Source organism: Chanodichthys erythropterus, chromosome 9 (assembly GCF_024489055.1).
Source record: "Chanodichthys erythropterus isolate Z2021 chromosome 9, ASM2448905v1, whole genome shotgun sequence".
NCBI lineage: Eukaryota > Metazoa > Chordata > Actinopteri > Cypriniformes > Xenocyprididae > Chanodichthys > Chanodichthys erythropterus.
Genome location: NC_090229.1, coordinates 24,313,107 through 24,457,285, shown reverse-complemented (window position 1 = coordinate 24,457,285; position 144,179 = coordinate 24,313,107). Strand labels below are relative to the sequence as shown.

At 38.4% G+C, this 144,179-nt stretch overlaps 3 protein-coding genes across 10 annotated transcripts in view; all 3 read right to left on the bottom strand.

The window, feature by feature from the left end:
- Nucleotides 1-28,896, bottom strand: part of ep400 (E1A binding protein p400) — a 39,743-nt gene extending 10,847 nt beyond the window's left edge. For 2 of the 6 annotated variants that reach the window (XM_067395113.1, XM_067395111.1), the window contains exons 1-38: nucleotides 28,686-28,896; nucleotides 22,608-23,981; nucleotides 19,808-19,915; nucleotides 19,512-19,596; nucleotides 16,660-17,063; nucleotides 15,659-15,964; nucleotides 15,338-15,523; nucleotides 15,013-15,153; nucleotides 14,744-14,822; nucleotides 14,600-14,658; nucleotides 14,444-14,498; nucleotides 14,265-14,354; nucleotides 13,685-13,798; nucleotides 13,356-13,543; nucleotides 13,044-13,221; nucleotides 12,786-12,922; nucleotides 12,380-12,549; nucleotides 11,572-11,746; nucleotides 10,978-11,114; nucleotides 10,698-10,884; nucleotides 10,441-10,610; nucleotides 9,604-9,794; nucleotides 7,839-8,039; nucleotides 5,488-5,649; nucleotides 5,218-5,358; nucleotides 4,376-4,458; nucleotides 3,995-4,293; nucleotides 3,707-3,909; nucleotides 3,140-3,309; nucleotides 2,666-2,862; nucleotides 2,470-2,581; nucleotides 1,923-2,228; nucleotides 1,633-1,707; nucleotides 1,398-1,532; nucleotides 1,020-1,064; nucleotides 506-656; nucleotides 176-411; nucleotides 1-90 (exon numbers count right to left, since the gene is read on the bottom strand). The exon at nucleotides 1-90 is cut by the window's left edge and continues 84 nt beyond it. In XM_067395113.1, coding sequence (XP_067251214.1) covers nucleotides 1-90; nucleotides 176-411; nucleotides 506-656; nucleotides 1,020-1,064; nucleotides 1,398-1,532; nucleotides 1,633-1,707; nucleotides 1,923-2,228; nucleotides 2,470-2,581; nucleotides 2,666-2,862; nucleotides 3,140-3,309; nucleotides 3,707-3,909; nucleotides 3,995-4,293; nucleotides 4,376-4,458; nucleotides 5,218-5,358; nucleotides 5,488-5,649; nucleotides 7,839-8,039; nucleotides 9,604-9,794; nucleotides 10,441-10,610; nucleotides 10,698-10,884; nucleotides 10,978-11,114; nucleotides 11,572-11,746; nucleotides 12,380-12,549; nucleotides 12,786-12,922; nucleotides 13,044-13,221; nucleotides 13,356-13,543; nucleotides 13,685-13,798; nucleotides 14,265-14,354; nucleotides 14,444-14,498; nucleotides 14,600-14,658; nucleotides 14,744-14,822; nucleotides 15,013-15,153; nucleotides 15,338-15,523; nucleotides 15,659-15,964; nucleotides 16,660-17,063; nucleotides 19,512-19,596; nucleotides 19,808-19,915; nucleotides 22,608-23,951 — 7,110 coding nt within the window. In that variant the 5' untranslated portion in view covers nucleotides 23,952-23,981; nucleotides 28,686-28,896. The remainder of the gene's footprint in view (nucleotides 91-175; nucleotides 412-505; nucleotides 657-1,019; nucleotides 1,065-1,397; nucleotides 1,533-1,632; nucleotides 1,708-1,922; nucleotides 2,229-2,469; nucleotides 2,582-2,665; nucleotides 2,863-3,139; nucleotides 3,310-3,706; nucleotides 3,910-3,994; nucleotides 4,294-4,375; nucleotides 4,459-5,217; nucleotides 5,359-5,487; nucleotides 5,650-7,838; nucleotides 8,040-9,603; nucleotides 9,795-10,440; nucleotides 10,611-10,697; nucleotides 10,885-10,977; nucleotides 11,115-11,571; nucleotides 11,747-12,379; nucleotides 12,550-12,785; nucleotides 12,923-13,043; nucleotides 13,222-13,355; nucleotides 13,544-13,684; nucleotides 13,799-14,264; nucleotides 14,355-14,443; nucleotides 14,499-14,599; nucleotides 14,659-14,743; nucleotides 14,823-15,012; nucleotides 15,154-15,337; nucleotides 15,524-15,658; nucleotides 15,965-16,659; nucleotides 17,064-19,511; nucleotides 19,597-19,807; nucleotides 19,916-22,607; nucleotides 23,982-28,685) is intronic. The other 4 variants (XM_067395110.1, XM_067395114.1, XM_067395112.1 and 1 more) reach the window with 3 other exon arrangements.
- A 313-nt stretch (nucleotides 28,897-29,209) lies between these two features.
- ulk1a (unc-51 like autophagy activating kinase 1a) lies at nucleotides 29,210-53,650 on the bottom strand. The gene is made up of 28 exons (XM_067395109.1): nucleotides 53,204-53,650; nucleotides 53,025-53,117; nucleotides 52,538-52,579; nucleotides 49,896-49,928; nucleotides 49,593-49,629; nucleotides 46,087-46,260; nucleotides 45,706-45,779; nucleotides 43,971-44,072; nucleotides 41,215-41,273; nucleotides 40,457-40,539; nucleotides 40,290-40,340; nucleotides 40,112-40,200; nucleotides 39,402-39,525; nucleotides 39,254-39,299; nucleotides 37,706-37,789; nucleotides 37,335-37,442; nucleotides 37,123-37,232; nucleotides 36,250-36,318; nucleotides 36,045-36,157; nucleotides 34,846-35,021; nucleotides 34,571-34,683; nucleotides 34,022-34,147; nucleotides 33,744-33,910; nucleotides 33,442-33,617; nucleotides 33,221-33,339; nucleotides 31,392-31,549; nucleotides 31,152-31,287; nucleotides 29,210-30,629 (listed from the first exon to the last, which is right to left on the bottom strand). The coding sequence occupies exons 1-28, from the start codon at nucleotides 53,291-53,293 to the stop codon at nucleotides 30,574-30,576; spliced, it is 2,808 nt and encodes a 935-aa protein (XP_067251210.1). The 5' UTR covers nucleotides 53,294-53,650; the 3' UTR covers nucleotides 29,210-30,573.
- A 12,093-nt stretch (nucleotides 53,651-65,743) lies between these two features.
- Nucleotides 65,744-143,296, bottom strand: adgrd1 (adhesion G protein-coupled receptor D1). 3 transcript variants are annotated; one of them, XM_067395108.1, is made up of 26 exons: nucleotides 142,985-143,296; nucleotides 142,853-142,898; nucleotides 141,536-141,652; nucleotides 140,611-140,706; nucleotides 136,744-136,866; nucleotides 134,451-134,627; nucleotides 133,072-133,329; nucleotides 129,356-129,429; nucleotides 126,989-127,150; nucleotides 125,038-125,097; nucleotides 124,697-124,823; nucleotides 120,668-120,775; nucleotides 115,383-115,458; nucleotides 113,688-113,829; nucleotides 90,402-90,475; nucleotides 88,951-89,074; nucleotides 83,783-83,886; nucleotides 83,459-83,570; nucleotides 77,589-77,742; nucleotides 72,918-72,984; nucleotides 72,753-72,819; nucleotides 72,572-72,663; nucleotides 72,361-72,487; nucleotides 72,045-72,086; nucleotides 71,511-71,603; nucleotides 65,744-69,414 (listed from the first exon to the last, which is right to left on the bottom strand). In XM_067395108.1, the coding sequence occupies exons 1-26, from the start codon at nucleotides 143,033-143,035 to the stop codon at nucleotides 69,319-69,321; spliced, it is 2,769 nt and encodes a 922-aa protein (XP_067251209.1). In that variant the 5' UTR covers nucleotides 143,036-143,296; the 3' UTR covers nucleotides 65,744-69,318. The 3 variants fall into 3 exon arrangements, with proteins under 3 accessions (XP_067251209.1, XP_067251207.1, XP_067251208.1); XM_067395106.1 differs by lacking the exon at nucleotides 140,611-140,706; XM_067395107.1 differs by lacking the exon at nucleotides 140,611-140,706 and having other exon boundaries at nucleotides 141,560-141,652.
- Nucleotides 143,297-144,179: the final 883 nt, after the last annotated feature.

Below are 144,179 nucleotides of genomic sequence, written 5' to 3'. Positions count from 1 at the left end.
CACCACGTCGCTCACCAGGTCCCAGTTAGGAGTGTGAGCTGGAGACACGATGGTCAGGTTCAGAGGAAGTTCCAGTAACTGCTTTACAGCCTGTCAAAACAGAGTAACAACCTCAGCTTATGTGTGGTTGTAATACACATGCAGTGATAGTGCAATGACATGATGGATCTAGTACCTGTAGCAGGGCCCAGTCCTCACTGATGAGCCACTCAGGGTTGTCCTGTCCGGCCTCCATGGCTGGTTTGAGCAGTGATGGCAGTGGTTTGGCGAACGGAGCCTGTTGCTTCAGAGAGAAGTTCTTTTTCTGATCTTTGCCTTCCCGCCTCACCTTGAGGAGACTGGCCTTATCAAAGAGAGAGCGCGGAGGAATCACTGATTCTCCATGGCCCTTCTTTTTCTTACGTCCCAGAGCTGACGAGAGGGGGAAGAGAGGGAAAGAGAGAATTTAGCATCTGTTTGAGCAGAGTAAGTTCAGATGTCGGCAGTGTCTCTTGAGCAGTCAAACCTGATGGGTCCATGTGTCTCTTGCGCTCTTTGCGGACGTAGACCGGGGGCAGTTTGGACTCGGGCATGGGCGCAGTGTCATACATGAGGCAGATTACAGAGTCAATGTAGATGTCGTTATCATCCTGTGGAGGAGTTGGGGGAGTCCACAGCTAAAGAATAGAGGAACAGTAAGAGTTAGAAACAATTTTCAGACTTTCAGATTTAATATTGGGGTAAGTCTCACAAAACTAAGAATTTCAAGCCAAAATCAAAAACAAATGAAATATATATATTTACCTTAAAAAAGACAAATCAAGCCTATTTTTAGTATCCTGTAGATTTTTGGCATTGCAACATTATTTTTGACAATAATAAGCATATTTCCTCTCAATTTATCTTATTACAGTATAGCAAAAATCCTCATTCTGATTACAGTAAATTTAATTTAGCAGTAAATTGTGTTTTTGTGAGATTCACCCAAAATACTCCCTCCTGCTTTTATTTATTTTAAGAGTGTGCAGTCTTCAACTTACCGGCATTATTTCTGTCTGTCCATTTTCATTCTCGAAAACATACTCCTGTAAAAAGGATTGGGAAATGATATCAAATCTAAAACTACATGACATCACTTCCTACTGAAAAGCAAACATATTTGTACCATGTTGTTTTTTTTTTCCCCTTTAACACCATTCCAGCATCTATGGCTATGTTCATGGCGAGAGCCAGGTTTAGTTATTCAAAAATAAAACTAAATAAAATGTTTAAGATTATTTTTTTCAAAAAACCTCAAGACTAAATTTGGATTTACTTGGTTAAAAACCTTTTCAAAAGTATCAACAGAATAGAAGTTTCACAAAGGGGTAAAAGTATTACAGTCCAGCAAAATATGTTTAATGGACAGTGAATTGTACCATGTTGTATGCATCCTCTCTGGTGTAGGTGAACAGATCCTCCTCATCTTCTAGAATCATTTGTTCCTCTTTCTCCACCTTCACTTTCTGCTGCTGCTGCAGCTCCCAGCCTCTCTTAGCAGCCTCTATGCGCTCCTGTAACTCACACAAACATAGACAATTAAACAATCTGTATTTAAGTACTTACAGGGTGGGCATAACACGTGTATTCTCATATCTAAAATCGGTTTCATACCTTTATAACCTGTTCATCCTCACTGATGTGCAGATACTCCAGATAGTGCAGTGCGTATCTCTCAATAGGAGTAAGCTAGACAACACACCACAAACTTCAATCAACACATCACATCTTTTCTTCATTTTTCGCAATGTATTTTTAAGGGTCAGTGACATTTAATAGTGACAATTAATACTTTTATTCTGCAAGGATGAATTGAACTTGATCAAAAGTGACAGTAAAGACATTAATAATTTTACAGAATATCAACAAAATGTTCAAGTAACACTACATTTCTATAACCTCACCTGCTCCATCACTGCCGCCAGCTCCTCCAACTGTGACGTCTCCTCTCTCATCCCTTCCTCCACATCCATCTCTTCCTGTCCTCCCACTTCCTCTTTATCAGTTTTCACATGTCTGTTTACCTCCGTCTTCTCCTCGTCATCTTCATATTGAGTCTCCAGTCGGATGGTATTCAGGGCCTGGATGTAGGGTCTGGCCACGTGAGGAGGAATGGATTCAGATGGGGAGGGTTCCTGGTGGAGGACCACAAACTCCTCCACTTTCTCTCCAGAGCCGGCCTCCACCTCAAACAGATCCTGAATGGTGCGCTGTGAAAGGCCAGCACATATTTATAATGTGAGCATTATGTGGCTTGTGAATGTCAGGCTCTGTTCCAAAACCTAGTGAGCTGACACCTTGTCTACTTCCTATATAGGTCACATCCTAACTGAAATGTAATCTCATAACTGACTAGGTTTTGAAACAGACCCTCAATGTAAAAGATAACAGTGATCGCAATGAAGTGCAAGAGTGGGTCTACACAAAGAAAACAGCTGTACATGTGTTTACCTGTGTTAAAAAGGCCAGAGTGTAGTCCATGCCTTGTGCAGCTACCTCTCGTATAAGGTCTTTAGTGCCATTCTTCAAGAGCTTCTCCTCAATGGAGTTCCCGCTCTCCAACCTGACAAAGCACAGCATCAGTATAAAAGCTTACAAATATAAACCTAACAAGTAATTTAAATCTAAATTTGACCCTCAGTCTGACCTGTAGATGTGGATGTCTTTGGAGCGACCGATCTTGTCACACCATTCCTGTGTGCGCATGTCCATGCTGGGATTTAGGTCCGTGTCGTAAAACACAATTGTATCTGCATCAAACACTTGACCCATGGCCGAGCAGCAGCGATTTGTCAGGATGGTGCAGAAGATCTGTCTGTTGCGGTTAAACCTCTTGACCTGCACCTGAAAGCAAACGGGACATGAGGAACAAGATGAGTTAAGCATTGCATTTTTTAATACAAGATGACCAAGATCAAATGTGCATTTATCAGTAGTGGTGTTGATAGTGTTTAATTGATGTGTAAGCATCTTTTGATGCTCTTTGTGGAACTAAATCCAACAGGGAGGGAAGAAGGCTCAATGCACTTTCAATTACAGCTCAGAAACCCACACAGCCTCAGCAGGACCAGGACTTGGCAAGGGCAACAGACAGCAAAATATATTACTCCAGGTCTCTTACCTGTCTCTCCTCCATTGACAGACTCTCATCCAGCCGTACGTAGGTGAGGTGACGGTGGTCTAAGAAGGCCTCCAGTATGTCTAGCATGCTAGTCATCTGGGTGAAGATCAGAACACGCCTGTTCTCGACGCTCAGCTTCTGCAGCAGGATGGACAACGCCTCCAGTTTTCCTGCAAACAATTACAGGAACATTATATCAAATAATGCCATGCCATATTATATATATATATATATAATTTTTTTTTTTTTTCTCCATGAAATTCTGTTATTGTGTTATTATCCAAGTTTAAAAGAAAGACACCATCTGACTGACATGTAAAGTGACCAAACAGTTTGTGACTGGGAAGAATATGCTGCAAAAGTGGGCCAGACTTTATGCTGATATTTATGGATTATAAAAGTGACTAGTATAACACATACACTACATATTTATTTACATATAAAAAAAAAAATCTTACTGACCCACATTTTTTAAACAGTACTGTAAAGTTAGAATGAATTATGATATGCTCAACTAAATATTAATTAGCATATGTAAAATTAAAATCTGAAGGTAACTGTCCACACCTGAATCCATCTCTAGCATATGTATATCAGGGAAGCTGGCGACTGGAGGAGAGGCTAAGTTACGGATCTCTGCGTTGTGTGGAGCAGACACTTCCTGTAGTCGTCGCCTGAATGATTTTTGTGCTATACTGTAAAATGGTGGAGGATTGGATGCATACAGCTGAGGGGGAGGGGCCACAACAGCAGGAAGTATGCAGGAGAACCTAAAATATAACAGGAAGCAGAATTAGATCACAAAAAGCTCACAAAACTGCTTTCATGGCAAGGAGTTCATTGTCAAATCCAGACCTCTTCAACAAGATGCTTGCTGCCGCCTCCTGCTCTGTGTTGGAGAGAATCGCTGAGCGGAGTGGAGCCACTGTGGACACGCATGTCTGCTGAGCTCTGATACAGCTGTCTCTGCCAACCCAGGACCAGCGGGAGTGCTGGGGAGCGGGGAAGGCCGGTGGAGGGCGTCCCTCATAAACGGAGCAGGTCTTGATCAGGTCTGAGCCATACAGCACGGAACGCAAAGAACGTCGTTCGTTTGCGTGAAATAAACTAGCCAGACGCTCTTTCAGCTGCCTGTTTCTTTCCTCACTTGACTCCTAAAGAGACAAAGACAGCATTCAGCATTCACAACTATTCAATGGGCCTCATCATTTCCTTTAACATGTCTTGCAAACTCACCTGTGTTGTGGCGTTAGCTGAGAGTTTGGCGTTTGTTTCTGTGTCTGCTGTAGCTGGAGTGACTGTGGTTGCCATGTTGGTTGCTTTATGGAAACAGGCAGAAAGAGAGTTTAAGTTGAAATGATCTAAGACAGCAGTAGGATATTACATATTTAGGTCAGTGGTTCTCAAGGGGGCCTCAGCACACTTTTAAGGGAGCGCAAAATGACAATGAACAAAATTGAAAAATTATTATTATTTTTTGTTAACTGTAAGTTTTTTTTATTTAAGAACCAGTGTTCCCCCGGTCTAGGAAGTTTTTGAAAATTTTTAGAACTGAAATAAATCAATTAGTGCCATCAACATTAACGCACACTATTAATTTTTTTCCAGTTCAATACGTAAAATTTAACGCAATTAACGTAGCATCCGTTTTTTCTGTCATCCTTTGGCTAGAGTTACAATATATGATCACACTCTTATTCATACAAATGCTTTTTAACCATTAAAATGCCAAAAGAGAACATGCAGGGAATGTCCTTTCTCCTCACACAAACACGACACACAGAAAGACCCGTGCAACTATCGTGCATACGCCAGAATCAAGTTCTCTTTCACGTTTGAACGAACAATAACACACACAATAATGCCAAAAATGTCAGTTTTGTCAAGTATTTAAAAAAAAAAAAAAAAAACTAACAAAAAACAAACAAACATTGAAAACAGGTAGCTAAAAGCAGGTACTGGAACAACAACTAGCAGTCTTGAGCAGTGTTGCCAAAAAGGTTGAGAACCAGTCATTTAGGCGATGGTCGATCACTAATCAGAATAACAATCAGCTTCAGGATGGAGCAGTGTCTCACCTTGTGGTGTGGTGGCAGGGGGTGGCGTGCCTGAGGAGTTCTGGACAGGCACAGCCTGGGGCACTGTAGGCATCACCATAGGTGGTCCCTGTGGCCTGAGAAGAGGCTGCCCGGGGGCTGACACAATCTGCAGGATGTTTCCTAATGCAGACACGTACATATATAAGCGTCACATTAAGCCACTGAACACACATAAAAACAACTGACACAAGTGACTGAATATGGCAGTGAAATGAGACAGAGAGAGGATGAATATGGGCTGGACATTACCGAGTGTACCTTGGAGCTGCAGTGGCTGGCCGGTGGTGAGCTGCCGCAGCTGACTCGGGGACAAGGTGAACTTGTTTCCCTGGAACTGCAGGGTCACAGGGGTCTCTGGCTGGGTGATGCGGCCCTGTCCAACTAACTGAGCAACCTTCACTACATCTCCACCTTCAGTAGAGGAAAAATTACTACTGTTAAATTACAGTGCAAAGAGACTGAAAATGTATCTCTTGAGGAAAACAACAACAACAACAAAAAAAAACATTTTAGTTAGTTTCAGGGTGAGCACGGAAAGGGACATGCGTGACCAGGGTGTGTTAAACGAAAGACACTTTCACAACAAAACCTTACAAATAAAAAACCTGAAACAAACAAACTGAAATCAGTCTGACCTGTTCAACAGAGTAAATCAAAGTGGGTGCAAAACTTTGTTTGTTTAAAAGGTTTTCCATGTAACAATAGTTACATGGGGAGCAGCGCCCACAAGCCTGATGTTCTTTAACACCCACAGACAATAGCAGTGTTTCCACTGTCGGGCCAAAAACGAGCATGATAGTGTGTGCCAGGGCCTGTCATGTTTCCACTGTCATTTCCAGGGCTTGATTGTGCCTCCTTGGGGATTCCTCTGCATCAACGGCCAGGGGTTTTTGGCCCACTGAATACCTGGGTCCAAAGCAGGCCAACTGGGGCTTGAGGAGTGGTAATAAGCAAAGGCAGAGTTTATCTGAATCAGAAGAAGGTCAACACCGCTGCTCATTTCCCATGTTATCATATCAGGATACCAGCTAACAAAAAACATTTAAGACATTTTAAACAATTTTCAGCTCAAACTCACTTTCAGACACCAGCTAATGTATGAAATAACTTCCGATTGTGATTTGATGGGGATTCTGATCACCGTATGAGGCAGAAATATATTTATATGTAATGCTACAGGCTACTTATGCTAACCATTTCCATAATAAATACACATATGATTATGTAAAATACCAGAAACCGCTCGAAGAACAAAGACAAATCATATATGATTTATATTATTGTGTATTTACATGGTTTCATTTCCTGTGTCGTGAATTACATATATTCCGGTTACTCATATAACTCTTGTTTTCTGTCTGTGAGCTCTCTCTGTTTCTCTGGCTGAAAGGCTAACAGTATAGTGAAATGGGAAAGATCGCTTAAACCTCCTCAGATCACATAATTTTGAGGAAAATTAAGAGAAATGCTATTCTTCTAAAGAAATGTGACGTATGGTATATTATTAAGTTAATATTTTTATTAACTTAGCAAAACTTACTTTATTAATTTCTTAAAGTTTTGTGCATTCCTTTGATCACAAATAAATGGAAGAGGGCACGACTGAATAAGTATGTGTTCTCTTTTTATGCGATATAATGATAAATGCCAGTTTGATTCAGAATGATTGATGAGAACTCCTGACACAAATGAATAATTACTGTCAGTGTACTTATAAATCATGTGTCAAATATCGAGTCTTAAAGTCTTTAAGTAAAGACCAAGCATTAGCTTCTGTCATGCTCATTTTGTGATCTAGCTAGTTTTCAGTCAGCTAGCCCCCCATGCTGTTGAAATGTTGGGGTTGTGTGACATTGTTCTATGGAGGCGTGTTAAAGACGTGTTTTAGGGTATCTCTGTGGGGCTACTGGCCTGACAGTGGAAACGCAGCTTGATTTTGGCCTCGCGCCTTGAGGACTGAGGCTATTGGCCCCGCCTGGCACGTTGTTAGCCCTGGCCTTCACTGGCCCGACAGTGGAAAAGCGGCTAATGAAATAAACACCTCTGAAGAAAAGCTGCACTGAAAAGATAGGGAGGCAAAACCATATTAGAAAGCTTCTGGATCATCTTCAGCTGAACTGCATGAAAAACAAAGAGATTAGTCATTAAACTGCAGAAGGGAAAACAGAATAAAAGGAAGGGAATAAATATGTCAAAAAAGAAGTGAAAAACTGGAGGCAGCAGGTGCAGTCCGGAGAGAGATCTGGAGGGCTCATGCTTGTTTTTTACAAAGGGTGAGGAGAGAAACCACTGTAGGTCATCTGCTGAAGCCAAAGATTTTTACACTTCAAATCAGATTGCAGATATGCCAGCAGACACGGTGTTGATTTGTTTGCAGACACACTTCGGGTTGAACTTTCACCATTAGTTCCTCTGGTGGAGGTCTGTATGCATGCTTGCCCACTTCAGCAGAGCCGTACTGTAGTCTCTGATCTTCACTCAGGTTGTTTACTGCTGTGCTTGAGGGCATGATAATAAGGAAACGTTTACGTGCAGGTGCACAAGGGAGAGAGGGCAGAGAAGAGGGCCGATCTGCTGTCGGTGATGGGGAGGCCACTTACTAGGCAAGCGTGCCTGGGCCTGGGAGCTGAGCACCAGCCTCTGGGGTACCAAACTGGGCTGGAGGGGGTGGGTGGCAGGGGCGTGAGGGGTCACAGCAGGCATATTGCTGACCCCTGTCACCGCCATAGCCAGAGGGGTAGAGGGGGGGTTAGGGGTGGCTCCTGCTGTGAGTGGTCCTGATGAGCTTTTGATTGCGGAGGCTAAGGAGGAAGAGGTGGAGTTAATAATCTGAATGGACCATTCAGAGTGAGTGTAATGGGGATGGAGGATTAAAAAAATGTGTTATTTGGGACATACAATCTTATATTGTACAGATTTTGGTTGATAGGTGCTTGCGGCTTGTCGAACTTGCAGCCACAGTTCTAGAAAGTTGTGCACGGATAAATTGCATTGCTATGTGATTGCTTAAAGTTATCATGAAACCAAAATGTATGGAAAATTGCAGAGTTTATAATAAATTATTTATCTGTGTGCATTATTTTTGTTAAATTTGTTGTGTCCTTGTAATCATTAAATCAAAAACATTAATCAAAAACAACTTCTATGATGACGTGTGCATCTCATATGAGATCACAACAATTATCAAACAACAACTATCCTATCAATTCCCTTTGGACAAATACAGAAGAAAAAAAAGTTGTTCATGATCTCCATTTCATGCTGGCTTATAGTTTGGGTTAGTTCAAGTGAAAATGAAAATTCTAGAGTTAGGGATTACAGCGAACCCTCAGAAAACATTACTTATGGTATATTAAAATAATTAACTAACACTAAGATCAGAGATAGCAACAAATAACACAACAAAAACCCTGCTTCCTAGGAACAAATAACTGATATGAGCATGTTTTCTGGGGAGGAGAACATCTGCATTGAAAAGCATCTGCAAACATTTCATACCACTTCACTTGCAGATTGTGAGTTATGGGTCTAAGGGCATTTTCACACCTATGAATCATTTGTTTTATTCTGAAACAGGGACTAAATTTGGTACAAGGTTGCATTTTCTTCTTGGTTCAGTTCGCTTTTACAAGGCAATATTTCAAAGTGTACAAAAATGTGTTTATGCAAGTCATATGCGAGTACAGCAGTCCTCTTTTTTGTCAGTTTTCTCAGCGTCACCATCCATCAAAATGATTGACAAGTTAGCTCCATGAGCTTATTGTGGCTTTATTTGTTACTGTCGAGACACACGCAAATGCTATACGAATGTAGCCGTCATTCCCGCTATTCAATTATATACTACATTCAGATTAATACCATGGCAAATTCAAACGCGCTCTCTCTGGATCTCCTAGTGCTGTCTAGTAGGCTCTTTCAAGACATATATGAATGTTATAATGCAGGAAGAGGCAGAATTAAGGCTTCGTCGGGACAGCATTTTTGCACAGAGAAGCACAATTACACAACATTTTAAAATGAAGATGCACTCTTTGGTTTTCAACTAAAATTACTAATGTGCTCACTCCCAGAATCTGACACATTTCCTGTTATGAATTATGAAATCTTTTGGTTTATTGGATCGGTTTGCTTTCACATCTCAAGCGAATCACTCCAGAGTGTGTTTGAAAGCGTACAGAGACCACCTTTTCAAGGAGATATACTTGTTTGGTCTGCATTTGGTGCGATTGTTGCATTTACACCTGTCCAAACGAACCACACCAAGGGGGACAACGAACTCTAGTGTAATTCAACCAAACTAAATGACGCAGGTGTGAAAGAACCCTAAGTGTGGGAATACGTTTGTGTAAGAAGTTGGGGTCTTACCCTGTGTGGAAGTGGTTGTGGTAAGAGGTGATTTGCCCCTGGGCTGTGTGCTAGGAGCAGCAGTAACAGGGTTGGTAGTTGTGGTGGTGGCAGTAGTCACAGCAGTGGCACGAGGGGCTTGAGTTGTGCTGCTAGTCAAGGGGACAAGACGCCCCTCTGGTTTAGTCCCATACTGCACCGGCAGGAACAACCTGAAGTTACAAACATCCAACAGTCAGCATCAATTCATCTGGGCCATTCCTGTTGTACATTGTAATGTCCCCCATCATACATGTCATATGTTCAATAAAAACAAAAGCAATATTCACTACTATGCCGTAGACTAACGTTTACCATGAAAAAATGGTTATATTTAACAAGAACCAGTTCCATAATTACAACATTCCATAGCAAGTGAAATGATTTTTGGTGTGAAAACAACAGCACCAACATCAGTATTAGCAATGTATTGCGTTATTAATGGGTGACTCAGTAGTATTTCAAATACACTGTTAGTCAGGCCGACACTAGGGCTGGGCGATATATCGCATGCGATTGTCACGCGCATTTCGTCAGTAAAGCCGGTTCCCTGATTACCGCTAAATCGCCATCACCTGCTTTCAAATGGAGCGCCATTTAATAGACAGAGCCGTAGATCACTGACAAGCCACACAATATCGCATTCATTATCACCCTATTTGACTCGGAGCAGGGTGGTTAGGATTGGAGTGTGAGTTTTGGAGGTGGAGCAATGAAGAGAGGGGTGGGTTTGTTTGGGTTGATTTCAAATATCAACAATGTCCAACAGCGTAGTTCAAATTCTACTTACAGCACCTTTAATTGGTATTAATATTATACCTCATTGGTTTGATCTTGCATGGTCTGGGCCGTGCTGGTGGGTCACGTGCACTGTAGATCTCTTCGATCAGCTGTTTGGTCATTCTGAGTTTTGGCAGAGCCTCCTCTGCCTCATAACGAGTCAACTTGCCCTCGTTACTGATCAGGTCAAACAGTGACATGTCTACAGTCTGGAAAAGAAAATGGCCTATTAGTCAAACATCAAAAACAAACATCTTCTATCTTGCACACTCCATGTGTTTATTTCTCTTGCTTACCTTCCACTGGTCCTTCTGCAGAGCGGTGAGCAGTAATGATGGGGTGTTATACTGAAGTGGCTGACAAATGTAAGAGTTGTGTGTGTCTCTGGGTTGGATCAGGTCTGGATGGTTGCAGATTTTCTGTAGCTGCATAAGAACCTCCAGGACTCTGACAAAATGTCCCGTCTTTAGTGCCTCCTGTGCACTAGAGGGCAGTAGAAAAAGAGAACCACTCAAAATGGATGAAGTGGAGACGAGCTGGTTAAGATGTGTTTGGCTGAGTGTGTCCTGTACTGACCTGGGCTGGATGAGGATGTCCTCGTACATGCTCTTTTGCCTCTTGGACAGACGGCACTTGAGAATGTGCTCATACTTCTTGGGCATTTGCTTTTCTACATCTCTCTTAGAACGACGCAGGATGAAGGGCTGAATCATCTACAGCAGAGAATAAAACAAAATTATGACTGTGGTCAAATTCCTTTTCAAGGAAAGTCTGTTCACTTGGCAGCCATATTTGCAACGCCTCCGGGCAGCTATTTCAGACATCCAAGACCAAGTCCCATCTATTTGAATGGGGAATCCTGGAATCTCAAAAACTGCTGGCTGAACTCACAGTTAAATAACATATCAAATCAGCAAAAAAATCTGACATAAACTGACCCATAAATGTTTCTTATGCGTCAAATAGCGTAAAAACAAAACAAAATAAACATACAATTTCAGGCTAGACTAGATAATGTGCATGTACAGTCCTAAGCACAAGTCTCAGGTTTCTTTGGGAATGGGAGCTTCCAATGCCAGCAACGTCTTTTTAGATCTACAGTCTTTGCAGTGGTGCACAGGCAAGGTAGTTAACAGAACAACATCAGAAACAACTTCCAGCAGGCCTCACCCTGTGCAGTCTGATGACCAGTTTGTGGCAGTAGTCCTGGTTCTGATCAGTGCCGTGTTTGATGGGGAAGTTGAGATATGGGTGAGTGATTCCAGGCAGGAGGAAGTGGATCATGGTCCATAACTCTTTCAGAGTGTTCTGCAGAGGTGTGTTGATTAAGAGAATCCTCTGCTGACTGTGGAGAAGACAGAAGAAAAATCATAGAAAAATTCTAACTTTCACAATATATTTTAATCATACTAGGGCTTATATGCAGATAAGCAGCTTTTTTATGTTATGGTAGATAACTGATACATGGATATTACATTTCTATATAATTTTGTCTAAATAAATAAAACAAAAACTAAAATCAATCATTTTAGTATTATTTATTATTATTTTATTAATATTTTGAATTAGCTTTTATTTTTATATTTTCTGTTTTCATTTTAGTTTGTTTTAATAATTGTCATTTTTTATATTTCAGTTTTGCTTTAACTTATATTTAATTCAGTTTAAGTAATTTTGGTATGTTAAAGATTTAATTTCAATCTATTTCTTTTTATTTATTTAAGTTTTTAATATTTATATTATGTTTCAGCTCTATTTCAATTACGAAAATAATTTTTGATGATATTAGTTACAGTTAACAATAACACATGGAATGCTATAAGTGAAGATTAACTATGGTTCTAATTTATTGTGCATCCCTAGTAAACAGCAGTTATAATCTACCTGTAAATTTTTCTCAAATGATAAAAATCACGAAACATGACACCAATAGATACCAAATGGAAAATTGTTCCAGTGTTTTGCCATGTTTCCTAACCTCTTTATGTTGAAGATGGTTTCCCAGTGTTTCTCAGTCATGTTCTTGATGAGCTGCACCTCATCCAGTACCAGGTGCCTCCATCGCCTCCTCAGAAAATGAGACTGATCTTTCAGCAGAAGCTTGTATGAAGTCACACACACGTGGAAGCTGTTGGGCTCACACCACCTCTGCACACATTAGACAACAGTGGGAATATGAGAACAGACAACAGGGAAAAAAGGAGCCCACTTAATAACCAAGGATTTAAATGACCTACCAACTCATTTGAAAGTTATAATGGGGAATTATTTAATGCAAAAAAAATAAAAATAATAATAATAATAATTCTTTGACAACAGGGCTGGATTTACAGCAAATGTGGTATGCAAAAGTACATAGCAGACTGGCTTGCTCTGGTTCATACCAATCTCTTGTATCTGCGCTGCCTTCGGCTGCCGAGGTATAGGAGTATCTTCAGTCCAGGACACCAGCGTTTGAACTCCATTTCCCAGTTCAGCAGCTTGCAGGTCCTCACCACCACCAAATGTGGCCCCCAGATACCTGCAACACCCACAGGACACCAGAATGTGTTGCATTTTATTCTTAAATTTACAAAAAAAAAAAACCTTACGAAAACATTTTTATTGTCAATAAATGTGGTAAAAGTGTCTGGTTGTGGTACCCTGGTTGCAGGCCAAGTGAGCGAAGTAAGCCACAGTCTGTACGGTTTTGCCGAGGCCGGTTTCATCCGCCAGGATGCCGTTGAGGTTTTTGCGGTAGAGGTTTGCCAGCCACTCCACTCCAACCTGCTGGTACTCTCTCAGAGAGCCATGCAGCAGAGCAGGGGGAGAGGAACGACTCTGAGAGGAAAGGGATAATGAGTCATCAGACCATCAAACACAGCAAGCCCACTTTGAATTAAACAACTGCTCAATTGAATCTTTAATCTTCCTGTTTAAAACAGTCCCTGTGAGTAACAGCGTAAGTGACTCACAGTTAGAGTGGTCCTGGCACTGCCTTTGGGCAGAATCAAGTCTGTTGCTGCGGCAACCTCAGCGATATCCTTTGTGGGCTTCCCATCAGGGCCAGAAGCTGTCCGCTCAACCCCACGGTACTGATCCATAGTCAGCAAAGAGTCTATCAGCACTGCATCATGTGGACTGTCCAATGGTGAATTCATGTCTGAACAGCATAAAGAAACACTGTTATTGCAACACGCGGTCAAAAAAGTACTGATTTATTTGACTTATTTTGTATTTCAGGGCTGTTATGGAGAATTTAAGAACAATTGCTTTAGTTCTTAAGCAGCAGATTTAGACAAACCATCAGCTTCCTCTCTGTCTTCATCCTCGCTCTGGCTTGATGGCTGTGGCCACTCAAAGCCCTCGGCGTAAGCACCAGCGTACTGCTTCACCAGATCATCCAATGGCACTTCAGCTACAAGACGTAGACACATAGTTTTTAGAAGTAGTTGATTGATAAGTTTTCAGTAGCTAATAATAGATAATGAGGTTGCTGATGGCCTTGGCCAATATAATGCAGATGTTTAATAGCCCGAAAACATTACACATACAGAAAACTCCAGGAAATTAATTTTATCTCAAAACTAAAATTATTAGCCCATAATAATTCCTGATAATCATTTAAAATGTACTCAATTTTTTGAAAACATTAAATAAAAATAAATTATTAAAAAGGCATTTCCAAGTATATAAATAGATTTACATAACTGACCAAGAAGGCATGATCAATGACCTCAAAAATGCCAAAAAGAAGCTATATATTTCAGTCTATCACTAAATATACAATACTCTATACATAGTCTGATATATTTCCAAAATATAAATATTGAAATGTATTACTGTTTAAAGACATGAACGAACATCTGAGATGTAAAACATACCTTCTTTTGTTAATTCGGCTAGCTCTGCTTTCTGATCAGCTGCAACCTCCGTAGCCTCCTGCTCTTCTATTGTACTTTCCTCATCTTCAACTGCAAAAGAACAACAGAGCGTTCAGCAGTGCACACAGACAAACACAGAAGAGAATGGTAAGCTAACTATGAAGAAATGAAATATGTACCCTCTACATCTGACAGCGAGGTGCTTGACTTTCTCTTGCGGGATGGGCCAGTCTCCTTTTTAAAGGAAAAAAAAAAAAAAAAAAAAAAGGACAATGAGAGGATGAGTAAAGCAACAATAAGAAAGGATCTTGGAGAACTCATGGAGAAGATCTTACCCCTTTACTCTCTTTGTCTGACTTCTCTCCAGTTGACTGGGCAGGTTTAGCACACTGACCTGTAGCAATACAAAGTCTCTTCTGAATTAATAAACTCTGACAATCAGTTAAGACATGTCAGATATCTTCATTACTTCATTTCACCTTTATTCGCAGCCTTCTGCAGGCCGAGAACTTTTTGTTGTTTGTCATAGATCTCAAAACGCAGCTTGATTTCCACAACCTGTGGTAAGACAGAGAAAGACATTACTTAATATTCACATATTTTTGAATTCCACTGCACTTCTTTAATTAGTTAATTAAAATGAAAACTAATAATATAGAACTGAAAGCTAATTCAAAATAATAAATACTATATAGTATATAAATAATATTAAAACAAGACTGGTATAAATAAAGTAAAGTAAATGTACCTGTTCAATATTGGACCAGAAGTAGTCAACCCCACGAGCGATGGTGCTGGCAATGTGCCGCAGCCTCATCTCTTCCTCTCTCTTCACGCGTTCCTCCATCTTCTTCTGTTCGTCATGGTAACGTGCACATGTGCGCACAAGCTACAGACAGAGATGTCATTGAACTCAAAATCAAAGCAAAATTTTAGCCTGCTCTATAATGAATTGTCCCTGGAACTATTCAATGTATCCAAATGCACTGAGGTATCATCTATGCTAGAAGTTAGAGAGCAATCGGCTCGATTAATACTGTCTGAAACATTTCTACTATCAGAGATCTTCTCACCTTCTTGGCAGCAGCCATCTTCCAGCGCCTTTCCTGGGCAAAGTCAGCAGCCATCCACTGCATCTCCTCCAGCAGGTAGTCCCACTGGGATTTGGGCCTGCAGGCCTCCAGCAGCTTGGGTAAACGGCTAGCTGACCACTGGCCTTCTTTACGGAGCTCTGCAATGCGCTGGTGCACGTGACTCTCCTGCAATGGAATGTGACAATCTTGTCTGAGATATTATAGGCAGTACTTACTACAAAATGTAAATAACCTATTTTTAGAGGATATTAAAACATACTGTACATATTAAAGATCATATTGTAATCTAAGAGTTCTTACCAGCTTGGCTTGCTCTGCTTGCTTGTCCTGAGAGCTTTCCTGTGAGTTTTGCCCGACTGGATTTTGACCCAGCCCAGACATTTTCAGCCCGGTGGTGCCATTCGTGGCAGAGAGTTTGGACTGGGCAGCAGAGGAGAGGCTGGGGCCAGTACAGGGGGTGCGGACTGGGGCAGAAGGGTGTTGGGAGGGTAGAGAGGACGGGGATGTGAGAGGAGCAGGAGACATGGCAGGGTTGGAGAGAGAGTTGGACATCAAACGCTGGGCAGGCTGAGAGGAATCTGATCCAGGACGAACAAGCGCCACAGTCTGAAAAAAAAAAATGAGAGGATGAACTGTAACAAAATCTACTGTTGTAATAGGGTTGTGCGATATATTGAACATTCATGATAAATGATTGTTTTGCTGACGATATAATATTGTGAATATTGTGACGATTTTATGGCACCCTTTATTTGGCTATTAAGATTCCCAAAGTGTTAGACAAATTTCCAGATTATTTTTTGCAGTCCAAAAGCAAGAGAGCCAATTACAAACGTATGGAAGCTTGTTTCAGCCACTAAATAAAAAAATAATTAAAAAAGGTAACTGTGACTTTTTCATCTCACAATTCTGACTTTTTTCCTTGCAAGTGTGAGTTTATATCTCACAATTCTGACTTTTTTCTCTCAAATTGCGAGATTTAAACTCACAATTGCGAGTTATAAAGTCAGAATTGCACAATATAAATTCGCAATAGCGTCTGACGTTTTTCCTCAAATTTGCGAGTTTATATTTCGCAATTCTGACTATGAAACATAAAAGAAAAAAAGTCAGAATTGTGAGATATAAGGTCGCAATTATCTTTTTTTATTTTTTATTTCATGGCGGAAACAAGCTTCCATACTTTTATCACTATCACAGTAAGCAGAACAAGCTTTTTCAAATGCTTAAGACACACTTTTCAATGTGGTTAGTGAGATTTTCCCAGTACAGTCCAAATTTTTTTTTTTTAGCATACTCACTGCCTGTCCGGGCTGCATGACTGACTGCTGCATCTGCTGTTGTTGCTGCTGCATCTGGAGGTGGAGTCCTGACTGCATCTGCTGAAGCTGTGCCTGCAGCTGCGCATGTGGGTTCACTGGAGCCAGCACGGCCCCGCTACCCTGCACACCCTGCACCTTCACCTGGAGCTGACCTCCAGCCATTGGAGCCTGCTGGTCCACCAACATGGCCTGACCCTGGGACAGGGAGAGAGGCAGACCTGCCATGGGGATCCCACCTTGGGGTAGGCGGCCTGGAAGCTGTGGGGGTGGCGTGTGAAGGCTTGCGGCGTTCTGGACCGGTGGACCTTTGGATGGGTCATACTGCTGCTGGTTCTGTTTCTGCCCACCGATCTGGACTGTTTGTGGGGTGGGGGGCATGCCTCCTGTTGCAGGGGGCAAGATGAAGGAAACAGAGTAGAGAGAGGAAAGAGAGGAGAGAAAGATAGAGGGATATGGGGGGCAAGGAAGAATTCCAAAAAAGGAGAAAATGAAGAATTGAAAATACAATATTTTGTCTGTTGTTTACCTGAAATGCCAACATTTTCTATCCAAACAAATTTTCATTTTTTTAGATAATAAAGCATGTCTGCATCATATTTCACCTCCAAATAAGAAGAAATTCTACTTTGCAGAAAAACATGAAGATTATTATTTGAACGGTCATTATTTTTGACAATTAAGAACATTTCACTCCATTTCTCATTACCTTAATGTTAGATATTATATAAACTGTATTATATTTGTGACATTTAATCATAATTTATATAATGTTTATGTAACATTTTAAAATATTTACACAGTTTCTGTTGATGTAAAAATGTTAAACAGCCTGTAATATAATGATTTTAAATTTGTTGATTTTTTTTTTTAAATAATTACATAATTATTACAGACGTTTAAATCAATCACTTTAATAAAGTACCTTAAAACACAATACTTAAAAGCTTTATAGTTCTAAAAATCTATTTTGATTGTGTAGTAGTGCAATAGAACTCGGACATTTTACCCGTTTATGTTTCAACAATACTTTTGATTTTATGGGTATGATGTTATGATTTACCAGCAATGTGTTACACAATGCTGAAGAAAAGGGATCATTAAAGAAAAATACAGTTCATGTCACAATGACTACATAACAAAAATCAAGGAAGATTTACATGTTCTAATAATGGAAAATTAGAACTCGTAAAATGTGAAAATTAAAATATTTCATTCAATGCTTAAGAATACTACTATGAAGAACAAAACTAATCATGCATTACCACTAAACTATCCATAAGTGGAAAAGTCTAGATATAAATCAATCAAATCAAGGAAACAAAATAAAACAGGAAACAAACAAACAAAAAAAATAAAAACAGGAAAGGAACTAAAAAGAACAAAAGGCACAGAAAGGAAATGGACACGACTGAAGCACCAACACATTTCGTGAACATGCATGAAGCAGGTAATGCCTGAAACATCTGCATTAATACACATGCTACAAAACAGCAAAGCAGAGGGTATAGCAGAGGAATGACAAGGGAAGTTTAGCACAGAAGAAGTTAAAGCCCAGCTGTAAACACAAAGTATCTCCCTCTTTTAGCATTTCATCATGAGCAAAATTACCAACTGCATCAATTTTTCAACTTCGGAGCTTTCTGAGATTAATTTGCTTGTTTATAAGAGCTTTCCTGAGCGCCACTATCGACTCCTCACCATCAAGTCATGGAGGAATGTTATGAAAACCGAAGATGAGGGTGGGAACTGAAAATATGATGACAATAAAATAAGGAAAAATGAAAATAACTTGCTAGATGAAGGGAACCAAGATTAAAAAAATGCATTGAGATTCCAATTTGACAATGCAGTGAATTTAGGGAAGTGAAGGAGGATCTTTGTAGGATCAGGAGAGGAGATGTCAACTATAAAACCGCAGAACTAAACGGAAAACAAACACGGTGTGAAAGAGGACATCCCAGTAGAGAGGACAGTTTGGGGCTCATCATCTGATGAGCCATGGATGGAATCAGAGATGCCATTATGGCAAAGAAGAACGTAAACGGATGAGGTGAATGGCTCAAGAAACTAATGAGCAAATCATAAATGGGAAAAAAAAAAGTGATGTCTTCCAAATTGATCTTCAACTGTATCTTCTGCTCAGCTGTCCCTTTGATGGTTACAGAAAGATTTTGAGATGAGGACTGAGACTGAACTGAGTCCCAACAAGTGGATCACAACTGGTAGATGATGCTTGGAAAAAAGGTGGGATCAACTTTGGGAACTCTGGAATGAACCCTGACCTCCAGCAGCATTGAATAACGGACACAAGAGCGGACCTGGCCCGAGACGCAGCGGCGCTCCTACCTTGCGCTGTCGGCATGAGCTGCTGGAGGGGAACGCCGGGAGATCCTAAAGGAGTTACAGCAGGGTGTTGGAATATCATCCCATGCCGTCCCACTTCCATCCGGGACCTCTTAGCCTGATCTGGGATGCAAAACACACAATACCCTCAAAACGCAAAAAAATCCTCCCCTCCCCAAAAAGAGAGATATAGAACAGGAAAACCAAAACAAGGGGGGGAAAAAAACACTTGGCACATGGCAATGATGTTTGCACACCAGCAGGTAGCTGTTGGGAAGCTCCGCTCCCTGTTTTCTGGATTACAGGCTTCAAACACAGAGCTGGGAAAAGATGCTGAAATACTGAGTAAGCAGAAGCGAATTGGAAGGGGAGAAAAAGAAACTAAGAACAGCAAACGGAAAGGCAGAAAACAAAAAGGGGAATAAAGAACCAAAAGAATACAAAAGAAAACAGGCCTCCACCTTTGCCCTGCGTCAACGTCGCCCTACCTGCTTGTGCCATGGCCTGCTGCCGTTTGAAAGCCTCCATGTCCACAGAGTTAGAGATGCTGCCACCTGCCACCCCGGCATGGGTCTGTGAGATGGAAAACAAAACAAAGTGAGTCTCATTCACACAGAGGGAAAACAGTTCTGCTGCCCTTAACTCAAATCTTGCCTGATTATGTCTAATGTTACAATGCTCTCGAACCACATAATGAAAGCACTGTCATACTGAGTGTTACAAATAATTTGAAATGTTCTGAATGAATCCTCCTTCACATTCCCAGTAAGGAAGCCTCCATCACCTGGAACTGCTGCTGAGTAGAGAACGCTGCAGACACGTTGGGTGGGAGTTGTGTAGCTATAGCAACAGGAGTCACCGTCTGTCCATCCTTTCCAGTCACTACTTTCACCTGAGAGGTTGTCATAGAAACAGATGAAAGATACAAAGCCAAAGAAAATACATCTTGATGTCTGTAAAAGAAATAGAGACCAGTTCTCGACAAAGAAAAGTTGTTTCATGGGTCAAAGACAGATCCAGATGATAAAAATGATCATGTTAATTTATACAAAAATACATGAATTTCTGAATTAACCTTTATTTTGATGTTATTGGGGGACAAAGTAAAAATGCTGATACAGATGTATTGATATCATAAAGAAGAGAGAAACCAACCTTAAAAGGGTTATTTCACCCAAAAATGAAAATAATGTCATTTATTTCTCACCCTCATGTCGTTCCACACCCGTAAGAACTTCGTTAATCCTCAGAACACAAATTAAGAAATTTTTGATCAAATCCGTTGGCTCATTGAGGCCTCTATTGAGAGCAAAGCCATTTAAACTCAAGATCCATAAAGGTATTAAAAACATTTAAAACAGTTCATGTGAGTTCAGTGGTTCAACCTTAATATTATAAACCGACAAGAATACTTTTTGTGCGCCAAAAAAACTAAATAATGACTTTTAAACAATATCTAGTGATGGGCCGATTTCAAAACACTGCATTATGAAGCTTCTGAGATTTATGAATATTTTTAAGAATTAGTGATTTGGATCTCCTATCAAACAGCTAAATTCCTGAAATCACATGACTTTGGCGCTCCGATCCACTGATTTTATTCAAAAGCTCTGAAGCAGTGTTTTGAAATCGGCCCATCACTATACATTGTTGAAAAGTAGTTTTTTTGGTGCACAAAAAGTATTCTCGTTGTTTAATAATAAGATAGAACCACTGTACTCACATGAACTGATTTAAATATGTTTTAGTACCTTTATGGATCTTGAGAGTTTAAATGGCTTTGCTCTCAATGGAGGCCTCACTGAGTCATCGGACTTTATCAAAAATATCTTTATTTGTGTTCTGAAGATGAATGAAGGTCTTACGGGTGTAGAATGACATGAGGGCGAGTAATAAATTACATATTTTCATTTTTGGGTGAACTAACCCTTTAAGGAATAAAATTCTTTAAAATATATGTATATTTTTTGGTATCAATTTTTTCTTAGGAAAAAAATTATTTAAATTAAACTCTGCATCACTAGATATTAATATTTGGAAAAAAGTCTACCAAATTATGTGGTGTAATCAACATGCATAAAAACAAAACAAAACAGGAAATTATGTCATGGAGAGGACACCTGAAGACCCCTGTGACTGTCTCTTAGGTCAAGCCTCTTAAAATATCAGAAATCTGACCTTGTTATGACAGTGACAAGGCTGAAAAATTTGCTGCAAATCCCACAAATTTCACAATATTTGTGTTTTTACTGTATTTTTGATCAAATAAATACAGCCTGGGTGAGCGTAAGAGTCTTCTTTCAAAAAGATTTTTAAAAATCTTAACGTTTGAATCAGATAGTGTATATTTCTCACTATATATATATATATATATATTTCTCACTATATATATATATATATATATATATATATATATATATATATATATATATATATATATATATATATATATATATATATATATATATATATATATATATATATATATATATATATATATATATATATATATATATAAATAAATAAAAACGTTTTTTAAAATAAAGAGTATGATGTGTACACACATGTATTCAAGGTTTAAAGAAATATTATTTCTTTTTTTATATGATGTTGCACCACATTATGCCATTTTAAAGCCATTACATTTAAAGGATTAGTTCACTTTCAAATGAAAATTACCCCAAGCTTTACTCACCCTCAAGCCATACTAGGTGTATATGACTTTCTTCTTTCTGATGAACACAATCTGAGATATATTGATAAATATCCTGATGCATCCAAGCTTTATAATGGCAGTAAACAGAGGTCACGAGTATGTGCTGAAGAAAGTGCCACCATCCACATCCATCCATCATAAACGCACTTCTTCAGCGGGGTTAATACAGTCTGTATAAAGCGGTGCGTTTGCGTAAAAAAAAAAAAAATCCATATTTAACAAGTTATCAAGTAAAATAGTGTAAAGTGGCGTCACGTCAGTTAAGCTTTTTCCGTAAGCTGAAAAAAGGGAAGGCGTAGGATATAGTATAAGCTTTTTAAACTGTGAGAGGCATTGCGCTTTGTTTGCAAGTTGAACACGGAAGGCGGTCTGGTGGAAGCTAGATATTTTACTTCATAACTAGTTAAATATGGATTTTTTTTTACACAAATGCATCGCTTCACTTCAGAAGGCCTTTATTAACCCCCAAAAGCCAAGTGGAATTTGTTTATGATGGATGGATGTGAGTGGCAGCACTTTCTTCAGCTCATGCTTGTTGATCCCACTCACTGCCATTATAAAGCTCATATGTGTCAGGATATTTATTAATATGTGTTCATCAGAAAGAAGAAAGTCATATACACCTAGGATGGCTTGAGGGCGAGTAAAGCTTGAGGTAATTTTCATTTGAAAGTGTACTAATCCTTTAAACATTTCTTAAAAATAGTATAAAAGTTTTTCAAAACAATATGAAACCTCTTTTATAAAATATTTTTTGGACTCTGTAAAAGGTTTACTGTGGACACTTATTACTGAACCTTACACAAAGAACAGTGCATTTGAAAAACATAGCAGCCCAAAGAGGTAAGAGCCCAATGATTTCTTTTACCTCATCATTAATGACCTCAGACTGCTCTTCCTCCTCCTCTTCATCATCAAGGTCAAGGTCGTTTTGCCTTAGGTAGGTGAAGAGAGGCACACAAGGCTTTTTCTTGAAGGCAAGGTAGTCCATCATGTTCCCTTGCAGATGCTGCAGGAAAAAGAGCTCAATCAGGTACTCCTTAAACACCTCCTTTAGACTCTCCATTTTCTTCCCATGATGCTCCAGACACTGCTTCCTCAACTGTGCCACCTCTGGGTTTGAGGGCGCAATCTCTTCCAGCTTCTTCGGCAGCATCTTCTTCATGCCGGTGGGGGTCATGGACTGGTTGGCGAGGCCCTGGGGAGGGTTGCTCCTGGATGGGCTGGAGGGAGGGATGGAGGATGGAACCCCGAAAGAGGCCGCCGCAGGGGCTGCCACAACGCCTTGTGCAGTCTTCTCAAAAATCATGGGTCGTGCTAACTGGCCTTGGATGATGCTACTGATCTGAGGCGGCAGATTGGAGGTGGTGATATGCCCAGGGCTGCCCAACGTCGGGAGAGCAGGCCCTGCCGCAACTGGGCTCTGCGGGCCCAAATGGTGTATGGTGCCCCCGGTTTGAGAGTGTGGCTGGGACAGCCGCCTTTCTCTGACGGCGCCCGGCGTCCCAGGTGAGGTTAGCTGAACGGCTCCTGCTGTGGTCGGAGCCAGCTGAGCCAAACCTGCTCCATCCTGGTACACAAAATGACCACTTCCGGGTGGGCTGCCCAAGTTGATCTGCCTAACCATAATACCTGCCTCCACAAACCGCGTTGGGCTTTGACCGCACACTCCCAGAGCCGACCCAGGAGCGTTCGGCCTGGGCACAGCCTGTATGGGGACTGGACTGTGCTGGGTGGGACTTTGAGGCTGCATGGTCTGGGGCAAGGGTGACGTCACCTGGATGTAAGACGAAGACCCAGGCTCGAACCTCCACTGCTGGGGCTGATGCTGAAAGCCAGGGGACGCCGGGCTCTGCAGAGGCAGGGAGGCGAGGGTGATCTGCTGGTTCCCTGTAACCATTGGTCCCACGTTCTGTAAAGTGATGTTCATGTTCTGGCCTGTGACTGGACTCCGGCTCATGATGATTTGATAATTGGGAGACTGTGGCGCAGAGGGACTCGCAGATGGAGCAAAAGATGTCACCGGTGACTGGGGGTGATTGGCGTTTGCCGGCTGTTGCTGGGTAACCGGCATGGGCTGCTGCTGCTGCTGCTGTTGGGACTGCTGTGGTTGTTGCTGCTGTTGCTGTTGTTCTTCTGCCTCAGATCCAGTGAAGGACTTTGATCTCTGAAGGTTCCTCTGCACATTTGGTGGGCCTCCTCCATGGTGCATTTCGTGCCACTTTTATTGTTAAAAGACACTCTATGGAGAGACAACAGTGTAAAAGGTTCTAGCATATATGCATATATTGGGAAAACATATAGGAATTAAAACTGAACCTCAAAGGAAACCATCATTAATAATTTGTAGTGACACACAGACCAGGCCAATTAACATTTAAAAATAAAAATTCTATCAACATTTACTCACCTTTATGTCTATTTTACACATTAATAACAGTATGAAGATATCTTAAGGAAACCAAATCATTCATACTCCAAAAAGTTCATCAATTATGGTAAACGTATGCTTCAACGTGCTAACTTGACACGTGAGAACTAATGTGCTCTATGTATGTACAATGATCAATGTTTATTAGTGGTTCAACGAATCACAAAACTCACGGTTCGGATCATATTACGGTTATTAAGTCACGGATCGGATCATTATTCGGATCAGCACAAAAAAAAATATAGATTGGAGGGTGGGGGGTAACTTTGCATTTATTACTAGTTAGCCCACTTTAACTACTCCAATACCACAGCAGAAACTACTAGCCTAATTAATACATTATTAAAGGCACATGAACAGACTGTAAAAAGAACAAATACTGTACACCAATTACAAGCATAGATAAATACAACATAAAGTTACAAATAAGTATAAGGTCTAACTGTAGTATTAATGTGTAAAGATTTGTAATTAAATGTAAAATGACACTGTTCACTGTAGGGTTGTCACGATACCATAAAAATGTCTTACGATACTATACCAGCTGAAGTATCACGATACCAAGTAGTATCGCGATACCATGCAGTATACAAAATGAACCAAACTTTCATAAAAAACATGAAAACAGACCAGATTTTTCTCTGAATAGCCTACTTCATTAATGAGAATGAATAACAGGCTTTTATTACCAATCAAATGAATCATTGTAAACAAAATTCATCTTAGCACTGCACAGAAGCTGTATGAACTGACATTACGATGTAACATTTATGCATTTACACTTCAATTACAATTGCATAAGTAATGTTATGATATTAATGTTTCAAATATAAAATTTGAATATAGAAATAAAAATGTTGGCGGAAAAAAATGATAGAATAGACCTACTTTTAGATGGTAAAAAATGATAGAATAGACCTACTTTTAGATGGGAGACTAAAGTCGCTAGTAGGTGGCAGCAAGTGTTAATGATCAAGTCAATGAATCATTCAACCGATTCGTTCAAAACGGCTGATTCATTCAGGAACGAAGCAAATGACTTTCTTAATGAATGGATTAGTGAGTCAGTGACTCGCCCAATTTGTTCAAAAACAGATTCATTTAGAAACGAAACAAAAACAGCGCTCATGCTCGTGTCACGAACTATCAGGAGCATTTTTGCCAGCCTATCTTGAAATATCTAACCCTGACTGGAGAGCAGTATGTATATTAAAACATATAATACATTTATAATTAAAAAATCACGATTGGTATGATTGATAAGAACCGAGAGCAAACCCGCTATAACTTATTGATGAATGGAATTGCATTTGTCTGAATCGTGTTTGTCGTGTTTCTAGAAACAAACTATTTAATCTTTTCCAGAAGTGGCCAAATGAGCAACGGAAAACTGTGAGAATTCAGTCTTATATAAAGATTTTATGATGTTAATTAAGTGAATTTCAGACCCTTCCTTCAGATTAAATGACAACAACAACGTGCAAGCGCAACTTTATCTCATTGCAAAATTAACTGAAGCATCAGGAAACAATAAGGCGCTAATTCTACAGAGCATTTACTACACAGGGCACAGCAGACAGTCAACGGCAGTCTCTTGTAATGTTTTTGCAGGCACGCATGTTCAATTGAAGTGTACCTGCCGCACATACAACATTCCTTACGGTACTGACGATACTACCGTTTAAAAAATACAATGGCATCGCCAGTATTTTGAAGCTTTAGTATCGCGATACTACCGTAGTACCGGTACACCGTGCAACCCTAGTTCACTGTATAAATTTAATATAGATTAATCTTTGTTAAAGCTGTGTTTTGTTGTTTGATTTACATGACAGACAACAGCAGATATTTATTTGCAATTTGGAACTCGTGAGCTATCTGAAACGCACCTCTCTCTCTCTGTGTGTGTGTGGGTGTGTGTGTGTGCGAGCCTTATATGTGCATCTTGGTGTGCAAAACCAAATTAAATCCTCTTTTGCCTCTTCTAGCGCTGGAACGTTTTTATATCTATTTAATGTGTGAACTAGCAAGACAAAACACGAGCAAATAATAATCTTTCACTCTATTGCGGTTAAAATTGCAATTGATCCGCGACTCACATGCGTGCCGAACGGATCACGGATCAACAATGATCCGTTTAACCACTAATGTTTAAATATGAATAAAAGTCTTTAAATCTGTTCATCCTATAAAGTGAGCATGTCTCTTCAGTAGACTTGGATTGAACTGCTTGAATTATATGGATTACTTTAATGTCTTTATGGACATTTTGATGTATGAAACTTTTAGTGGAATGGACTTTCAATGGAGGGACAGAACATCTCAGATTTCATTAAAAATATCTTCATTTGTGTTTCCAAAATGAACAAAAGTCATACAAGTTTGGAACAACATGAGGGTGAGTAATGACATTTTTTTATTTTGGGGTTAACTATCCCTTTAATATGCCAATAATTGGTCCTTCGATTTTCATCATTATATAATAACCATGTAATAAAGGTTTTACCACCTTGTGTCAATTATTAAATTTACCAACAGCCTTTTCAATGGATAATAAATTATTCCTGTTTTGGGTAAATATTTTTGTTCAATTCTCTGTAGTTGTGTCTCTATACAAGTATCAACTTTTTAAAACTCAATATCAGTCAACTACAAATCTATCTAATGTTTTCATCAGAAACTACTATACCTAAAGCTACAGCATCACAAAATTCACAAAACAAATCTGAGAATTTAAGCAAGTATATTAATTTCTTTATGTTTATGGGACATACATTTTTACCTTTTAAATTTAAAGCAACTATCTATAATACAGTGAACATCTATACATTCACATTATGTGAAGCAATATATACGATATAGGAAATCTCAACTGTGAGATTGTTTATATTGTCGCAAAATGTAAACAATATTATTGCATATATATATATATATATATATATATATATATATATATATACTCCAGTAAAACAACACAAATGCAAATGATCACCCAGCTTAAATCTGCTAAATGTGACTAAGACATGAAGACAATTTTTCTCAGTTTCTAAAAACACTAAACCCCATTCTCTGAACCAAATGCTCAATGGCCTAAACATATGTCAAATAAATCACTCTTTTGGCAAAACCTTAAACAAGTTCAGGTAGTTAGACACCATTTACATTTAATCATTTAACCATTTGCAGTTCTCATGCACTCTTTTTTGCAAAAATCTAAACACATTCTCACTTACTAAAACACATTTGCACTGTGATGCATTTGTGTTGGAAAACAGTAAACAAGCAGCAAAAGTTAAACAACTAGTTTTTTTACACACAATGACTCAAAATTGTTCACTCTTGTTTCTAATGATGTGATCAAACCAGCTATACAAAATACAGGGCAGTTCAGAGTGCACAAGTGGCACAGATGCACTGAATGTTGAGACGGACAATGGACAGAAACAATCGGAGAGGGAGAGGAGGAAGAGGTAGAGGTCACGACAACAATCAGAAGAGGTAGAGGTAGACCCAGCACGAAAACACGATGCAGGCTGAATCTCTCACTGACCTTGATTTAGCAGTTTTCAATTTTTTAATGTGTACTGTAACATACTTTTCATTTAGAAATTTCTTTAAACCTTTTGCAGTTGGACTACTGCATTTACACAGCATGCAAGTGCTGAATATACAACACTATACTTGCAGTACATACAGCCTACAATATATTCACTTTACTCAGTTATGATTACAATACTTTTACTGTATAGAAAATATTTTTTTCCCCTGTAACTACATTACTGTTCTCAATTTTTATATAGTTGACTCGCTGTGTGTATGATCTGATTTGTTTTGTGACTCTAAAGATATTATAAACAATAACATCACGATTTTTAAACAATGTGTGTATTGTGAAAATCGTTATACAAATAAAACTGGTTTGATTTGACTGTTCAATGCTGTATCGATCAGTCTGTCACTACATCTTATAGAAATTCACCATGGCAACCACAGCTTCCACTAAAAGATCACAATTACTACAGGTATTTTTTACAGCAATTTCACAGTATTTATACTTGCCACTGAATAATGAAAAAAGAGAAATGAAACAAAAAGAGAGAGAAAAACAAAACTGACAGATTCTTAATCTGTTTGAATCAGATCCTGTATTAAGTTATGATTTTTCAACAGTGACTATGGTATTTGGGGGGGATGACACATAATTACCACGTTATATTTTAACAAGGAATAAACCCCACTATGGGGTTGACAACACTGTGTTTACTAGTAAAGCCCTCTCTGCTCTCTGACTGACATAGCCAGATCCTGCTACAGCTAACAAACCCACCCACTCTCCGCGTATCAACAAATAGCTATTCTTATCCACTGAGAGCATGTGCAACACACTCGTGTGTATTCTTTTAGTGTGTGTAGTGGTGTGGTTTATGTGCGCATTCAGAGAAGAATATGTTTGAGTTTCCGCTCGCGGAGCATTAGCTCGCCTGCTAAACACAAACATCAACACGCGCCACTTACTGTAAAATCACCGTCCCGCGCGCCAACCATCCACTGTAACTCTCCCCTCAGAGTCTAAGGGACAAAACACCTGTGGGTTTCCACTCTCACGAATACAAAGCTCAATAAAACTGTTATAAGCATCTCACAGATGTTTCTGTGTGAAACATGGCGATAGACTGATTATTTTTTTCTTTCTTCTCTGAATACCCGGAAACACTCGACTGAGAGCGTGACGTTTCCTTGACTGACGGGCTGTTGTCCAATCACGTCACAGAAAAAAGAGCAGCGTATGCGTGAGGGCGGGGCTAGCGAAGGTTTTGCTTCCTTTCGTTACTCATTATGAGCAGAATCTTATTTATACACAGAAATACAGTATAAATAAGTGAAAAGCGCAAGTATATACCTTTATATTATATATATATATATATATATATATATATATATATATATATATATATATATACCTTAAACACGATAAAAGTTCTAGTAACTGTTAAAAGACTTTACATAAAACATTTTTAAATTATTCAACATACACAGAGTACATATAAAAGTGAAATTTATTCAATTACACACACCCATACCACATGCATTCTGCACTTATTTTTGGCTTCTGCAAATGGAGATAAAAAGACAAAGGCATCATAAATACTGTAACAACATATACAAAATAGTCCTCAATTTAACATCACTATTATTTTAAAAAGTTTCATGTGCATTCATCATTCTACCACACAATTCTGACTAAATGCCTTAAAACACCTTGATATGAAAACAGTTATTGCCGTCGGAAAATGCAAAAATAGTGCAAGTAATGTACAAAGATGATATGAATATGCATGAAGTATAACAGATTGTAAGTCTCAGATTTGTTTCGATTGTCCAGCGAGATTAAACCAGTTAAGGCACTACCAAATCACCACAAAAAGAGACTTAAGTCATCCCAGCAAAATGTGCAAAAGTCATTTACTAAAGATTCTAAAGCAAACTGAAAACTTAAACATCACTTTCAGACTGACAATTAAAAACAGATAAATATAAAATACTACACACAAGCTATTGACTATTATCTCATTGCATTTTCTTTGACTTTAATTCAACTGAGCCATTACATTGAAGGCTTGCCTCCTCTGCAGTGGTTGTTTTCAGGCAAATGGGTTTATAAAGTGCTTCGCTGTTTTACATATACATGAATAACAATATGATAGTTAATCTAATACAATTCTCAAGTATTTCTCCCACCTTCATATGACAACATATGAAACCGACAGTCTTTATCATTAGGTCTGCAAAGGTTTGCCACGATTTTGGTCAACTGCCACATTAGAGCTGTACATCTGTAGCGGACTACCACACATCCAACAACGGTTCGGTGGTCACAGAGGTTTCAAATGATTACCAACTCTCATTAGATACAGCAGATAACTATCGTTTCCTCAGAATCATGCAAAAACATGCAGGATAAGTCCATCAAAACAGGATCATTCCATGTAACGTAATGAGTCTAACATCATAAGCATGTTTCTCATTCAGTCCCCAACACTGTCTTTAATGCCAAAGTACTAAGATTAAAGTTATCACTTGAAGTGCCATCATGCATTTGGTGTGGAATCAGAGGTCAGAAGCTTTACACGTGACATCTATTCAACCAATTGATTCTTTTTTCACACAGTATTCTGAACAAAACAGATGTTTAAATCAGCAGATGCTGCTTCTGTTTATATACATTAAGGATCATACAATAGAGATTTCATCTCTGTCTATTATGAAAAAGTCTTTTCTCACCTTTTTTTTTTTTGGCTTTGTAAACCAAGTATCACATTTTAAATGAATGGGTGAGTGTGAGTTTTTACTTTCATGAAATTTAAAATGGTAACTGTTGATGAAATGAGATGGGTTTGATGCATCACACACATCCTTTGGGCTGGAGGGAGGAGAGTCGCCGCTCAATACACTGTTTACCTACAGAAATGGCAAACAAATGTACATTAGAGATGAGACATAGTCCCTTTAAGGCAAGTCATTTCACTCGGTGGCCATCTTTGAAATGCCTCTCGTGCAGCTATTTCAGTCATGCAAGTACAGCTCCTATCTCTTTAAATGGGGAAACATCAAATTCCCCAAAGCTGTTCACCAAGATTACAATTACATTTCTTTTTTGAACTCACCTATGAAATCCGACAAACATTTTGTTCCTAAATGGTCAAATCATGACAAAAAGTTGCATTTTTTTAGGCCGGACCAACTAATGCGCAACATGCAGTCATAAAGCATGCTTATCAGAAAACTGCTTGTTTCTATATATTCCATGATATTATTTTCATATTTCAAATAGAAATATTTGTTACATTATAAGTGTCTGTACTGTCACTTTTGATCAATGCATCCTTGCTAAAGTATTAATTTCTTTAAAAATAAAATAAAATACAGTATATCATACCGACCCCAAACTTTTGAACGCTAGAGTAGTTGTGTCATACTCACATTTGTTGATATTGTTTATGTCTGCAGTCTCTGTAATAATTAAGGACAGGCCCTCCATCAGCAGTAAGGCCTTATGGTATCGCTCTATAGAGGTTTCTCCATGATGAAACATCTCGTCCAGCGCTGCCGTCTGCACCTGATCATATAAGAGAGGAGCGCAATTCATACTCTTTATTACAGATTAGATACAGAAATGTTTCTCCTCAAATTGTAAGAAAGCAAACATGAGTGCGTTCATACCATCTGAACGGCGTGTGTGTAGATGAGTCTCTCAGCAGTAATGTTGTTCATGCGGTCCATCAGTCTTTGCTTGCTGCTGAAGAAGAGCTGGAGTTTCTCAGTGAGAGAACGGCAGGAGTTCACACACCCCTTGTACATCTCATTAAGCTTACGTACTACTGCAAGAGCAACACACACACAAAAACAACATACCAATCAGAATGAATGTCTTAATTACAATATGTGATCACAAGTGAAAGTAAATACATTTATAAATGGTACAAAATATTTCTATTTCAACTTTCTATTCATCAAAAAAATTACGAAAAAATCTGAAAAATGTCACAATTTCGACAGATTTTTTCAGTGTTGATAAAATAAAGTTTAACCTACATTTCTTCTTATTAAAATGCCCTTGTTACAGTGAAATTATACAAATAAGTATTGAATATTAATTATCAACATGTACTTAGTTGCTTGTAATTATGCTTAATTTACTATTGTTATTAATTAACAGGGACACTAAAAATAAAGTATTACCATGATTTTTTTCTTGAGCAGCAAATCAGCATATTAGATTGATTTCTGAAGGATCGTGTGACACTGAAGACTGGAGTATTTTTTGCATTTTTGTGTGAAAGTGTGTATACAGATTCAGATACAGATATAAATTCATATAATGTCTTTGTTCAATAAATAAAATGTATATAATATTACATTTCATTAAATAATTATTGATCTTGTTTTTGCAATTAATTATGTCTGTGATATGTTGTACTCTGTGTGGGTTAAGTTGTCACAATTAAACCTGGCAGTTTAATTTCAGCTGTAAATTAAACAGTAAATCAATCACAAAAAACAAAACAATTCAGTTAAAATGCAAAAGGTGGAAATCATAATTAATAAATGGAATAAATTAAATGTATAAAACATATACATTTTTTATACATGGTTATATGGTTGCATATAACCATGTATAAAAAATACATTGAATACATTTGATATATGGTTGCATAATTTAGAGGTTTCTTGGTCCCACTTTATGTTAACTACTATGTACCAAAATTTTAATTAAATTTTGTTACAGTGCACTTATTGTGTACGGAAGAGGATTAGGGCCAAGCAATAATAAAAAAACAAAACCATCTCAAGATTAAAGTTGTTAAATTTCGAGTAATTTCACAAGTTTATTCTCAACATTTTATCCCGACTTTTTTCTTGAAATTTAACGAAATTTTTCTCATAATTTAACAAATTTGTTATCGTAATTTAACGGCTTTTTTCTCGTAATTTAATGAATTTATTCTCAACATTTCATCTCGACTTTTTTTCTCGTAATTTAACGAGTTTATTCTCAACATTTTATCTCGACTTTTTTCTCGAAATTTAAATTTTTTTTTTTTCATAATTTAACGAATTTGTTCTCGTAATTTAACGACTTTTTTGTCGTAATTTAATGACTTTATTCTTAACATTTTATATCGCCTTTTTTCCGAAATTTAACAACTTTAATCTTGAGGTGGTTTTATTTTTTTATTATTGCTTGGCCCTAATCCTCTTCCGTAATTATGTACATTCAAGTTTGTACATATTTTTAAATATATATATATTTAGCCTGCAATTAATTTCTATAATTAGATCTACAATTACACTGTTGACCCTTTCCTTAACCCACCCTTAAACTTAACTTAAACTCTGAAACCTGTCCCTAATCTTACCCGTATCCCACCTCAATAGCAGCAAAAGTGTTTTTTGCACATGTACCTTACATGTACCTTTTTTTACCTTAAAATTGATTTTGCATTAAAATTGTTGGCTGTTTTCGGTGATTATGTGCTTGGAGTACTTACCTTGTTTAACAGATCCTGATGGGTAAAGTTTGCCTTCTTTGATCCCGGCCATCGCTGTGTGTAGCGCGGAGGACAGCAGCTCGGCACACTTCATATAGAGGACCAGCTGCTCTGCAGAGCTACATACACACGTGACATCACTCACAGCGTACGTAACGTAATATCATACACATGACATATAAAACACGTGTATGTTTACGCATGATTGAGTAGTATCTCACCTCCATTCGCGGCTCAGCAGGCTGATCTGGTCAGCCACCACGCTCTGCTCTAAGAATGAGGCATCAAGAGCCATGTTCCTTTCAGTCCCACTGTCCTTTGTTCGAGCGACCTCTGTGATACAGTGGGAAAAGGCTAGAATGAAGCGCAGTCGGCTCAGCAGGTCTGTATGCCCCTCCTGTGGAGAAGAAGCGGATGGCATTTTCAATATACTGGTACACAAGCGTTTTAGTTCTCAATTGTATATAATGGCCAGCTGACTGACTGTATTTTTCATACATAATGTATAGCCAAATTATTTTACCTCCATAAGTGTCTCTTCTGGCAGTTCAGGTGGCACAAATGCCACACCCTCACTGAGGTTTGTTGCCATGGCATCTGTGTAACCAAAGCGCATGCTGTCAGGTGATCCGTAGGCCTCGTGCAAATGACCGTAGGTCCAGCCAGGGCTTGTTGGACTGGGAGTGCCCACTTCAACAGGAGATGAGGTGAAATGAAAATGCATTGTGAGTCTATCAGATACAACACGCAAATACAATACTTGTGTTTCAATCTCATTAAGTAAAATAATGGAAATTTCACCTGAGAAGCGTCTAGGTCGAGTAGCGTGAGGAGGTGTGTATTCGAATTCAGGAGAGCCCAGCATGAACACAACTCCAGCAGGACTGCCTGAGCCTTGCTCTATGCCATCACTGCCACAAGGGGGTGCTACAGAGATCAGCACAATGCGTCGTTTTAAACAGCAGATACACTAAGAGAAGTGCCTGATGCCATGTTTTTAAAATATTATCAACGACTATGATTAACTATTAATTAAAAAGGTATTATCAAGGCATAAGATAATTGGCGCTGTAATACCTATAGCTTAGTTATAAACTTTACACATACAAGACTGTACATGGTTATTATAGATAGTTTTAAAAGCATTTCTTAAGATATACCTGTAAACCTTTGTTTGAAGAAATATACAATTCCCACAATTCTGACCAATGAATTTCCATAACATTTCAATGACCAGTCTCATATACGTCATAATAGGGATAAAAATACTATCGCAACTCCTGTTTCATGCCAACTTTAAAGCTTGTCTTTTGTTTAGTGGCTAACATCACAGTTAGCATGAGCTCATACCTGTTGTGTCCATGGGTTTCTCTGAATTTAAGCTCTCACAGCTGCCCCTGTCAAGTTGATGTCCGAACACAGCCTTCAGCAGCTTATCTGAGAGACGGCCGGTACTTAATGACCTAAAACACAAATGACCCATAAACACAGCTCTAAGGAACAAACTCATCTTCCAGCAATCATATCACTGCAGTGATTCCAGTGCTGATAATGAAATATAACTTATCATCACTAATATGTCACAAACTTTTTTTACCCAGAACTAAAGCCTTATTGACTAATACCTTTTGACCGTGTCCCTTCTTTCCGCTGGCCTGAGAAGTGGCACACGGGGCCCTGTAGTCGGGTACTGTGCCAGGTCTTTCAGGTCGGACATGGTCTTGGTTCGGGCGGTCAGGCCTCGCTGAACCAGCGCCGTACTTGGAGTTTGACCAGAGACGGGCCTCCGATACAAATCCCACTGAAATGAAAAGTAATCACTTATATATTTTACTGCTGTTAATTGATTAAAATATTAACTGTGATTTATCACACATTTTTCTGTAATTAACCACAATTAATTACACCTAACATTAAAAGTTAATATATTTTTTATATTGTAATACATTTTTTTTTTACACTGAATATCCAAATTAATGTAGACACAACAAAGCCTGAAATGATGAAATTAGCTATTATAACCATTCAGCATTACAGTATTATTGAAAGACATAATTTTTAACATTTAATAGGGTGAAAAATAAACATTATATTTTATTATATATACATTATGCAACTTTTAAGTGAACTTAAAACAATCTTCGTATAAACCAATTATAATAAATGTCAAATTTAGCTGTGCCTTTAATATAGTGTGGTTTATATAGTGTATATAGTAATAATGATTTGTCAAAAGTTTGGGGTCAGTAAGATTTTTTTGAACAAAGTTTCTTATGCTCACCAAGGTTGCATTTATTTAAAAAAAAACAAAAAACAACAACAACAACAACAACAACAAAAAACAGAATATTAAGAAATATTATTACAATTTAAAATAACTATTTAAATATATTCTTAAAATGTAATTTATTCCTGACATAGCAAAGCTGAATTTTCAGCAGTATTACTGCAGTCTTCAGATCCTTTGGAAATCACTTTAATTGCTGATTTGCTGCTCAAAAAACATTTATTATTATTATCAATGTTGAAAACAGTTGTGTGTTTGAAATAGAAATCTTTTGTAACATAATAAATGTCTTTACATTGTTTTTTTTTGTTTTGTTTTTTAAATAAATTTAATGCATCCATGCTGAATTAATTTCAATAAAAAAATAAAAAATAAAAAAAAAATCATCTTACTGACCCCAAACTATACCTAAACATTTGGTCAAATACTCAGTTGAATAAAGTAAACATGTATTATATTTATTTCTGTGTTGAAGTCATTACAAAATCTAATGACTTGCTCCTCTATATTGTAGTATATATTGTAACAGTTACTCACTCTGTGCACTACAGATTCTGGGCTGTTCCGATGACCCCTGAGTCTGTGGGTCAGGGTCGGGTCCATGGTCGTCAGGTCAGTGAAGAAAGGATAGACCTGACCAGGCCGCTGATCTGAGAGACAAAAAGAGACAGAGGAAGTAGGGAAGTCGGAACAACAAGGCTTACAAAAATCAAATTAATATACAGTGAAACAGGTATTTTACCTGCAGCATTTAACCCTGTCTTACTGCCAACAGGCTGGGGCTGACTAGGTGTTTCAGGAACATTTCCCACTGAAAAAACAAAAAACAACAGGTTAGCATTCTCTATTTGATCTACAAAAACACATGGTTTCCTCACCTTAGACTGATGAATTTACAGCAATGTAATATATACTATTTTATAAATATTTTTAATTAGCTTTATTTTCATATTTTCAGTTCATAGTTTGGTCATTTTTATGTAATATTTCTATATAGCTTTAATTAATTTTTATTTCAGTTTTAGTATTATTTCAATTTTAGTACCTCAACTTATTTTATCTCAGTCAGTCATTTTTAATGTTTAAGTTTTTCATCTAATATTTATTAATATTTTATTTCGGATTTATTTAAATTATTGAAAACTTTTAAATAGTAGTTTTAGTTTAAGTTAACATTTACTGATTTCCATGACTTTCCATGACCTTTCCAGGTGTTTGTAATTAAAGTGGTGCGGATTTTTAAAAATTATTTTGATTCAGACGGATATGCAAAAGAATCACTAAGACATGTCTAAAAAAAGTATTGAAAATACCTAACTAAAAAGACAAATTCATTCACAAATAAGACATAATTTTGGCATGCAAGCAGATGCTCTATTCTACACACAAGCAATTTGAATTAAATTCATATTTAACAACAGAACATAACTGCAACAGACTGCAAATGCAGAATTGGGCCGCAAGGTGGAATATATTTTTATTACCTTTCCAGGCTTCAAAAACTACTTTAAAAAGTACATTTTAAATATTACATTTCTAAACTAATAGAGTGTCTTGCTCTATTAGTGAAGTATGCAAATCAAAACACAGCTCTGCAGGGAACTGATTTCTTTACCCTGTGGGGAAGGTAGAAACGGTCTGGATCCTCCTGTTTCTGGAGAAGCCTTGATTTGCCCACATGTTGGAAATCCATTTGAGCAGCAGTGATGTACAGGTGTTGCTGTCCTGAAATAACAAACAGAGCTTATGTGCTGATGCATGGGGCATTCAGAAGCACATTTATGTATTCTTATGTCAGAGAGAGAGAGATATAAAGATGAACCCAACCTGTCAGACACTTGTAGATTCTGCTCCATCCTGTGGTAGTTGTGTTTTTGTGTCGGTACGGGAACAGGCACAGACTGAGCGTAACTACTGCCAAACACCTCCAGAGGCCTAGAGAGAGAGGGGGGTGGGGGGTGAATGATTTGCATGTCATATGCAGACACATACATTTAAACCATTTGTTCCCTGGTGATCTGTGAATTACTTTCATCTCTAGAATTCCTGCTTTCTCCGGCCAGCCAGCTGTCTCTCACTTCACAAATGCAAACAAAGGCTATTGTTTAATGTGAGATGCTCGCCTTCAGAGAGAGTGTGTTTTTTTACAGTCTCTGCTGTATTAAAAGCTAATCTCCATACTAATGCACACACAGTACCTGGAGGGGCTTGGGGAGGCTCTGACAGACGGGGAGGATGATGGGGTTTGACCCACACAAGCGGCGACACCCAGCAGTGAACTTCTAGAAATAGTACACATACATAGTTATGCCATTACTGCTATGATATTAAACCATCCGCTGGTTATATAATAGAGACCAAGGGTTTTCAATATTTTAGATGCCATTCCACAGACCCCCAAATATGATCATCAACCTCATGCAACCACCATCCTAAAATTTAAAAAGGTAGGTGTATATTATAATGTTTAAAGACCCAGTTTATACTAATTTAAATTAGTGACATATTGTAGAATATTATTTGGAAAATATTGGATTACATTAAGTTTTTTCTACTTAATTTGATTCTGTACAGTTCAGATATTTTAATTCTGTACTGTATTTTTATTTATATCTAGTTTCAAGATTTTGTTGTATGTGCATATCTGTATATATATATATATATATATATATATATATATATATATATATATATATATATATATATATATATATATATATATATATATATATATATATATATATATATCATTATTTGATATTGTACTCCTGAGCATGTTTTGTATATTTGTATTTGTATATCTGTTTTTATACTTCTGTGTATTTGTATCTGCATTTGTTTTTATACTTTTATTTATAGTCTTACTTTCTGCATTAATTAAATCCTAGTATTGCTAAACAAAAAAGAAAATAAACTTCAAAACTTTTTTTTATTATTTATTTAAATGTTTTAATATAAATTATTTAATTAATAATATATATTAATATATGATCTAATTTTCATATTTATTTTAATCAATTTTTTTATTATTTGTTAATTTTTATATTTAATCTTATTTTTTCATACAACATATTTTTTAAATGTTTCTGAAAAAATCTATTGCTCATAAAGGCTTTGCCATAACAGGAATAAACTACATCTTAATATATATATATATATATATATATATATATATATATTTTTTTTTTTTTTTTTACCCATTTCACAATATTTCTTGTTTGTACTGTATTTATGATCAAATAAACGCAGCCTTGGTGATCATAACAATCTTCTTTCAAAAACATTAAAACATCTAACTAAACCCCAAATGTTTTAACAGTTTTGTATAAACGTGCATCTTAACTTGTCTTTTAACAAGGTCATGAATGCATTAGATGACAGACACAGATGTTTAAAAACTGCATTTGAAAATTTGTAGAGAACATGAAACATTATACTCAAGTCATTTTTGCTATCATGACTGTAAGGTCTTCATTCTTTCATTGCACAAATGCGTCAATGCATAAACAGACCTCTTCACAGAACCATTGGTCAAAAAGTCAACTGACTCCCTTGAAATTAATATTCATGACACGTGACATACTGGCAAGCAAGCAAACCGTTATGTTAAGTGAAGAAACAAAATGCATGCACATTTGTTGTGTAGGTTAGTGTTGAGAAGCAAGTCACATGTAACTATATACACTATGTGTGTGGCCCGTGTCACTTTAACCCTTAAAGTATTGGAAAAATGTAAACTCACTCACCCGCTGCGCATCAAACTGTCCTGCCCTTCTGCTGAGACTAGTTCACCTACAAGAGTGATCAGATTGAGATGTTGTATTTGTGCAAATAAAGCAGTTTTGTTTGTTACATAATCCAAAGTAGGTCAACAAGTGCGAGGGCTCATCTTACTGGTGAACTGAGCCGGCACCATTACGAAGTCATCGGACTCGGAGGAAGAGGAGTCTTTCAGCAGGGAACCTGGAGACGGTGTGGGGGTCATTTGAGGGAGGGCCCTCGGAGCTTCAGTGTCAGACTGTCAAGAAAAACTTCATATTTACACTACTGTTTAAAAGTTTGGGTCAGTAAAACTTCTTACATTTTAGAAATAAGCCTATGCAAGCTTGTTTCCATCACGAAATAAAAAAATATATAAATAAAAGGTAATTGTCACCTTTTATCTCACAATTCAGATTTTTTTCTATTGCATGATATAAATTCTCAATTCCTCAGTATTGCGAGGAGCAAAAAGTCACAATTGCGAGGCGTAACGTCAGAATTGTGAGATATAAAATCGCAATTCCAAGAAAATTTTGGATGTGAGCTCATTACTCCAGTCTTCAGTGTCACATGATCCTTCAGAAATCATTCTAATATACCGATTTGCTGCTCAAGAATCATTTCTTATTATTATCGGTGTTGTTTTTTATTATTAAATTATTTTTCAGGATTCTTTGATGAATAGAGAACAGCATTTATTTTTTAAAATGCATCCTTGCTGATTAAAATTAATCTTACTGACCCCAAACTTTTGAATGGTAGTGTAGCTATATCGTACTCCATACATTATATATAGAGCAAGAATATCACAATACACCCCACATGCACTGTTACTGTGTTACCTGAGTAGGGGTGAGGCGAGAGGTTGAGGAACCGCTGCTGGAGCTCACAGAGCCAGAGCTGGGATAGGTGGGCATGGGCACTGGAGAGGCTAAGATAACAATGAACAGATGTAAATGTTACTGTAACCAAAGCTATAGCAGATTAGTCTGAAAAAGGTAATGTACATCATAATCGTACATTTCTTCATGGATGTACTGGCCTCCAAGAAAGGATGGTGGAAAAAATGATCTGAAATAGACAATAATCACGTTTTAATAATCACTTCCTGGGAATTATATTTTGTCAAACTATGATTTCTACAGAGTCTTGTAAAGTCAGATGTGTGATTGTATGTGTCCACTGACCAAAGTCCATGCGTTCCCTGTGGTTCCTCTGCAGCAACCCAAGTAGAAGGTGTCTTAGGTGGCTGGAGGTTTCGCGTGGAATACTGGGAAAAGCATTTTGGTGCTGTGTTAGTCACTGACAGAAATCACAACCTTCACAGTGTGCATGTTTATATTCTTGTGCAAGGGCCAGAGTAACTCTGTAATTGACTAAGTATAAAAGTGATACTCATGAATGCAAACATTGCAACAGTCTTGTTAAATAAAGCTTTACTTTTAAAGAGGGAAAGGAATGACAGATGGAAGAGAGAAAAACATTGAGAGTAAGAAACCGGTTCTACTGCATTCAAAACATGGATAAAAATGAACTGCGGTTGTTTACACTAGTGTTTAAAGGTTTGGGGTCGGTTTTGCCAATGTTTGTGAAAGAAGTTTCTTTCTATGCTGATCTGGTGCTCAATTAACATTTCTTATCATTATCAATGTTGTTTTTTTATTATTAAAAACAGTTGTACTGCTAAATATTTTTGTGGAAACATACATTTTTTCAGGATTCTTTGATGAATAGAAAGTTCAAAAGAACAGCTTTTTCGAAATAGAAATCTTTTGTAACATTATAAAGTCTTTAATGTCACTTTTGATCAATTTAATGCATCCTTGCTAAGTAAAAGTTACTTTCTTTTAAATTTACAACACCAGAGACCTTTGAACCAGCATAGCACAAACTAAACCGGATCATGCTGATTGATGACCAACATACAGTCCTCAGGGTCACTTACCTGGGACTCAGGCTCCGGTTTCTTTCATAGAACTGCCTCAGTTCCTGAGGAGTGTTTGCCTGGAAAAAGATTGTACAAAGTTAATTATAATGAGGTCAACACAATTTCTCAAATTCTTTCTCTAATCAGTCAAATCTAGTTAGATATAGATATTGTTGGTTCAATTAACCACGCAAATCTAGTTTGATAAAGATATTGTTGGTTCACTTAAAACTATGCACTGCCTGCCTGCCTATGCACTATCATAGATATTTTTAGACTTGATACTGGACTATAGTTTGTTGCGAGCAGTATCACATGGCTTTACTACATTCTCCCTTTTAAACTCTGGCTGTTTGGGGTGTAAACATTTGTTCTAGATCTGAAGTTAAATTTTAGACTAGAGGGACTGTCTACAGATCATAAAGGCTTTCTAATGGCAGCAGGAATAAGCACTAAAAGTAATATTTCCATGCAGGATGAGGTAAACAATGGTTAGGATAAAGATAACCGATCTGTTCTGAATGAACTCAGCGACTCATCTTGACCCATCTGCAGACTGATATCAAATTGCAAGACTGTCAGAAATTCCGAATGCATAACCAACTCTTTCTGAAGCCTAAAATATGAACCCACAAATAGATACGGTTTTGACCGTGTGCTCAGATGGGGCTCACATGTTAGCTGTGTGGAAGCTGTATGAACAGAGGTCAGTTTAACAATACATGATGGCACATGCATCACCTTTTCAGGATTAAGTACTATCAGTGACTGTTATGAACTATAATGAACTAATATAATGACCAGCCTGGAGCAATATTCAGAGGAAGTACTGCAGCAACAAATTACACAAACATGCATTTTTATTTTGCAATATGTTCATCACAAAGAAAAAAAACTCCCTGTTCTGGTAGTGCAAACAGAGAGGTGCCGCCCATATGAGTGGGCATGTGTGTATGTTTGGGTGTGAGTGTTTGTTAGTAAATAGGAGGGTGTGTTTAGTTGCAGAGGCATATGGTTATGTTTATCAGTGAGAGATGTCACAATCATGTTTCACACTCTGCAGGGCATAAATAACCAAGGGTGCCACACAGCTGAGCTTTCGCAATTAAATAGTTCTAGAACGATCAGGACTGACGTAGTCGAAACTCACACTGTGTGACATTGCTTGCAATTCTTGATTAATATACATTACCTTTAAAAAGTCTGGGGTCATTAAGATTTTATTATCTTAATATATATATATGTTACTTGAGCACAAAATTAGCACATTTTGATTATGTGACACTGAAGACTGTGCCTGACTGTTTTTAAATTGTAATAATCTTTCAACAACATTACAGTTTAAAAAAAAATAATCTTACCATCCTTGAGCTTTTGAATGGTAATGTATTTCTTTGTTTTCTTGCATTAGCAGAATTTTAGACCTAAAACACGCTAAACGTGGTAAATTTCTGCTAATTTATTCAACAATCTCATATTGAATTTGTTCTTTGTGGTTTAGACATTCTTCTGAGGAACAAAAAGCATTTAAAGGGATAGTTCACCTAAAAATTCAAACTCTGAATTCATGTACTTACCCTCATGTTCTTTCAAGTCTGAAAGACTTCAATGAAAGATTTTCACTGAATAACTGTACTGTACTGAGACATGAAGGTGAGTAAATTATCTTAATTTTAATTTGTAGTAAAGGATTTGGTTACACTTTGGTATGGGGAACACATATTCACTATTAACCATGACTTTGCCTCAAACTCTTAACTTACTGCTAATTAATAGTTAGTAAGGTAGTTGTTGTAGTGGTTAAGTTCAGGTATTGGTTAGGATTTAAGGATGTAGAATATGGTCATGCAGAATAAGGCATTACTATATGCTTTATAAGTACTAATAAACAGCCAATATGCAGGCTAATAAGCAACTAGTTAAAAGTGAAAATTGTTCCCCATACTAAAGTGTTACCAAGGATTTTAATTTTGGGTGAACTATCCCTTTAAATTGATCCACATTGTTCAAAGAGAAAGCCAAAAAATATAAAGCCCAGAATTAAAGAGATAGTTCACCCAAAAATGAAAATTTGAATTTTTTTTACCTCTAATACACCACTATGTCCAACTGCATTCAGCATTCGCTTAGTAAGGTCTGATCGTGCTCTGACAGCGGAAGTGATGTCTCGCTCTCATTGAAGTATAAGCGCGAGACATCACTGCCATTGTCAGAGCGCGATAAGACCTCACTAACCGAGTGCTGAACGCAGTTGGATATAGTGGTGTATTAGAGGTAAAAAAAATTCAAATTTTCATTTTTGGGTGAACTATCTCTTTAATTCTGGGCTTCTCTTTAAATACTGTTTGGTTTCTTGCACAAACCGATCGTTTCATGTTTTAGGACATCAATGTGTCGTCACAAGCCGCAGGGTTTAATTTGGATGTCTAACCAAGTTTTATTTACTCTTATAGTAGAAGTTCCCATTCACTCGCATTATTTGACTGACAGAGGGCAATGGTTGGAGTTAAAAATCATAATTTGTGTTCTACTGAAGAAACAAAGTCACCTACATCTTGGATGCCCTGGGGGTAAAGCAGATAAACATCAAATTTTCATTTTTGGGTGAACCATCCCTTTAAAACCATGACCACAGAAACATCCACAAATGAACAGAGAGAGAGAGAGAGAGAGAGAGAGAGAGATGTGACTGTGCATGCGTTGGGTTAAATCACACTTGTCTCTTTGGGTCAAACTATTAGTTGTTTTTGTGCTGGTGTGTGTATGTCACTGACCTGAAATGGGGCTTTGCCAGTCAAGCACTGGTAGATGATGGTCCCTACACTCCATAGGTCAGCTTTGGCATCATAATTCTGTGACATGATGACCTCAGGAGCCTGTAATGATGAGCAACACAAGTAGTACTCAAAAACATAGAGTAAATTATACAGAGAATGTCTGAAAATCAAATACGTAGCTACTTTCCTGTAGGGCTGCACAATTAATTAGAATAAAATTGAAATTGTGTTATGGTTTAGTGTGATTATAAAATAAATCACTAAAAGCTGTGAATTAATTAAACAGATACATGCACTGTGTGCGTCAGAGTGTAGTGTGGCACTGTGTTCTTTTACACTCAAGCAGCTCATGATCCAGTGATTTCAGCGTCTCAGCACAACACGGGCCAACATATTCCACACTTGTAATGAGAAGTGCTTATAAACCAACTGTTGCCAACAAAGGAGAAGCTTTAAAGTTACCATGAATGGACAATTCTTGTTTCTTATGGAATATTGCAGTATTTATTATAAATGAATTATCTGTGCACATAATTTTTTTATTAATGTGCCCTTGCCATCTTTGGCCCTATTTCCAGATGCGTTTTGGTCTATCGGATCACAAGTGGATGACGCTAAATACAGGTGTAAAAGGGGTGTAAAACGTTTTGAGCTTGTCTATTTTTTGACTACTACCAGAGATAGTCAAAAACGCACTGGACCGGATTGCTTTCGTAGAGCAAACGCTCATGTGGTCGAATGTGTTTGAGCAACGCAAAAGACCGCCTACTCTCCACATACTGAATACGTAAACATTATGGGAAGCGCGCTAGCCAGATGGGATTTTAACTTTGTCGGTTGAAGACGCAACTTTGGTTTGAAGACAAAAAATGTACCAAGCACAATGTTCTCTCATCATTCCTGATTTCTAACATGCACTCACCACGTTCGGCCGGTCTTGTGTCTGTCAGAGCAGAAACGAAAGCTGATGCTCTCCGTATGTTTTTCCGTCGTCTCCGGGCACGTTCATTTGTAAATTGTGCGAGATAATTTTGTCCAGTAGATCAAAAGATCTGAAAAAGCCCATACATTTACCTGTCCATAGACCCTCTGCTCAAAGAAATCAGGACAGAAGTGGTTGAAAATGGACAAAAGAGACGGATTAAAATACCAGGTATAACCGGGTATATGTTTCCCTCGTCTACTTGTGATCCGATCGACCAAAACGCATCTTAATACCAAGTGGAAACAGGGCTTTTAATCAAAATAACTTCCCTTTCCTCTTGCAATGGCATCTCTTCTCCGATGACGTGTTTACTTGTGCTGGACAACCCGTCACTCATGAAATCACAGCGATAGCAAACCACTACCATAAGAGTTGTGCAGGGATGACATCAAAACCCAGAAGACTAATTCGCCCTTGAGATTTTCCTATCTTTTTATTTTTTTTATTTTTTTTAAGTTTTTCAACTTATAAGTAAAATATAGACTGTGATATTATCCAGTTACTTATAAGGAACATATGTTTAAAGAAAAAAAAACAAAAAAAAAACATAATAGCTTCAGAATTTGCCTTTTTTGAGATGGTTATGTCTAATTTATGTTGCCGAACAAAATGTCCAAGTATCATACTACTTTTTAAAATCACATTTTAAATCAAAATTCCAATTAGATTTTTTCCCTAATCATGCAGCCCTTTTTCCTGAACATTTGGATAATACAGAACATGAAAGTTTTGAAGTCAAGCACTCACCATGTACATTGGAGAGCCACAGAGTGTGGCAGCCATCGTGTTTCCCTGCAGATAACGTGCAAAGCCAAAATCAGCTAAAGAGAGAGACAGAAAGGAGAATCAGTGTATGGTGCTAAGGACTACATTTAAGAGCTTGTTTTGGTAGTGAAAGATAGCACACGAATGTTTACAGCAAGTGTCTTTTAGTTGTTTGACTTTACACAGCTGTGTAGTGACACACAGTGTCTACATAACGCTCGAGAGCATACAGAACAACGTCGTAAACACCTAAAACAAACCGCAGTCATAACACAAGAACAAAAACACCACAAGCAACCACTGCCAAACCTGATAACTCAAACTTACAGTCTCATAATCAGTACTTTGACCCGAAGCACTCACCCAGTTTGATGCAGATGTTGTTGGGGTTGGCCTTGCGACCTGTGTTGTACGAAAGGAGAATGTTTTGGGGCTTTAGGTCACGGTGAATGATGCCTTTACTCCTTAAAACACTCATGGCTCCCGCCAACTGCTGCAGTAACACACGGATCGTGTCCTCGCTCAGAGAGCCTTTAGCTATGAAGGAAAAGTTAGGAACAAACAACTGATTTCATTATGGTTTACTACTTAAAGGATTATTCTGATGAAAACACTTTGAATTGTGGGATATTGCATCATTGTTTACAAAGAGTTAGCGATCCATCAAAAACAAAAAGTCCAGCTGCCATCCACTTCCAAAAACCCCCTTCTCCAGTGCACCTCATTCCTTCCACTCAAAACATGCTGGTTTCATGAAGTCTTATTTTTAGCCTCTATGTTTTTCCACTCCAGGACAGGGCAGATAACAGACTGGCAGGTGAATGAGGTCAGGCACTGGTTTGAGTTTCAGCAGGGGATCTTGGTGTTGTGCCAGAGAGTCTGTGGTAAGAGGTGACCGGGTGAAGGCAAACACAGCCCCTGATGAGGCTGGCATGGATTTAAAGCATAACAATGCTACAAAGTCTTATGGCTTAAAATAGAGTGGTCAACGCAAACATGGTAAATATAGACACGCTGGAATGTTTATGGTTAGATGAAGGTGTATTCGAACCCAGACGGTGTCTGTGTGTGTGGATGAGACCACTTCCAAAGAGACTCTATTTGTGGCAGCACATGTGTGAAACTAAGCTATTCTCAGAGGTCCTGAATTATCTTTCTGAGGAACGACCGGAGTTGTTTGTTTGGTGAATATATCTCTGCATTTTCAAGTTCAAGTTCAAGTTCAAGGCTTCAACCTTTGAGAAACAGACCTTAGTCTTAAAGGGTTAGTTCACCCAAAAATGAAAATAATGTCATTTATTACTCACCCTCATGTTGACCTACACCTGTAAGACCTTCATTCATGTTCGGAACACAAATTAAGATATTTTGGTTGAAATCCGATAGCTCCGTGAGGCCTCCATAGCCAGCAATGACATTTCTTCTCTCAAGATCCATTAATGTACTAAAAACATATTTAAATCAGTTAATGTGAGTACAGTGATTCAATATTAATATTATAAAGCGACGAGAATATTTTTGGTGCGCCAAAAAAACAAAATAACGACTTATTTAGTGATGGTCGATTTCAAAACACTGCTTCATGAAGCATCGGAACTTTATGATTCTTCTATGTTGAATCATGATTCGGCCTCACTGAGTCATCGGATTTCAACAAAAATATCTTAATTTGTGTTCAGAAGATTAACGAAGGTCTTACGGGTGTGAAACAACATGAGGGTGAGAAATAAATGACAGACTTTTCATTTTTGGGTGAACTAACCCTTTAAGTCCTGTCAATAATCTTAGAAAGAATTCACATCCTTTTGTGAATGCGCAAGATGATGATGAAGAAACAATGCAAACAATTACAATAGATCATCCTGATATATATAGCTGAATTTTAGAGATATAGAACATTTAGGTTTGCAAAAAGGGATAGGGATTGAACAGGGTTATTATCGTTCACTAAAACTAAAACTAATAAAATGATTTGTTAACTGAAATAATTGACTGGAAAACTAAAATAAAAATACATTAAACATAACGGTAACACTTTAGAATAACTCACGCTATGAAGCATTAGTTAAGCATTAGTAAATAGTCAATTCATCATTTATAAAACATTAATAGACATTAGTAAGCCATTTATAAATACAGCTATAAATGCTTTGTTCTTGATTTATAAGCATATCTATAATGAGTTTAATAATTGTATTTTCATACTTTATTAATGATTAATTTATCATTTCTAAATTATGTATTTCATTATTCACAAACCAGTTATTTAGGAGTTGTCAGTGGTTCATAAGATCATTTAGGAAGTGTGACTAAATGATTAATACAATATTTAAATGTACATTTATGCATCTTATTATTTAGACATATAGCATTAGTTACTCAGTGTGTTAATAAATGCTTTATTAACATATTCCTAGTGTCAAAACTTCCACGGTACTAACTTTAAAACATTAGAGAACAGCAGTGCAGAAGATCACTGAACCTTTAAATCTCATTTATAAAAGCTTTACAGAGCATAAATAGTCCTCACTTTAGATGAGCTCACAAAAATAGTTAACTGACAACTTCTAAATGTTTTATAATTACCTGAATTAATCATGAATTGCAGTAGGAATGTGTGTTAATAAAACACTAAGTAACTATTACTATGTGTCTAAATAATAAGATGTATAAATGAATGTTTAAATAGTTTATTAATCATTTACTTACACTTCCTAAATGAACCACTGACAACTCCCAAATAACTGGTTTGTAAATAATGTAATACTTAATTTAGAAATGATACATTGATTATTAATAAAGTATGAAAATACAATTATTAAACACATTATAGATATGCTTATAAATCAAGAATAAAGCAATTATAGCTGTATTTATAAATACTTACAAATGTCTATTAATGCTTTATAAGTGATGAAATAACTATTAACTAATGCTTAACTAATGCTTCATAGTGTGCAGTTATTATAAAGTGTTACCAACATAACTAGTAATTCTAAAAAATAATAATAAAAATGACAAAAGTAATGAAAACATACAAAAAAGCTCATTCGTATTAGTATTAAAGTATTAATAAAAGTATAAATAGTACCAATATCTCTCTCTCTCTCATATATATATATATCTATATAAGTATGAGCAGTTATTGAATATATATTGACCAATATTGGATATTCAGTTGTTAATGCTCATTTCCAATATTTTTACAATTGCATGATTATTTTCTCCAGCTTGAAATCTGTTATGTTGCATATTTTTTTTATTTTTGATAGTCTTTGGGCATATTTTACAGCACCTTGGTCAAAAATCATTGTTTTTAATTGGTGTTATATAAATAAAGTTGACAGACATTATACAAATTAACTTTGCCATCTTCCAACTTTCACTTTAAGATAATAACTGTAAAAACACTAATACTTTAGTAACACTGTTAAATATATAATCTTCATCAAATCTCAAACTGAATATCAATTTGCATGCAGTATACTATGTTAACTAGTAACTAATGTTGTGATGTCTAAAATTACTTATGGGCAGTATTTTAATTCTTGATGCATCTGAATTTATTTATCTACAGCATACAGGTTCAAATGTTTGTTTTGTTATGGAGCCTCTGTGCTGCTCCAAAGTGTGTAAAGATTCTGCATAAAAGCTGCGCTAAAATATGCCTGAAACTGGCCAAAATACGTAAACCAAGCAGGTATAACAACATGGAAAAATTAGACACCTCTTCTGTAACAATAGTTTAAAAAAATATCTTAATTAGCTATATTTAGGGCCTTATTTGTGTGTTCACAACAAGGACAGATACAAGGCACACATAATAGTGAAAGACATATGACATATTGAAATGAGGTTAGTGTACTTACAGTGTAAATACTCTGCTAGGTCTCCTCCATTACAGTACTGTAAAATGAGAGAGTCAAACACTGTAAGTGTACATCTGACACAAAAAACTCTCATCAGATGATAGAGTAAGCACAATAACACCAGGGTTTCAAATGACTTTATGCTGACAATAATAACACAGAAGTGTGAATTAAGCTTAGCATAAAGGACATCCTGCAAGGGACGGTGAAATTTGACCTCTGATTTTTTCCTCTACTTCACACGAAGTCTATTTTGAGGTTTACAGTGGGTATGTGAATGTGCAGCATGCCATCTGGACTCACCTCCATGACAAGATAGACACATCCCGATATCTCCTGCAGACAGAGACATGTGGCACACAATTAAACATTTACAAATGATTATATGCAAGAAAGACCCAGCAGCGTGCCATATGACAGTCATGGCACGAACTCCTCATTGTCTAGATCAGGACAGGCCTCTGGCTGGTCACACAATGAGTCACAGTTGACTCATCATACAAAGCGTACACTTACCTAAGCCTTCTATCAATTGTGTGTTATTATAGCATGTGCTTGCAAGCAATACAAATCACAACACGCGTCAACATGACAGGTTTTAACTCTTTCAGATACCATGGGCTGTGAGAAACTTTTCCGTCCTTATGTTTTTATGCTAATCAGCACACAAAATAAATTCACATTGAGTGCAACATAATGCTCTTCATTGGCCAAATCATGACCTTTGAGAGCCTCTTAATGTGCACAAGGAGTGCATAATCAAACCCAGTATGGATTCTAGGTGGTTTGTTACCCATTCATGCCAATGAAATTCAATGCAGAAATTCTGCTCCTGAAAGGATTAATGGAGCTGATCAATATGTCCACACAGTGCAAGTGCCATGGTGACCAGTTATAACTGAATGAGGTATTTACATGGCCAACTTGTTGTGTAACAAAAGTCCCATTTGGCCAATCTCCATGCAGTCCCTGCGTGTTACAGCAGTCGGGACAGAATCAGGAGGTGTCATTACCCACAGCTGACTGACAAACAGATCAGCAGCCGGCCGGCGTGACAGAGCATTGGGAGGAGCGTGTTTTAGTAGTCGACAGCGCGTGTTTAAATAACATATTACATGAGCAAAAGAACTTTCATGTTTTATAAAAGACAACAAACCCTTAAGCCTTCAAAGTTGTGTAACAGCTAATTTTATAAGTGTGACACAATTATTGTGGATAAAGGCTTAACTTTAAGCTTCCTGTGTGTGTGTGTGTGTGTGTGTGTGTGTGTGTGTGTGTGTGTGTGCAGAATCAATGAGAAATGAAACCAGGCCATCAGCGGTAATGCAAAGTAAACTAGGTAGAACCTAGCCCAAGGCTATAGACCACACACAGGGCAAAATACACTTAAATTATCTTCTCCAGACATATTTACAAGGCCTTAGAGAAGACTGTCAAAACATTATGATCCATCAGCATACAATAAAAAGGTGTTTCGCAACAACAAAAGACTGAAACAACAGAAAGCTTAAAACAAACATAGTTAAACTCAAAGCTGTTCCACGGCAGGTTTCCATGAGTGCGGGATGGCGCAGAGAGTTGGGTTTCACTGACTAAGCATAAGTGTCATTTTCTTGTGCTATTGTTCAGCGCTCATGCAGGGCAGCAGCCGGCCACCTGGTGCACATTGTGCTGTCAGGTGGATCCAGTGCTTGGGGGCTGTCTGCTGGACTAACCCATGAAAAATGCTGTAAATGCTGCCCAGATGGAGATTAGACTGATATTGGAGCCAATCAAAGGTGGTGGTCGTATAATCGCAGGCTTGTTTAGCATCAAATGCTCCGGTGTCAGCCCTAGCAATGCGTGAGATGTAATGGAGCGAGCATGAATTATTAGTGTGCATTCACTGTCAGGTCATTCTCTAAGGATAATGTGGTGAGAGGCTTGACTATCTGTGTAATTCAGTTAATTCAGCTGCAATTCGTTTAAAACTTACCATTTAAAAGAGCAATCTGGGACTAGATGCCTTGTGTAGTCGAGTATACTAGTATATATGTATAAATATTATATATATATATATATATATATATATATATATATATATATATAATTCATTATTTAATTTTGATTTGATTAATACTTATTGTCCTTTTATCTTATCATGGTCTTTTAACAATACAAACAATTTGAAGTAAACCTGTTATACTTCCTCCAGGGCACAATACCACAAGATGGAAGGTGTAACCTACTGTGTTAAGTTTCTTAAGCTCTCTACACCTGAGACAGCCACCTGTCATCAGATAAGCTCAACTGCCTGGATTCAAGTCCTCTATTCATTAAGATACATTGATAAGGGAATCCTACATCAGACAACGTCTGTTCTGTATGCAAATTTTAGAGACAGTCGGTTAAAAGGGTGAGCTGGGCTGGCAGGTGCTAGCTAATACGAGCACAGGTGTTAGGTGTATACTTCAACAGACAGACATCTGTCATGGCTGCCATTGTGCCATAAGCCTTTTGCCTGTTTATTTTTAGTACTTTTGCCACAAGAGGCATTTGAGATTTAGTTGGAGGGTTTATCAGTTTTATCTGCCTTTCACAGAGCCCACTTTGAACTCACAGAGATGGTTTCACTGTTTCTGATGCAAGATACTGCAACATGAAAACATTACTCATGGTGAGTCAGATACAGGCTACATCTATTCACCATGGCTGTCTGACTGCTAATAAACAGTGCGTGACATCACTGGGCGGGATTTAACGTTTAACCAATCAGATGAAGGGAACTGCACCCACATTGTCAACACTAAGCCATGCGAGATTCGAGTTATAAATATCTTCAATAACATGGAAAAAAACTTTGTTTTAATAGATTAGAAACCACTTAAAATAACATAGTAGCCTTAGACATATATCCCAAATTACTAAATTCCCCCGAGTTACAGCAATAGTAAACAGATACATACCTGAAAGTCCAGTAAACTGACAATATTCTCATGTTTCAGCTCCTGGTAAAAAACACAAACACACACAGGTTTGTATTGCTATCTTAGTAAGGACTTTACATAGGACTTCCACTGATTTTATATCAGGTCAATGAAATTTTCTATCACCTAACCCAACCCCTACTTAACCTACACATCATGTGCACATTACTAAATTTATATTAAAACCTATTTTGCCTGATTTATAAGTTTTTGTAAAAAATAGTGAGGACCAGTCAATGTATTCCACAATATAAGTGAGGACATTTGGTCCTCACAAGTATAGTCAAAACAAGTACACACTACATTAGTGAGCAGAACTTATAGATGTAATGCTTCTATAAAGAACTGATGACATTTGTAGCTTTGATATCAGTAGCTAAACGTCACTAGCCCATAGCAAATATGTAGAAGAAGCCCTTTTCGACATTTTTAACTATATTTATGAGATAAACGCACCCAAACTCACCTTTAATATCTTGATTTCTTTTCCTAGGAGCGACTGTGATTTGGCGAGATTTTTCTTGTTAATGCATTTCACCGCGACCTCAAAATCATGTTTCTATGGATTAATAGATCATTTTACTTTATGACAGTCGGGTAGAATGATTATTTGCATATTCTGTTAAGGACAATAGGCAAACTTACCTGTTTATGTCTTCCTCTGAACACCACAGCAAAAGCGCCGTGTCCTATCAGATCTTTCCTGTTGAACTCGTATTTTCCAACGCTTTCCATGGCGTATAAAGTTGAATGCAGCTCAGTAAATCCACGGGTGAGATCAGGGTGTCAGGGATCCGTCTGTGCGCCGCGGATCTCTACAGCACAGAAGAACTGGACCCGTTTATCGCTTCCCATCAGCTGCTTCGCACCAAAACAACCTGACACTTCGGTCATGATCGGTATTCGCTACCTTCTTGTTAATACACACAAAGTCACTGACATATTGATGATTCTTTGTTAAAACACTGTTATTGTCACCACAAAAGTGTGCTAAATCAGATTCGGAAACAGTCAGAAGTCGGTCGTGACGCCTCGGCCGCGCTTGTTTTGTTTGGAAACTGTTCTGCGCACTTTCCAAACAAAGCTTGAACTGTGCGTGTTCATTACACGCATGCGCACTACCAGTCGGTCTATACACTAGTGTCTGGATCTGCGCATGCGCTTGTCAAAGAGCCGGGGCAGATGTGTTAACCCTTATGAACTGCTGATGTTAACTTATTTTCAGTGCTGTATGAGGAAAAAACAAGATTAGTAGTATAATGAATATAATAATAATAATAATTTAACAGCAATTGATCACTATTATTTATATGTCACTATGATACATTATTATCATCAACATCATTACATCTATCTATCTATCTATCTATCTATCTATCTATCTATCTATCTATCTATCTATCTATCTGTCCGTCTATCTATCAATCAATCAATCAATCAATCAATCAATCAATCAATCAATCAATTTGTCTGTCTATCTATCTATCCATCCATCCATCCATCCATCCATCCATCTATCCATCCATCCATCCATCCATCCATCCATCCATCCATCCATCCATCCATCCATCCATCTATCTATCTATCTATCTATCTATCTATCTATCTATCTATCTATCTATCTATCTATCTATCTATCTATCTATCTATCTATCTATCTATCTATCTAATCTGTCTGTCTGTCTAACATTTTACATAACCCGGTCTTACTTATTATGTTACAGTTTTTCTCCATTGGTTTGGCTCATTTTTTGAAACAGAAATTACATTCTAGAAACTCTAAGATCATTTGGCAAAATAGTCTTACAGTTCAGCACAACACTAAAGCTAACTTGCAAAAGCTCATACCTCTCCCAAAACTGTTCACTCATGTTTAAAAACTAAATTCCTTTACCAAATAAATAGTCAGTGCCACAGAAATGGCAAAGATCCTCTTAATTGCTTTGGCTCATTTCTTGAAACAGACCGGACATTCTCAACACACTTGGTGCTTTTGTCAAAATAATGTGGATGGTTCGGCACAACACTATGGTTCACCTGCAGAAGCTCATGCCTCTCCCAAAACAGCTCACTCATGCTTCAAAACTAAATTTCCTTCTCATTTAAACAGTCAGTGCCCCCAAAATGCATTGTCCCTTTGGCACTGTGTAAGCACTGCAAGTCAAAATGTTTAGATGTTTTGTCACTATGGCATTGAAATATCCCTCATGTCCACCTTTCAGTCTTAGCCCAGTCCTTCATTGACAATGGTTACTGTACTGTTTTTGTCTAGCCAGCATAATACATTAAAACTGTAATGGGTCATTGTATGGGACAATGTGAATTTCCACCGTGGCCTGCTCATCAGGGCCTGGTTCATACTCATCCAAGGATGGTCATGGTGTTCCTACCATCTTACTCTCCTTTCCTCAATCCTATTGAGGAGTTTTTTCTCTGCTTGCAGGTGGAGAGTGTATGAGCATCGGGCTCAAGATCAGAGGTCCCTGCTCCATGCAATGGACGCTGTGTCTGAGGATATTACAGGAGATCGTTGTAGGGGATGGTTGTGACATGCACTGTGTAGAAAACTGAAAAAAGAAATAGGATTTTAGGGTAAGAGTAGCCTCCAAGGTTTGACATCACACATTGCACTCATACTGCCAAGGAAATTGTAACCATTATAATTCACACAAAGTAACTTCCATACATCAGAGTAAAAAGAAAAGGTATACAGCATAATATACTGCAATATAAACACACAAACAAAAAACAATGAAAATTATATGCAGCCTACAGTGCTGAAAATAAAGCTGGAGTTTCACAACTAACAGTTCTTCACTGGTCGCTGTCCTCACCCTCCCTCTCCTGGACATCGTCCTCACCCTCCTGGCCATCCACACGCTGATGTCTGTCTGGCCACAGATTCTCGTCCACATCACAGTGTATATTCTCCTTTGCAATGCAACGAGGGAAGAAACGTGTGCATGTTGCAACCATCCCCTACAATGATCTCCTGTAATATCCTCACATGCAATCTCCATTGCTTGGAGCAGGGACCTCTGATCTTGAGCCCGATGCTCATACACTCTCCACATCCAAGCAGAGAAAAACTCCTCAATAGGATCGAGAGTAAGGTGGTAGGAACACCATAACCATCCTTGGATGAGTAGTGAACCAGGTGAGTGGGCCACAGTGGAAATTCACATTGTCCCACACAATGACATATTGTGGTAGGTGAGGCCCTACGAGACCTCTCTCATTTTCAGGGTTCAAATCAAAATGAAGGCGGTCCAAGAAGATGAGGAGCTTCTGTGTATTGTATGGGCCAAGTCTGGGGATGTGAGTGACCACACCATTCTCAGATATGACAGCACACATAGTTATATTGCTCCCTCACCTCCTTCGTTAGTCGAGTTCTAGTTTCACCTGACTGTCAATTACTGTAATAAATTTATCAAATGTTCCAAGGATCAATATATATTATATTATATTAGACTGAGAATCAAAAATCAGTTTAGATCAACAAGATCTATTCACTTGGAAATTGTGCTAAATGTGGGCTACCTGTACTTAATCATTTGCAAAGATGTACTGAGACATTGAGACATGTACTTAGACATTTGCAATTTGATGAAATTATGAGAAATTCAATTCTGTTGTGAACAATTGCCAAGTGGTTTGGAGATTTGTCCATGTTGTTTTGAGAATTTAATTTCTGTTTTAAGAAATGAGACAAACCAATGGAGAAAAACTGTAATAATAGTAAAAGTGATAATTAACCTATTATTATTTTTTTCTTCAAATTCACTTATGTTACAGTTTTTTCTCAGTCGCTTTAGTGGATTTCTCAGATCACAACTGATATTCTCAAAACTGCTTGTTCAACCTCCACATCATTTAGTCACTTGTGCACATCATAAAAGCAATTTCTCATTCTTTTGAACAAATGGCAAATGCTTCGGTACATTCATGAAATTGACTATGTGCAAGTGTCTGTTGTTTCCTACATTATCAATATTATACTAGTTCTCTGTTGAATAGTCTTACCCGCCAAAAAATCTAGGTATTAGTTCCTTGCATAAGTCATTAAATGCAAAATAGCTGATCTACTTGTCATAAACTGTCAACATTTTTCTATACATCTCTGTCAGACGTATTTGTAAATGTGTCCTGAATTGATGAATTGCACCGGGAAATCTTGAATTTCACCAATGAAGCCAATTAATGGAAATTTAAAGCATTAGATCAACCAATGATCAACCAGTTCTGTAAAATAGCTCATTTGGCAAGCATATAGACAGAGGACAACTTAGTGTTACAGTTTCTGACAATGGAAGAACAATAAGGAAACAAACAGGGTTGACAGTCAGGAAGAAGAAAAGGATTAAGGAATGTATCGTAAAAGGGAAGGAGGCAAAGGTAGAAGAGGCCAAGGACATACTCATGTTATTCTGGTGAAATAAGGGCCACTATTGTGGACCATGTTCTCAGTCTTACAATGGCTGAGGCAAGTCGAAAGGTATAGCCGAATGCTGGGAGAACAACTTTGTCCTCAACCATTCAAACATTTGTACACAGAACAGGTATGTAATCAAACAATGTGCACTGTACTGTAATACTGTATACTTACTGTAATGCTTCATATTACAGTAGTCCACTTGCAATCAATATCCCACATAGAGTAATGTGTAAATTTGTACTGTTGAAATTGATACACTGATCAGGCATAACATTATGACCACCTTCCTAATATTGTGTTGGTCCTCCTTTTGCTGCCAAAACAGCCCTGACCCGTCGAGGCATGGACTTCACTAGACCCCTCAAGGTGTGCTGTGGTATCTCGCACCAAGATGTTAGCAGCAAATCCTTTAAGTCCTGTAAGTTGTGAGGTGGGGCCTCCATGGATCAGACTTGTTTGTTCAGCACATCCCACAGATGCTCGATTGGATTGAGATCTGGGAAATTTGGAGGCCAAGTCAACACCTCAAACTCGTTGTTCTGCTCCTCAAACCATTCCTGAACCATTTTTGCTTTGTGGCAGGTTGAATTATCCTGGTGAAAGAGACCACAGCCACCAGGGAATACCGTTTCCATGAAAGATGATGAAGAGGATCTTTTCATCGACTGAGAAACCAAAGACTGTTACTGAGTTTTTGAAATGAGCGCATGCGTAAGAACAACCCCCCTCCTTCGAAGGAACGCCTCCCAAAACTCGTAAACACTTGTATTGGAATACGAGTGTTTACCACCGGCATTCGCTGTGTCGTGTTAGTGGATTCATTATGTCGGACTCACGACAGGTTACTCATAATCTGCAGTTGTTACTCCTGTCTCCGGACAGAAACATTGCATGCAGCGCCTGTGGAGTGTGGAAAGTTACTGGAGCGCGCAGCCGCGCACATCTCTCACAAGGAACGTCATGGCAGTGATTGACAAGCCAGAGGGCCAATCTTTTACGCGATGATCGTGTAAACGATTGGCTGATGTTTTTAAGGCCCTACCTCGTGCACAGATGATGTATATTAATATTATTCCTTTCAGTGCACCTAATAAATAGTCTTTTATCAGTTAGTAAAGACAGTTTCAAGTAATATTGCAAAATGTATAAAACAAAACATCCTCTTTAGCACCTTTAAGGGTTTACATGGTCTGCAACAATGCTTAGGTAGGTGGTATGTGTCAAAGTAACATCCACATGGATGGCAGGACCCAAAGTTTCCCAACAGAACATTGCCCAAAATATCACACCGGCTTGCCTTCTTCCCATAGTGTATCCTGGTGTCATGTATTCCCCAGGTAAGCGACGCACACTCACCCAGCCATCCACGTGATGTAAAAGAAAACACAATTCACCAGACCAGGCCACCTTCTTCCACTGCTCCGTGGTCCAGTTCTGATGCTCAAGTGCCCACTGTTAGCGCTTTCGGCAGGGGTCAGCATGGGCACCCTGACTGGTCTGCGGCTATGCAGCCCCATACGCCACAAACTGTAATGCACTGTGTATTCTGATACCTTTCTATCAGAACCAGCATTAACTTCTTGAGCAATTTGAACTACAGTAGCTCATCTGTTGGATCAGACCACAAGGGCCAGCCTTCGCTCCCCACGTGCATCAATGAGCCTTGGCCGCCCATGACCCTGTCGCCGGTTCACCACTGTTCCTTCCTTGGACCACTCAATAGATACTGACCACTGCAGACCGGGAACACTCCACAAGAGCTGCAGTTTTGGAGATGCTCTGACCCAGTCATCTAGCTATCGCAATTTGGTCCTCGTCAAAATCCTTACACTTGCCCATTTTTCCGTAGCCAGAGTTTACATCAGGAAATACTGACAGAGTACACTGCTATATTGACAACCTGGTTAAGCATTTTGACTACTTGTTTGAGAACAATGACACAAGGACTTGTCATTCTGATGGCACTATTATGTTCTTTGGCATAAATACTTATGAGAGATGAACTAAACTAAGGATTTTGAGCAAGTTACAGGCTTTTACAGGTAATCTATTGTGTGGAGCTATTTGTACTAATTGTTTTGAGAAATGCACTTACTGGTGTGCAAATGTTAAGGATGATTCAAATTCGAAAAACTGTAATTGGTAGCAGCACGTTACATAATCCTCCCACACTTAAGTTCAATTATAATGTCTGTCCAGTTAGAAAGTTAAACATTAACATCACAGAGCATGATAAAATCAGAAGATTATATAACATTATCACGCTGCCCTCTAAGTGATACTAAATAATTAAATCATATGATAACATAAAAAGCTAGCACGACTGACACTGAAGCACGAGTCTACACAAAGATGCAGGTCTCCTCTTTCATATTTAGACATGACAACATTGCCATCTTGTGGTAAAATTATATTATTACACAAATGCGCTCTAGTAAATGCAAGGCAAACAATAATTAAATCAAAGCTCTTTCAGGAAGTGCAACTCTCTTAAAGCACACTAGAGATTGTAAATAAAGTTTTGATAGATGAGCATGTACTAGCCAATGAAAAAGATGTATGAAATGTATGATTTATGAAAATGTAATATTAAAATATCAGTGTTGTTTCTAAAGCCTCTTCTTTACGGGGGCTATACTCTTGACAAAATGACAGGTCAGACAATCTATAGGTTTTTTAGAAATGTAGTTTTTGATTGCTTTTGCTCTACCTGAGAGGCTACTTTGACTGGACTTGTCAGATTGCATATGTTTTCCTTTAACCATAAATTTACTCCATAAGGTGTTCATTAAAAAAGAGGCAGAATTCCCAAAGATCCACTTCAGGATGAACTGTTCCCATGTTGTTTTTCACTATTGATCAGCTGCTGGTCATTGTCTGCTCTTTTGGATGTCGTGTACTGGTTTGCATCACCCTATTCATTGTCCTGAATGAATAAGAGCATTATCTGAGCCTTCTGCTGGGCTATTATATCATTCATAATATTAAACTGAACGTTTGGCATATAAAGACCTCCACCCCAAAGCTAATGATATATGATATTGGTAGGTTATTATTCATATTCTGCTCCCTTTCTGCCCATAAAACACGTGTAGCTGATAAGCAGCCCTCCTTTAAACTTACATTTGAAAAAGCCGCCTGGGACCTTCATCAGTCATTTGCAATGAAGGTAGTCAATGAATCTGTATAATCTGCTTGTGTATCTCAACTGTACTCCACCCGGTCACGCTGTAATCTGCCAAATCTATGAGCCATCGAGCGTGTAAGAGGTTTTAAATGTGTGAGGAGGGGTATCACTCTGAGCCATGATGATGACACTTCCTGCAGGACAAACGTCATTCTCTCCAGTCCTGTCTTGGCAAAAAGCAAGAAAACGTAATGTAATTCAGTCCAGCTTGTCTCTGTTTGTTTTCCATTGTACTGTCTGTTTGTGGTCTGTGTTTTGTCTTCACTCGTTTGTTTAGCATGTTGAGTTTATACTTTTATTCAGCAAGGACAGTAAAGACATTTATAATTTTACAAAATGATCCATTATATAATGCAGTTATTTTGAATTTTCTATTTATCAAAAAATCCTGAAAAAACATCTCACAGTTTCCACGAGAATATGAAGCAGCAACTGTTTTCAACACTGACGGTAATAAAAAATGTTTCTTGATCAGCAATCGGCATATTAACTCTTTTCCCGCCATTGATGGAGTTTTCGAGAAGGGTATAACTGCCTGTAGCCTCCAAATGGGGGTGGGAACTCCAAAACAGGGCGTGGCTTACTCCCATTGGCAGACAGGCACATGACACGCATGCACAATTTTGCTGCATTCACGTCACCTCGTATTTATCGGAATCTTGAGATGACAACATGTGGCATTATATTCGGAGCTGTTCACGTCCTTAGACTGGGAATTATGCGTTTCCATGGCACCACTATCACCAATCTACAGCGGTCAGGTGGTACAGCGGCCACGTGGTACATTTGGGAGCTTTCAGAAAACTCCCAGCTTACAAGCTGTAATTACGAGCTCTACGAGGACGTGAACGCTTTTTACAAACTAGAATCTCGTTACTACAGGAATTATGAGGCCGAGTGAACGCACCTTTGTTTCCCCCCAATCGATCACAAACTCTGCCCCACAGCCGATTCTATTGTGCTGATTTCCTGCACAATGCTATGCTACAACAAATGCTAACCCCTAAACCTAGCCCACACCCGACCCTAACCTTAACCAGTGAAATTGACTGGGATTTGCATGATAAAAAAAGTTGTAGTTCAGGAGATTGTTACAGATCCCGTGTTCCCCTGGACTCCATTTCCCAAGATCCTCCTGTTCTCCACACCTGCACTCACTTCCCTCGTCAGCTCCTCATCGTCACTCATCACCTGCACCTGGACTCTATTGTCAGCACTCCCCATATATTGCACTCACTCCCTTCACTCCTCGTCCGTTCTCTGTTGTGTTAATGTGTAGTTTGGTGATCTCTGCTTTCTGTTTAATAAATGTATAGTTCGTCTTGTGGAAATCTGTATCTGCCTCATCCCTCTACCAGCTACCGTAACAGAGATAAGCAGTTAATAAGATTATGCGTTATGAGAACGCCGAGCCGGGCCATCCGTAACTCCTCAACCGGACCTCAGTGGCACTGGCAATGGCACTAACCACTCCTACTCTGCTAATCTCAAGCCCCGGGACATCCCTGTTGCTTAGAAAAAAGCGATAGAGTAAAAACTTTCCCACATGCTGCGCATAAAAAATAAGGGATTCTCGCTTATATCTTTGAACAGATGTTCAAACTCCAGTCTGAACACCACTGGCCACAAGCTCTGTGACAATTGGCTGCAGCCAGAGCCAATGGTGAAAGTCTTTGTGTGTGGAGACCCTGCCCCATTTTGGAGGTTCTGCCCACTTTTGGAGTTCAAGCCCCATTTTGAAGATCTCCGGCCTATAGTTATACCTACATGTTATTTTCCAAGTTTTCACTTTTATACTGTAGGGGGCACCATTACGCATCTTCTGAAAGAGTACAGAATCTCAGAATCAAAACACAGGTGAAAAAGAGGCAGAAACAAGCGATAAAAGATTTGCTTATGCACATTGTAGTCATTGATTATTATTATTATTATTATTTATTTTTTTATGAATCTTACCCAGATTCAAATGTTAATAAAAAAATAATGCATAAAAGAATAAAACAAAATAAAAAAATGTTTTTTGGTTGTTGTTGTTTTTTAAAGGTAGGGTAGGCAATAGGCTATATGCATGGTTACTTCCTGGTTGTCGTTAAAGGTGTTCTAGAATAAAAAATTGAATTTACCTCAGCATAGTTGAATAACAAGAGTTCAGTACATGGAAAAGACATACAGTGAGTCTCAAACTCCATTGCTTCCTCCTTCTTATATAAATCTCATTTGTTTAAAAGACCTCCGGAAAACAGGCGAATCTCAACATAACACCGACTGTTAGTCGGGATCATTAATATGTACGCCCCCAATATTTGCATATGCCAGCCCATGTTCAAGGAATTAGACAAGGGTAGCCAGTATTAACGTCTGGATCTGTGCACAGCTGAATCATCAGACTAGGTAAGCCAGCAAGAACAATAGTGAAAAATGGCAGATGGAGCAATAATAACTGCCATGATCCATGATATTTTTAGTGATATTTGTAAACTATCTTTCTAAATGTTTCGTTAGCATGTTGCTAATGTACTGTTAAATGTGGTTAAAGTTACCATTGATTCTTACTGTATTCACGGAGCCATCGCTATTTTCATTTTTAAACACTTGCAGTCTGTATAATTCATAAACACAACTTCATTCTTTATAAATCTCTCCAACAGTGTGTAATGTTAGCTTTAGCCATGCAGCACTATCAAACTCATTCATAACCAAATGTAAACATCCAAATAAATACTATACTCACAGGAATCGATGCATGCATGCATCATGAATGACAAACATCTTGTAAAGATCCATTTGAGGGTTATATTAGCTGTGTGAACTTTGTTTATGCACTGTATAACTGCACTTATAGTCGAGAGCTTGGGAGGGCAGGGAGCGAGAGATTTAAAGGGACCGCGCAGCCTGAATCGGTGCATAGTTAATAATGCCCCAAAATAGGCAGTAAAAAAATGAATTAAAAAAAATCTATGGGGTATTTTGAGCTGAAACTTCACAGACACATTCAGGGGACACCTTAGACTTATATTACATCTTTTGAAAAGACATTCTACGGCACCTTTAAGCCAGCTCGAGCATTTCCGGTAAACTGTTAGCTGTTCTGTACTCGCTGTACATCGACACAAAACCATCAATGGTTGACTTTTTAATGTTGTATTCATATTTTAATGCAGATCACATTATCACTTACCTAATTTGCCAATAGACCAGGTTTATTGATTGCAATAATGACGAAGCTATTGGGACCGTTTTAAAATGCCGTGTCTGTAATTAGACACTCACATGCATTTTTTTTCCCCCAGCACTTCAAATGTTATTTTTAATGTGATGACCACAAACATTATTCGTTCATCCTTCTGAGATCATCCCCATTGTAAAATCGAACATTTTCAACATTTGATAGAAAACACTTATTTAAAAAAAAAAAAAAAGACAGGTGGCGGCAAAGTAGCATTTATTTGTGCATATATCAGCCATTTCCTCTAATTGTTTTTCATTTCGTTTTTGACTAAATATTAAACATTATAAAATAGCTAGGTTTAAAAATACATTTTGTCAATGTGAAGTATGAAATACTCAAAAAATCTTAAGAAAAACAATAACTTTTTTTGTGAATGAATGACACAGAAAGCGAGCACCATACTTTTGTAATCACAGCAGCTGTCAGTCAGTGCAGCGCAAGATCAATGATTTCAGCACACTTTTAAAAACAAATTTTATTCAATTAATCTAACTAAAGTGCACAATAAATGTTTAAATGTTAAGGTTTTTTTCACATAAAAGTGTGAAAACTGATGGTCAAGTTGAATTTAGCCGAGGAGGAACAATGAGGTACGTCTTTATTTATTTATTTTTTATACTGTCTTACGTTTGAATAACTAAATTAATGCTATGCCTGACTATTTAAGTGACCATATTCTGATTATAAACTAAGTATTACACTACTGATGCTCAACACACCAGCAAATTCCCCTCACCCGAAGTTTTCGAGCTGGCTTATATTATTGCAGAAGTTCTAAAGAACGCTCCGTGCATATTGCCCATTTTGGAGTGGTTAGCAATAGCAAGCTAGCTTTGAAAGCATAAGATCCCACCCTCCCTTCAGATCATCTCAAAAGCCACAACTCTTCCAAAAGATATGAATGCGCACAGCAGAGTCTGCAAAGCGTCAAGAGACGAGAGACTGTATTAAATTACCCCATTTCTCAAAGCACATTACAATAATAATATAAACAACTTACAGCTCTAGTTGTATGACCTGACTGCTGCAGATTTATTTCGCCGTTGATAGTGTTGACATAAAAACACATAAATCAGAGCAGAACAGCTCAGGGGTAGAATACCACAGGTTGCCATCTCTTAATTACGGTTAGGACATGGCGTGAATGCAGCATAAGCTTGTTGTTTTGGTTCAAGAGGAACTGTAAAAGGCAGCTGCTGTTTGTTTGTGGCGCTCAGTGACTGTCTGTCTAGTGTGATGTCTGTGAGGGCAGGGTGCGTGGATGTATGCAAATACATATGTGACAGGCAGGTAGGACATTGTATCATTGCATTCGGACCGAATGCAATGATTGGGAAACACTTTTTGGTCCTGAGACTTCCACAGAAGATATATGTATGTAATATTTAGACCATTTCTATTATTGATTGCTATCAGGGTGAGTTTCAAAGAGTTTCAACCTGTATAACAGAAAGTGTTTATAAAACAAATTGCCTACCCTTAAAGCAAGTCTGTTCAGATATTAATACAACAAAATATTCTAGGGGCCATGAAAGTTTTGTGAAAATGATAAAAAAAAAAAAAAAAAAAAAAAAAGCTGGCGGGGAAAGATGGCACGTTCACACCGAGAACGATAACTATAAAGATAACGATAAGATATACGGTTAGTTATCGTTAGTATAACGGTAAAACGATAAAATAACATAAAATTACCTCAGATATCCATCCTTAGTTTCGACAACACTGTCTTGCTTCCTTTGAAGTTGCAGTGAGCAAGACTAGGCGTTGTTTTATTCCACTTCGTCAGCTTCGACACTATATTCATTCGAAACATAGCATGCTGAGGACATCTGCTGGTTAAAGCCGTGTAAATGCAGCAAGAACAGCAAAAACAACATACTTTGAAACAGCAGCGCGTGAGCTTAGAGTAACGCAAATATAGTCATCGTTATAATAACGTTATAGTTATCTCTATAGTTATCGTTTTTGGTGTGAACCTTTAGAATGAATTCTGAAGGATCATGATATGACACTGAAGACTGGAGCAATGGCTGCTGAAAATTCAGCTTTGACATCAGACGAATGGGCTATATTATTTTAAAACATAAAAAGTTATTTTAAAATGCAATAATATTTCACCCAAAATTTCAACCTGAGGTGACAGTGGTTGTTAGACTTTTTTTTTTTCTTTTTTTTTTTTTTAAAGTAACTTATGGGACAAAAACACTTTTAAAATCTAATAAAAAATCCTGCAATAGCTGAATTTGTATGAATCCTCACCAGAAGGAAGAAAAAAAAAATCTTTTTAAGACATAAATGGTAAATTAAAATTCAAAAATGCATAATGTCAATACTAAAGAGTCAATTTTATTCAAAACAGAGATATACAGGGCATATTACAAACATAATGACGTTCATTAAAATGTAATAGATGTCAAAGACAATCAAAACGTCATTCAGATTTGACTTGTGAAGACAATCAATGTGGGTAATGTTTCAATGACTCTTACTGTCCACAAATAATCCTTCTCCACAGTAAACCCTAATGAAGGACTCAGTGAAGGTACCATATAAAAGAAACACAGGAAACACAAGTAAAAAGCTTATGAATATCCGTCACATATCACCGTCCTCATGGCGAATAAGTAGTCAGCATTGTAAGGAGGGTTTGTTAGGAATTCACATCATGAAAATAATGTTTGACTGTGACAGAGCCAACACAGAATCTGTACAGGCCCAGAGATTTCTGCAGGTTTCGAAGAACGGCACGTTTGTAAATATTTCAGTTATATTCAATCAATTCCACAGACTTACCCCTCAAAATGAATCACAGAAAATGCAGAAAAAAAGTCTATTTCTGATTTTTGGACACTAGACTTAATGATTTATATTCAGAAACTAATGGCACTCTGATAAAAGAGATATGTAGGAATATAGGACTTACACATATGTACAACTCACTTATGTCATATCACAGTACAGTTATTAGACTTAAATAGTTTTTATTTGGCATACTCTTTATTTTTCAAAAGAAAACTGTGAAAATTCATTTTCATTACAACAGAATAATTCAAGGAAAACAAATAAAAACTTCACAGAAAGATTTCTCACATTATAAACATTTAAGAAAGTAGGCACTTCCTCTGTAAAGGCGTGTTATATTTTAAAACACTGCTATGGCCATTCGTGTGTGTGTGTGTGTGTGTGTGCTTAGATCATACCGGTGCCATTTAATACTTCAAAAGCATGTGTAATGTGAAGATGTGTATGTCCAATCATATATGGTATACTATCGCTCTATGGTTCTTGCATTTTCATATGAGAAAATCATTACATGAATGGGTTATAGACACAAAAATAGTAAATGTCCCCTAATTGAGAGACACTGCATAAACAATTCTTTTCAAATATTAAATAACAATCAGATAAGTGCACCTGGTGTTTAAATGTTCATTTGGGAGAAAATGTCTTGCTAAAATAAAGTAACTTCCGCATTTGTTCCTGGAAGAGATCATGAACACGCAGACATCCACCCATAAACTACAAACAATAGCTGATTAAGCTATAATGTTGAGGAAAAATAACAGTTATGATACTGAATAAGAAGATCTTTGCAGTATCAAAGTCTTGTTGGAACATAATGACGACAATAATTTAAAAGATATATGGTCACACATTAAAAATACACTGACCTGTCTTGGTACCAATAAATACAATTACAGACACTGTATGGCTATGTGTGTCACACACTGGCTTTAGGGCATTTAACATGAGTTCTGGGTTATTTACATCACAAAAGTCTGACGCATACTGGTAAATATCATGAAATGACAGAACTATGTGGCACTATGTGTACAATTAGGTGTTCAGTTACAAAAAAACATAAAAGCCACAGTTCCTATGTTTTGTTGTTGTTGTTCTACATAATTATTAAATGAAGTATTATCTAACATGAAATTAGCCTAAATCAAATCAAATGTCTATATGACCAGTCCCACCTCAGAGGTCTTTTTTTTTATTTTTTTTGTAAAAAACTGAATGTATTCGTTTTTATATTAATAATGAGTATTTATTCGGGTCAATGACATGGCAGGTCATTTTTCTGTCCAAAGGCCTTACTAATAATAAAAAAACTAAGATATGACATCCACAGTATGTAAGGTGGTATTACAATTAGATCTCTTTTATCGAATCCAAAAGGTTTAATGATATTTTGCTCCATATAAAGGTATTTTAAAGATTTTGAAGTGTCAAAACGTCATTTGGTTTAACCGTCCAAAGGCCAATACAGCCATTTCATATGTGTAGAAGTCGTTGCTTTGTTATGAGAAAGTATGTCCGGAAAAATTTATTTCACTGATGTCATTCGGAGTAACCAATATAAAGGGATCATTTTGAGTATTGTGATCATGTGACAGGATGTGACATCATTCAGACGCCTGCAAAGGACCACATGGTCCTGAAGCAATGTAACTAACTCTTGACAAATTCATGTTTTCACATTTCCCGAAACGTAATGTTCGGTACAACTGCTATATAACATGAAAAATGTTATAATATTTAAAAAACTTGTACTAAATATGAAATGTTTGATTGTCCTTTTGCTAGCTAGCTAGCAAGCTAACCAGCTAACCTGTTAGCATTGTTTGAAAATATCGTCACTCGGTATAACCAAGCGTCATTCGGTAAAACTGAAATTTTGCTTAACCGAATGACTTTTTTGGTGACAAATTTTGTCCATCTTGTAAAAAAATGACAAAAGCAGTGTTAATTGATTATAAAACCCACATAATCTCATTGTTAACACTTAATAAAACTTTAAAATTAATTATATCCCCATTATGTTTCTTATACTTTTAAAGACCTTATTTGTCAATGACCCATTAACAGAATTTAATCATTCATGTTAATCACCGAAAACATATTTATCTGTATCCCATAGTTTGCGTGCAACCCTGTTATCACATTATTACATTCCTTACACACACACACACACACACACACACACACAAACACAAACACACACACACATGCATATATATATATATATATATATATATATATATATATATATATATATATATACACATACATACATTTTGTCATTTAACGTTGATGATCATTGCTAGTCTTGGTAACAGGATTGCAAAAACAGCAAACTTCACATACAAATATTTAGAAAATACAGCTCATATAATATTCAGATTGACCTCCTGAGGTTGACCACCAACATTTTGCGGATTTATCACTTTTCACTGACCTCCTGTTGAAAAACCCTAACCCTACTTTTTTCAGTCCCCATTTGAATCCTATTTGGTTAAAAAGTGCCATTTACAATACTACGAAATAAAAATAAGAAAAACGTCACAATGATAAGGAAGAACTCCAGAGAATTTTGACAGAATTGTATTTCTCTTCCAGGTCTAATTAAAAGCAATAGCGGGAACTGTAGTGCCAGATGGACAGGAATTAATAAAAGCTGCTACTTCACTTTTTTGCTAAAGTTGAGACACTCCAGACTTGTTCTTGATGATTCCTCTCTTTAAAGGACGGCCAGACAGTGGTCCAAATGTAGCACAGATCTAGTGAGTTATCCAAACAAGCAGAGCAAGTAGGAGAGTCTCCTGTCTGTGAGAGTAAGTTGTTGAATTCAGAGTTCTCAGCAGGCCACATTATTAGCAAATGATGAAAAAGTCATACGCTCCTTCATCACAACAACGGGCCTTGTGTCTTCATCAAATGTTTGTAATAGAGAGATCATCAGCAGGAGCAAATGACATCAGAGATATTTGTGTTGTGAGTGAACTATTCTACTATTAGCTGCAAGTGTTTGTAGCCATTTCACCATTGGAAGTCCTTTTAAAATGCGATATAGCACAGCGCATCTTCTACAGGAATTGCTACGCTGTTTTCCTCTTCAGAAGCCATTATACTGCTGACAAATCTATGCGGTTGGCTGAGTTGGTGCTTTTGTCCCATGTGTTCATCTTTGTGGGAGACACACCTCCTTTGTTGCCGTTCATCTGCGGATTAAAACCAGATGTTTTGTGAAACATGTTTTGATTCTAATACCCTTGTGAAAAAGAACTGTGCTTAATTCTACTGAATGTGCACTAGTAGTGTACTTCAAATCGTAAAAGTATAATTAAAAAAATGTGTTTGCAAATAATATTAACACAATAAAAGGCCACTTAAATGGATAGTTCACCCCCCAAAAAATGTTTAATTTGACATTATTACAAAGTGCACTTTATTTTATTATTATTTTTTTTAAAGTGTTAATGAAATTGTACTCTCTTCAAGCACACTTAAAGGGTTAGTTCACCTAAAAATGAAAATTATCCCAAGCTTTACTCACCCTCAAGCCATCCTAGGTGTATATGACTATCTTCTTTCAGACGAACACAATCGGATATACTTAGTCCTCCAAGGTTTATAATGGTAGTTAAAAAATTCATCCATCCATTATAAAAAATAATCCATACGGCTCCAGGGGGTTAATAAAGGCCTTTCAAAGCGAAGCAATGCATTTTTAAAGAAAAATTAAAACTTTATAAATTCAAATAACTAGCTTCCGGTGAATGACCGTACACAGAATGCGCAAGTTGACTTGCGCCAAATGAGTAACCCCTGATGCGATGTATGACGCAGGATTTAGGAGAATTGTAATCTTAGACGCCTCTCTCGATTCAAACAAATAGGGCTGTGCAACAAACTGAAGCACCTCTTCTCTTATATTGAAATCCTCTGACTTTTCACTTTAAAAATTCTCGTTTTAGATTTCTAATCCATGACCAGTGTTTTGTTTTGCTCTATCCTCTGAGCTTCCGCGTTCGTCATTACATCATGTGTTGGGTCAGGGGTTACTCTTCTGCCACAAATCGATACGTAGGTCCGTCTGCTGGAAGCTAGTTATTATAGTTAATAAAGTTTTAAATGTGGATATTTTTCTTACAAAAAAACCCTGGAGCCATGTGGAGTACTTTTACGATGGATGCACTTTTTTTTTGCTTCAAACCATTATAAATCTTGGAGGAGCCAGGATATTTTTAAATATACCTCCGATTGTGGCTTGAGGGTGAGTAAAGCTTGGGATAATTTTCATTTTTAGGTGAACTAACCCTTTAAGTGTGCTTAAAGAGAGTTCAATTTCATGGTGTCTTAAAAATAAAAAAAAAAAAAAAAAAAAAAAAAAAAGATATAATGTCAAATCATGTTTTAACAATATTTTGACATGCTATAAAGAAGTACACTTATTTTGAAGTGTTGGCTAAAGCATGTAAAGTATTTGATTATAATTTTAACTGCAGTGTTATTCAATTTTACAATTATAAGTTATTTTTTTTAAATATTCTAAATTGCAACTTCATTACAAATGTGCAATTACAAATATATTTATATACATGGCATACAGATTTCAATAGGAATGACATAAAAGTATATTGGATAACACTTTACAATAAGGTTCATTAGTTAAACATTAGTTAATGTATTAACTAACATGAACCATGAGCAATACATCTGTTACCGTATTTGTTAATCTTCATTAACGTTAATGAAAATACAGTTGTTCATTGTTTGTTCATGTTAGTTCACAGTGCATTAACTAATGCTAATAAGATTTTAATAATGTATTAGTAAATGCTGAAATTAACATTAAAGAAGATTAATAAATGCTGTATAAGTGCAGTTCAATATTAGTTCATTTTAACTAATAACTAATGTTAACTAATGAACCTTATTGTAAAGTGTTACCGTGTATTTTAAATGCATGTCATTACATTGAGGAGTACACTTTAATCCATATTTTAAAGTCAATAGAAGTAATTATAAAATTACAAAAATGTTCCTACTGAAGTGGGCCAAAAAAAGCACTGTTACATGTAAGTTCAACAAACTGCATTTAATATATTCAAACAATAATTTATTTTAATTTAATTGTAAACATGGAAATAAGTGTCTGAAAACATTCATTTCAGAGCGCACTTAAGTATATTAAAGTACATTATTTCTGTAACAAGTGCTCTTTTTGAAAGTACTATCACAAAGGTAATTCTAAAATCACTGGTCAAAAATATATCAATACAAATGTAAAAATAAAACAACTGGAATTACTCACAATGTCTGAGTTGAAAGGTTTGACATTGATGTTGCGGATTGAGCTGCTGGTTAAAGTCCACACTTTGGTTTTGTGTTTGAAAGCAGCCCTGACCTGTAGAGCAGTAATAAGACATGAAATCTGTTAACAAACATCATGCTTGACACTTCTTGTATCTGAAATAGAGATTGTGACTGAGTTTGAAAGTGTCTCTAAAGGCCAATTCACACTGCGCCATTTTGTTGGGTTTTGTTGGATCAATGTGTTATGTCGGAGCTTGTTTTTGCTGGATAAACATGCTGAATTGGCACCTATTGGATCGTAGAACTGACGTACTGTAATCTGGTGATTGTTTGCGGTGGTTGGCGTCTGTCGGTGCAGTGTGAATTGGCCTAAAATGTGCATTCACATAAGGCAGTATCAAATCATCACCACTAGTCGGTGATCACACATCAACTCCACAAAACATGCATCATTTACACTGCGGGAACGTTAGACATTTTCCCCTGACATAAAGCACAGACTTCAGACACAGCTGCACAAACACACTCTTACCTCAGAGTTTAACAGACAGTGGAACAGGAATATGAAGAACCCCTTCAAGAAAAAAAGAAAAGAAAAGGAAAACAACAGATAACACTAAATATTGTGAAAGCGCTCCAATTCACATCTGCAAAAGTTCTTACAAGTCAGTCCAGGTCCAAAGTCATTTCAAACATTGTTATGCCTCATATTTTTTTAAAGCTGACATTGTTTGGCGAAACACACTGTTGACTTTGGAAGCTGTTATGTAAGTGAAAATCAGTCAGTTTGAGTAAGACCAATGGTCATTAGTGCAGTGCTGTTGTGTTACACAGTAGTGATTTCTGACCTGTAGAGAGTTAAACACTGCAAACATGTACTGGAAAAGCAGGGAGTGGTCATTCACTGCCAGAACCCCGAAGATCCATGATATGCCCAGGATGGGCAAGAGTACCGCCACCGCTTTGGTCGTCAACCTACAAAGACACACACACACACACACATGAAAAAAGTAAATGCAAGATGGCTGATATTACATTCATGATAGCAGATCAACTTACTTCACAGAGTTGGCGTCTCCGTGAACCTTATAGTTCTCAGCGCTGATCCTGGATATGATTCGTGTCACGGCTACCAAAATGCCAATGTTCACCTGGATGGCAGATATTACAACATTACAAATGTTCCTTTCATGCTCTCCTAGCGTAGTGCATTTAACACACCTCATTAACAGCTACTTACCATTATAACAAACAGAGCAGGGGCTACAAAAGCCCAAATCGCCCCATTATTCAGGGACAGCCAGCAACTAGTACAGAGAAAGACAAAACCATAAGTCAACTTTTCTCTTCAAACTGGACATCTGCTGACCATGTCATAACCCACAGTGTTGTTATGGTAACTTACTTGCCAGCCTCTCCATAGCTGTTGAGTGACAAGGTCATAGACACCACACAAATGACCAGAGGGCATCCTGAAAAATTTCAGTAACATAATTTCAAGCAATGCCCTGACATGTTATACTTAATCTAAAATCATTTTAATTGACTCATTTTAAAATGTATTTAAATTGTAATTATATTTCACAATATTACTGTATTTATTGTATTTTTGATCAAATTAATGCAGCCTTATAAGAGACATGTTGGAACAGGTAGGGGCCATCCTCAAACTGTTCCCACAAAGTTGGGAGCATGAAATTGTCCAACATGTCTTGGTATGCTGTAGCATTAAGAGTTCCTTTCACTGGAACTAAGGGGCCAAGCCCAACCCCTGAAAAACAACCCTATGGCAACCTATCACAGTACCATCTTTCACAAATGTTTGTAGAAGCAGTCTGCAAGTGATTGGAACACCTGAATTCAATGATTTGGAGGGGTGTTCCAATACTTTTGGAAATACAGTGTGTGTATATATATATATATATATATATATATATATATATATATATATATATATATACATAAATACATACAGGTGCTGGTCATATAATTAGAATATCATCAAAAAGTTGATTTATTTCACTAATTCCATTCAAAAAGTGAAACTTGTATATTATATTCATTCATTACACACAGACTGATATATTTCAAATGTTTATTTCTTTTAATTTTGATGATTATAACTGACAACTAAGGAAAATCCCAAATTCGGTATCTCAGAAAATTAGAATATTACTTAAGACCAATACAAAGAAAGGATTTTTAGAAATCTTGGCCGACCGAAAAGTATGAACATGAAAAGTATGAGCATGTACAGCACTCAATACTTAGTTGGGGCTCCTTTTGCCTGAATTACTGCAGCAATGCGGCGTGGCATGGAGTCGATCAGTCTGTGGCACTGCTCATGTGTTATGAGAGCGCAGGTTCCTCTGATAGTGGCCTTCAGCTCTTCTGCATTGTTGGGTCTGGCATATCACATCTTCCACTTCACAATACCCCATAGATTTTCTATGAGGTTACGGCCAGGTGAGTTTGCTGGCATATTAAGAACAGGGATAGCATGGTCCTTAAACCAGGTACAGGTAGCTTTGGCACTGTGTGCAGGTGCCAAGTCCTGTTGGAAAATGACATCTGCATCTCCATAAAGTTGGTCAGTAGCAGGAAGCATGAAGTGCTCTAAAACTTCCTGGTATACGACTGCGTTGACCTTGGGCCACAGAAAACACAGTGGACCAACACCAGCAGATGACATTTCCAAAGGAAATGCAGAATTTACTTTCATCAGAGAACATAACTTTGGACCTTTTTGTCTTTAGCCCAGGCGAGACGCTTCTGACACTGTCTGTTGTTCAAGAGTGGCTTGACACAAGGAATGCGACAGCTGAAACCCATGTCTTGCATTAGTCTGTGCGTAGTGGTTCTTGATGCACTGACTCCAGCTGCAGTCCACTCTTTGTGAATCTCCCCCACATTTTTGAATGGGTTTTGTTTCACAATCCTCTCCAGGGTGCAGTTATCCCTATTGCTTTTACACTTTTTTCTACCACATCTTTTCGTTCCCTTAGCCTCTCTATTAATGTGCTTGGACACAGAGCTCTGTGAACAACCAGCCTCTTTTGCAATGACCTTTTGTGTCTTGTCCTCCTTGTGCAAGGTGTCAATGGTCGTCTTTTGGACAACTGTCAAGCTGTCTTCCCTATGATTGTGTAGCCTACAGAACTAGACTGAGAGACCATTTAAAGGCCTTTGCAGGTGTTTGGAGTTAATTATCTGATTAGAGTGTGGCACCAGGTGTCTTCAATATTGAACCTTTTTGCAATATTCTAATTTTCTGAGATACTGAATTTGGGATTTTCCTTAGATGTCAGTTATAATCATCAAAATTAAAATAAATAAACATTTGAAATATATCAGTCTGTGTGTAATGAATGAATATAATATACAAGTTTCACTTTTTGAATAGAATTAGTGAAATAAATCAACTTTTTGATGATATTCTAATTATATGACCAGCACCTGTAAAGAGTATTTAGCTTCTTGGCAGAGCTGCCAAACCCCCCTCTCTCTCACCATATGTTTTTGTTATATACAAATTATGTGCTAAAAGACAAATATTTGGGGGGGAAAACCAAGAACGTTATTGGAGCTAAAAATACCTTGTTGTAAAACTCAGCATAGAAGTTTTCAGATTATGTCGTAGGGACTAAAATAAGAACTGTTGGACTGCAGCCGGTTGTTTCGTGCCACCATAAATAAAGAGCAGCATAGCTGTGCCAAAGGCTTTTAGAAAGGGAGTAGACTTCAGTCTAAAATAATGACTTAAGTCTAACAAAGCCAGTTTTCTTCATCCACATTGAGCCAATCTCATGTGACACAAGGGATTACAAATAAACATGCCTTTTTATTTAAAACATTTTCATATGTAATAATGAAAAACACCTTTAGTTATCAGTGCCAACTTTGAATGTACTAATAAGTGTATATTGATTTCCATTGTAGCTCTGGTAATGCCATTGTATGTGAAAAAAGGCAGATTATAAACTGTTCTGAAAAGAGCGAGTGAGAAAATAAGATAAAACACATGTTGTCTATTAGCACATCTGCACATTTGAGAGCATCTTAATTAATAACAGTGACGGCATCATTAGCGATGACCCACTGAAGACTCAGCTAAGATTTAATGTCCTTTTATCTACTGACATCTCAGACAGACTGTAACACACAAATGTCTTTTTTTCCTCCCTTTTTCAAAAACACTGCCACATCAGTCATGGCTGAGGGAGGAGGCTGATCTCTCTCAGTGCTAATGCCTGCCGTGGGAGAACCTCATTTGACATTTGGGTTTGTGTATTACACTGAATCAGGTCGTTTAAGGCAAATGAAACAGATCTGATGTTTTCTTCTCAGCGAGATTCTGTACATTGGATCAAGCACGTCTGTGTGTAATGAAGTGTGTAGTTTATATGAATGTGTGTGTATACACAGAGATGAATTCATTAAACAGCACAACTATATCTGTGGTATTTTTAGTTCAAAATCTGGTGTCTTACACATAACCCATAATACAGTTTATGTGCTAAATCACATTTAAATCACACCTTAAAACTTAGCTGTTTTTTATGGCTTTTAACCAGTTATTGTTTATATTATGTGATTTATTGCTGTTATGCTATGTTAGTATCTTATTCTTTTTATGTTAAGTTATGAAAAAACACATTGGTTAACATGTTGTTTTAATTGTGATATATAAATAAAGTTTGATACATTGACACTGACATTGACAAATGAACTCTGGGTCTCATTCAATGGTATTTGTATGCACAAGATAACTCTCATTCGTGCATATGCACATGAACTTGTTTTTATCCTCATTGTAATGTTAATGAATTTGGAGTATTCTAAATAAGCAATTTGCATAAAACAAGCCCAAATCATCTCCATATAATGGCTTTCCACACAAACTTTCCTTTACAGCCTTTTGTCACTCTCAGCAGTGAACATATGATTCTCTCTAAAGACGCATTTTCATTCCTCAGGAAATGTGCCGTCCTCAAAAGCAGTTCAAACACACTAGATAACACAGATTACAGACCTCTCATTACCCAGCTGTACATACGATTATGTGTATTTTTATACAGAGAAACCTCACAGCTCATACTGTAACCAAAGTCCCTTTAAGACAAGTCATTTCAGTCGGCGGCCATCTTTGAAACGCCTCTCAGGCATGCAAGCGCAGCTCCTATCTCTCTGAATGGGGAAACATCAAATTCTCCAAAACTGTTCGCCAAGCTTACAATTAAACGTCATATTTGAAATCGCTAATGAAATCTGACAACAACTGTTTTATAAATTTAGTTTCTAAAGGCTCAAATCATGACAAAAATCTGCATTTTTCAGGCTAATGCACATAAGCAGTCCTAAGCGTGCATCTCAGAACACTGACTGTTTCTATAGGATTCGGAGCTTTGAATGGTAGCTGCAGTGATGCGACAACTTTACCAAACGCCGATTGGCTCTTTTATTTAGAAGGCGGGACTTATTCCACCATATTGAGCAATGCACTTTCTCCCATTCATAGTAATAAGAGTGCACCATCTTTCTGAATCTAAAGTCTTTGCAATTTTATCAAATGTTATTGGTGAATCATGATTTGTTCATGAAAGTTTGTACGCAGATTTCATGCACAAATCCTTGTGCACGGTTAGAGAATGAGGCAGTGTCTTTTCAGCTCAAATGCCTCGTTTATATGTAAATTCTGCTCATTACAGATGAGCAGAATTTGAGCAGAATACAGATGAACAGAATTAGATGCCTCTAATTCATAAAACTCAGCTGTACCTGCCTGGTGCTATTAAAACTGCGCTTTTGCGTCGACAGAAAGCAGGTGGTTAAAGGAATTTCTCTTAAAAGATACATTTGTGTATATTTTCTACTTATCATGACAGTAGTTATTCATCAATCGATGAGCAGATGATTGTGAAGAGTGTTTAATTTGGGGATAAATTCAAATGCGTTGTAGAGGCAAGGGCATTTTTAAGAGGTGATTCTGGTGTGTGGATTACAGTGGAATACAGTGTCATGTGCCAAATTTTTTTATGATCTGCTGCATTCTGTACCTGCAAGATGTTGTACTCACCCCATCCGATGGCATAGTAATAGAAGTGTTTGCTGCCCTCCGAGCTGAACACCTTGATCACCATGCTGTAGAGATGCAGCCCTTCCACCAGCATCCAGGCGAACGCACAGAGGAAGAAGAAATGCAGCAACACAGCCATGATCTTACATGGGAGCTGGGAGATGGAGGACAGTATCATTCACTGTGGCCTTTAGGATCAGGACAAGTGTCTAGACAACATGCACTGCACAGAAAACTGATCTATTTTGTAAATCAGTGCTAATGTAATATATGCCATTAAAATAAACATGTGGGCGACAGTGTCATTGAGCTAAGCGGGTGTTCAGCCAAGTCCTCGGACAGAGGAAGCACAATTAAATTAACTGAGTATCAAATGAATCTGTCTGTAATGCCAGAGGCATCTTAGGAAATTAGTGCAGTCCTCGGCTCTTTCCAACTTATTGGATTTCTTTATGTAATGACAACATGTTTCTGATACTAGGATGATGATACGATAATCACCATAGACAACAAACACAATTAAACACAATCTCGTCTTGTAAATAAGATGCTGATGTCATTTGAACATTTCATAAGCATCGGGGGCAGCCGTGGCCCAATGGTTAGAGAGTCAATCTGGTAACCCGAAGGTTGCAGGTTTGAGTCTCAATACCGGCAGGAAATTACTTAACTACTCACTATTCCTAATGTGTGGGCACTAACTTGGATGGGTTACTGCAGAGCACAAATTCCGAGTATGGGTTACCATACTTTGCCGTCACTTTCACTTTTCACTTTTTTTCAACAATATATATTGTGGAAAATTATTATTCTTTGCAAACTCCTCTTTTTTTAAAGTTTGAAAAAATCCAATGTTTTTATCCCCCAGTCCAAGGTTTTGAAAAAATCCAAGGTTTTTATCCCCCAGTCTCATATGCAGTTGACGTAGTGAACACAGTTCAGCGCTTCCGTGTTCTAGCTCCTAAATACCATGCCAATACTGAGCCGTCGTTCGGACGTAGAACACGGAAGCGCTGAACTGTGTTCACTGTGTCAACAGCATAGGAGAATGACAGGGTAGAGAAGAAACTGTTGAATAAAGTCGTTAAAAAGTATTTTCGTCGCTTCATAACATTAAGTTTGAACCACTGTAGTCACATTGACTCTGGACCTTGAATGACAGTAATTATTAGGGGTGTAACGATATATCGCAGTACGATATTTCGCAATGCAAAAATGTTACGATATGTATCATAGAGTGTTTCCCGCACACGTCGAATCTTGCAAGCAGGTTTAAACATTTCACGCATCAGTCTCTTGCTTGGTCGCGTGAGAAAAGTCGTGGCTTTCTTTCACCGCACTGCCATAGCAACAGCTGAGCTCACAGAAAAGCAAAAGATGCTTGCAATGCTTCGTTTAAGAAGTTCTGTGGGGCCGTTCACATATTGCGTCTTTTCTGTGTGCAAGTCAGTTATTTCAAATGTAGTCACGCGGCAGGCACGCTCATAATGGAAGCAACGCGGTCGCGACGCGCATGCGGTGCGTTTTCCAGGGGAATCGAGATTAAAAATTCTCAGGCCATGTGACAAGAGTCAACCTGTAACGAGGCGGGACTCAGACAGAGATCCATTTGCAAGCTTTTATTAAGAATGAGAATGGTCGTACAGGCAGGGTCAATCAGGAACAAACAGGAGCAGCAAAGGACAGGCAGGGTCGTAGTCAGGGTACAGGCGGTAGGTCAAAAGGCAGGCAGATATCACTCACGGAACAGTATGCAAGGCAAGGGTCAGGACAGGCAGCAACGGGTCAATAACAGGGAACAGACAGTGACGGCAACAGACAGGCAGACAGGAATATAAACGCTCAGAAGTGATACCAGAGTAATCAAGACTTCGCGGTGAGGTGGTGTATGTGTGAGTCCTTTATAGTCCAGGTAATGCGTATCAGCTGGGTGTGGTGATTAGTGTGGAGTGTGCATGACTGTATGTGGCAACAGGTGATTGGTGGAGTGAGTGCATGTGATTGACAGGGGGGATGATGGGAAATGTAGTCCGAAACTTGACAGGGGCAGACGGTGATCGTGACATAACGCCCCCCTCCCGGAAGGCGCGACCTCGCGCCGTAGATGACACCAATAAGGGAGGGGGGGTGGGTGCATTGGAGATTAAACAGCTGACAGGAACGGAATCTCCAATGCAGGTTCCAGAACAGCCACGGCAGGTCAGGTGCTACGGGCAGCCACGGCGGGTCAGGTGGCTCAGGCGGCCACGGCAGTTCAGTCGGCTCGGGCAGCCACGGCAGGTCAGGCGGCTCGGGCAGCCACGGCAGGTCAGGTGGCTTGGGCAGGTCAGGTGGCTCAGGCGGCCACGGCAGGTCAGGTGGTCTGGGCAGTTCAGGGACCGCTGATGAGCGCGGCCGTGCAGGGTTCCCACCCACAAACTCCCCACCCCTAGGTATACTGCCCCCCCCCAAAAAGTTCTTAGGGATTTCAGCGGGGCCCGTCGCAGGTTCGTGGGCAAGGGGTTCGGGTGGCGGCGGCAGGGCCAGGCGTGTGGGTGAAGCCGTCAGGGCAAGCCTCCTGAGTGGCGCCGGCAGGGCTAGAAGCGTGGATGGCGCCGGCAGGGCTAGAAGCGTGGATGGCGCCGGCAGGGCAAGAAGCACAGGTGGCGCCGGCAGGGCAAGAAGCACAGGTGGCGCCGGCAGAGCGAGGAGCACAGGTGGCGCCGGCAGGACAAGACGTTTGGACGTAAGAGGGGGAAGAACAGATGGAGCCTTCCTCCTCCTCCTCCTCCTCTTCCGAGGATGAGGCGATGGTTCACCGACTGGAGCGGTTTCTGGAGCAGACTCACTGGCTGAAGCGGACTCAATGGCTGGAACACCCCTGCATCCTTGAGCACCGCAGGGGCGGCCATCTTGCCCGTGGGCACTGGCAAAGCAGCCATTTCGTCCATCGCGTCCAGGGTGCATAAGTCCACTGCAATCGGCGAACAAGAGTCCATGGCAACCGGCGAGCTTGAGAGCGTTGAAACCGGCGAGCTTGAGAGCGTTGAAACCGGCGTGTTTGAGAGCGTTGAAACCGGCGAGCTTGAGAGCGTTGAAACCGGCGAGCTTGAGAGCGTTGAAACCGGCGAGCTTGAGAGCGTAGCAACCGGCAGGTTTGAGAGCGAAGCGGCCGGCCGGCTTGAGAGCGAAGCGGCCGGCCGGCTTGAGAGCGGAGCGGCCGGCCGGCTTGAGAGCGAAGCGGCCGGCCGGCTTGAGAGCGAAGCGGCCGGCCGGCTTGAGAGCGAAGCGGCCGGCTGGCTTGAGAGCGAAGCGGCCGGCTGGCTTGAGAGCGAAGCGACCGGCTGGCTTGAGAGCGAAGCGGCCGGCGGGCTTGAGTGCGAAGCGGCCGGCGGGCTTGAGTGCGAAGCGGCCGGCGGGCTTGAGTGCGAAGGGGCCGGCTGGCTTGAGTGCGAAGCGGCCACCGGGTTTGAGAGCGAAGCGGCCACCGGGCTTGAGAGTGAAGTGGCCGGCGGAGACTTGAGTGCGGAGAGCGAAGTGGCCACCGGGCTTGAGAGCGGAGCGGCCGACGGAGACTTGGGGATGCCAGCTGCTCGGACTGAAATCAACGGTGGATCGGTCACACTGGAACGCAACCCTCTCCGCTCCCGGACTGATCTAGAGACCTGACGTGACTCTGGGCGATCAGCGGCGACGTGACTTTGCTCTGGGCGATCAGCGAAGGCGTGACGTCGCTCTGGGCGATCAGCGAAGGCGTGACGTTGCTCTGGGTGATCAGCGGAGGCGTGACGTTGCTCTGGGTGATCAGCGGAGGCGTGACGTTGCTCTGGGCGATCAGCGGAGACTTGACGTTGCTCTGGGCGATCAGCGGAGACGTGACGTTGCTCTGGGTGATCAGCGGAGGTGTGACGTTGCTCTGGGTGATCAGCGGAGGCGTGACGTTGCTCTGGGCGATCAGCGGAGACTTGACGTTGCTCTGGGCGATCAGCGGAGACTTGACGTTGCTCTGGGCGATCAGCGGAGACGTGACGTTGCTCTGGGCGATCAGCGGAGACGTGACGTTGCTCTAGGCGATCAGTGCTGACTTGACTTGGTGTTGTTATTGTGGTGACCACCATTTTGTGAGTGTTCTTTGATGCGGCGGCCATTACGTGATTAAGCATTGTGTCGCGTTCTTCTGCGACACCCACAGTAAAGGGAGATCCGCTCAGTAGTAAAGCCTGTTCAATATACTGTTCCAACGTCCCGTTTGGATCGTGTAGCGGCATGACAGAACTGAGTGGGTCAGATAGTCCACCGCGAAAAAATATCATTAGGCACTCCTCATTAAAACAGGTTAACGGTGCCAGTTCAATAAAGTCCATGACATAGTTCTCAATGGATCTGTCCCCTTGACGGAGACCTATTAACTTGGCAGATGGGTTCATAATTGTTGAGACAGGAACACTCACGGTAGCTGCTGGATCTTGGTAGTGGCGAAGTCTTCTGTAACGAGGCGGGACTCAGACAGAGATCCATTTGCAAGCTTTTATTAAGAATGAGAATGGTCGTACAGGCAGGGTCAATCAGGAACAAACAGGAGCAGCAAAGGACAGGCAGGGTCGTAGTCAGGGTACAGGCGGTAGGTCAAAAGGCAGGCAGATATCACTCACGGAACAGTATGCAAGGCAAGGGTCAGGACAGGCAGCAACGGGTCAATAACAGGGAACAGACAGTAACGGCAACAGACAGGCAGACAGGAATATAAACGCTCAGAAGTGATACCAGAGTAATCAAGACTTCGCGGTGAGGTGGTGTATGTGTGAGTCCTTTATAGTCCAGGTAATGCGTATCAGCTGGGTGTGGTGATTAGTGTGGAGTGTGCATGACTGTATGTGGCAACAGGTGATTGGTGGAGTGAGTGCATGTGATTGACAGGGGGGATGATGGGAAATGTAGTCCGAAACTTGACAGGGGCAGACGGTGATCGTGACACAACCGATCAGCTATGGCCTTTCCGTAACAAAACAGCTCAGCCGAACAGCTGATCATAGCTATACAGGGTGGTTTTATATCTTATCTCCATAAATATATCTAGTAGTAAAGCTAATGCAAGGGCTACAAATCAATTTATCCTTTGCTGAAACTTTCTACTCCTCTTGGAGAGCGCAGTTCATGGTTGCATAGCAACGACCAACGCCATGGGAGCATAAGTGCTTTGGAAAGAAGGAGAAGTCGTGCGGCCGCGCCTTCCACGCGTTTTTATATGCATTATATGATAATTTTTTATTTTTAATTCTAAGTTCATGCTAAATGTAAAAAAAATTTTTTCAGTGACACAGACCTATTCAGCTGTTAATTTGAATACAGAAGGTTTTTATTAAACCTTGAAATGTGATCTTGTAGGTAGAACAAGGAAAATTATTGAAATTTGTTATCGTTTTTTACATAAATCTTATTTGAATTTCAGTTTCATTTTGTTCAAAATATTGTGATACGTATCGTATCGTGAACTCTGTATCGAGATACATACCGTATCGTGACCTGATCGTATCGTTACACCCCTAGTAATTATGTTGCTTTCTGTGGGGGATAAAAATAACCTTGGATTTCATCAAAAATGTCTTAATTTGTGTTCTGAAAATAAACGAAGGTCTCACGGGCTTGGAACGACATGAGGGCAAGTAATTAATGACAGAAATTTCATTTTTTGGGTGAACTAACCCTTTAATATATCAATACTACCAGTATCTGTATCTTATAACTGTTTGAAAACAAGCAACTTTGTTATAATTACAGCAGAAATACTAAATATACTGTGTTGGACAATGGGGGGACTTTGAGTCAAAAAGTCTGAGAACCACTGCTTTAAGATGAAATAGTGAATTGTGCTGAAATTGAGATGGACTCACCGTGCCGGTACTGAAGCGGAAACTGATGAGCAGAAGGATCTGAGCAACTAAGATGGCAAATGCCAAGTTGGCATGAATATGGTAACGCTGGTTACGGATGGTGCTAACAGACCTGTGTACACCGAACAAAAGGTATGAATTTAAAATAGTAATGGTGGAGAAACACTAAAGGCTTTTAGTGTTTAATTCAATGAAATCACAAGTTATCATATTAAAAAAAATCTAAAAGAAACAGGTTTAATCATGTAGATAACACTTTTTTTGATTATATTTAAAAAAAAGATTATAATCATGCATGTTCACAAATCAATATGGGCTACTTACGACAACACGGCAAAGGTCACCAGTGTAATTGCCAGGCAGAAAATAGAGATAGAGCAGCCAATGTAACTAATAGTGGACAGCGCCACCTTGTGGGCCTTTGAGAGCTGTGGTGGAGACAAATGTGACAGCACAGGCAATGAGATGATAATATCTGAATTTGGCTTGAGTGTAAAACACAGTTCTGAAGGGGGTTCAGTGAGTTAAAAACCCCAGATGTTACTGCATATAAGAAACACTGAATACCACAGCAACAATTCACTGATTGTAAAGTCAAAGGTTACCAATGACCAGCTGTACTTGGATTGACGTACGCATAATATTAAATGACTTGAAAGTTTCAACATCATTTCATCAGAACAAACCTGCCTGAGTCTGACATCAATCCAATCAATCAAATCATTTCTTGGAACAAAACGTTTTTCTTAAAGAGCACTAACTATTTGCAGACAAGGTAGACCAACGGTTGAGAAGAGATGAACAGTAACATGCTGGCTTTATATATCAAACATATATATAAAATATAACACATTATATATCAAATGTAACATATAACATTTATAAGCATCTATATATTCAGCACATTAACCCTGAATATCTCTCTTACTGTATATAAAACTTGTAATACAACACCATTCGAAAGTTTGGGGTCAGTAATATTTTACTTAAAATTAATACTTATATGTATTAATTTATGTATTACTTATGTATTCAGCAAGGATGCATTAAATTGACCAAACGTGAGATTAAAGACATTTATAATGCTTATTTAACAAAATATTTATATAATAAATGCTGTTCTTTTGAACTTTATATTCATCATAGAATCCTTAAAAAAAAGTATCATGATTTCCACAATAATAATTATCAGCATTGTTTTCAACATTGTTATTAATAATAATAAGACGTTTTTGAGCTCCAAATCAGCATTTGATTTATGAAAGACCATGTGTTACTTTAAATTGCAATAATATTTCACAATACTACTGTTTTTACTGTATTTTTGATTTTAAAAAATGCAGTGTTGGTGAGCATAAGAGACTTCTTTCAAAAAACAAACAAACAAACAAACAAACAAACAAACAAACAAACAAACAAACAAACAAACTAAAAAATATTTACCGACCCCAAACTTTTAAACAGAAGTATAGTGTACTTGTCACATCTGGAGCCGTATTCACAAAAAAAATTATCTTACCACTAATAGTTCTACTAAATAGCAGTAAAAGTTCTTAGCTAAGAGTTTTCTCTTAAAACCTATTCACAAAGCTGCTGAGACAAACTTTTACAAAGGAATAGACAGAAGTCTCAAGCTAAAAGTAAGGGCGGGGTTGACCTCGTTGCAATGGATGATGTCAACACACTAACTATTCCCTCAGTGATGGGGGAGGAGTCTCTGTCAGTGATTTAATCATAGGGATATTGTAGAACGAGATATCATGTTTCCATATTCAAATAAAGGTTTATAAAAGGTTAATAAAAATGTTGCCATATTGAAATAAAGATTTTAAAATGCATAAGTTCACTAATTAAACTAGTATATGTTCAGTTAATTGTCTACCTCTTACATGTCTGTGTCTTGAGAGATTGCAGAATTCAAGTGACAAATGATGCCTTTTAAACAAAGGTTTTGGAGGAGCGCGTTCAAACGGTTTATCTAATCAGCTCGAGTGGAGGTATTTATGCACAGACGAGAGCCGACTCGCCTTATCTCGACAGTTTTCTGCAACCCTCTGCCATCCCACCTGCTCCTCTTCACTCTAAGCTGGGATATGGGGCGATTTTTTTTTACTCTATTCATAACTATGAACTTGTGAAAACAACTGCCACAGGTAACAGTACATTATTTATTTATTATAGATTTATTTTTGGCATTGTATTGTATTCAAATCTATAAATCAAAATATGTATTGCATTTATGAAGAAAAAGTTCAGCACCTAAGGCTCTATCGCTATTGCCTCAATGGTGTACAGTGTCTTTAGGTGGATTAGGATGGTTTGTGATTTGGTTTTAGTGACTTAGGAGTCCTCTTGACCACTCCTAACGTTTCACAGATTTAGGAGCTAGTTTTAGTGCTAAAATGCTTTGTTAAATACTCTTAGAGCAAAAATTTAGGACTGACACGCCCATTATTTTTAAGAGTTTCTCCTAAATCTGTAAGTTAGGAGCTACTTTTAGCTTTAAGATGTTTTGTGAATACGGCCCCAGTTTGATTACACACATCTATTACTATAAAATATTACTACTAAAACTGAGACTATACTAAAATTTAAACTAATTTATTGCATTTTTCAAAACTAATGGCTTATTTTCCTATTCTGTACTTCCACAACTGAAGATGTTATATTAACTGCTTCAAACAATCTAAATTTCGAAACATTGAGCTTTGTTTGCTGGCATCACATGACTTGGTCTTGGTATGCACTTTTAAGCACTGATTGGAAGCAGAAGGTTCATAAATGTTTAAAAACTACAAAATAGAACTTGATTTTGCCCATCACAACTTAGATAGAGAGTGTAAAACTGTTATTAAAAACAAATTTACCAGTTTTTTGGCACAAAAACCCTTGACTAACAGATTTTCACGATACAACCCCTTATAACCATCTGTTGATAAAGAGTGAACAGATTTATTCCCGAACATCCGTTCGGAAATAGAGCTGTATTGTTACGGTTTCTCTGACCCAGTGCCAGTAATTGGCAGTCAGTGTTGCGTCTGCACGTCGGGCCCATTGGCAGTTGTTTACCCCCATAATTCTATTTCCGTGCGTGGGTTCGATCGTACATTAACTCAGCTTCCTGCCTTGTGATTATCGCGGTCCCAGAATATCGAGGATCTGCAGAGCGGTGGAGAAAGCACGATTTCCTCCAGGCTTGAAGTACTGAGGTGAGCCGCTAATTGAGGCCCCGGCAGAGGCGGGCATTAGCATCAAAGCTCCAGAGGAGAAAATTACATGACTGAGCGAGGACAGATTTTCTCAACAAACACATGCAGATGATAGACACGGAAGAGGCTGCACCTGGGTGCCTCGGTTTGGCTCACGTTCCATCGGAGAACAAACCTCGAAGCGGCAATCTGCCTTCGCGTGAAGCAGTATGTCTCTCATCTTCACAAACATGTCCCTACTTAGTGAGTACATCTTGCTGACAGCATCTTTAGCCTGACTTAAAATTCTCTCTTTAGCTCTCTTAAAATAAATCAACAGGACAAGGGTTACCAAAATATCAAGCTGTGCTTGTCATTCTGTATTTCAAAAGCAGATGTTATTTACAAGCTGTCTCTGACAGATGACAATCCATTTGTCCACCCAAACCCAACTCACAGTCCTCGACCCACACAGTCTTTGACTAGTGGCCTCCCCTGAGATACTTTCACACACAACGATGAGTTTCGAATGAACTAGAAACAAAATCCTGCACGTCACCCTTGGAGAAGTGTCTCAACTGCATCCAAACTGTCTTCTCTAGTTAAGCTCTGCTGCTGATTTACAGAGAATCTCAGCCAATCAAAACCTCAAGCCCTGCAAGCTGCTGGCTCACAGCAGACAAGAAACACAGTCAGCATCGCATTCATCGCAGTGCCTTGGTGTTGTCAAAGATCCCTGCTGGGATATGACCTAAATGCTCAATCAAGGTATCTTGAGAAGTTGCACTAACATCAGGGCCCACGGCCAGTTTTGTACTACATGTGCATATTTCTGGAAATCAGCTTAGACAAGACTTTGGTAGTCAGATACAGACGTTACAGATTTTGCTGGTACTGCATGTGCTTATATCTGTAAAGCAGGATTCAGTAGTCTTGTTTGCAGTAAGGGTATGAGTCTGAAATTCTCATCCAAAATTTTCGCAAAACAAATACGACCTTACTTCGGTTAATCACGTCCAGACACTGCCTCTGAAACTTTCGTCCGTCATAAAAAAATTCAGATCAGGTTCAATTTTCTGTGTTTATCACATCCTTAGCAAGCATTTTGAGAGGTGTTTTGACAATTCAGAGCCACCGTACAAGCGAACACCAAAATCCATAATGGTGTCTGACAAGTTGATACACTTTGTCTCACAGCACAAAGCACTGTATGACAAACAAAGAGCAGAATGCATATATATTGGATGTCTTCTTTTTAATATGTGGCTCCAGTATTGCTAGCAAAGTATCAAACTGAGCCACTGTCATTCTGAAGATAAATTGGAATCACTCAGAATAATCCCGCACTCTTTGATAAAGAGGTGGAACTCTCCTTCCTCTCTCCATGCAATCTTAGGACTGGATGGACCCAATATTTCCTCTTTCTTTTTCTCTTTTTAAGAAGAGAGAGGACAAAAAAATCATCTTCACTTGAAGACTCCATTTTTTTTTTTTTTTGCAAATTTTTTCGCAATGGATTAGGCTAATTAATATGCATTGGATTCAGTTTGCAAAGTTTCTGACAAATTTTTAGGATGACGAATACGCAAAATGACATACGAAAATTTTGGACTCAGTGTGCAAAGACCTTAAAACCAAATTAGAAATAACAGCAGAGATGAAATGCATGCTTTCATCTAAAAGGGGCTGTTCAGACAGAATGCGTTCTTGCATTCAAAAAAGAAAGTACAGTAGAAGCCCAGTGGAATGGAGAAAATTAAAAAGTATTGATATTTATTATTTATTCATATCTGTATTTATAGCATTTCTTCTTAGCAGATTAATTGAAAAACCTGTGTGTCTAACCTGTTTCTACCGAAGACATAACGTTTCCCCCTACTTAAAGGGATAGTTCACACAAAAATGAAAATTTGTTGTTCCAAACCTGTGTAAATTAATTTGTTCTGCTGAACACAAAGGAAGATATTTGGAAGAATATTTGTAACAGATCTCGCCCCCCATTGACTACCATAGTAATTTTTTTTTTTTTTTTTTGGGTGAACTATCCCTTTAAGACATAACGTCAAACTTTGTTTATGACAATGTGAGAAACACATTCTCAAAAGAATTTTGCAATAATAAATTGTATTTTAAAAAAACACATTATAATGTTATGTTAGTATGTAAAACACAAAAAGAGCTGTAAAGATCTTGAATAATTTGAATCAACCTAATGTTTTTCCAAAGTAAGCAAGATGGATGGTAATTCATCTAGCACAAAATTAAACTGGCAGCAGACATTGAGTGACATTGAGAGTGCCTCACCTCCATGGGAACCACTTGCATAAGGATGGCGAAGTTTGTCAGATGGTTACACAAGCAAATGGAGAAGGACAGGTTACCGTCAGATCTCACACACCCCTCATTGGACCACACACCTTCCTTGGAGCTGAAACAAACACACACGCATATTATATTATACAGGTTTAATTGAGCATTACAGTTACTGGAGTTATTCCTTGTTAATATTGAAACCATATGCATTCACACCCTTGTCCAGTGTTAATGGAATTACTGGAGAGTTATTAATCAAATCTGATCTAAAATAAATCAAAACTAACATAAGATCCCATTAATCTCAGTTAGAGAAAATATTCCAGCTTCATCACTCCAGATGCAGTCATTTATTAAATACCTACATGGGAGAAAGCACGAACAAGCATTAGAAAGAATGAGAGAGAGAGAAGACAAGGGAGGAAGGGATCTCACTCCAAATCAAACATGCTCTATTTCAAATTATTCACATTTTTCACATGATCCTAAAATTGGCTCCATAACTTTGCCTTAAGTGATTTTTCGGGTATAGCTATTATGGTATAAAATTGCTTTTTATCAACAACAGACTTTCGTGATTTCTAACAGACTTTTTTGAATGATGAACTGGAAGAAAGGCTGAAATATTTAGACTGCAAGATCAATTACAATACTGACAATTCTATTCATGAAATGAAAATGTTTAAAATGCTGGATATCATGATGTGGATGTGCTAAATGTCATAAACGTAACCAAGAGTATTTCAAGCCCTTAAGTGTGTAAAGGATAACAGTGGGATATAAATACAAGACACTCATATTGATATATTAAAGCACTTCCAGATAAGCTTTAACAGGAAATGTGAAATGAGACACATTAAAATGACAGCAAGAGAGAGATAGATGGAAGAGAGAGAATATACAGGAAGGACTGCATAAATATCTCTGGACAGTGAGATTGAAGATGAAAGTTGGGACATCCTTAAAAGGTCTAAAAATGTAAACATGAGTCCTACATTGCAATCTTAATCATTTTAACAGAAATGTAAAAATACTACAGTAAAGCTGTTAACTAAATTATAAAAATGAGAACTTACATTAAAGTACTATAAAAAGTTAGTAAAATACAAAAAAAACATATAATTCACAATAAAAAAAAAAAAACAGTAAGTGGACAATAACACTTGATTTCAAATATTATTTAAATAGTTACTATTTAAATTAAATATTGTTAATAGTAAGTTAGTATATTAACACCATATCAGTTAAGAAAAATGGCATTTCAAAATGCCGGTCACTAGTTTTTTCCCCCTATAAATGTATACATTTCCCTTGGATTTATTTTTCCGGGTCTTTAAGGCCAATATGAATATTTGGTTACATTCTAGCAAAAAACAAACAAATAATTGTTTAATATGAAACATTTGTGTGCATAACGAAGCACCTGAAGCTGTGAGACCCACCTGTAGTCCAGGAAAGCGCAATACAGGAACACTTTATTACTTTGGTTTAAGGCCAGGAGCTGCTGTTCTTTACTCTGAAAGATAAGAAACCAGCAAAATTAAGAATGAAACATCACAGCTATTATGTCCTATCACAGTAGATTCCTTCTTAAGGTGCGGTTACATTAGCGCCGAGCAAAATTTTGCTGAGAAATGGTAAAGTTGACTGCACCTTTAGTGTCATCCAGGTTCACTCTGTCACACAAGAGGTTTGAGACAAGTGTTACAGTATCAGTGGTGATCAACATACAACTACAGTCTCTCACATCAAGAGATTAGAGGCCAATATCACTAAATATTTAAAAATGTGCACACATACATGCACATTCCCTTTAAATAAATACATACGCTCAGAAACAAGAACGCTTTGCATCTCCTCTCAATAGTCAGTCTGACAGAATATCCATGACACACTATAAGGAATCCGAACAGAGTAAAAAACAGACCCATATTCCAGACAGGAACAGAAAATAGCTAGTAGAGAGGATGAAGGATGTTCGGAAATGACTCGGAAACTACCTCTAGTATATCAACCAGTCAAAGTGGTGATTATTTAAGAGAGGAAATAAACGAGAGGATTAGAAGGACTTTCAAAATGTGATCCAGTTGTGGCTGCGTTTGACAGCAGATAAAAAGCACTGAGGAACACTCAGGGTGACAAGTTAAATGATAGCCAATGCTTCCCATTACTGACTTAACAGTCACAACAAATTATTTGGTCAGAATGAACAGTTTGTAGCATTTTTCAAATCCTCCCTTATCCGCACATGGCTTTGAAGTGAGGTTAACCAAGCCTGTTTATTCATTTATAAAAGATGGTTTAACTAATGAAATGGTGGTTTAAATGAAAGTGCCACAGTTTTTGTTGTGTTCCAGCCTAAAGGGAAACAAAACAGATCATTAACATCTAAATGATTGCATGGGCGTTAGGAGACACAAACCTGGTGATTCATTTTTCTTTTTCTTTTTTTTTAAGTGGTCGTTTACACAACACCATTTTCAACTAAAAACATAAGGCGTTTTAGCCATTCATTTACTCGACAACAGCATTTTGGTGTCCTGAAAAACAAATTTTTTCAAAGTGCAAGTTTACAACAACACACATTTGTGAAAACTGTAACATCAATCACATGCATATTATGTGTTCAGTCTATAGATGCATAATGTTTCTTTACAAAGTGACATCGCCAACTACTGGCCTGGCATGCAGAATACAGTATTTTTAGTCATTTTCGTAGATCTGTGTGAACAGGGATCGTTTTGTCCATGTTGTTGTCTGTACGTGAAAAATGCAAAGGAAAAATGTTTCCGTTTTTAGAACAACATTGTCATGTTATCGTACCCTAATTTTGCATTAATTGTATGGCTGGAATAAATGGTGTAAGGATGACAGTGAGTTTCAGAGAGGGAAATGTTTGTGATTGAAATTGAATTCATTTTGCCCACACTTTCCACTATTTTTTGTTAAGCGAATCAAATGAAAACAGATTATAAATAAAGTGAATGATGTTTTAAGTTCTAAAAATGTTATCAATCTTAATTTTTAACAAGAAAATTATAAAATGTAAAAATTACATATTAAAAACTGTTATTTGGAGAAATGCAATTTAAATAAAGATATGACTTTTATATTAAAATATTGTCAAAATGATGTATTCATTTTTTGTAGGCTTTTTGTAATTGAAAATATAAGCCTAAAAATCCTTTTAATTTACAGTTTAAAAAAGTAAATGGATGCTCACAGAAGTTCCTTCATGACACCATTGCACCATGTACTTGAAATTAAATTATTTAAATAGAATATTTTTTAGAGATGCACCGATATATCGGCCAATAAAAGCAAATTTTTACACTATTAGCCAATAGTTTACAACCGAAAATCAGGACCGATATATCCTGTCAATCAAAAGAGGGCAGAAAAATGCACTTAATTTGTGCTTTCTGTAAAGAAAATGCCAAGAAACCAGTTTGATGTTCAATATTAACAGTAATTATATGAATTAATAACATTCATAAGGTTAAGAAATATGAATTTAATCTTCAGGATCTAGTTAATGTGTGTAATTTGAGTAATGTGTTTATAACAGACACCAGTTAATGAAAACAAGTTGATGAAATGGAGAGCATAAAAGTTTTATTTGCATTTCTTTCAAAATATGATAATTAAAAATATAATGATTAATTATGAATGATAATGAAATTATCATTAATTTAAAAACAGGTATAAAAGGCAGAAAGCCCAGACTATCGGTATCGGCAGAAATCACTCTAATCGGGTATTGGTATCGGTGGAGAAGTTTAGTATCTCTACATATCTAATATTTTTGTTTTGTTGATGTATTATTATGGTGGTTATCAGTATGCTTTAAAGGATGTAGCTGATTTTGAGATTCAAGGATGTAGCTGATTTTGATTTCAAGTACGTTGCTATATTAACATCATATCAAAGTTTACACACATTTTCCACATTTTTTTCCCCTCACATTTCTGTACAGCCATGTGAGAAAAAAAATAGATCCCCCCCCCAATACCCAATACTATCTATTTGAAATAAATTACATGTAAAAACAGAAAAACTGTGATCTTCGTGTATGTCAGGTTGCCTTTTCCAGTTCAATTGGTTGGTTTTGGGTCAGAATACAATATACTACAATTCAAAAGTCTAGAGCTAGATTGGATAGAAAATCTGAGCCATACCGAGAGTAAAAAGAGAGGAGCGGGTATGGGTGTGGTTCTTCTCTGCACTCCCCAAAGTTTCTCACTTTCATTCGCTTGAGTTTCTATTGTCATCCTACTCTCTCTCACTCTTGGCCAAAATCTCATTACTAAAAAAAGCAGGTAATTTTTACAGCTCCATAAGTAAGTCTCTCTCTCTCTCTCTCAAGTCAAATGAACACAGATGGGGTTGGCTTGGTGTTTGCGGCTCCCCCCTGCCCCGCAGCACTCAGCACTTGCCAGAGAAGCGTGAAAGCACTCCAACACTTTATTAACAACAAAGGACTTGCAAAAGAGCACGCAGTATTGGAGGAGCTCCCTTTCTAATGTATTCAAAGACACAGAGAGAATGAAATTACACTTGAAATGCACACAAGAACACAGGTAGGTGATTAAGTAGAGGTTTTTTATGATAAACGAGCCACAAGCTTGTACAGGTTTGGAATGAGTCCTTGAGTTATAAGTTTTATAGCCACAAAGAATTGCAGTGGTAAAACTCATAGTAGGGGTTAAACGTTGGCTAGATGTTACGTAACCTTTGATTTTGGGGGGTGCCTGGGGTATTTGGCAGCTGCTATGACATCATTCTCACTAGCCTATCAGATGGCAGCAGGTTGTGTAATCACACATCAGGTCTATTCAGAGAGCCTGAGTGGCATGTGTTCATAATTAAGCAGAAAACACTCATCCCTGTCATGCTGATGGAATGGTTTACACCATCAACTCTGCCAACTGCTGCTTCAGTCTCTCTCCTGATTGGACAACATATGTAATTCCAAGCATATGCAAGCCTCTGTATTGTCATTCAGAGGAATGTGGAGAATGACAATAACGTGAATATGGATCAACATTCTGGATCAAATTGACGGTTCTGGACAACGATCAAGGATAGTAAAGCATGTAAGCTGGGTTGAGCCCTGTGGATTTGATTTAATATGGTTAAAATTTTACTAAATCACCAAAAGTCACAACAATTGAGTAAAATGGTTTCTTATTTAGCCTGACTCTCATCTCCTCTGTCAAAATATGAAATCTCTACCACCAGATTGTGCCAGAGGTTAATATAAAACAACCTCATGGCTTTGCTCTATTTGGGTCTTTTTCAAAGTTTCCCTGAAAGCTTCACGTGGGTGCCAAACTTCCTCACACTTCACACCCGGGTGAGTGATCTCCATCCGTGTCACTGTTTGTTGGGGACCATTTGAGGGTGGAGAGGGCACAGATGTGCTGGCTGTAACATTACAACATGGCAAAGGCTTGGCTTGCCATTATTATAACATAATAATAATAATAATAATAATAATAATAATAATAATAATAGTTAAAAGTAATTAAAATAAATTGATTAAAAAAAAAAAATATATATATATATATATATATATATATATATATATATATATATATATATATATATATATATATATATATATATATATATATATATATATATATAAACGGTTAGTTCCCGTCCTTCATTCTGATTGGTCAATAGCTGTGTTTTATTCACGATATAACATGGCTATAACCGCTTCACCCAATGGTTCTATGTATCACTACACAATACCCTTGGCAAACATAAACTGCTTATTCTCAATTGATATTGTTCATTGAAGCTTAGTGTATTATGTAGAAGAGTATTGTGAGAAAGAGATCCAGTGAGCGAGTTTATTACCTGCATTCAGATTTAGCATTTTCCTTCAGATCAGTCCTATGTTCATAATAAAAATCTGTTTAAATGTCTGATGTATTATCTTGTTCTTTTAACAGTTAAGGGGGTTTTGCCTGACTGACAGTGCTAGTGTTATGATTTGCTGGTGCTGGTTGTTGCAAGCACTGAGCAACAACAGTAAAAGATCCAAATGCAGTTTTATTTGTAGCACAATCTAAAATCAAAGGCAGAGGTCAGAGCACAGTAAATCAGTCCATACAAACAAACAAATCCAGAGGACGAGTAACTTCTGTTGCTGTTCACTGTCAGGGACTATTTTTTCCAGCAGAAGGAAGGCTTTTAGAAAAAGTTTACTTCAAGTTGCATTGATACATATTTCTGGTTTTAATATTTGTATTATGTGGTAACCATTGTATAAAAGCAAAAAGGTACTTGAGGCTAGTGCTATATCATGAATAAGTCATGGCTGAAGATACAGCACAGCCTCTCGTACCTTATTGCTTACATATAGACAACCGTTCAAAAGCTTTGGGTCTGTACATTTTTTGTGGAATCTGCGATAAAGGATTTTTTTCTGGATTATTTGATGAATAGAAAGCTCAAAAGAACAGCTTTTATTTGAAACAGAAATCTTTTGTAACATTCTAAATGTCACTTTTGATCTTTTTAATGCATCCTTGCTGAATAAAAATATGAATTTCTTTTTTATATTGATATTAATATAATATTAATTAATTCATATTAATTTCTTTTTTTAATAAGTTCTCAAGTTCTCATTGCACAGTGATTTTAGAAGTCTTGCTGACATTTTCTTGCACTCAAATGAACTTAATTGATGAATTTGATTTGATTAATTTGACTTCAATCCTACATCAGCCACTGTGTCGTAACATTTTGGCTTTAAATATGAGAAGTATGGGTTTCTCATCTGTCATAACATATAACATAGCCTATGTATCTTCACAATTTATAACTTTACCTCAAAACATCAATAGGTCAGAGTGTCTATCTGAAAGGCCGTCAGTACGATAGAGTGGGAGTTTTGTTTCCATACTGCTGGGACAGTACCCCTGATGCCTGCCTTGATGACTAACCCAGTGACTAACTGAAGGAAAACCTGAGCACTACAAGTGTTAAATGAGCAATTTTCTGTTTTCTCAAAAATGTCAAAAAGCACCATAAAAGCAGTTCAAACATCTTACATTATATTCCAAGTTTTCCGAAACCATAAGATAGGTTTGCATTTCAGTTTGCATGTCTCCTTCTCTCTCTCTCTCTCTCTCTCACACACACACACAAACACACACACACACACACACACACACACACACACACACACACACACACACACACACACACACACACACACACACACACACACACACACACACACACACACACACACACACACACACACATGCTAAGAATCGCCTGCTAAACATCTCCTCACACATTCTCTCTGATTGAGACCAAACCCAGTTACACACCATATGAAACACGCTGCCGCTGGTTTCCTGAGGTATGCTGGTTAATGGCACTGCATTGGGGCATATTTAAAGAATTGCTCAATCTAAATAAAGCCTGGCTGAGCTAAATTTAAAAATACAGTTGCGTAGTCCAAGATTAACACAGAAGATAAATGTTGAAAAGTAAATGTAGGTTTTTGGTCTCTCCCATTCTATTCACAGGCTCTGTAATTACATTCGCTTATGGACAGGCTGGGCTGTAATTTAAAGCAGCTGCTTCTGTACACGGAGAATACAAAGACTAATGCACTTGAAAAGTCAATGGAAATGCAAAGATGTGTTCCATCGAAAACTTGAGACCGGAAAAGGTAATGTGACAAGCCAGATTTGAACTAGTGTTACCCAAATAAGCACCATGGAGCTGTGTTGGAGTGCAAGTGCTAACCACAAACTTCAATCTGATTCTCACAATATCACAAATAAGGCTCAAGCCACATAGCTAAATTTGGAACAGTATATGCTATTGTAATTGCTTTATTCTTGGCTACTTTTGATAATGGCCAATGAGAAACATGAGTTTTGCCGTTCAATTAATTCTACTTCACCTTATATATAAAATAACATTAAAATATATATAAATAACATTAAAACATGTATTGCTAACAGTCAAAATGCCGCCTCTAGTGTAAAAAAAAAGAAAAGAAAAAATGATAGTGCCGTAAAAGGTCAAATACATGACATCCAATCAAATTAATGATGCACTCGCTCAGTATAAATAAATTTTGTAAATTTTGAACTTAAAAAAGTTACGGACTGCAGCTTTAAGTGAAGTAAATTTTAAACAGTATTGTTTGCTCTATTTGCAACAAAATAATAGTTAAAACAAAAGCCACAGCAGAAGTGTTGTGTGCCTACAAGCAACACACAGCAGTGTTTTGTTATTGAATGAACCTGTGCTTCAAGTCGTGGCTACATTACAACCTTGGGTGTGCATTATTTTCTAATAAGTCAATGGCCTGTTGTCAATTATTCCTTACACTCTTCAAACTCTAGCCAAATAATGGTTTCAAAATAGACAGCTACTGAATGATATGAAAGTACTGAAGGTAAAAACGTAATGAGAAGCACTTTAAGAAACCCCTTGAGAGAGAGCTAATTTTGAAAGTTAAATATGTGCATCCATGTGTCTTAATACATATTGGTAAGACTCGGCTGAAGTAGATGAGACTGAGGCTGTAAAACATCTGCATAGGAGCTGAGCGTGGTGTGAGGAGAAACCCAGTGAGGTGCTCAGGGGGTCAGCCAGTTGACGGACGATCTCCGGATCTCTGGAAAAAGCTAGGAAATGGTTGAAATCTCTGTGGAATGCTAAAACCTGGATACAGTCAAGGCTAAATATCCAGTGGAACGTGCTCAGGTGATCGTGTGGGGACATTTTAAGAGCTTAATGGTATTTCTATCAAAATGTTGAAGAAAACACAAGCTTGGAGGATTTGTTCGCTGTAAATCATAATATGAGAGCGGTCTAAGAATATAATGGTAAGAGTAACACGACAAGGCAGAACTAACAGTTTAAAGGTTATGTTTTCAGGCTTTCAGAGCAAAAGAGTGGCAGAGGGAAAGAAAGAGAAAGATATGGAGAGGGAGAAAAGGAGGAGGCCACACAATCCGCAGCAGTTAGCTACAACAGGATCACTTCAGCCAGACCATCTGCTATATATTATAACGATTCATCTGAGAAAGCGTGAGAGAGGGAGAGGAAATAAAGACAGAGGGGGACGTCAGACCAACTGAAAGACACATTCAGAGAAAGACTGGAGAAATGAAGGCGAACAAGAAGAAGAGAGAGAATAAGTGATTGAGCCAATGAATGAGTAAGTGAATGAATGAATCAATGAGTGGTTCAGTGAACCAATGATTGAATAAGTAGGTGAACGAATGAGTGGCAGAATGAATCAGTCAGTGAGTGAATGAATGGTTGAATGAATCAGTCAGCAAGTGAATAAGTGGTTGAATGAATCAGTCAGAGAGTGAATGAGTGATTTAATAAATCAGTCAATGAGTGATTGAATTAATCACTCAATGAGTGAATGAGTGGTTGAATGAATCATTCAGTGAGTGAATGAGTGAATCAGTCAGTGAGTGAATGAGTGATTGAATGAATCAATCAGCAAGCGAATGAGTGGTTGAATGAATCAGTCAGTGAGTGAATGAGTGGTTGAATGAATCAATCAGCAAATGAATGAGGGGTTGAATGAAACCGCCAGTAAGTGAATGAATGAGTGAGTGACTGAATGAATCAATCAGCAAGTGAATGGGGGGTTAAATTAATCAGTCAGTGAGTGAATGAGTGTCTGCATGAATCAGTCAGTGAGTGAATGAATGTCTGCATGAATCAGTCAGTTAGTGAATGAGTGGTTGAATAAATCAATCAGCAAATGAATTAGGGGTTGAATGAAACCATCAGTGAGTGAATGAGTGACTGAATGAATCAATCAGCAAGTGAATGAGTGGTTGAATGAATCAGTCAGTGAGTGAATGAGTGAGTGAGTGAGTGACTGAATGAATCAATCAGCAAGTGAATGAGTGGTTGAATGAATCAGTCAGTGAGTGAATGAGTGACTGAATGAATCAATCAGCAAGTGAATGAGTGGTTGAATGAATCAGTCAGTGAGTGAATGAGTGAGTGAGTGAGTGACTGAATCAATCAGCAAGTGAATGAGTGGTTGAATGAATCAGTCAGTGAGTGAATGAGTGAGTGAGTGACTGAATGAATCAATCAGCAAGTGAATGAGTGGTTGAATGAATCAGTCAGTGAGTGAATGAGTGAGTGAGTGACTGAATGAATCAATCAGCAAGTGAATGAGTGGTTGAATGAATCAGTCAGTGAGTGAATGAGAGACTGAATGAATCAGTCAATGAGTGAATGAGTGGTTGAATGAATCAATCAGCAAGTGAATGAGGGGTTGAATGAATCTGTCAGTGACAATGAGTGAGTGACTGAATGAATCAGTCAATGAGTGAATGAGTGGTTGAATGAATCAATCAGCAAGTGAATGAGGGGTTGAATGAATCTGTCAGTGACAATGAGTGAGTGACTGAATGAATCAATCAGTAAGTGAATGAGGCGTTGAATGAATCAGTCAGTGAATGAATGAGTGGTTGAATGAATCAGTAAGTGAGTGAATAAGTGGTTGAATAAATCAATCAGCAAGTGAATGAGGGGTTGAATGAAACAGTCAGTGAATGAATGAGTGACTGAATGAATCAGAGGGTGAGCAGGTATGTGGGTGAATGAATAAGTGAATTTTAGTATGTGAATGTACAAGTAACTGAGAGAATGAAGGAATTACACATCTTCTGAAATATTGCAGAATTTCTATGTCCAAAAGCAAAAGCAGAAACAAGTGATAGAAGATTGCTTAGGAACGTACGTTTTTTTTTATTCACATAAATCAAAATGTTACCAAATGAAATGTCAAACCCACAAAGACATGAAGGACTGTGCAAGCTTTGGGGGTGTTGATGGAAGCAATCTACTCGATCAATGTTTAAAATGTTGCTTTTTTCTTTTTTTTTTATGAAATTTTTTCACATTCAAGTTTTGATAAAAAAATGCATGAAGTTAGAATGAAAGGTAAAAAGGATTTAAAGCAAAGGCTCTGTTCTTTCTTTTAATATATTGTATGTTCAGATATTCATACAACAAAATATTCTGGGGGCCATGAAAAGAGTTCATATGTCTTGTCTCTTCCCTGTGCCTCTGTTGATACCGGACTACCTGATATCCATTTTTGGCACTGCATCTGAATTTGTCATAAATTACATCATAACTCCAGTTTTCTTTTATTGATCTCCCTCTGTTTCTCTGGCTGGAAGGATAACAATATAGTGAGACAGAAGAGATCGCTCAAACCTCCTCAGATCTTATAATTTAGTGAAAAATTTATGGAAATGATTATTCCTTTGTGAGAAATGTGACAAACGAGAGAATTTATCAGCATTTTTCAAATTGTGCACACTTTTGGACTAAAAGCACTAATTATGTTGTTTTGTGCAGTTCTGTGATCACAAATATACGAGAGAAGATGCATTGATTATGATTATGAAGTCTGATTATGAAGTTTCCCCTTGCTAGTGAAATGGTATTGTGATATTTGTTCCAGGGAGGTATGCCAAAGCAAGTTTTAGCATAACACTGTGGGGCTACTAGCGAGTGACCTACTGAGTGACTGGTTGAGCGAGGAAGTGAGTGAGAAAAGGCGTTTAAAGTGAGTGAGTTCAGACAGAAACAGGGTGTGTGAGTTATAAAAGCATCTGGAAGTGAACACTACTCATTATTATTACTTTAAAAACCCCAACTGTACTAAGTGCACAACAAAAGTCCTCAGTCATACATCAAAATGCGTGTCAGACTTGGTGAGATTTTTTATAAGTTGTAATGCCATTAGGGCTGTGTGAATCTGTGATTAAATCTGAACCACAGCGGAAATCCCTCCTAGACCAAAACTGCTTGTGGTTGAGTAATTCACCCACATACAGTTTTACTGGACACACAACCACAATCCCATGAACACAAACACAAATACACAGCACAATGAATGATTACATTAATCCAGTCCAGGATGATTCATATACATATTGGTTTTGGAGATGCATCGTATTAAAATTGATAAACAGCCTCTAGTAATGTCTTTGATTAGCGTAAACATACAAGTGTAAGTACAAGCTTGCACACAGTGCAACAGACGTGCGCTCATGCTTAGTATGTGTGGCGTCTCTGTTTTGTGTCCGCTCCGCTGAAACTTTATTAGATTGTAAAGGCAGCGAAAGCATGTCAAAAATGTATTTTTTTAATCCTTATGATTTCGACACAGAGCATCGCCAGCATTCCTCATGAAATCACTCTTTCCATTTGTTCACCTCATGCTATGTGATCCAGCAATGAGAAATTGGACAGGTGAGGAGAAGAGAAGGAAGAAAAAGAGAAGTAAAAGATGAGGTAATGAGGTGATTGCTGCTTATAATTGCTTGATTGTTGCTTAGGTTGCTGTCTGTGTGGTTTAGGGATGGGACAGGATATTTGACTAGTCAGCCAACAACTGACTAGTTGATTAGCTTTAATATTTTAGTGGCAGTGCTTTAGTGGATGAAAACACATTGAGACACTCTTTTGCGAAAAGTTGCATCTTTAAAGGGTTAGTTCACCCAAATATGAAATTTCTGTCACACTCATGTCGTTCCAAACCCATAAGACCTTTGTCCATCTTTGTTCATTTAAACACAAATTGAGATATTTTTTGATGAAATCCAAAAGGTTTCTGAACCACATGTTGACAGCAACGTCATTGCACTTTTCAAGGCCCAGAAAGGTAGCAGAGACATCATTAAATAATCTATGCAACTACAGTGGTTCAACCTTAATGTTATGAAGCGACAATAATACTTTTTGTGTGCAAAAAATAAAGCAAAAATAACAAGTTTATTCAATAATTTCTTCTCTTCTATGTCAGTCTCCTACTTCTAAGTTCTATGTCAGAACGCCGGCTCAGTATTTTATAGCAGTAAAAAAAAAACAAAAAAAACATGTTAAGCAGAACAACTGTTTTCAACATTGATAATAATAAGAAATGTTCTTGAGCAACAGATCAGCATATTAGAATGATTTCTGAGGGATCATGTGACACTGAAGACTCGAGTAATGATGCTGAGTATTCAGCTTTGCCATCACAGGAATAAATTACATTTGAAAATATATTAAAACAGTAAATAGTTATTTTAAATTGTAATACTATTTTGCCTGTATTTTGCTCAAACATATGCAGCCTTGGTGAGCTATAAAAGACTTCTTAAAAACATTAAACATTTTTACAAACCTAAAACTTTTGAAAGGTATTTTGCAAAGAAATTCACCTGAACATGAACATGATCCTAAATTAGCCTAATTATAAAGGATTTTCCTTAAGACCAAATAGCTGACTAGATTTTGAAAATATGAAAATCTGCATATCTCCAGTATAGTTCGGAGGCAATAAATCAACACAAGTCTTGCTCTGATCACAGAATTTACCATGAGAACCACTGACATCATCCAAAAAACCACAGACAACCACATATAATTTCTTCACTAATATTTAACAGTTGTTGAATCATTCTACCCAAAAGCCAGTGGCTGAAACACAAAACAGACCATTATCTTAAAAATTGTCTAAATCACAGTAATCCATCACTGACACTGTGACAGATTATTGATCTAGTGATTCAGCTCACACATTACTCATGAAACACGACCTCTGTTCTGGACCGTCCTACACACAGGAAGCCATTGTCCCAAGATTAATTAGACTAGGGTGACTAAACGTCCTGATTTCCCAGGACATGTCCTGTTTTCCCGTCCTGTCCTGGCCATTCTGGTTATTTTTTATATAGTGATGAAAATGTCCTGGTTTTCATTGTTTTTCATTGGGCCATTAAATTGACCGGTGTTACGAGATTTTCAGTTTCTGAGATTTTCGGTTTCCGAAGGCGGAGCATACATTAAAGGTGCTAAAGAGGATGTTTTGTTTTATACATTTTTGCAATATTACTTGAAACTTTCTTTACTAACTGATAAAAGACTATTTATTAGGTGCACTGAACGGAATAATATTAATATACATCATCTGTGCACGAGGTAGGGCCTTAAAAACATCAGATTTTTCAGAGAACATCACAACGATGATCGCGTAAAAGATCCTCTTTAGCACCTTTAAAGGGGTACTTCACCCCTGGAAAGATGAATGTGTATTTAAAATTGGTCATTTATGTAGTAGAAATGTGGAATTATTTTTGAATTTGGAGCTTTCTAGACTGAGAAAAGGCAGAAAATTTATTTTTGACTAATGTGGATGAAAGACAACAACTCCCAGAATGCACTTGTTTTGCTGCCCTTGCGAGGCCACGCCCAAACCACGCCTATCGGTTACAGGCGGCATTACCAGGAAAATTCAAACAAATAAATCGTGAGTTAGTTCATACATTTACAGCGAAATGGTGCTAAATTGCTTTGTACCTGGATGTACACCCAAAACCAGGAAAGGACAAGTAAGTTTCCATCATTTTCCGATTAATTTAAAGATTTGGAGCGATGTAAACAGTGGCTGCGGGCCATCAAACACCCGAAGTTTGGAGATGACACCGATATAGAAAACCTAAAAAAACGCAGAATATGTAGTCTCCATTTCAAGAACGAGGACTACGAACCAAATATCTTTGCAATGAAGAGAACCATTCTGAAGGACAAAGCGATACCATCAATATTCACTTTCCCAGAGGACGAACAGCCTGGGCATCTGGCACTAAGCGTATTCGCCCAGAGGTAAGACTCGCTGATACTTGACTGATAACACAGTAGCCTATATGTAGTGTTGTAGGTAGCAGTAAAACTGCAAACTTAGCAAAGTAACGTTAGATAGACAATTACATATAAGTTTGACTGTTATCAAAGTAAAGCCTCTGTTCTGTAAAACTGAGTTTATTTATCTATTTATGCGAACGTTACCACAAAAACCTGTTGCTGTATTGGTTGAGATGATTGCAGAGACCGATACATTTGGGAGATGAACCACTGATGTAGTGCAGACAAAATAAAGTTAATTACTGTAAGCTTAAAAATATAATTGACACCCACTTTTGATAAAATCTTTGATCTATGTCCGTGATTAACCTCAAACGCGCATATGTATGGGCGTTGTGAAAAAATGCGGAACTACCTGCTATTACTGGCTGTAGTTTTAAGCCTCTGGCCAAAAAAGCCTCCGATGACGCAAAATGACGATTTTTGCGTCATCGGATGCTTTTTTACAGAATAAAAATGCATAAATCTCTCATCTCGGGCTGATATGAAGGGGGAAAGCACGCTAATTTGAAAATACTAGTGGTATTCTACTAATACAAAGCTTAATGCTAAATCCTGAAGTAACCCTTTAATATAAATGAGTTTTGCAGACATGCGCGATTGCACGTCCAAATATTAGTTCACATTGTATCTCAAAACATTAGTGGATTATTCCATAAAGGTAACTATATTCTCAGCGTCGCGACTGACTTATGCCTAAAAACTACAGTTGTTTACTACTTCTAGGTAACAGTTTATAATGTTTTAATTAGTATGCACGATTGGTGCAGTCGTCTGTAAATAAAAGATACTTCATGTAACAGCAGAGCAACCTTCAGCTATCGTCTACAATGAGTTCAGCTCGTTGTGTTCTTCCTTTGTACCTTGCGATGTAACAGCTGACAGGCCTATGTAAATTTCTTTATATCTTTCATGCTTATTTGTTAAGCAACAAAAAACTACTGGGAAAGATCAGCTCTACAGCAAAATATAAATGGGCAAACAAGGAGGATGAGGAAGAAAAACGTCTCGGTTACAAAGGTAACCCTCGTTCCCTGAAGGAGGGAACGGAGACGTACGTCGGACAGACCGACGAATAGGAATCTCGCTAGAGAGGCCAATCTACTTCGAGTGTAACTAAACGAGCCAATGCACATTGGCATGCAATCATATGCATCAGCTGCTCGCCTCGCAGCGCGGGTATATAATGAGCAGCAGGTGCGTTGCATCTTCAGGTTTTCGCTGAGGAGCCGAACCGGATAGGCGGCAGCATCAGCGGGGTACAGCGACTGTGGCGACGGGACGTACGTCTCCGTTCCCTCCTTCAGGGAACGAGGGTTACCTTTGTAACCGAGACGTTCCCATTCAGTCGGTCACGTTCGACGTACGTCGGACAGACCGACGAATAGGAATCCCTACCAAAGCGCCACAGGAGCTGCCCCCTTCCAGCGCTCTGTTGCAAGCCACCTGAACCCCCTTGCCTGAGGATGGTGGGACAGGGCTAACACAGAGAGAGTCGATCACTGCTGTTCCCCAAAACCCATTCAGTGAGACTATTGGATAACGCTGGGAAAGCGTACCCTTATGTGGGAAAGGAACGCTGCGGAAGCCACATCCTTCCCCGAAGGAGTTATGTGGAGAAGTACATATGGACTAACCCTGTAGGGCTGTGCTACATATGGAAGAGCTGGGGTGACTCCAACCCGATGAAGGGTAGGTTCTCCCAGAGGGAAAGACACGGGCTTCGTTTAGGAGCAACCGTGGAACCAACCATATGGGATCCCCGTAGGGTCACACATATGGAACCCAGCCTAAACCCGGTTCTCAAGGATACAACGGAGTATAGGCCTGGCGCCAGACGCTCCGCCACGTCGGCTGCCGAAGGGATATCGGAGGACTCGACAGGGTCTGCCTTGTAGGGACTCTCTGGAGAAAAGAAGCGCATGTAGCGCAGCAAGCCGACACTAAGCCGGGGCCTCTCCGTGCCTCTGACCTGTGGCGAGAACATGGGAGGAGACCGGCTCGACACGAAGGCTATAGTATCTAGCGAACGTGTTAGGTGTCGCCCAGCCCGCAGCTCTACAAATGTCTGTCAGCGAGGCGCCACGAGCCAGCGCCCAGGAGGATGCGACACCTCTCGTGGAGTGAGAGCATACAACCTGAGCGGGCAGGGCACACCCTGAGCTTGGTAAGCCAGGGCGATGGCATCCACTATCCAGTGGGCCATCCTCTGCTTGGAGACAGCCTTTCCCTTCTGCTGGCCTCCATAACAGACAAGAGCTGGTCTGAGGTCCTGAGGCTTTAGGTTCTGTCTATGTACAGTCGCAAAGCGCGGACTGGACAGAGTAAAGCCAGGGCTGGGTCTGCCTCCTCCGAGGGCAGCGCTTGCAGGCTCACCACCTGGTCCCTGAAGGGACTGGTAGGAACCTTGGGCACATAGCCAGGCCGGGGTCTTAGTACCACGTGGCTATCACCCGGCCCGAACTCCAGGCACGATTCGTCGACCGAAAATGACTGCAGGTCCCCTACCCTCTTGATGGAGGCCAATGCCACCAGCAGCAAAGTCTTCATAGACAGAATCTTTAAGTCTACTGACAGCAAAGGCTCAAAGGGAGCAATCTGAAGTGCTCTCAGCACCAGAGTGAGGTCCCAAGAGGGTATGGAGAGGGGACGAGAAGGATTTAGCCGTCTCGCCCCCTAAGGAACCTGATGACCAGGTCGTGCTGACCAACAGATTTGCCATCTAAGTGGTCGTGGTAAGCGGATATAGCAGCAGTATGGACTTTTGAGGGTGGAGGGGGACAGCCTACGCTCCAACCCTACTGCAAGAAGGAAAGCACGACTCTGATCGAGCATCTTCGGGGGTCTTCCCGGCGAGAAGAGCACCACTCGGCAGAACAGGTTCCACTTTGGAGGCGTAAGCACGTCTCGTAGACCGTGCACGTGCCGAAGTGATGGTGTTAAGTACCTCAGGGGTAAGTCACCTAGAACCTCCGCATCCCGTCCAAGGGACCAGACATGGAGTTTCCAGAGGTCTGGACGCGGGTGCCAAAGAGTGCCCCGTCTCTGAGAAGAAGGTCTTTCCTCAGAGGGATGGGCCAGGGAGGGGCTGTCGCGAGGAGTGAGAGTTCTGGGAACCAGGTCCGGTTGGGCCAGTAAGGCGCAACTAACAAGACCTGCTCCTCGTCCTCCCTGACTTTGCACAGGGTCTGTGCAAGTAGGCTCACTGGGGGAAACGCATATTTGCGCAGGCCCCGGGGCCAGCTGTGAGCCAGTGCATCTGTCCCGAGTGTCCCCTCGGTCAGAGAGTAAAACAACTGGCAGTGGGAGGTTTCTGGTGAGGCAAACAGGTCTACCTGAGCCTTTCCGAATTCTCTCCAGATCAGCTGAACCACCTGGGGTGGAGTCGCCACTCTCCTGGCAGCGCAGCTCGTGATAGCTCGTCGGCCACACGGTTGAGCACACCGGAGACATGAATGGCGCGAAGCGACCTCAGATGCTTCCGACTCCACAGGAGGAGATGGCGGGCGAGTTGTGACATGCGACGGGAGCGTAGACCACCTTGACGGTTGATGTACGCAACGGTCGCAGTGTTGTCCATACGGACCAGTACATGCTTGCCCTGAAGCAGGCCTTTGAGGCGGCTCAGAGCAAGGCGTACTGCCAGCAACTCGAGGCAATTGATGTGCCAATGCAGATGGGGTCCCGTCCAAACCCCTGAGACTGCATGCCCGTATTACGTGGCACCCCAGCCGGTGGCAGAAGCATCTGTGAACACCACAGCATGCCGGGACACCTGTTCTAGGGGCACTCCTGCCCGAAGAAACAAGGGGTCCGACCACGGACTGAAGGTTCGGCGGCACTCCTGAGTGATTGGCACCCGGAATGTGCCGCGCTGCCACGCCCATCTCGGGACTCGGCCATGAAGCCAGTGCTGAAGCGGTCTCATATGAAGCAGACCGAGCGGTGTTACAGCCGCAGCAGCCGCCATATGCCCCAGGAGCCTCTGAAAGAACTTCAGTGGGACCGCTGTCCTGCCATTGAATGTATTCAGGCAGTTCAACACTGACCGAGCACGTTCCTCTGTGAGGCGTGCTATCTGCTCGACCGAATCCAACTCCATACCGAGAAAAGAGATCCTCTGCACCGGGGCGAGTTTGCTCTTTTCCCAGTTGACCTGAAGCCCCAACTGGCTGAGGTGTCTGAGCACCAAATCCCTGTGTTTGCACAACTGATCCCGGGACTGTGCTAGAATGAGCCAGTCGTCGAGATAGTTGAGAATGCGAACACCCCGTTCTCTCATGGGAACAAGGGCTCCCTCCACGACTTTCGTGAAGACGCGGGGAGACAGGGCCAGCCCGAAGGGTAGGACTCTGTACTGATATGCTCAACCTTCGAACGCGAATCTCAGGAATGGCCTGTGTCGCGGAAGAATTGAAACATGGAAGTATGCGTCCTTCAGGTCAATCGCTGCAAACCAATCTCGGGGACGGATGCACTCGAAAATGCGTTTCTGCGTGAGCATTTTGAATGGTAGCTTGTGGAGGCTCCGATTCAAAACTCGCAGGTCCAAGATCGGTCGTAACCCGCCGCTTTTCCTGGGTACAATGAAGTAGGGGCTGTAGAACCCCGACCTCAAATCGGCTGGAGGGACCGGCTCTATCGCGTCCTTCGCCAGTAGGACTGCGATCTCCGCACGCAGGACAGGGGCATCGGCATCTTTCACTGTAGTGAAGAGGACGTCCCTGAACTTGGGGGGGGGGAGCCGGGCGAACTGAATCGCAAAGCCGACCCTGATGGTCCGAAGGAGCCAGCGAGACGGACTGGGGAGCGCCAACCCGGCTCGCAGAGACCGTACAAGCAGGACCAAAGGGACCACCGGTGTACCCGCAGCAGGGCAGCGAGGTGGAACACAGGGACGCGGCTCGGGGGCTCTCTTTGTGAGGCGGCCCGAAGCGGCGTCACAGTGTGCTAGGCAACACTTACCTGGCTCCACGGATGGACAGAGGGAGCAGTTGAGGCTTTGGCTGCCCGCTGCTCGCTGCTGTCCACTGGCGACAGAAGAGGGGATGAGAGTGGTGAGGTTTTCTCCTCCCACTGCTCTCCAAACCCTCTTCAGACCTGGAAATGGAGGAACTGCTCTTTAAAAATTTGGGTACCGCTGCCTCTTGGGTCAGTGGCGGAACAGAAACAAACCCAATAAAGGATTTACCACCTGGCCCTCCTCCAGGGGTGGAAGAGCAGCCCCACCCATCTCTGGGTCGCCCGTCTCAGGGGTGATTCTCACCAACCAGTTAAACAGCTGCAGAGACGGGAGGCGTCATCTCCCCGCAATGGATACAGCAGAGCCTGCTGGGCCGGAGTTTCTTGCAGGGGACGACACCCTTGGCGACGAGCAGACTGAGGGGCGGCCCAGAGGAACTCAATGGTTTGTCATGGGAAGCTCCCCTATCCGCTACTAACTGAGGAGAACCGCTGGGCTCAGTCCTCGACAGTGTCACCGAAAGGCCACCTCGTAAGATGGGAGCATTGAGAAAGCATTTAGCTTGACAACCTCTCACACCTCACAAGGTAAGCCAGGGGGCACTTCTGGACCACGGAGGTGGACATCGTCTGGCTGAGGGCCTGCGCCGTGACTTTGATCACGGTTAGTCAACAAGCGCAGCTCAACCCCAGCACAGAACTACCCTCATGCAAAAAGAGTGCCTTGGCCTCACATGCAGGGTGGGTGTGGTCTGTGTACAGCCACCCCATCCAAGAGGGTAGTGAGAGAGGAAATACTTATGCAGATTGGCACCTTTGGCATTCCATATTTATGGCACCAATATACCCCCATACTGCCAAGTTTTCCATGCACATCTGGAAGACCCAGGAAAGCATGGCTGTAAACTCTGAATCTGAGTCAGCATAAGCACACACCATTACAGTGGGCAGCGTCACCCTCATTTCCAGAGCATAACAGCACTCTCTCCGATGCTGCAATCGACGTCTGTCCCTCAGCTGGAGCTCTGAATGAAATGCTAGGTTCCCCTATGAAAAGGACCAGCAATCCAATCCAGAAACTGCACAGCTTGCAATGCGCTAGAGAGGGAGGGGCCCTAGGGGTTGGTTCCCCGAAGGAACCCCTCAACCTCATGTCACCCAAGCCATATCAGCAAAGTAGACCTCTTCTGGTGCACCAGAGAGGGCGCTACAATGGAGATTACGCAAGGGGAACCGCGCATCTAGAGCGCCGAGCGAGCGCTGGGTTGCCGTGACAACCCGCGCTGCAGCCCGGCAGCTCGACGGCACACGACACGCAGAGGAGCGAGAGGTTTGCTCTCGCTGATCTCCGCGGTCTCCCAGAGTGTCGGGCAGAGCCGCGGCTGTGCTTTTACACACAAGCGGCAGCTGGCCAACAACAGAGGGGACACATGCTTCCCCGAGAAAGAAGAGTCACGACCGGCGTGTCGACGTGATCATGTTCTCATATGAAAACATGAACACCCACGAACATCATTTCAGCACGCGCCCAGACATGCGAAACGGTGATCGTGGCCGTCAGTGAGGACAGGAACGATCGCATCCAGAAACACAAGTAGGATGTCGTCTTTAAAAAGACGCGAATCTACTTGTGTAAGCTCTTTCAGGGACTTTACTCTTTTAGAAGTGCTGAAGCACGCAGGGGAACGGCCACCGCAACACAGACAGGGATTGTGTGCAGCCTGTCATGTGCTTTCTCTCTCTTTGAAGGCGCTCACTCTTACCAGCCGTAAAAACGGCTTTTCAGCGCTCAAAGCGCACCGTACCGGCCGTGAGAACAGCCTTCTGACGCTGTCAAACAGCTATTTGCTCAAAAACGGCAAACGAAACAGAAAAAGAGAGGACGTCGACCCCGCTGCTGTGCTGTTCGCCCGCACTCGGAAAAAAAGAGAAGTTCAACCAAAAGCTTGACTCGTCTTCTAGCAGACACTCGCTTGCAGAGAACAGGAACAAACACCGTTCGGCTCCGAAGCGAAAAGCTGAAGATGCAACGCACCTGCTGCTCATTATATACCCGCGCTGCGAGGCGAGCAGCTGATGCATATGATTGCATGCCAATGTGCATTGGCTCGTTTAGTTACACTCGAAGTAGATTGGCCTCTCTAGCGAGATTCCTATTCGTCGGTCTGTCCGACGTACGTCGAACGTGACCGACTGAATGGGAACAGGATGAAGAAGAAAACTAAAGATATATTTTTTTTAGTTTTTGTAAGTTTGTGAGAGCTATTTTTGTTAAATTTGGATTGCTAATATAGCAGAGGTATTTTTTTAAGTATTTATTTATTTTTCTAATACAGAAGAAACATTATTTCTATCATTATTTCATTTGTTATTTTTTTTAAACTTGTCATAATAAAACATGTTGAGTAACCTCTGAGAAGATCTGAATTTGTGTCTTTGGTTATGGATAGCATTTTGTAATATAACAATTTTCTATCCATACAGAGGAGGCATACTTTAAAAGTATTGAAATTATAAGTCATCTGTGAGTAAACTTCGCGTATCATTTGAGTATCTCATTGCTGGGCCGAGTGTCCTGGTTTTCGGTAATCAAAATATGGTCACCCTAAATTAGACAGTCATTCAGAAATTAAAATGTCTGAGTGTCAATTTTCCTAATGTGTAGTAGGGATGTGCAAAATTACATATTTTCAATTCATACTAATTGTAATTTCAGAACATTTATTCAACTGATCAGTCTTTAGAACGCTGTGGATATATATTTTAATTGGACTCTGCATAAGCATTTGCATCTGCACTTGAGTTGTGTTTCTGGCTTTACTCTTTTAGCAGGTTCCTTTCATTTAACATAATGATCTTTGTCCAAAGACACACACATTTCCATCACTAAACATCACTGAAATAATCATCTCTCACAAGACCATAAAAAGCCAGCAAAACAAACGTTTGTCTCTATAGTTACATGCATGCCGGCATGGTTTTGATTTGGAAGGCATTAAAAATGCTTTAAAAAGAACAATGAAAAAAGAAACGACTGCTTATTTGAATAGGTTTAAACATTTTTCTTTGATGTGATTAAACTGTATATGAGTTTATTCATTGAAAAAGTTTAGCAGATCTTATGTAATGGTAAAGACCACAGCGAGCTGTCAAATGTGGGATAGCTGACGGATAATGCGTGTAACGTGGTGTGTGAAATCCAATGCTATGGTGAACTCCTCACTGTTTAGTTTTTTTGTTTTTTTAACAGCAAACACCCTCCCAAAACATGCTGTATTGGTTAACTTGTCTACATGCCATCTGTATCCATTTTTGATGGGTTTCCCATGGAAATTTGGCAGACGGATGCATCCTCGACTGAGTCGTACCATCTGCGCACACAGGCCAAACAAGCTCCTTGTTAAACCAAATAATCTTTCCCTTCTCAAAAGACCTCAAGGCTTATGATTCCAGCGTTCGGAACCACTTTTCTTTTGGCGAAATACTCTCGCTGTTTCAGAACTAAAGAAAAAAAAAAGAGTGCGAGGGATGATGCAAACCGAAATGGATTTCCATGGTTAGTCCTGACAAGTCTGAACTCTGGGTTTCTTCTGTAACACGGCTCACCAAAAGCAAAACCACAAACACAGCAGCATAAAAAAATAAAATAATTAAAAAAAGGTCTTTGAAAGTTTTCCTCCAACACATTAAGAATAATTCTGTTCTGTTTAAAAGGTACATAACACACACAGTATCCACCAATCCCATGTTAATCTTGAGTACATATAGAGTAGTATTGCATCCTTCATATCTCCGAGAAGTCTTTAGTTTTATCATATTTATAAAAGACAGATACACTGTACTGACTCTTTCCAAAAAAAGCAGAGCTTCTGGAAGCGTGCCGTGGGCAGAGCTAAAGAGTCATGAGCACGTGCAGCTTTTGCGTAGCTATCGTCTGCAAGTTGCGACATCAATATAAATAAAAAGGGAAAAAAACATTTGTGTTGCTTACATTATATGCACTTGCACACCAACAAAACACAGACATTTGATGCAGTTTTGACTCATGTCCGGGATCTATCGCTGGGACTCAAATGATCTGCATATCCAGCGTTGAACTGGGACTTGTTTACAAAACATTAGTCACCGAAATTCCACAACTCCGTTGCTGCCCCGGAAAAACAAACTGCATCCACTGTTCCCTTAACGCTGGGTTCTTTGGGAAGCTGAAAAAGGTTATCTTTCCCTCACAATGAAAAACACACTTTTTTTGGTGGCATTGTTGAAAAATCTCTTCGTTCGTAACCCGAATGAAGCAAGTTGATGGACGTGCTCTTGCTCTCGCTCTGGGTGATGTGTGCGCACTCTTATCAGGGAGAAGTGCCCATACAAGGAATTCCACCCTTTATGTTGTGATACAGGGCCATACTCTAAAAAACTTTTCCAAAACTTATCTGAATCCAGAAGGAGTGTATTTGGCACAGAAATACTCCATCATACGTCCAACTCATGTTCTGAAATTTTGGCCATGTTTAGCATGAGAATGCAACTCTTTAACAGTGTAAATAAGTCAGAATGCATGAAATAACCCCCCACTTTAAGAAATATAAAGGAATGATTCTGTTAAACAAAAGTCTCAGAAGAAATCTATGTACCAAACAGATCACAAATGTTAAGAACAGGCTGTCAAAAACATCCTTCTATCATCAGGAACTTTACTTTCTACCAGCAGCTCAATGCTGAATCTGCCAGGCCAGACTGGGTTATACATGTTAATTTTTTTATGTTAATTGCATTCTGTCTAACCTGATGTGTATAATGCCAGATGTTGGTGGATGAGTGTGAGCACATTCTTTCAGAATGAGAATAAATGAAATGGTGAACGTTCTGCTTGATCTTAAAGTCATCGTTGTACACATTTTTTTTTTCTTGTTACATTAGTCAAGCAAAATGAACTTTAAATATCATAATCTTCCAAACGTACTGACACTGCTATACACACAAATCCTGAATAAACATCAAAATAAACAAAATGAAGTGTTGAATTGATGTTCTCCTACCAGCTGATGGGTGTGGACGATTCGGATGAGCGGTTCATTGGACAGGTTGAGTGACAGGGCAGGAGATGGCTCCACCTTAAGAGAAATAAGGTGACTGGCCATCTGGATCTTATGATCTTTATAATCCACCGCCTCATTTATCCTGCATAGATGGACAGTCAGTTATTAGCCATACCTGAACTACCGTCAACATTCCAGAATAAACTAAGAAAATTATACTAATAACAGCACACCAATAATAACAAATAACATAATATTAAGATAATAATAATCATATCCAAACAAGCCCAACTCTCACAGGTGGACGGTTCGATGCAAGTAAACACAGCCATGCTGATTTCAGACAAAACTACTGCGATTTTGTTTTTTATAGAACAGTTCAATAAATACAAAGTTATTAACATTTTATGACACAATATTGTCAGTTACGTTGTCTGTTTTTACTCTGGCAATAAAAATCGTTCCAAACAAAGCCATAGAAGAATCATTATGGCCCGGTTTAGACTAAGCCAGGATTAGGCCTTAGTTCAATTAGGACATTTAAGTAGCTTTTCTAAATGTACCCTAGAAAAACACATTACTGGTGTGTGCAAAACAATGGCACTGACATATTTTAAGATATATCAGCAGAAGTAGATTTCAGTTAAAACAGCTCAAACAGTCTGCAAAATGGGGGGTAAGTGTCTCTGAGAACATGGAAATGTGGTACATTCAGATTACATTCATGCTATATAGAATTTACTTTTTGCAATGTAACGGATGCAATGTAAGTATTTATCCATAAGAAGTACCTACTCAGAGAGAATGTGATTTTGGAAGCGGGCTCAGTGTTTTTAAACGAATCGGTTGAATTAATGATTCAATGACTCACTCACTTGTTTTCAGGACGTTTGGTGTGTGAGTCTGTGCAGTTTACATTGTAGAGCAAAACGTCCAAGTATTGTCAAGTTATGTTTACCACAGTCCCTATTTTACTCAGAAACTGAAAAACCCCATTATAAAAACCCATAAGAAAATCTCGAGGGAACCACTGGCGAATTAGTCTTCCGGGTTTTGATGTCAATACTGTCAATAGTGTAATAATGTATGAAGCACTGCTCACACATACTATAGAAGTTCCTTTCAAAGCAAGCATCTTTCTGTATGGTCTGGATGGCAAATTTGCATGACCACTTTGAACATAAGCAAAATATGCATGGGGAACTTTTCCGCCTTTACGCAAAACTCCCCAACGTTGGATCCCGACTGAATTGACTGAATTTTGCCCACAAAATTTCACAGTGCATTGATAAATGTGACCACACCTTAATAATGCAACCCACCAATAATGCATAGACTGACAGTCTGTCTGGAATGTTGTATAACCAATAATAAATATGACATTCATGTTGACTACATATATTTGGGTTCTCATAAATGTTTAGATGGTAATACAGATATACCCTGCAGCGTCTTTTAGCTATTTTACCCAGTGCAGTTAGTTAAAAAGAGGCCAACTGAGTCCCAGAGTTGTGCTAAATTAAAAAAATTAAGTTAAGTACTGATCATGGCTGTGTTAAGATGAGAAGAGACTGTTATCAGTTGACATAATGACTGGGAGTATCAGACACAGAGGCCCAGATGAGAGAGAACCACAGTGATAACCTCATGCTCACAAGAACACAATGTACAACAGGAAACACGCACACACTTCACCTTGTTTGTAGAGGGCTGATTTTTTTGTAGTAGTTGTGCATTTTGTGGTAGAAAAGTCCCACGATCGTGGTCTGAGCTGTAGGGGGAAACAAACACAACTATTACTATTCGATCACACATGTATGTGTGTTTTGAAGAATGTGTTGGACTGCCGTTGAAATGCACAGAGAGAATAGGCTCATTATCACAGATGCTGCATGTGCTCCTCTCAGTGAAGCTCTAATGGGAAAGATGTGTGTTCACACACACGCGGGAAGACTGTGATGAGGGTCCACCACGTGTGTGCGGGGGAAATATGTTACACTCTACTTCAAATTTTTTTTTTGACCATTAAAAATTAAATACAGAGGGTCATTTCCCTTCAAGTTTAAAAACAACTCCAGTATATCATGAAAACACAGTCATTAGTATCATTAATTTGTGCAAATAACCTTGTAAAATAATGCTGATAACTGTTGTGGACCATTGGATATGGAAGTATCATTTCATCAGGGTTTGAATTAGGGCCGCACAATTAACTGAATAAATAATTTATATTAACATGGGTGTTACATTAATACACCCAGTCTGAAGCAAACTAACTTACAGATGTATGTTTTATTTTTGTTCACAGGAGCACACGAAAATTAGTGCTGAAGAAATCACCTGACACAAATGTTTTTTTTTGTTTGTTTTTTTTGTAAATGTCTTGATTAAAGGATTAGTTCACTTTCAAATAAAATTTTCCTGATAATTTACTCACCCCCATGTCATCCAAGATGTTCATGTCTTTCTTTCTTCAGTCGAAAATAAATTAAGGTTTTTGATGAAAACTTTCCAGGATTTTTCTCCATATAGTGGACTTCAATGGAGCCCAAACCAGTTGAAGGTCAAAATTACAGTTTCAGATGAGGAATAAAGGTCTTATCTAGAGAAACCATTGCTCATTTTCTAAAAAAAAAAAAAAAAAAAAAAAAAAAAAATATATATATATATATATATATATATATATATATATATATATATATCTCGTCGCTGTCCGATGTAAACCACGTATGTCCATTTTGCCGATTTTGAGATTTTTCGACGGATTGAATGTCCAGGTTCATTTCCGTATACAGTATGCTTCACATATCTAAATGGCCAATGAAAAGTTGTGAAATCATGTCATCTGATTTTCACGTATATCCATTTGGTGTCAAAGCTGTCAATCACGCCGTGAGGTTACGTTGCTAAATAAACATAGCCTGGTGAGACAATGGGCCCTATTTTAACGATCTGAAACGCAAGTGTCAAAGCGCGAAGCGCAAGTAACTTTGTGGGCGGGTCTCGGCGCTGTTGCTATTTTCCCGGCGGGATAAATGGCTCTTGCGCCCGGCGCAAATCTAAAATGGGTTGGTCTGAAGTAGCTTCATTATTCATAGGTGTGGTTTGGGCATAACGTGAAATAAACCAATCAGAGCGTCATCCAACATTCCCTTTAAAAGCAGGTGCGCAAGTTCCATTATGGATTGCTATTATTATGGCGTATTTACCAGGCACACGCCAGGAGCGGTTCACAGCCGAGGAGACTGATGTTCTTGTAAGAGCAGTGAAAGACAGAGAAGTTGTGTTGTATGGGGATGGGAGAAACCCACCCAAAATAGCGTCGGTTAAACAGGTTTTTTCACATCTTCGTGGCACACCACAATGATTTCCGTCATCTCATGTGTTAATATTTTTTTAGTGTAACAATTTATGATTTGCAAAAATAACTGTTGCATCTGTGTAGATTACATGAGCAAAGTGTATGCGCGTTGTGCACGCTATACATTATGGTCAAGCATGCGCCCTTAAAATAGCATAATGAACAACGCGCAACGCGCCACTGACTTTAGACTAGGTTTTTTCTGGTCAGTGGCGCAATTGTTTAATGGAACAGCAAAATAGCACCAGGGATTGTTTGCGCCGGAACACGCCTCCTTTTTTGCGCTGAACCGCCCAGGGAGCGCAAGTTCATTCACTAGTTTAGCGACGTGCTTCTGTGGAGGGAAAAGCGCGCTTTGCGCGGGTGCAAAATAGGAATGACACATGCGTCGGTGTACAAAGTCAATTGCGCTGGGTGCAAGATAGGGCCCAATGACTTTCCTTTATCGAGGTAAACGTTTCCTCCTGACGCCAGACGTACGTCTAGGAGTGACTTACGGTAGGACTGTGCAAACAAAGTATCTGTCTAGCATTACCATGTCAGTGTATTGATTCATTGTCCCTTCATAGTTTGCAAGAGACATTTAATAAATTAATAATTAATATTAAATAAACTAAGCGTATTTAATAAACTAAGACGTTGGCTATTTAATAAACTGAGCGTATTCATCTGTCAATATGAAACGCGACTTGGCCATTCTAATTAATGATCGGAAGAACGGGTATCGACCACCATTATTGTAAAATATGCACGTATGTCCATTTAAACTCAATTTTGGTCAAATGTGGATTATATCATTACACTGGCAAGAATATGGTTACATGTAAAGATGCCATACCGAGTATGACAACGCTACATTCAACTGCTTTTGAAATATGGTGTTTTTTTCACTTCCTGAAAAGTAACCGTTTTGGACATACGTGAGTTTCATCGGGCAGCGACGATATATATATATATATATATATATATATATATATATATATATATATATATATATATATATATATATAGTTTTAACAATAAATGCTCATCTTGAACCAGCTCTCTTCTTCTTCTTCTCTATTTGAATTCCGGCAGTGTAGACACAGCTAAGTGTATTACTGCCCTCCACAGGACAAAGTTTGAACTAATTGTTATATACTTGCACTAGCATATTGTATATGACAATTTAGTTCAAACTTTGACCTGTGGAGGGCAGTAATACACTTAGCATTGTCTACACTGCCGGAATTCAAATAGAGAAGAAGAAGAAGAGAGCTAGTTCAAGATGAGCATTTATGGTTGAAACGTATCAAATTTACATTTTTTTTTTTTTTTTAGAAAATGAGTGATGGCTTATCTAGCCCTTATTTCTTGTCTGGGATCGCTGTAAACTGTAATTCTGACCGGCAACCATTTGGGCTCCATTGAATTCCATTATATGGAAAAAAATCCTGGAATGTTTTCATCAAAAACCTTAATTTCTTTTTGACTGAAGAAAGAAAGACATGAACATCTTGGATGACATGGGGGTGAGTAAATTATCAGGAAATTTTAATTTGAAAGTGAACTAATCCTTTAAGTGATGTGTAAAAAAAGAAATAAAATGATTTTTTTTTTTTTTTTCCCATATGACAGGGATCTGATATTCTATTTGTTGTATTTCTGTTGTGCATAAAACTGAAGAATATTCGGTACATCCTATACTGTATTCTAAAATGATCTGATATTATCTTTTGCATGGATTTTATTGAAAAGAGCTTAGGCTCATGTAACCAGAGGTTTTAAGATATATGAATATGCTTTTAAGTTTTTCTTGCCTCATGGGTTTACATCTGTAAAACGTTAAACGTTACCAGTGTATTAGTTTCATGAAAGTAGTAGTTTTTTGTGAACGTCATGGCAGCGTACAACACAAAGTACCTCACGCGGGAAACACTTAACGTAAGTACTTAACGTAACTTAATGTGTAAATGTGCGTAACTAACATAAATCAACCAATGCATAGGCCAAGAAGTGTTGTTAATTTTTAGTGATTTTGTTATTTTTTTTTAAATATTTCTATTTATTTTTTTATATTTTAACCTATTTTTATTTCAGTTTAAGTATTTTATTTTACTTCAACGTAATCACATTACATTTACTTGCCAAAGCAACACTTCTAATTTTTGTTTGTTTACTTTTTAATTTTTCATCTAATATTTATATTTTATTTCAGCTTAATTTCAATTACCAAAAACAATTTTGAATCGTTTTAGTTTAAGTTATTAATAACCATATCAAAGGATAATCAACAATCATGATTTTTTTGCTAATTTTAAATAATAATAATAATATTAATAATAAAAACACTAAAGTGTTGCTTGTTTGCAGTTTCGGATTATATGAAACATGCTGTGGACTTTTACAACTTATTAGTACTTTTACAGGTGTTAATGGACCAAATAAGCAATATCACTGTGTCCCAACTAACTCCTCTGAGTTGGACTCTAGGCCAATAACCTCACAAACCAAGGGGCAAAATCTCTCTACGAATGTTTTTATTAAGACTAAAAGAAACTTGGCCCAGCGGGATTACACGGCGATTCAATGCGCGCCTTCTCTTGCTGTCTTTAATTGCCATATAAAAGCTCTGCTTGGTTCTGTTAATGAAGTATACCATATGTCCTGCTGCACTGGAGAAGCAGTTCAATGGCACACTAATGCCAGTGCTAGCGTTTATGTGCCATTTCTGATAATAGAGCTTTCATAGTTTATTAAAACTGTTTATAATGAACAGAGCAGGGCTCAGGTTCAGCACCATGCCAGAGGAGCTGAGGAGAGCTGACCCCAAAATGGTGTCAAACAAACAAAACTTTTAATGTCCTCATAATTACTGCCACCACATGGGAAACATTGCAACACTCATTCTTGCTCGCATTTATACATTAAAAAAAGGCAAGCGCGTACATTCTCTCTGTTTTTCATGCAACTCTGCTCTAAACTACTCGAAATTATATAATGTTTTCTCCTGGAGGGGCTTGTGTGATTGGCAAGTTTCATTAGAGAGCAGCAGGAAGTCATCAGAGTTGATTGCATTGTTTATTTGTTGTTTATGGCTAAAGAGGACAGACAACAAATAAATGTCCTTCATCCTCCTTATGTGAAAACAATGTGCTCTTTCACTGTAGCTTGAGGCGTATAAAAGCAATGCAATGTGTGCGCGCACATTTACTCATAATCAGGGGTTAAATTGGGTAGGAATGATTCAGAACAACAACCTTCTATTCAAAAAGAAAAAGAAAAAAAAATGACTGGCAGTTTGTTTAGCAATCCATTCCATTTCATATGTCTATGCTCCAGTCCAGGTTTTGTTTGTTCCATTATGCACATTATGGTTAAACTGTGGTTTGGTAAGTGGAAAAGCATTAAAGTTTGTTACTTTAAGCAAGATTTATATCATTAGTCAGTGGCGGATCATAGACGGCATAGACAAGCACAGTTCTCTGTTGCGGCACAGGATAACCTGTTCCAGTGAAATCATATCAAACGCACTCTTTCTAGTAATAATCATTCACTAACATAAAGCTGCATGATCAGGACAAGGATCGCCACCAGATCTTAGGGTTTGTGTGTGTTTGTGAGACATGTGCATACTCACACTGCATTGTAAGGGCCTCTCCTGGTACTGAGATGTAACTCTTCCCTTGTGTGGGGAACCGGTAGTTGGCCAGATTGTAGTTCTGTGGGATCTTCATCAGAGAGTAATCTAGACACATTTGAAAAAGGGTAGGGTCACTGTTCATAGTGAGTATACTGTTGCTTTGTTACTGCATTAATTACTACTAGAAGGTCAAAAGAACCACAATTTGGTACCAATTCAGTGAAACTGAGTACCGAGTACTGACTGTATTCGGTCCCCGCATGTGCAGCTGGTTTCATATACATTCTGTTAGCATGCTCTTTGACAAGTGACTTTGCTTTTTGGTGCAATTCTCTGTGAAGTATTAATGTAAACAGTCAACACTGTTTACTACAACTGTATATTAGTTCTGTTGTTTGCAATTTGTTACTTATTTTTTTATTACAGACTTGAAGCAATTTTTACTTAATTGAAAAAATACTCAAAAGGCTACATTGCACTGTTTTGATTTAATTTAATAAAAAACAACTTGTATTCATCAAAATGGATTAAACTGATAAAAAGTGACAGTAAAGGCATTTACAATTTTACAAAAGATTTCTTTTAGTGTTCTTTTGAACTTTCTATTCATCAAAGAATCCTAAAAAAATTGTACTGCAGTTTCTACAAGAATATTTAGCAGCACAACTGTTTTTAACATTGATAATAATAAGAAATCTTTTGAATCAGCATATTAGAATGATTTCTGAAGGATCATGTGACACTGAAGACTAAAGTAATGATGCTGAAAATTCAGCTTTACCATCATAGGGATAAATTACATTTTAAAATATATTAAAGGGGTGGTTACATGCGATTTCACTTTTTTAACTTTAGTTAGTGTGTAATGTTGCTGCTTGAGCATAAACAGTATCTGCAAAGTTACAGCGCTGAAAGTTCAATGCAAACGGAGATATTGTCTTTTAAAGTTATGGCATTTTATTGCCTACAAAAACGGGTGGTTTGGACTACAACAAGCTTCTTCCCGGGTTGGTGACATCATAAACCCTTGCTATTAACATAAACACTGCCCCCGGGAACACGCAACAAAGTGGGCGAGGCCATGTGGCGCAGCATAATGAAAGCGGAAGAGTTGTTTACACCGAACGCGAGCTGCGCGACGCGACACGTCAAAAGATATAGAACCCATTATTATCTGTGATATTTTCTACACTGGATGCGGCGCTGAAGGCAGATTCCAGAATCTACACGAGTTTAATGCTGGATTTACACAAAGGCTTTTACTGAAAGATGAAGCAGTTCCTACTTTAAAAGCAGAAGCTGCTGTTTATTGTCTTCAAACTGTAAGTACATTTTATTGTTTGTAACTTACATGTCTTTTAAACGTAATGTTATAGTTCTGTTGCTGTTTTTAATGCATCTAGGACATATACAAAGAGCAACTCGTTTTTGCAAGCCAGTTAGCTAAATTCTAGTGCAACAAACACTAACAAACTTCTATGTTCATAGACAAACAGTTGTTCATGCTATAAATTAAAAGATACCTTTACAAAAATGCGACTACTCAGGCATGTATTTACTACAGGAAAGCTTTAATCAGGATAAAACTGTATATTGAAAGCTAACAAACAGCAGTGACAGCATATCTAAACACTTTGACACAAATACTAAATGAAATACCATTCATAAACGTCCTTTAAAAGTCGCGATTGGAGAGGTTCTGCTTTTTCCTCTTCATCTGGGTCTGATTCGGCTCAATTTGATACAGCAATATAGGCGCTTTTATTTACTTTCCACCTAAGCGCATAATAACGGATGGTAAGGGGCGTGGCATTTCCAGACGCTTCAGCGAATCACGATAGACTGGGCCAGTTACCAACCTGCTACCAATCTGAGCACATTGCGTATGTCGGAGGGAGTGTCTTCATAGAAGCAGGAAGTCAAACGAGCCGTTCATATGACAGTGGAAACAGAGGTGTAGAATAAAGATAAAATATATGAAAAATACAGCGTTTTCAAAAAAACGAAGCATTAAGACATGTTATACTGTGCCCCCAAAAAAAGACTGTGCCTAGAAAAAAACCACATAACCACCCCTTTAAAATACATAGAAAACACTTATTTTAAATTGTATAATAATACTTCACAATATTACTGTTTTACTGTATTTTTGATCAAATAAATGAAACCCATAAGGAGTTAAAAAACATTAAAAAGTCTTGCCATCTCCAAAATTCTGAACGATAATGTAGCTTACAGGGTTATTTCACCCAAAAATGAAATTTCTGTCATTAATTACTTACCCTCATGTTGTTCCAAACCAACAAGACCTTTGTTCTTTTTCAAAATACAAATTAAGATATTTTTTAAAGAAATCCAAGTTTTTTTTGTTTTTTTATCCTCAATAAAAAAGCAACGAAATTACCACATTCAAGGTCCAGAAAAGTAGTAAAAACATTGTTAAAATTGTCCATGTGACTACAGTGGTTCAACGACGAGAAAATACTTTTTGTGCGCAAAAACAAAAATAATGACTTTATTCAACAAATTCATCTCTCCCCATCAGTCTCATATGTAGTTGATGCAGTGAACACAGTTCGGTGCTTCCGACTATGCGTGTGATGCTGACGCAGGAGCCAGCCAATACTGAGCTGGCGTTCTGACATAGAACCAGGAAGCGCTGCAACATAAATAGTGTAAGAGAATGACAGGAGAGATGAATGTGATGAATAAAGTCATTATTTTTGTTTTGTTTTTGCGCACAAAAAGTATTTTCGTCGCTTCATAACATTAAGTTTGAACCACTGTAGTCAAGCTGACTATTTTAACCATGTTTTAACTACGTTTCTGGACCTTGAATGTGGTAATTGTATTGTTTTCTATTAAGGGCCGGGGAAGTCTTTTCTCAACATTTTGCTCTTGGGTGAATTATCCTTCTCTCTGTTTCATCTGTGATCTTGTGGTTATTTATGCTTTATTCATTGAATGTGACAGTGAAGTTCAATAATAGCTCAGGCAACCTGAAAGGTTTTCTCATGTGACCTCTGGTCCTAACACAGTCTTATCAGAGCAAAGGGAGGATCAGAACAGAAGATACAGTTGACTGTGAAGCGTGTCTCAGAGGGCATGATTCAGAAATGAACTTCAATGATACTTATTTTGAATTGGCACAGAGCAGATTAAGAGATGTTTTAGTTTGGATCCAGCCTCTTAAGAAAACCTCAGATGACCAACACCTATGAAGAGACGGCGCCAACTCCTGCGAGGACTTCAGAAGACGCAATCATCTGGATCAACATGCACATTCCCAAATTTCTATATATCCTAATTATTGTTAATATGTAATTTATTTTTTCAGGAGCTCATTGCTTCTACCTTCAGTTAAACTGCTAACAGTGATTGTAAATGAATTGCCTAAATTATTACATTATTTGCTAACTGCATTCTTTAAATTGTGATGTTGACATACATTCAAAATAAATGCGAATTGAATTGAAATGCTATACAAATAAATGCGAATTGAATTTAACTGAATTATTGCCCATGTCTGATTCATTTCATGTTAAGTCTTTTCAGAAGACATGATAGATGTGCACTTTGCACTATTTAAAATCTTGAACTTCTTCCAACTGTTTCTCATCTATGTAAAATATATATCATGCCTTGGAATACATTTCGGTCTATTAACTAAATAATTTTTTTGGGTAATTCTTAGGAAAATGTATTATAAAAATGTATGGGCAAATGTAACATTTCAACACTCCTAAAAAAAATAGGAAAATGTTATTGAAGAAACAATAAAAAATAACTTTTTAAAGTCATGTTTAATGCCTTAAATTCCTTCACTCAGGTCTAATTGATACGCTCACCCTGTGTGCTGCATTCGTGCATGTGTATTAGGTAGGCACCCCCCTATGAGCATACTTGGACATACTCCACATACTTCAAGCCAGCCATGTATGTACAGGAAGGGAGGGAGAGTGAATTTCTAAGAATAGATATTCTGGAAATGGGAGTTTGAAGAAGTGTTTTGGAGTGTGTACTGACCTGCCACAGAACTCTTGCCCCCTATGGCCAGAGGAGCCTCTGAGTCTGGGCTGGACCGAAGCTTGGAGGCCATTTGCAGCATCACCTTATCCACAGTCTCTACCAGCCCATTGACCACAGGACTCAACTGCTCACCCCGATAAAAGACAAAGTGCAAAAAATGATACAGCTCACTGAGGTTACACAAATAAAACCAGCAGTACTCTACAAAATGAAATCCTTTTAGTTCAAAAGAAGTGCTGAAATGTGGAAAAAAGTGTGCCGATTTGTTTGAACTACTCATGAATGGACAGATAGAATCTCTCTATCTATCCAATTATTAATCTATCCATTAAACGTACCTCATTGTTTTCTCTCCAGTCGCTGGCAGTAATGACCTCATCCACACTCTTCAGTAGAGACTACAACACACAGAGCAGTATGAGAGTTTCAAACGTGTGTGTAAAAGCAACAGAGAAGATAATTCTGTAGTGTTTTATTTTATCAAATTAGCGTAACTTTGTTTTAAAAGGTGGGTGGGACAGGAGTGTGTGTGTGTGGGGGGTACTAATACAAGGCTATATCAGAAATGGACAACAACAAATGCATAAAAAATAACATTTTAATGTCCAGAAATCAATTAATTTCAATAGTACATTTAATTTAATTTATTGACAGAACTCATGTTTGATGTGATAGCTTCATCCTTACACTATGTCGATCCCCTTCTGATTCTTGTGTGTTCTAATGGTCTGGTGGGTGAATTTTTGCTAAGCGTGCAAGAGGATTGGGGTTCTAATCTGCTCTTGCATATTTTTTTATTTTTTTATCAATAAAACCAAATATATTCATCAGTGATTGTATATTAAGAGTAGGGACCCATTTGTTTGCTTTTTGTTTTGTGATTTCACCAAAATTAATAGAGAGTATCCGGAATAAGAGCCTGAGTACGAAGAGAACACTGTTTCCTTCCGTCACTGATAATAGCGGCAACGAACACCCAGCATGACTTCAAATACAACACATTTCAGCGCCAGATTGCCTCTTATTTAACACAAACTAAAGAAATTAAAGCATTAGTTCACTTTAAAATGAAAATTACCCCAAGCTTTACTCACCCTCAAGCCATCCTAGGAGTATATGACTTACTTTTTCTGATGAACACAATCTGAGTTATATATTAATAAATATCCTGACGCGTCCAAGCTTTATAATGGCAGTGAATGGGACCAACGAGTATGAAGCTCAAGAAAGTGCATCGGCTGCATCCATCCATTATAAAAGTACTCCACAGCGCTTTGGGGGGTTAATTAAGGCCTTCTGAAGAGAAGTGATGTGTTCGTGTAAGAAAAATATCCATATTTAACAAGTTATAAAGTAAAATATCTAGCTTCCGCCAGACCGCCTTCCTTATTCAAATTACGAAAAAAAGCATAACTGACATGACATCAGGTACGCTTTTTCCATAAGTTGAATACGGAAAGCAGTCTGGCGGAAGCTAGATATTTTACTTTATAACTTGTTAAATATGGATATTTTTCTTACACAAACGCATTGCTTTGCTTCAGAAGGTTTTAAACCCCCAGAGCCGTGTGGAGCACGTTTTTAATGGATGGATGCACTTTCTTGAGCTTCATACTTGTTGGTCTCATTCACTGCCATTATAAAGCTTGGATGTGTCAGGATATTTATTAATATAGTATATCTTCGATTGTGTTCATCAAAAAGAAGAAAATCAAATACACATAGAATGTCTTAAAGGTGAGAAATAAGCTGATTTGCTGCTCAAGAAACATTTATTATTATCAACGTTGATAATAAGTTGTGCTGCTTAATATTTTTGTGGAAACCCTAACATATTATTTTCATGATTCTTTCATTAATAGAAAAGTCAAAAGAACAGCATTTATTTGAAATATAAATATTATATTATTATATTATCAATGTCCTTGCTGAACGAAAATATTAATTTCTTTCAAAATAATCTTGCTGACCACAAACTTCAGAACTGTAGTATATATTTTTTAAAGTTAATACAATATTTTCATGGCAAATTATAATATCAGTATGATAATTTGAGTGAAATGTGAATTGAAAAAGTAACTAGATTTGAGTAAATTAGATTTGAAGAAGTTCCAAAGAGCATCTTGTGCTTCAATGAACAAGACCATCTGACCTTCTGTACAAATAATTACACAATTAATGTCACAAATTGACTAATTTGATTAGTGTCCTAAAAATAGTGCAGAACCTGAAATATTTCTTTTTTTTTTTTTTACCTCAATGTTTCTTTGTTAATAAAAACATCTTTACCTGTGTAAGGTTGTTGGCTGTTTCCTGAGGTATAGTCTTGTTTGGAAGGTTAAACGATAGAGACTGAAGGAAGTCCAGCGCTTGTAACTGCATGGGTTCCTGAGGTCTCTGAACAACCTCTGTCAGGTTTGTGGAGGCAGGTCGGGGCATCTCTGTGGTTCTCTGTAACACACAGATACAAGGCGGATGTATCAACAGAACTCCATAAAATCACCCACAATCACATGTAATGGCCCTGTGTGGCTTGGACTTGAGATTCAAAATAAAATGGCATTCTTGTGGTTTGGTTTCCCATAATTTAATATAATAATTTCAGCAACAAGCACCGGAATAGCTGGCACTTGCCATTAAAATTACTTTATTAAATCATTTTCTCATTTGTGAATGTGAATGTTAACAGCAAAATTAAATGCCACTTTTACTGGAACTTTCCAATGAAGTCTGAATAAATAACCTCCAGACTAGTTGTTTAAGGTCTTATTTTTTTCTACATGTGGCCATTATGGAAAATCTTGGATCTCCTTTCTGCCCCATTTTTCTGCTTCTCTTGATCTCCTCAATAACAGCCAGCGTTGTCCTTTGCGTTAGTGTTCAATCTCCGATTTCTTTCCATTTCCTCAGAGTCTGGGGGGAAACAATAGTTCCAAAAAAGCTGAATTTGTTTGTGTTTACAGCTTCAGCCTCAACCTCATTTCATGCTGGACTCTTGTTGTACGCCTGCCAAGGGTGTGTGCGTCTGTGTGCATACGGACGATCCCAGAGCGATGTCTGCGTCGACTTCATAACACCTAATCATCCAAGGGTGTGTGAGGTGTTGTCTGGGAGGCCGTGTTGTGTGCGTGTGATTGTCTGTGTACGTTCACTCTTTCATTTAATTACTGTGCAGGGAAAAAGTCTGAGCAGACAGATTGAGGGCCTGTAAAAAGAGGCATGTCTAACACTGCTGAGAGCCTTTAGAGGATATGTCAGTGTCTTGAATGCCCAACTTAATTTACTATCATCCAAATGAAGTCAACAAGTCTAAGTGTATTTGCAATCGGTGACTGCTGTTCACATTTACACGGTAGACCTTAAAGGTAATTATTGCAATAAGTTAAATACTTTCTCATAGCTTAATATGCAGTAAGGGCCGTACATACAGAACTGTGCTACTTTTCCATTGTTTTTCTATGTAAAAATACACTAGACAAATGTCTCTGACCACTGCGCTTGCATCTCACATCTTTTGCTCTCGTGCATCACACACAGTTCTAAAAACACAGCTTTTAGGAAACACAACTCTAAACCTTTCCTTATTTTTTTCAAATCCCTGCTTTATGTCTTAAGTTTTTAAATGCAGAAATACATTCTATGTGAATGGTCCCTTGATTCCCCATGAAAAGTATTTGTTTGAGCAGCTCATCGAGCAACATCAGCTCAACCAATGGCGTGAGTTTGGGGGTGACTATCTCTGTTTGGCTGACCAATGGCAGATAGGATGATGGTTCGGGAGAGGGTTAATTATCATTAACTAAATGTAAAACCATAAAAAAAACTTTTTTACTACTTTAAATAAAATAAACATTAACTGAAATTAAATAAAATATGAAGAAAACTTCAAAGTAACATTTCTCATTTTTGTTTAGTATAAATTTAAGTACTAAAATAAATAAAACTTAATAACAGTTATAGACATATTTAAAATATAATAATAAAAATGACAAAAACATACAACAAAATTACCTAGACATGAACTAAAATTAAAATTAAGACAGAAAATATAAAATAAAATCTAATTCAAAATATTAGCAAAATCTATAATAGTATATCAACAATACTAAAACAACACAGGAAACCTGTTTGATTATTATTGCAATTAGCTGACAGTAGTAGCACATAAATAAATAACTGGTCATGATTTTTTTTTTTTTATGTTTTATTTAAACTCTTGAATCTTAAACTCTAAAAACAGACTTCACTGCAGTTAATCTACCCAGGCTGGGATGGTTTTGATTAAGGCTGATGAGTGAGAAATCCCATTATGTATTTGTGGTCTTTTCAGTGAACTCAATTAATCAGACTACCAAAGACAAACATATTTCAAAATGAGATACTGGCAAATTCACCACAAGAATGTATTTTTTTACTTCTCGCTGAGAGAGAAACGAGATAGGTTAATGCCTACCCTCATTACAGATGTGTTTGCATTTACGTACATTAGTCTACTGCCCGCTGAAATCTCTTAGATAACCCTGAAATGTAGAGTAATATGTGATGAAGTTGTATTTCTGCTGTTATCTTTCTACTTTCCTCTGGGAGACTCCAGTTTAGACTCATAGAAACAGATTCAGAAAGTGCAATGGCTGACCTCAGATCAGAAGAATTTACCTGAAACTGAGAATCTGTCACAGTTGTGACACTAATGGATGCTTTGGTTGGGAAAGTGGACATCACATTCTCATCTGTGGTAGAAGAAAAAGAAAAGAAAAGTGTTAAGATGAATAAATAAATTAAATGCTTTTATAATGTAAATTAATTGTAAAATTTGTGAATTTTAATATAACATTTGAATTTATTACAATTTCTTATAATTTCTTCTCTTCTGTGTCAGTCTCCTATGCTGTTCACGTTGTAAACACAGTGCAGGCTGGCTCCTGCATTAGCATCACAAGCATGCATCGGGGTGCTCACATGAACAGAAAATGTTGAATAAAGTCGTTTTTTTTTTTTTTTTTTAACGGGGGCTATGTGCACAAAAAGTATTCTTGTCGCTTCATAAAATTAAGGTTGAACCACTGTAGTCACATGGACTACTTTAACAATGTCTTTACTACTTTTCTGGGCCTTGAAAGTGGTAATTGTAACTTTAAAGCTCACAGATTTCATCAAAAATATCTTAATTTGTGTTCCGAAGATGAATGAAGGTTTTACGGGTGTGGAACGACATGAGGGTGAGTAATTAATGACAAAAATTTCAACTAACCCTTAAACAATAAATAAATATGGATAATTATATAGGATAGAATAATTAAACAGAATATTTTAAACAAAAGGCAGAATATGATAATTAAAAAGTCAAAAAATCAAAACATAGAAGCCATGATCTAAAGAGCTCTAAACAACTTCACTTCATCTCATGGAACAAATACTTCACACCTGCTGGAAAGGCACATGTGAAACCTTTCCCAGAATGCACATGTCAGTTGCAGTGAGGCCAGTTTATAGGGCCCCTGGCAAAGCAGCTCTCTAATGACTCTGTACTATGCCCCTCATTAGAGCCTATTACAGATGGACGTGTGCAAAACAACAGTAGGTTTTCTCTTCTTCAACAACATGTTTTTTTTATCATTAACAAAAGGTCTTTATCTCTAACAGTAGCTAACAATCAGCATGCCGAGTGGATATATGCCAAAAGTCGACCTAAATAATCACTATCATCCCTGTTTAAATTTGCTATGGATCCATACTTGTCAAAAAAACAGTATAGAATAAGTTTTATGGATTTAAATTTGTGACCATAAAAAGTCAAATAATTTACTTGAGAATATAAAAGATGAAAATGTATTTTTTATTTTTCTTACCGTTAGGGTATTATTGGGGTATTGAATTAAACATGATTTTACATTTATGCATTTGGCAGATGCTTTTATTTGAACTTCGAAGTGACTTACATTGGATTAAAATGGTTAGTTCACCCAAAAATGAAAATTGTTATTTATTACTCACCCTCATGTTGTTCCACACCCGTAAGACCTTCATTCATCTTCAGAACACAAATTAGGATATTTTTGATAAAATCTGATGGCTCAGTGAGGCCTGCATTGCCAGCAAGATCATTTCCTGTTTAAATGCCCAGAAAGATACTAAAAACATTTAAAACAGTTCATGTGACTACAGCGGTTCAACCTTAATGTTATGAAGTGACGAGAATACTTTTTGTTCGCCAAAAAACAAACAAACAAACAAAAAACAGCGACTTTATTCAACAATATCTAGTGATGGGTGATTTCAAAACACTGCTTTATGAAGCTTTGAAGCTTTATGAATCATTTGTTTCAGTGCTTCGGAGCATGTATCAAACTGCCAAATTCACGTGAACCATTGAAATTTCGAAATAGAATCGATGTAACGAAGCCTTGTTTACTGAAATCACGTGACACTGGTGCTCTGCACCACCGTTTCAAAACAAAAGATTCGTAAAGCTTTGAGGCTTCATGAAGCAGTGTTTTGGAATCGCCCATCACTGCATATTCTTGAATAAAGTCATTATTTTGTTTTGTGTTTTATATAATTTTTATAATATTAAGTTTGAACCACTGTATTCACATGAACTGATTTAAATATGTTTTTAGTACCTTTCTGGGCGTTTGAAAAAGGAAATGATCTTAATGATCTTAATTTGTGTTCCGAAGATGAACGAAGGTCTTACGGGTGTGGAACGGCATGAGGGTGAGTAATTAACTACTGAATTTTCATTTTTTGGTGAACTAACCCTTTAAGGTATATGTTGTGTTCATAAGTAGAATTGTGTTGGGACTACTATTTTGAAACAGGAAGTCTGAATTGTTGAACTCTGACGTAATCTACGTAAGAACCGAAGTGAAAATAATAAACAAGATGGATAAAGTTTGCTCCTCCTGTGCTTTATTGTTAGCGCCATGTTCTACTGTCTGAAAAACACTTAAAAGCGGAGAAAAAAGTATTAGCCAATTTTATTTCTTCAGTAAATGCATCTGGTTTTAAAGGATGTTTCAATATATATACTGGAAAAGAAGACAAAAATACTGATTAAGGAAATCCGTCCCAGTCCAGGCCAGACATTCCAGATGACTGGTCCAGTACTGTACCTAATATAATTTCCTTTTATTGTATTAGTTATGGAAGAAAATTAAATCTTCTTTATAAGATAATGGAAAGTTTTGAGTTGTCTTGTCTAAAAGGTCAAGGTTTGTCTGATTAGCATGGCCTTGTTAGCCCTGCTAGTAGATGCTGTAACTATGCCATCTGCATTTAGATGAATGGGAATGCTTTCTCCAGGTGTTAAAGACCTCATTGGTCTGGTCTCTGTTACTGATGAGGATGGAAACCATTTGCAGCCTTATTGGAGCTTAAATTTGTCTTTGCCGCACTGAAGACATCCTGCCTGCAAGAAACTTCAACCAGCTGCCCGAACGAGGTTCCAAACACTTGCAGTTTAAAAGAAAACAAAACCCCTGATATAAAATTCGTCCCGCCACCACATACATATAAGGTAAAGATATGCGCAGTTCCAACCAAAGCCAACAAAACTGTCTTTGAGGACATGCTCAGGAACAAACATATAATGGTATTTCAACAGTGCTTCAATGTGGTTCGTTTGAGGAATGGTGGAATGTGGACCGGTTTCTATGAAGGAAATTGTCTTCAAATGCTTCTTCCTCTCTATAATAAACCTGCACGCAGGGTAATAACTCCAGAGATATGGCAGAAAAGCAAATCATCAGCATCACAGATGTTTCTGTTTCCAAACAGTCAAACAGAACGTTCTGAAATCCAACATTCTTGATCTCCACCATTGTGGACGTACACTAACATACACTTTTTCTCTGTATTAATATGGGTGATTGTAGAGTGTTGTTGAGATTTGGAAAGGTATTATACATTTCAAAAGTTTCTTCAGCAGCCATTACTCCGAGTAAAGTCTTCAGTGTCACATGATCCTTCAGAAATCATTCTAATATGCTGATTTGGTGCTCAAGAAAAAAATCATTACCAATGATTTTTTTCTTTTTAGCATGGCTTAATTGTTCCATTAAAGTGGCTTAATTGCTATTTTATTTCAAATGAATAATGAGAGACAGACATAATTAACCAAAAATATTCTAAATATATATAAAAGCATGGAGAGCTACCATCTGCTAAGAGGCATGTTGGGACAAGCTGGAGACACCAAAGACCTAGTGCAGCTAATTTTGGAAACCCTGACAACAATGGCAATGGCTGACAACTGCAGAGAAGCACATGGTTGGGACAAGTGAAGGCTGCCACAGAAAAAATAAACTAATAGATAAATGAAATGATGAACACAGCAGATGTGAGTCACAATGAGCTCCATAATTACTTACCAATTGCTGCATTGTAGTACATCCAGATATCCTGAGGGGACAGGGCCCTCTCCCAAATCACAAACTCATCGAAGGCACCTGTGGCATAGTGGCCGTAACTCCCAGTGTTTCCTGTGCCAATGACCAGATCGGCATAGGGATCACCATAGTTATGGGAAACACTTCCTGTGGGGTCTTCTTTGCTGAATGTTCCATTAATGTAGACCTTTAACCCCTCCGTTTGGGTCCATGTGAAGAGCACGTGTGTCCAGTAGGGCCCTGTATAAAGCACAGAGACGATAGGAGAGAGAGAAAAAGTGAGCAAATGAAATTTCAAACAAAAAATAAATAAAACAATTGACTGTTTGGAAATAGAGATAATAGTAATATTATTTCCAGATCTAATCATGCTGTCTAGGTCCATAAAACACAAGTTTAAAATGAACAGAAACGGAGAGCTGGAGACAGCATGTGGAATGGATTTCATCAGCTTATAATGAAGCCAATAAGACATGGTATACAGAAACTCTGATTTGAACTGTCAATGGCTCATTTCATCTGTCCAGGGATAAAATGGCATATGGAGAATGTCTCATCACATCATCCCACTTAAAATGTTCTCTCTCTCTTTTTTGAGGGATTTGGTCATGCTTTAGTAATACATGTTTTAGTCTTACAGACATGATCTAGGGGTATCCTGTTCATGTTCTGACTGTATCCTAGAGGCCTTGGTGTACATTTCTATTTGTTGGGTTAATATTCTTATTTGCATATTTATCATATTTAGTAACATTCACTGGACAAATATAAATGCTCCTGTAACACCTTTTTCAGAAAATAATTGGGTGCATACAATCACTAAACTTAGCAGCCATCTCAATCCAAACAAGATCAGATATTCTGAAGGTTAGAGAAGCAGAAACATTGATACTGAAGATGTATTCTGGAAGTCACACAAATCCCCAAATGACTGAAAAATCTTGAAAAAAGAGAGTTGATTATTTTCTCAGGCAGCTGAATGGTTTGATATTAGCAACTTTTTCACTCGCACTTTCATTTTTTTTTTTTTTTTTTTCACAGTAAGATACAAATTTAAATCACTCTGTCAAGTCCAACAGAGAAAGTTTATTCTGAAGCCCACTGACTCAAGTACTTTGGACATCTGGATGTAATCAATATAATTATGCACAAAGCTACATATTCAAAATATTTATGGTCAGACTGCAAGTGTAATTCCAAACCAGAATGTATTTCAAAATGTCCATGTGTGCAAAATTTTAAGATCATGGGAAATTTTTTTTGGCTTTAGAGATAAGGCAAAATAATTTGGTTCCCCAAACATTTAAACACTTTCCATATCCAAAACTAAAATTTCCCCCACACACCCAAATAATAACTACCTGGGAGATTGATTTGTGCTTTCCATGTTTTGGAGTCTCCTCTCGTGTAGAACTCCACGTATCCACCATGAGGGTTGGAGTAGACAGAGAAACCGCTTGAGACGACTTTACCTCCGGATGCAATCGCAAAACGAGACTCTACCTCATTGTTTTTCCAGAAGAAGGAGAACGTTATCCCTGTCCAAGAGTAATAGTTAAAGGATTAGTTCACTCAAGAATTAAAATTTCCTGATAATTTACTCACCCCCATGTCATTCAAGATGTTTATGTCTTTCTTTCTTAAGTCGAAAAGAAATTAAGGTTTTTGAGGAAAACATTCCAGGATTTTTCTCCAAAGAGTAGACTTCAACTTGGTACAACAGGTTGAAGGTCCAAATTGCAGTTTAAATGCAGCTTCAAAGAGCTCTACACAATCCCAGACGTGGAATAAGGGTCTTATCCAAGCGGCAACCTCCCCCAGTTTCTCTTGAGGCCAATACGGAAGTGACTTAAACTGCAATTCATCGACTGACCACTAGGGACAGGCTTAAAAGAGAGCAGAATCTCATTGAGTGCCATGTTAAAATGGACAATTTTATAGCAGAAAAAAATATGTTTACAGGTTGGTTCAAATTGTGGTTTTGGTCTGTACTGTTAATGTTGCCCTTTTGAGTTTTTCAACTCATCCGTTGAAATTATATTAAGCCTTAAAGTTCTGAATAATTAAGGGCGTGGTCACTTGAGTGCTGCTGTCTTTGAGCCGTCACTCACTTTACCTCAGCTAATTCCAGCCGCTGAATTTGGCATCTCTGCCGTGTTTGTGCTTTTTTTGGGATTATTTTATACAATTATAAAATAATATGGTTTGCTGCGTTAATGGTCAAGACAGATCTGTGTAGATGTGCACGCATGCGGAAGAAAAGGATCATCGTGGCATTGGCTAAAAGTTTTGTTCGTGAGATTTACTATGACTATTGCTGGAGAATATCCCTCTCAAGACACCACAAACTCTGACAGCACTGCTTGGATATTATAACTAAAACTGCTGCATTTTGGACGCGGGCTAATTTTTTTGTGAGCTATATGATCATATACAGTTTTACAACATAAACACTGCCCAGGTTGCATCATTTCTTGAAGAACGATGATGGAACGGTGACCCGCAGCGGCCTCATTTTCGCCTCAAATCTGCTGTTCAGAACTCTATGGGTAACGTCACGGACACTACGTCCATATTTTTTTACACTCTATGGTCTTATCTAGCAAAACTATCAGTCATTCATTTTTTAACCACAAATGCTCGTCTTGCACCAGCTCTGTGATGCGCCACGCATTACGTAATGTGTAAGTGGTAGTACCGAGCAAGTGTTTACAAAGTGAATGTGCAAAGACTAAGTCAAATGGGCTTTACAAAAAAAAAAAAAAAAAGGTAAAATAACGATGTCGGATGATCACACGTGACCTTTCCAATGTGAGTACGTTATGCATGGCGCATTGCAGAGCTAGTGCAAGATGAACATTTGTGTTTAAAAAGTATATACATTTTAGTTTTTTTTTAGAAAATGACCGATTGTTATGCTAGATAAGACCCTTATCCCTTGGCTGGGATCGTGTACAGTCCTTTGAAGCTGCACTGAAACAGCAATTTGGACCTTCAATCTGCTGGTAACTGTTAAAGTCCACTATATGGAGAATGATGGAATATTTTCATCAAAAACCATACATATATTTTTTTTTTTACTGAAGAAAGAAAGACAAAAACATCTTGGATGACATGGGGGTGAGTAAATTATCAGTAAATTTTAATTCTGAAGTGAAATAAACAGTAGGTTAGGATTTGCCATTCAAAATTCAAAATATGTTTAAAATAAACATTTTAAATAATATTAATAATATTATATTTTATTTCATAATCCTTTGGCTCTCATCAACCACCAAGCTCTTTTTCCGATACGTACTGATCTAACTTAACAAAACAAAAGCTTCTTTATTAGATCCAGGCTGCTTCATTACAAACAACATCACAAGTCTTACTTTGGGCAAGCCCTGGAAAATAAATATAAATGCAACATATTCTTTTTGTGAGCAAAAGAATTTGCAGTGATGTGAATAGATGAATAACAGATGATATCAGCTTGATGTAAGTTGATATATTTGCTCTTGAGAAATATAAACTTAATTTTGACCCATTAGCCTTTATTACGTCATGTATAAACCTGAGCAACACATTACTCAACTGTCATACATCTATGACCATATAAAGATGCACTTCTATAACAAAAGAAAAGAGAGCATGAGGATGATAAAAACTCACCGGCAGGTCCGCACAGAGTAGGATCACTTATGCAGGAGTCCTTATAGTTGCCAAAGTGAAGGAAAGTGGCCCCATTATCACCGTTCAGATAGATGCCCTTATTCACCATTCCTTCTACAATGTCTACACGATGAAAGACCAACCAACAAGATTATAACACTTGCAATATAACATTTCTAAGTTTATAATCACCTCATGCTAAATCTTTTGGGTGAATAATCATTGATAGCCTAATTGAAAGACAAAGTCTTTATGGGGAAGACACTTTATGGTGTAATCCTAACCTTTTACCCATATAGTAAAAATATGAGCAGTTTGCTCCATCCTCTAAAACAACAAGAACAGATCTCCTGAATTATGAGTAACTAGGGAATTTAAAAGCCCCCATCTGAACAATTGAACTGCAGATGATTCATGACAGTCTGATTTTTATCAATGGCAAGTTGTTCCTTTGCGAGGGCAGTGACTTTGGCCAATAAATCTTCCGGTATTATAACTAAAAAACCAGGATGTGTGGATCACAGTGGGAGCCGTAGCACCATCGCACCTCATGAATGGATGAGTTGAGAGAAGAGATGATGATGATGGAAAAGAGTGCTCAGTGAAGACACAGTGAATGGCAGAAGACAGAGAGGAGACAGACTGAAGTGTGGAGCAAGTGAACAACAGTTGTACTGTGGAGGCAGAGAGATAAAGAGGTACAGACTACAGAGGACTAAACATCCATCTATGCAGTGAGATCCAGGGTATCGGCATGCCTTTGTGAACTAGATTTTAATTTTGAAATTTACAGTAAAAAAGGGGGATCTGTATTACAAAATCACACACACAATCTGTGCTAATATTAATGCTGCCTTTATATGCTATAATGAGAAAATGAGAATTATCCCATGATTTACTACCCTCTAGCCATCCTAGCTGTATATGTCTATCTTCTTTCAGACAAACACAATCAGAGATATGCTATATTGCCAAAACTTTTGGGATGCCTGCCTTTACGTGCATATCAACTTTAATGACATCCCATTCTTAATCTGTAGAATTTAATATGGAGTTGGCCCACCCTTTGCAGCTATAACAGCTTCAACTCTTCTGGGAAGGCTTTCCACAAGGTTTAGGAGTGTGTTTATGGAAATCTTCTAGAAGTGCATTTGTGAGGTCAGGCAGTGATGTTGGCGAGAAGGCCTGGCTCACAGTCTCCGCTCTAATTCATCCCAAAGGTGTTCTATCAGGTTGAGGTCAGGACTCTGTGCAGGCCAGTAAAGTTCCTCCACACCAAACTCGCTCATCCACATCTTTATGGACCTTGCTTTCTGCACTGGTGCGCAGTCACGTTGGAACAGGAAGGGGCCATCCTCAAACTGTTCCCACAAAGTTCGGAGCATGAAATTGTCCAAAATGTCTTGGTATGCTGAAGCATTAAGAGTTCCTTTCACTGGAACTAAGGGGCCAAGCCCAACCCCTGAAAAACAACCCCACACCATAATCCCCCTCCACCAAACTTTACACTTGGCACAATGCAGTCAGGCAAGTACTGTTCTCCTGGAAACCACCAAACCCAGAATCGTCCATCAGATTGCCAGATAGAGAAGCGTGATTCGTCACTCCTGAAAACACATCTCCACTGCTCTAGAGTCCAGTGGCGGCATGCTTTACATCAGTGCATCTGACGCTTTGCATTGCACTTGGTGATGAAAGGCTTGGATGCAGCTGCTCGGCCATGGAAACCCATTCCATGAAGCTCTCTATGCACTGTTCTTGAGCTAATCTGAAGGCCATATGAAGTTTGGAGGTCTGTGGCTATTGACTCTGCAGAAAGTTGGCGACTTCTGCGCACTGTACGCCTCAGCATGCTCTGACCCCGCTCTGTGATTTTACGTGGTCTACCACTTCGTGGCTGAGTTGATGTTGTTCCCAAATTGCTTCCACTTTGTTATCATACCACTAACAGTTGACCGTGGAATATTTAGTAGTGAGGAAATTTCACAAATGGATTTATTGCACAGGTGGCAACCTATCATGGTACCATGCTTGAATTCACTGAACTCCTGAGAGCGACCCATTCTTTCACAAATGTTTGTAGAAGCAGTCTGCAAGTGATTGGAACACCTGAATTCAATCATTTGGAGGGGCGTCCTAATACTTCTGGCAATATAGTATATATTTAAAAATATCCTGGCTCTTCCAAGCTTTATAATGGTAGTGGGGGTCTGTTTTGAAGCCCCCCTCCTAAAAAATGCATCCATCCATTATAAATATAATCCACACGGATCCAGGGGTTTTTGTAAGAAAAATATCCATATTTAAAATTTTAATAAGTATAATAACTAGCTTCCGGCAGATGGTCATACGCATCACTTCGTGGCGGAAGAATAACCCCGACCCGACACATGACGCAACATGGAAGCTCAGAGGATAGAGCAAAACTCAACACCGGTCATAAATTTGAAGTCTAAAACAAGAAATTTCAAAGAGAAATGTCTGAGGATGTCAATATAAGAGAAGAGGAGCTTCAGTTTTTTGCCCAGCCATATTTGTTTAAACCGCGAGAGGCATATATTCTCCTACATCCTGCGTCATACATCGCGTGAAGCGTTACTCATTTGGCGCATCTTGCGTAGTATGTGTACAGTTGTCTGGTCGAAGCTAGTTATTTCAGTTTATAAAGTTTTAAATATGTATGTTCTTACAAAACCCATCGCTTCACTTCAGAAGCCCGTATGGATTATATTTATGATGGATAGATGCATTTTTTTGGGCTTCAAAACACCCCCAGTTCACTATCATTATAAAACTTGGAAAAGCCAGGATATTTTTAATATATCTCTGATTGTATTCGTCTGAAAGAAGAAGGTCATAAACACCTAGGATCATTTGAGGGTGAGTGGATAATAGGATAATTTTCATTTTTAGGTGAACTATCCCTTTAATTTTAAAGTTACCAAGTTGGGAATTTCTTTCTTTCTTTCTATTTTTTTTAAAGAAATTAATACTTTTATTCAGCAAGGACACATTAAATTGATCAAAAGTGACAGTAAAGAGATTTAACAAATACTAGATGTTACAAATTCTGTTCTTTTGAACTTGAATATAATCTTGAACATAAAATATTAAGAAGAACAATTGTTTTCAACATTGATAATAATAATAATATTATTTTAATATTATTATTTTATATTAATAAATATTTCTTAAGCACCAAATCAGCATGGCTGAATCAGTAATGGCTGCTGAAAATTCAGCTTTGCCATCACAGGAATAAATTACATTTTAAAATATATTAAAATAGAAAACAGTTATTATAATGTCTTTACTGTTTTTTTTTTTTGTTTTTTTTTTTTGATCAAATAAATGCAGGCCATTAAAAAAAATCTTACCAACACCATGAAAACAGATTAGTTACAATGCTGCACGGTGACACATTGCAGGACTGTTTAATAAATAACAGCACTCCTGCAACGCTGCTCGACCAATCAGATTCAAATCCCTGTATAATTGTTTTCTGGCTGGGGCTTTTGTTTTAAATGAACTGACATAACAAATCACAATGCAAACAGTAGATTTCCAAAATGGGGCAAGGTTTTCAAATGCAGTTGCACAAACACACTAGATCCAATAAAATCACTCGTAAAGCTTACGAAAGGTTTGATTTCAGTGAAGATTGCCAGATTAAACAGCACTAAAAAATTCATGCTTCAATCACTCTAATGTAAATGGTCATATATCAGAGTTTTTTTTTTTTATTTTATTTTCTCCTAATGATGTCCTGCTGATATACAAGATCTACATGAATGTATAGGCCCTGATACTGTTCTTAGAGACCCAGCTGTGTACTAAGCAGTGAATGAACATGTGTGAGAGCCTCACCTACAGTGGCAGAAATGTTAGTGTAGGCAGAGTCATTGGTATACACAGAAGAAGAATTATGGGTAGTCAGGACAGTGTGGTTGTGGATTCTGACAGCTGTGATGGAGAGAATGTGGAAATAAAGAAAGTGAGACAGAAAAAAAAAACATAAAACAAGTGATTCAGCAACAGACACATGTACAAATGAGTATAGAGACATGAGATGGAAAAAAGGACATTGTGAGACACTCAGGCAGACATGGTGGACAAGATGACCAGTGTAACATTCAATGCAGAAGTGAGATTTTAACATATCTTTCAAGTCCGCACATGGGACACATTGGGCCGAACACAAGACTGAGGGGCCTAGAGAATTCCTCTCAGCTCTCCATTTGTTCTGAATTAACAGGCACAGAACAAATGCCATACTGTACTTACACTGGAAATATACTCCAGCTATGGAATGACGTGTGGATGTTTGTCTTACATGCACAAATTCCTTATTTTTAACATATCTGTTTACCAAGCGCATTGCAGAGTTATTTGACTAGTGATGTATGTTGGTGAGTTTGGTCCACTAAAACTCCAAGTGGACTAGTAAATCACTGAGAGAAACTGTTTAAAACTCCAAGTGGACTAGTAAATCACTGAGAGAAACTGTAGTTTTGACACCCTTAAATGTCATAGTCGTTTGTCTTCATCACAAATGAGGTAATCATGTAAGTCCTCAACTTTTCGACTCAAATGAGCAAATCAGTTCATTTTAAGAACTGAAGACAGCTGCAAAGCCACAGAGATTTCTGCAACTAAGACGTGACCATAGAAGAATGTTAAACAGCTGTGGTGACAAGAAAGAAAGAAAGAAAGAAAGAAAGAAAGAAAGAAAGAAAGAAAGAAAGAAAGAAAGAAAGAAAGAAAGAAAGGCAGTTGTGACATGTTCACATACTTATCTCAGTCCCATTAACATGACCTGTTCTGTTCCCAATCTGGTCCGAAAGACCGTGGATCCCTTCCACTGAATCCAGGGGCCAGTAGTGTGAAGCCGTGGCCAGCACCTGCAGGCCTGAGTACAACATACATCAAATCTATGCATGTACATCAATGCAAATACTGTACACACAAATGAAAAAACATTATAGTGAGAGTTTGAAGTCTCAATCCAGTTGACAGTTATGGAAATTATCATTTTTTTACATGTTGGTTTATCACTGGTTCGGTCCAGTTTTTGGTTACACTTTATTTTACAGTGCCGTAGTTACATTGTAATATAATGCATAAAAATGGATGCATAAACTACATGTACTTACTATAGAGTTACAGTTAGGGTTTGGTTTAGGGTAAGTTACTTGTAATTATGCATAATTTACCGTTATTACCATAGTATGTACATATAGTAACGTGTAACTATGGCACTAAAATAACGTGTTACCAATTTTTTTTTAAATTTTTTTTTTAATTTTAATTTGGACAATTCTGTAGTATTTTCATAATAGGTCAAATCTTGAATTTTCTATCAGCAACTTTAGTGGTTTAATGAAACAAATGTATTAAAATGCCATTAAATTACAAGGTGATAAATGATGTTATATCTTAATCATTTATAATAAATGCATATAGTTTTAGTTTTGTTTCTTTATTAATTTCTTTAGGTAAATACTATGTATTGCTTGTAAAGATGTCCTCATTTTGTGAGTTTCATAATATATGTCATAACATTTCACAGAGGCCAAAGATGATCTCAATGCTGAATCAATTTTCCTTCATCAATAAAACGTTTTTTTTTTTTTTTTTTTTTTTCAAAACTAGATAAGTTGTAGAGCAGATTTCGAGCATAAAGTGTTGCTGTGGATGGAGGAAAGAGTATGTTGGTCTCATTTTCAGACAGAGAAAGGATCTTTAACGTTAAACCGATTTTAAAAAAAAATCCGTGGGTTATCATCGCTGCGATTACAGTGACGTTTTCAGTGTTTCAGGGGACGTTAAAAGAGATCATTTGTCAATAAAGCATAAATCATTTTTTATTAAATAAAGGTTTTTCAGTAAATAAAGGTTGCACTGGATTAAATGAACCTTTTAAATTCAACATAATTGAGAGAAGAAAATCAAACAAAAAAGCATCCATCCATAGCTCAATTTAAGATTAATTTCTCCTGTTTATTAGGCCAAATTTAACCAAAATAACGAATTTGATCTAAATGTAGCCCTACCAAAAGTTTTTGCGACACATTTCTACTAGTTATGAAGGGGGGAAAAAATCTTTTACCTGGATGTTTTGACGGTGATACAGTGTCACTACGAACCTGAAATAACTTTAAAAAAACAACTTATATTAAAACCACATCAAAACTATATTAAAAACAAATGTTTCTTCTGTCCATAAAGAAATATTTCTTACCTGAAATACGCTCAGGAGAGTCAGTAGGACTTTACAGTATATTAAGTCCATTGTTTAAAGAGTTTTCAGCAACAAAAGAAAGTTACAAACTTCAAATCTATATTGCGCCGTTAATGGTAAACGAACATTGCGCTTATGTCGAAGTAAATATATTTTTAGGCTATTTTTGCTCAGAAAAAAACGTTATGAGTGCGTCAGAAAATGACGTTCAAAATGACCAGTATGAATAATGATAACTTGTTATTGGTAACTAAATTCAGAGTTTGTAATCCATCGTTTTAGAGTCCGTCACCCCTGAAGTGTCGCACGCTGCGCTCGAGCTTTGATGAAGATGAAGAACAAGCGCTGAGCTCGCGCTTTCATCAGTGGGTTGAGCCCATTGGGCGGTAAATGCTACTACAGAACTGTTTCCTATGGGACACGGAGTTGTTTTCCTGCAGGGGGCGCATGCACAGCCCCAATGATTCCCATTTAAATCTCAGGACGTGTTTAGTACATTATAGCTACAGTATAAATCTGTTCATATAAACCCTACATTACGTTCCGTCAATCTCTATAACCTTATATAGTCATCACAAGCAACAGTGATTGGTCCATCCAGTTCAGCGTTGAGAATAGTAACAGCTAACCGGTGATAACGTCTTCTTCATTATACTTCTCTCGCTTAACAACTAAATAATGACACTGAGAAACGTTAAAATATATTGAAATGCAAATACACAGAAAACAATAATCATTTTCGAGCAATTTAGCCATTTTGACTGATCTCTAGTACCAGTACACCCACTTTTTCTTAGCCTTTTTACGAGGAAATAATCATTCTTTAGATTAAAACCACTAAGTTAGAAGGTGGGCTGCAGAGCTAAAACCAAATATATGAACATTTATTTGTTCTGCTAAAATATAGATGAAGGGACAGAGGTTGTGCAGGTATGTATACACATTTTGCTATTGTGTCTTTGAGTGTGTATGAGAGAGAAAGAGAGAGGCCTTTGACTTTACAACTTTATAATGTCGTATGTGACGTTAAAATAATTTGTATACACCTTTAAAGATGTAAATCGCTACAAAGGCAGGCAATTCTTGCCTTTGTGCGCCATCTATTGGAAGTAGACCTACACTGCCCTCCAAAAGTTTGGAAACACCCCTGGTAAAGTGTGGTTTTGGACGATATCAGCATAAACCCTTATCATTT

What these genes read in the sequence shown, in the direction of transcription:
- adgrd1 (XM_067395108.1), bottom strand. Translation starts at nt 143,035, where the DNA reads ATGGACTTAATATACTGTAAAGTCCTACTGACTCTCCTGAGCGTATTT. An exon ending in GTACTACAATGCAGCAATTG is followed by an intron (nt 129,430 to 133,071) that starts GTAAGTAATTAT and finishes CTTCTACCACAG; the next exon opens with ATGAGAATGTGATGTCCACT. An exon ending in AACCTTTCAACTCAGACATT is followed by an intron (nt 69,415 to 71,510) that starts GTGAGTAATTCC and finishes TTTAATCCGCAG; the next exon opens with ATGAACGGCAACAAAGGAGG.
- ulk1a (XM_067395109.1), bottom strand. Translation starts at nt 53,293, where the DNA reads ATGGAAAGCGTTGGAAAATACGAGTTCAACAGGAAAGATCTGATAGGA. An exon ending in CAGTACATCCATGAAGAAAT is followed by an intron (nt 40,201 to 40,289) that starts GTACGATTATGA and finishes TTGTTATCTTAG; the next exon opens with CCTCTCCAGTGCCCATGCCC. An exon ending in GCCTCCCCAAGCCCCTCCAG is followed by an intron (nt 37,443 to 37,705) that starts GTACTGTGTGTG and finishes CTCTCTCTCTAG; the next exon opens with GCCTCTGGAGGTGTTTGGCA.